At 38.9% G+C, this 118,433-nt stretch overlaps 2 protein-coding genes across 9 annotated transcripts; one reads left to right on the forward strand and one right to left on the reverse strand.

Annotated features, from left to right (window-relative positions):
• Positions 1–202: 202 nt before the first annotated feature.
• Positions 203–88,773, reverse strand: HYCC2 (hyccin PI4KA lipid kinase complex subunit 2). 7 transcript variants are annotated; one of them, XM_058549567.1, is made up of 14 exons: positions 88,460–88,772; positions 88,212–88,248; positions 60,948–61,045; positions 48,763–48,843; positions 47,431–47,532; positions 41,259–41,438; positions 38,584–38,664; positions 37,065–37,180; positions 19,324–19,419; positions 15,076–15,192; positions 10,322–10,409; positions 6,855–7,014; positions 5,931–6,098; positions 203–1,513 (listed from the first exon to the last, which is right to left on the reverse strand). In XM_058549567.1, the coding sequence occupies exons 4-14, from the start codon at positions 48,811–48,813 to the stop codon at positions 912–914; spliced, it is 1,761 nt and encodes a 586-aa protein (XP_058405550.1). In that variant the 5' UTR covers positions 48,814–48,843; positions 60,948–61,045; positions 88,212–88,248; positions 88,460–88,772; the 3' UTR covers positions 203–911. The 7 variants fall into 7 exon arrangements, with proteins under 7 accessions (XP_058405550.1, XP_058405554.1, XP_058405551.1 ...); XM_058549571.1 differs by lacking the exon at positions 60,948–61,045 and having other exon boundaries at positions 88,460–88,773; XM_058549568.1 differs by lacking the exon at positions 88,212–88,248.
• A 725-nt stretch (positions 88,774–89,498) lies between these two features.
• On the forward strand, positions 89,499–96,605 carry NDUFB3 (NADH:ubiquinone oxidoreductase subunit B3). 2 transcript variants are annotated; one of them, XM_058549575.1, is made up of 3 exons: positions 89,499–89,720; positions 92,591–92,732; positions 96,315–96,605. In XM_058549575.1, exons 2-3 carry the CDS (start codon positions 92,593–92,595, stop codon positions 96,469–96,471), a joined length of 297 nt encoding a protein of 98 aa, XP_058405558.1. In that variant the 5' UTR covers positions 89,499–89,720; positions 92,591–92,592; the 3' UTR covers positions 96,472–96,605. The 2 variants fall into 2 exon arrangements, with proteins under 2 accessions (XP_058405558.1, XP_058405559.1); XM_058549576.1 differs by lacking the exon at positions 89,499–89,720 and adding an exon at positions 90,752–90,866.
• The last annotated feature ends 21,828 nt before the right edge of the window (positions 96,606–118,433 follow it).

Here is a 118,433-nt window from a genome sequence, read left to right on the forward strand (position 1 = left end):
ATCCCACACAAGATAAACAAAAACCACCCCTTCCCGCCCACAAAACCCCAGCACCAAAGTGTCAATCATTCCTAGGAAATAGAACATGCCCCTTGGATTCTCTGATTTGTTAGTTGTTCAAACTTAAAGGACAAAATGACGTTATGTCCTTGTGGGGAGGAGGGAAGACATGTTAATAATGACTACAGAGCCATTGAGAAAGTGCATTATCAATTACACAATCAATTTAGAGCCCTGCCCTCCGATGGAGGTGGCCACCACTTGATTTAAACACCTCAGTAATTGAACAACTGTGTCCTCAAGATAAAGGAGATGGGAGAAAAAGAGCCACCCTCATTTTAATGAAAAAGTGCAGCAGTCTACCACCTTTCCCCATGCTTCTCAAGAAAACAATTGCACAGACTCAGAGAAGTCCAAAGTCATAGCAGAATCTCTGAGGCACTCCTGGTTAAGAGAGAAAAAAATATGATCCAGTAATCTTCATAGTTCTATAGATTATGAGAACAAACCCGTTTTGTTTTGTTTTTTTAAAAGAAAGCCAAAGAATCATTTCATAGGGATCATATACACCATTTCCTCTAACATATCCTCAGTCTCACAGTGTTGAAATGGGACCGATCAGCCTACGATGGATTGCACATCACCCAAGGAGAAGAGAAGGCATGGAAAATGCAAACATTTTATACTGCTTCACAAACACATTTACAAGGAGTAGGCGAAGGGAAGATATAGGAAGGAGGGAAAAGAAAACCTTATTGCTGTTTCCATACAAAATACAGGATGAAGATACCTAAACTAAATCAAATCTGATTATGATGACCAATATTTTCACAACGTGGGATGAAGTGTCTTTTTGCACAATGAAATGTTCAGTTTAAAAGGTAAGCAGAAAGATGAGAAAGGATGTTAAACTACACCTGGGATATTAGCTGCATATTGAAACTTGGGGATCGAGACTGCTTGTTTAAGGGAGCTCCTGGGCTGAGGAGCTCTTTACCTTCTCCAGCTTGACCTAGCCGGTCTTCCTGTAGACTGATAGTTGAGTATCGATTAGTATTGTTAGCTGCTAAATTAGTAACTCCCTCAGTGCCAACCCCAATGCTGGTACTTGCTTGACTGCCATTTACATAGTCAAATGATTTACTTGAGGAAGCACTGGCTGTCCGGATTAGACTTAAACTATTGTTTTTTGGCACCACCGAGCCAGCAGGCAGGCTCAGGTGTTTCTTCATCGGTGTCAGCTCAATTGAATCTACACTAAGGTCAGCTGGTTGCTGTACATACTGCCTGCGAACTACTGAATCTCGAGGGCTCTCACTGGATTTGATGACAGAGGCTGTTTCTTTATCCTTGGCTGAACGCCCAGTTGCTACTTTCCTTAAGCTTCCCCTCTGAGAAGAGAAGGACGGTTTGGTCCCAACTGGCTGACTGCTGAGGGAAGCCCCTGATGAAAATCCTTCATCTGCATCATTCAGGTTTACCGACTCCTCTCCTCCATTTACACCCTCAGCACCTAAAAAACAAATCAGACAGACTAAGCAATAGCTAAATTAAATAAGCAGCAGCTGTGAATAGCAACTCAACTAACTTCATCTCGGGCATTTTTGCTATAGGTTGGCAAAGGCCCTGCTAACAACATTTCCCGTAAATAATTTAGGAGAAGAAACCGTAATCTACACAGAATTCTAATGTGCTATTCATTCTGTTCATTTAGCTTTAATTAGTTCAGCTTTTGTAAAACTATCCACAAACGAACTTAGTATACTATCAATATTTAGGCACATAAAACAATTTTAGGTAAAATACAACATTTTGTTATCATAAATCTTTATAATACATCGTTGTCAATTTGAGGTAACCATATCTATTTAAAAAAACAAAATTTTTTCCTCATCTTCCTTAACCCACCATAAAATAGAGCATGCAAAAGAGACTCCCTTTTAATTTCAGCTACCGAGAGTAATGCCCAAAACACATTTATCCCTACAAGCCAAACCCTTTTTAACTACAATAAAATTTTATATTCATTCAACAGCTAACTGCTTCTAAATGGCTTTAAAACCTTTAACATGGAACTAGTAAATTTTCTAACTCTAAACTAAAAAACTCTACATTGCTTCCAATAACTTCATAATTGTATCCTATCTAATGGACATATCTACTCACTGGTTTCCATATTTTCTTCATCAATCAATGTGAAGAAAATATTTGATTATCAGAGAGCAAGGGTAAGGGAACCAGCAGGAATATTTAAGAAGGATTTTTACTTTCTATATTATGTATTTCTGTAATACATTAGATTTTTAGTGTCGAGATTTATAATTGTTGTCACAAAATACTATAGCGTTCCATTACGTTTCATACAGAAACAAGTTAACAAAGGAATCCTTATCTTAGGATTTTGTAAGAAGGGGAGAAGCATACACAATATATTTAGTTTGGGGTTTCCAGGAAACAGAAATGTTTCAACATAATCCCACACCTTCAATTCTCTTACTGCAAGTATGATCAACATTCTCTTAGAAACTAATACATTTGCTTCTTTCAAAACCTGATAGTGGTTTGCTACCTCATTAAATATGTTTACCAAACTGCAAACAGTTTAATCTGGATCTACATAAAGATATCAATATTACAGTTAAGGTAAAATATTAGGAAAGAATTCTAAACAAATATTTTGAGATAACAGGTTACCTAAGTAAAATACATATGAAATATTTAAATACAATCTTTATTTAACATAGTTCCTGGAAAAATAAAAAGATTTTCTTAGCTATATTTTCTCATATGGATTAGTTATTTCTTTCCTTCAAAAGAAGAATGAAATAGGCTATCCTTAAAGCAAAAGGCACCTTGTTATTATATCTAGCAGTTTAATAATCTTTAATCATCATGCAAAGCCATATGAAAATGCAGCTGACACCATTTCTCTCAACGCCTTCTTCAAAAGAAAAGTATATGATGTATCTCAAAATAAAAACTTTAAATTATATTCATATGATATCATCTTAGCAATTTACTTACGATTAGTATAAAGAACTCCAAGATGCCCAAGAAAAGACAGTTACTGGTTCAGAATTTATATCAGTAACATAAAACTGGGAGTGAACAGAATGTATCATTGGGTACATATATAATTAGGAAAGGAGACTGAGAGACTTAGTGCTAGCTTCTGCATCTTGCCACATGCAGATCTGATGCCCAAGCAATATGGCCATAAAAGAAAAGATGATAACATAAAAGTCACCATGCAAGAGAATCTACTGATATGTTACACACTAAGAAATGCTTTTCAATATAGTAGAACACTGACTATACTTTCATTATAGGTGTTGTCCTCAGTTTAGTAATAATTTTAAATCCAGCTTTAAAAGTCACAAATAAAATGTTACTTGACAATCAGGATAAGGGCAGGCAGGTGATGGGCTCATATTCTTCCTTCAATTTCAACATATAATAAATACAATTTTAAATATAAAACTATTTAAAACCATCATACTAGAAAACATGTTTTCTTTTTTTAAAGGTCAATTATTGATGTTAATCCAAAAGCTCCAGCAGACTTCAGAACTATCAAACTTTTCAGAGGTTTTGGTAATTTCCTTCATTCTGTTTTAAAAAACCTCAAGGAATAATAAGGCGATTGTGTGTCCCTACTTTTTTCCTATCTAATTTTCTCCGTGGGTGATAACAATATTCATGATCCAAAGAAGAGACAATCAAAAAGGATTTTTAATGCACTTTTCTGTTCATGTCTGCCTCTCCTTATAAATTTAGCTTCTATTAATATTGATTTAAAGCTACAATTAATCTAAATTAAAAGGCAAAATAATTTCTGAGAAATTTCAAACACACTGAAGGAACTCATTCCTCTTTCCTTATGGCTACAACCCACCCTCACAAACTGAAATTTTTACCAATGACAGGAGATATTAAAATAGGATATTTTAATATTTAATAGGATATTTAAAAGGAACTACTATTTTGGTTCCTCTTTCCATGTGTATGACTTTTGATGAACAGAAGAAATGTTTCAACCTAATCCCACACTTGCTAGAATTTCATCAAGTGTTAATTAACATAGTATTACATTTATTTATTTATTTATTTTTTTGTGAGGAAGATCAGCCCTGAGCTAACATCCATGCTAATCTTCCTCTTTTTGCTGAGGAAGACCAGCTCTGAGCTAACATCTATTGCCAATCCTCCTCCTTTTTTTTTTTTTTTTACCCCCCAAAGCCCCAGTAGATAGTTGTACGTCATAGTTGCACATCCTTCTAGTTGCTGTATGTGGGACGTGGCCTCAGCATGGCCGGAGAAGCGGTGCCTCGGTGCGCGCCCGGGATCCAAACCCGGGCCGCCACTAGCGGAGCGCGTGCACTTAACCGATAAGCCACGGGGGCCGGCCCCATAGTACTACATTTAGCACAAATACTGCAAGATTCTAACAATGGTAGTAGGTGCACATCAAGTGGCTCATTTAGTCACCAAGAATGTTGGGAAATAGGCTGTTGCTCAGGTTAGGCCCACTCTGGGTTTAACATCTACTCATATACTTAGTTCTATGCCTTTATAGAAGATAAAACTGACTCCTAGGGATAACATAAAGAGATACAGGAAAAATGATAAGGGAGGGCTGCATCTTTCACAGCCATTTACACAAGGATGTCTGTCAAACAGCACCAACTTCTCTGGGTTCCTAGATCATGCACATGCAACACTGTTAAACAAAGTCAGGTCAATCTGGGCAAATGGGCACAGGAACAGAGGGCAGATTTAGAGTCTTACTGAGCATGCTCAAATTTCTAATGCACCAAAGAGCAAGAGACTTCCCTAAGTGGAAGGTAACTGCTTCCTTTGTTTGGTCTTTAAAATACATAAAAATATGTAACCTATTTTAAAAATACTTGCTAAATTTCATGAATTAGTATAAAGGTTCCACAATAGCAATACATTAAATAATGAAAAAACTATTAGGCTACAGTTCCCTCCTTCACAAAGCCAACTCCTATGGCATCACATGTAAAACAGGAAATCAATACTTTCCTATAAGAAAGAATTGTTCTTTTATGGATAGTGGTGGCGGGAGGGGGGGGACGGGGTGGGGGCTGGCGGCGGAGTGTAAAAAAAAATTTGCATTTTGAGATACCAGCGTTGTAGAAACAAAGATCTACTAGGATACTTGACCTCTAAATAATACATTTCAATTCTGTTTGGGAGCTATATAAGACAATCATCATTATTTACAATAGATGATAAAATGTAGTGTGCCCCAGGATAGACCATTTATAGAGGAACAATGTCAGCAGTTCACTAGTTAGATCCAGGCAACTTGACCCAAAGGTTATAAAAACACAATCAATACTGTTTTATTCTGTCAAAGAGATAAGAAATTCTCGTTAATTGACCACCCTAGGATTAGAGATATATCAACCAGCTCCACTTTAGTCCAATTTCTCAAAAATAATGTATTAATGTTTTAAAACTCCCCTCATATATTTGTAAAGAATAAATTAATATATAAATGAAATCAATTCACATTGGCTAATAAGGCTCATGTCCATTGGGTGCATTCTTCTTTCCTTTCCTAATGTTAGAATAAACATGCTCAGTAATGAAAAATCCCAAGCATTTGCAGACCTGTTGGAGACAGGCCTCCGCCTTGTTAGTAGCCATGCCAAGCTGTTCTTTGATTACACAGGGATGCAGACTCCAGGCCAGCACAAATGGTAACTAAAGATTGTACCTGACCTGGTGCTAGGCATATTGGCAGTGGGTGGGAGGGGTACGCTTTGCGAGGAGGAGCTAATACACCCTGGGGTAGTGGTAACACACACTAGAATGGAAAGATGTTCTGCTTGGGAATAGAGAGCCAGGATCCTTCTCCAGCAACTGCCTCACTGACTTCTGCCTCCTCATCTCTGTCCTACCCTCTGTTGTGGCTGCTGCTGAGTTGGGCTCCGGTGAGCCATGCTCAGGGGTCCTGCGCACCAGCACCTCCCCCTCTTGCACACGTTTGATCCCTAGGTCAGTGGAGCCGTGTTGGATCGGGGAGCCAGGAATACTCGAGTCAGCCTCGTTTGAGAAGTCAAAGCCATCTGGGATTCAACATATAAAATTTTAGTGCTTTTGCGCTGCTCTATTCTTTTCTGAGCATTTGACCCAGGCAGATAAGAGAATGTATATATGTGGATATGATATAAACACAATGCTATTTATATAGTTACATGTGTGTGCACAGCATGCACACACATAAGGCAGCAGATGAACAATGTGAGGTTTGCAAATGAATAGGACAGAAAAATAGGGATAATTAAAATGGCAATTAATTTCTTAGGCAAGACAGCTTGACTATTCAAGTACTATATGCCTGTGAAATGCTGCTGGATCCAGCACTTATAAAAAAAAAAGAAAAGCAAAGATAAAAATTTTAAAAACAATAATCAATTCTTTTAGATAGCTTGTATTACACCATTAGTTTGGCCATTTATATAATTTTCTCCCACAATGCTCATACATGCACCTTTTTTTTCCAGCATGGTAAGAGGCCTAAAGAAACTTCTTTCCTATTGTTATTACTAGTTCAAAAAAAGACAAAAACTAACTTGGTCTTATTTTCTATTTGAACATTCATAAAGCAGTCTAAATAAAATCTACTTTATAAAAAAAATACATATATTTATATTAAAATAAATTCAGGCACTTAAACCACATTTTTAGTGCTATTTTTAAAAACTAAACAATTTTACTTTAATTATATAGCATACTATAATATCACGTGTTAAATATAGTCTGTAAAAACAGTGATAAATTTACTTGAATCCATGAGTGAACAATAGGCATTCTGTACTCACCTTCTCTCCTCCATCTATGGCGACGGATTGAAGCTGTTGTAATCGCAGTCCGAGAAATCCTCGGCACTGTTGGAGTGACTTCCACTTTAAGTACTTTCTGGCCTTCTTGTGAAGAATCGGGAGCATCAAATGGTAATGAGTTTTTCATGGCATTGGCAACCTAAAATGATAATATAAGTCTATACATATTTATACCTAATATACAATTTATGCTTATTCTACACTTCATGTTTCCATCATTTTTTGAATATGTATTTAAAACTTGTACTATAACATATAAAAGTACAATGTGTCACAAATGTTTGTATCTCCATAGTTCTGTATTCTTTTAGGCAGGCATTTTTTTTTTTTTTGGTGAGGAAGATCGGCCCTGTGCTAACATCTGTCAATCCTCCTGTTTTTTTTGCTGAGGAAGACCAGCCCTGGGCTAACATCCATGCCCATCTTCCTCCACTTTATATGGGACGCCGCCACAGCATGGCTTGACAAGTGGTCTGTCGGTGCGTGCCCAGGATCTGAACCGGCAAACCCCGGGCCGCCGCAGAGGATCACGAGCACTTAACTGCTTGCGCCACTGGGCCAGCCCCCAGGCAGGCTTTTTTTTTAAATTAATTAATTAATTAAATTAATTAATTAATTTTTTGTGAGGAAGAGCAGCCCTGAGCTAACATCCATGCCAATCCTCCTCTTTTTGCTGAGGGAGACCAGTCCTGAGCTAACATCTATTGCCAATCCTCCTCCTTTTTCTCCCCAAAGCCCCAGTAGATAGTTGTATGTCATAGTTGCACATCCTGCTAGTTGCTGTATGTGGGACGCTGCCTCAGCATGGCCGGACAAGCGGTGCGTCGGTGCACACCCGGTATTCGAACCCAGGCCGCCAGTAGCAGAGCTCGCGCACTTAACCCCTAAGCCAGGGGGCCGGCCCCTAGGCGGGCTTTTTAAATGAGAATTTATTTTTAAAAATGTGAGTCACACATCCTATGGATTCTTTGAAGTTTCTGACTTGCAAAGAGAACAAATATTCCAAAGAAAGAAAAACTGTGTAACATTTGAACTGATATAAGAAAATTTAGACTAAGTTTCTGATTCTTCAGATGATAAATAACACGCAAAATTTAACCTCTGACTGAACAAAAAGAAATCTTTAGTCCTTTTTCTCTACTTCTTTGTTTCCACGAGGAGAAATTTTCCCTAAACACATCTGGCATTTTGTCCCACCACTTTCTGCCCTCCACGGAAGAGAGTGAAATATCTGGTTGGAGAGTAACTGCCACTGATTGGTCCATGTTTCTTAACCGGGTAGTGCTAATCTAGCAAAGATTTAAGCTCAAAGATTCTCTCTCCCTTTCCCTCCACTTGGACAAGGACAAGTGGAATGCAGCAACCTGGGTAAGTGTGCCTGCTCTGCCAACTCAAACCTTCTCTCCAGTGGGCTGTCCCAGAGTCTAGACTGAGGGGTGGGGAGTTAAGTCTCTCAATTTAGCCTTTATCAGTAATAAAGATGGTGCTAGTTTCTCTACCTGCCAAGCATTTTATCTATTTATCAACTGGCTCTAGATTTGAATAGAGAAGTGTTATTTATTGGGTTCCTCAGAGACCCCCAACAACAAAGGATTATTCTAACACTAGAGAATATTAATCTCTTTATCTACATTGCCTTGGAAATGCCACCTCTACTTAATTTATAAGACAAGGAAAAAAGGATGAATTTAAAGAGTCAAATGCAAGCTATTATTATTCTGTTGTAATTAAAAAAATCTTGTTATCCATTTGTTTTAATGTAACCCTTAGAGTAAAATTAGGGATGCTGACATGTGAAAAAAGTGAATATCAAAGAATTATTGTAAATGCTACCTCAATAAATTTATAGTTAGCTTAAAATATTAAAAAATGCTATCAAGAAAATGGCTTTAAAAAAAATTGTACTCTCAGGGCCTGGCCTGGTGGCATAGCGGTTAATTTTGTGTGTTCTGCTTCGGCAGCCCGGGGTTCGCCAGTTTGGATCCTGGGCGCAGACCTACTCACCGCTCATCAAGCCATGCTGAGGTGGCGTCCCACATAGAGAAGCCACAACTCTACAACTATGATACACAACTATGTACAGGGGCTTTGAGAAGAAAAAAGAAAAAGAGGAAGATTGGCAACAGATGTTAGTGCAGGGCCAATCTTCCTCAAAAAAAAAAATTGTAATAAGTATGGCAAGTGAAAAATACATAAGTAATATATTAAAAATACCATTACAAAAGTACTACAAAAAGCCTAGAAAACACAGAAAATTGCAAAGAAATAAAATCCACCCAGTCAAATCACCTAGACAATGATTAGCATTTTGTATGTTTCCTCTGTTCTATCTAGATTAAAAAAATAGTTCTATACTGCTTTACCACTTATCACAAGCTAGCAATTTTCTTTAATATAAAATCTCAACTATATAAGTCCATCAAGTAAATATCATATAACTTAATTATTCTCTGCTGTGGAACATTTGGACTGTTTTGATTCCTTTGCAATTAAAAATAACACTAACGTTGCGCTTACAACCCATTTAAAAAGAAATTTTAAGTAGTTTCCTAGGATATGTTGCTAGACATGGGATAGTGGGTCAAAGAAAACACACACATGTTACCAAAGCATTTCTGCAAGAGATGTTCAAAGTTGTGTTATACTGCTACTGGTAACATAAAGAATGTCTTCCTTACTCCACTACTTGATTTCTTTTTTGATTAATCATTTACCTTTTAGAGATAGTCCTTCATTGCTTAACAATGGGGATATGTTCTGACAGGTGTCGTTAGGCAATTTCACTGTTGTGTGAACATCACAGAGTGAACTTACACAAACCTAGATGGTATAGCCTACTACACACCTGGGCTATATGTACTAACCTCATGGGACCACCGTTGTATACGCCGTCTGTTGTTGACTGAAACATCGTTATGTGGTGCATAACTGTGTATTTATTTTGTGGAAGAGTATGAAATCTTTTTATATAGAACAAAATATTAATGGACTTTCTTGTCATGACTGTTGAGGATATTTTTCTCAGTTTGTGCACTGCATATTAATTTTGTTTTTAAAAAACTAATGGTTTAGGATTTAGATGTTTATGTGGAAAAAAAAAAAACCAATCTTTTTTTAGTGACTTGTCCTATCACTTAAGCTTAGAAAGTCCTCCCTTCTCCAGAAATTTGAGTAAACATTTATAACTTTTCCCCCTTTCTTTTCTTAAAGGATTTCAAAACATTTAGTTCTTTAATTTATCCGAACTTCATTTTGACACGTGGTAGGAGGAGAGGATCTAAACCAATTTTGTTTTCTCTCCAACAGTTAACCAATTGTTACTGTGGAATAAATCTTTTTCCCTCAATGATTTGGATTGCCTCATATATTACATATTGAATTTTTTTACCCACTAGTGCCCTGTTCAGGCACAGTGTGTTTAATAAAGAATAAATATAATAACTTACCAGTAGTGGTTGAGAAAAGAGTTCTAGCTGAGCTCTATAAATGATGTCATCAAGGACTTCTTGGCCAAGGTCCCACTGTCCATTATACCTACAGAAAAGCAGATCATTTACTGTCTTTTACCAAATATTTCTAATCTTCAACAACCTTTTTATTGTTCCAGGTCCTACTGTTTTGGTTCTGAAACAAGATTTTCACATCAAATTTTGCATCATTTCATTTCTAAACTATCCCACTTTTGGTTACAAGAACAAAATGAAGATTTCAAACACTAACATTTATAATAGTTTATAGATGTCTTTTCACATAAATTGGTTTTTATCATGTGTTTATATTTAGGGTAATCTATTCATGAAAACCTGGGTTATTAACTACGCAAAGAGACACAGTTTTCCATAAAGAAAACCTGGCAATTTCTAGACTCCAATTTAATGACTAGTTATGTTATATTTTGGCTATTTTAAAAGTACTAAAAGTACTGTGAACAATTATGTACTGACAAATTGGACAACCTAGAAAAAATGGATAAATTCCTAGAAACATACAACCTACCAAGACAGAATCATGAAGAAATAGAAAATCTGAACTGACCAATAGTACGGAGATTGAATGAGTAATCAAAACTCTCCCAACAGGGCCGGCCCCATGGCTTAGCGGTTAAGTGCGTGCGTTGTGCTATTGGAGGCCCGGGTTCGGATCCCGGGTGCACGGCGATGCACTGCTTGTCCGGCCATGCTGAGGCCGCGTCCCACATACAGCAACTAGAAGGATGTGCAGCTATGACATACAACTATCTACTGGGGCTTTGGTGGAAAAATAAATAAATAAATAAAATTAAAAACAAAACAAAACAAAACTCTCCCAACAAACAAAAGTCCAGGACCAGATGGCTTCACAGGTGAATTCTGCCAAAAATTTAAAGCAGAATTAATACCAACCCTTCTCAAACACTTCTGAAAAACAGAAGAGGAGGGAACACTTCCATACTCATTTTACAAAGCCAGCATTACCCTGATACCAAAACCAGAAAAGGACATTACAAGAAAAGAAAATTACAGGTCAATATCTCTGTGAGACATTATACCAAAGTCCTCAACAAAATATTAGCAAATCAAATTCAGTAATACATTAAAAGGATCACACACCATGATCAAGCAGGATTTATCACTGGGATGCAAAGATGGTTCAATATCTGCAATTCAGTCAACATGATATACCATATTAACAAAATGAAGGATAAAAATCATATGATCATCTCAATAGATGCAAAAAAAGCATTTGACAAAATTCAACATCCATTCATGATAAAAACTCTCAACAAAGTGGATACAGAGGGGCCATACCTCAAGATAATAAGGGCCATATACGACAAATCCATAGCTATCATCATACTCAACAGTGAAAAACTGAAAGCTTTTCCTCTAAGATCAGGAACAAGACAAGGATGCCTGCTCTCATCACTTTTATTCAACATAGTAATGGAGGTTCTAGCCAGAGCAATCAGGCAAGAAAAAGAAATAAAAGGCATCTAAATCAGAAAGGAAGAGGTAAAACTGTCTCTATTTGCAGATGACATGATATTATATATAAAAAACCCTAGGGGCCGGCCTGGTGGTGCTGCGGTTAAGTGCAGATCCTGGGCACGCACCGACGCACCGCTTGTCAAGCCATGCTGTGGTGGCGTCCCACATAAAGTAGAGGAAGATGGGCACGGATGTTAGCCTAGAGCCAATCTTCCTCAGCAAAAAAAGAGGAGGAGTGGCATTGGATGTTAGCTCAGGGCTAGTCTTCCTCACAAACATACATACATACATAAAAAACCCTAAAGACTCCGCCAAGAAACTGTTAGAACTAATAAATTCAGTAAAGTTGCAGGATACAAAATTGACACAGTCATGCACCACATAACAATGTTTCAGTCAACAACAAACCGCCTATACAATGTGGTCCCATAAGACTATAATGGAGCTGAAAAATTACTATCACCTAGTGACACGGTAGCTGTCACGACACCGTAGTGCAACATATTACTCATGTGTTTGTGGTGATGCTGATGTAAACAAACCTACTGCACTGCCAGTTGTATAAAAGTATAGCTTTGGGGCTGGCCCCATGGCGCAAGTGGTTAAGTGCGTGTGCTCCATTGCGGTATCCTGGGGTTCGCCAGTTCGCATCCCAGGTGCGCACGGACGCACCGCTTGGCAAGCCTTGCTGTGGCGGCATCCCATATAAAGTGGAGGAAGGTGGGCACAGATGTTAGCCCAGGGCCAGTCTTCCTCAGCAAAAAAAGAAGAGGATTGGCAGATGTTAGCACAGGGCTGATCTTCCTCACACACACACAAAAAAAGTATAGCTTTTAGTCTATACCATCTAGGTTTGTGTACGTATACTCTATGACATTCACACAAAAACAAAATTGCCTAATGATGCATTTCTCAGAACATATCCCCAATGTTAAATGATGCATGACTGTATGCAAAAATCTGTTGCATTTCTATATGCCTAATAATGAACTATCACAGAGAGAATTAAGAAAACAATCCCATTTATAATTGCAAAAAAAAAAATACCTAGGAATCAATTTGACCAAGGAGGTGAAAGACCTGTACACTGCACACTAATAGTTTTCATATAAGACACTGACAAAAGAAATTGAAGAACATACAAATAAATGGAAAAATATTCTGTGCTCATGGATTAGAAGAATTAATATTACTAAAAATGTCCACGCTACCCAAAGCTACCTACACATTCAATGCAATTCCTATAAAAATTCTGGTAATATTTTTCACAGAAATAGAACAAACAATCCTAAAATTTGTATGGAACTACAAAAGACCATGAATAGCCAAAACAATCTTGAGAAAGAAGGATAAAGCTGGAGGCATCACACTTCTTGATTTCAAACTATATTACAAAGCCATAGTAATTAAAACAGTATGGTATTGGCATAAAATACACAGATCAATGCAACAGAATAGAGAGCTGAGAAATAAACCCATGCATATATGGTCAATTAATTTACAATAAAAGAGTCAAAAATATACAATAGAGAAAGGACAGTCTCTTCAATAAATGGTGTTGGGAAAACTGGACAGCCACATGCAAAAGAATGAAATTGGACCACTTATCTTACACCATATACAAAATTAAACTCAAAATGGATTAAAGATTTTAATCTAAGACCTGAAACCATGAAACTCCTAAAAGGAAACATAGGAGGTAAGCTCCTTGACATCAGTCTTGGTGATGATTTTTTGGATTTGACACCAAAAGCAAAATAAACAAGTGAGACTACATCAAACTAAAAAGTTTCTGGGCCAGCCTCGTGGTGTAGAGGTTAAGTGTGCACGTTCTGCTGCTGGCGGTCCAGGTTTGGATCCCAGGCGCACAGCGGAAACAAACAAACAAAAAAGTTTCTGCACAGCAAAGGAAACCATCAACAAAATGAAAAGGCAACCTATTGAATGGGAGAAAATATTTGCAAATTATATATTTGATAAGGGGTTAACATCCAAAATATATAAAGAACTCACACAAGTCAATATAAAAAAAAAATAAACTATTTAAAATGAGCAGAGGATCTGAACAGACTTTTTCCCAGAGAAGACATACAAACGGCCGACAGGTACATGAAAAGATGCTCAACAGCACTAATCATCAGGGAAATGCAAATCAAAACCACAATGAGATACCATCTCTTAGAATGACTATTATGAAAAAGACAAGAAATAACAATATTATGGCAAGGATGTGAAGAAAAGAGAATGCTGTACACTATTGGTGGGAATGTAATTTGGTGCAGCCACTGTGGAAAACAGTACAGAGATTCCTCAAAAAATTAAAACTAGACTACCATATGATCCAGCAATTCCACTCCTGGTATATATTTGAAGGAAATGAAATCACTATCTCAAAAGGTATCTGCACCTTCATGTTTATTAAAGCATTATTTACAATAGCCAAGACATAGAAACAATTTAAGTGTACACTGACAAATGAATGGATAAAGAAAATATGGCATATATATACAATGGAATATTATTCAATTATAAAAAAAGAAGGAAATCTTGCCCATTTGCAACAACACAGATGGACCTTGAGGGCATTATGCTAAGTGAATAAATCAGAGAAAGGAAGACAAATATGGTAAAATCTCACTTACATGTGAAATCTAAAAAAAAAAAAACCAAACTCATACATATGGAAAACAGATTGGTGGTTGCCATAGGCAATGGGTGGAGAAAAAGGTTGAATGCAGTCAAAAGGTATAAACTTCCTGTTGCAAGATAAATATGTCCTGTGTATGTAATGTACAGCATGGTGACTATAGTTAATAATACTGAATTGTATATTTGGAAGTTGCTAAGAGACCAGATCTTAAAAGTTCTCATGATAAGAAAAAAATATGTAGCTATGTGAGGTGATGCATGTTAACTAAACTTACTGTGTTAATCATTTCACAATATAAAACATATCTAATCATGTTGTACATCTAAAACTAATACAATCTTATACATCAATTATATCTCAATTAAAAAGTTATCTTTGTTATATTGCTTTCAAATAAAAAGTGTATTATTCATTAAAAGAAGTATTAAAAGAAATTACTATTAGAAAAACAAGATAATGGGTCCATCACAGAACAAAAGATTCAGTGTTGTGCAACTAATAAGAGAAAAAAAGAGAGTAAGAGAAATATTAAATTTCCAAACATTAAGAAGAATTCACCCAATTTCACAGTCCACCTACTTACATGGCATAATAAACCCCGGTGAGAAGTTGCACCATAAATTCGGGATCCAATACTATTCGACCACAGAGTTCTTTCCAGTGTTTTTCGTGTTGCCGTGGAAACCCACTTACACAAACCCTAGGAAAATACAGTATTTATCATATGTGACTTCCTCATTCATTAAATATTTTTGATTTCATATATTTGTTTATTCAATTATTCATTCCTCAAGTATTTATTTATTCATTCCTCAAATAGTGACTATGTGCCAGTCACTGTCTTGGGCCTAGGCATACAGCTACGAACAGGCAAACAGATAATAAAATTTGTGCCCCCAAAAAGCATACATTCTGAAGGACTATACCAACAAAGCGACAACTCTTCTCAAATAGCTGTCTCTCTCATAATCATCCTTCTCCCTCTTCACAAAAGAAATGTGTAACTTCACACATCCCAAATTGTATCAGGATGAATTAGTGGGAGATACAGAAATCACAAAACAAATAAAGGAACATTTCAAAATGCTGATGTCTGTGAGGCTGTTTTTTTTTTATTTTTTATTTTTGTGAGGAAGATCAGCTCTAAGCTAACATTCATGTCAATCCTTCTATTTTTGCTGAGGAAGACTGGCCCTGGGCTAACATCCATGCCCATCTTCCTCCACTTTATATGGGACGCCGCCACAGCATGGCCTGACAAGCGGAGCCTGTGAGGCTATTTTTAATCAAAGGACCATAAACAATCCTCTATCTTCCATCTCATTAAGAGATGCTTCCAGAAAAGTTATGCTTAATAATTAACAAAAGTTGTAATGTACCTATATTATTTTAATCAATTAATTTGTTAGAATAATTGTAATGGTAAGTGAGTCCAGAAGAAATTTTTCAGTGTTTAATGTATTACGATCTCAGGAAATTTTTTAAAAATTTCAATTTATATATATATATATTTTGTAGCAGATATGTATAATCAGGTGATGAATAAAAGACCTGTAAGTACAAAATGGCATGATATTAGGATAAAATTATGTGGGTAAAGTAGACTGGAAATTCAAATTCAAGAAGAAGGGCCGGCCCCATGGCTTAGCGGTTAAGTGCGCGCGCTCCGCTACTGGCAGTCTGGGTTCGGATCCTGGGCGCCCACCGACGCACCGCTTCTCCGGCCATGCTGAGGCTGCGTCCCACATACAGCAACTAGAAGGATGAGCAGCTATGACATACAACTATCTCCTGGGGCTTTGGGGGGAAAAAAAAAGGAGGAGGATTGGCAATAGATGCTAGCTCAGAGCTGGTCTTCCTCAGCAAAAAGAGGAGGATTAGCACAGATGTTAGCTCAGGGCTGATCTTCCTCACAAAAAAAAGACAAAAAACAAAAAACAAATTCAAGAAGAAAAAGGAATAAAATAATGTTAGACTATTAAAGAAAAGCTTGTTCATTTATTCCTCAAATGGCAGATGGTGGGTATCAGATCACTATGGTATTTACGTTATATACATTTAAAATATTGACCCAACAATTATTTGTTTTATTATGTCAATATTTATGTACTGGAAAAAATATCATTTGCAATTATTTAAGATAGGATAAAAAATTTAAATATTAACTTAAATGTGTAACAGCCACATAGCTTCTCAAAAGTCTTTAGGGGACATGTGAACAAGAGTTGGAGGACTATCAAAGTTTGTCATCACTTATGTTATTAAGAAGCTATTGAATGTCACAATAATGTTGCCAATTAGAGATTCAGCAGATGTGCTTTAATGCATCAATAATAGTCACTTATAAATAAATTTATCTGGGCCAGCCCTGTGGTGTAGCGGTTAAGTGCGCGCGCTCCAATGCTGGCGACCCGGGTTCAGATCCTGGGCGCGCACCAATGCACCACTTGTCAGGCCATACTGTGGGGGCGTCCCACATAAAGTGGAGGAAGATGGGCACGGATGTTAGCTCAGGGCCAGTCTTCCTCAGCAAAAAGAGGAGGATTGGCATGGATGTTAGCTCAGGGCTGATCTTCCTCACACACACACAAAAATAATAAAATAAATAAATAAATTTATCTGTAGATAGGCAATAAGTGCTAAAACAATGTACTCTCTTGATAATAGTAACTGGGTTGGAGACAAGAATTTTGTTAGTCATTAATTGTGTTATTACAGGCAAGTGAAAATAATATACTTATTTTAAGATAATCTATAAAATCAAACTTGCAGCTAATTTAGATTGGCCTTCCCCCAATTAGGAAAATTGAGTTATAAACAGGACCACTTTCTATTCCCAGTAACACAACAGCATGAACTTGAGCAGAGCATTGTGGTGGACAGACCCTTGGGGGACCATGATCCCTATGGCCCCTCCTTCCTGGTACTCACGCCCTGTCTCATCCCCTCCTTGTGAGTGTGGGTGGGGTAAAGTGATGAGATTTCCACGATTCCATGTACATGAATATGTGATTATGTTACATAAGATTGTAGTGGAGGTCTTGCTGGAGTCTCTCTGTCACCCCTTCTCTGCTTTGAAGAAGCAAGCTGCCATGTTGTAGGCTGCCTATGTTGGGAGGCCCACGTGGCAAGGAACTGAGACTGGCCTTCAGCAGACAGCCAATAAGAAATTGAAGCCTTCAGTCCTACAACTACAGGAACTGAATTCTGCCAACAAACATGTATAATTCCTCAATGGAGCCTCAGATAAGACTGCAACTCCAGCCAACATCTTAACTCTAGCTTTGTAAAACCCTAAGCAGAGGACCCAGCTAAGTCATGCCTAGACTCCTGACCCACAAAAACTGTGAAATAATAAATGTGTGCTATTTTAAGCTGCTAAGTTCACGGTAACTTAGCAGAAAAGGTGACAGAAAACTAACATAGCATTTAATCTCTTTTTGGGGCTCAGTTTCCTCAAGTAAAAATCAGTTGGACAGGAGGAACTCAGCATTCCTTCCATAATTGAAATTCTGTGATGCTAAACGTCCTCTGTCTCCAAACATTTATATTACTTAAATTTTTCTTTCTGTAGTGGAAATTTAAATTTCAGCTCAGATCTGTCCAAATTATTAGAAATTCTGATTTAGTAAAGATTTGAGGGCCTGGGCCGGCCCCGTGGCTTAGCGGTTAAGTGCGTGCGCTCCGCTGCTGGCAGCCTGGGTTCGGATCCCGGGCGCGCACCGACACGCCGCTTCTCCGGCCATGCTGAGGCCGTGTCCCACATACAGCAACTAGAAGGATGTGCAGCTATGACATACAACTATCTACTGGGGCTTTGGGGGAAAATAAATAAATAAATAAAATCTTTAAAAAAAAAAGATTTCAGGGCCGGCCCCGTGGCTTAGCGGTTAAGTGCGCGCACCTGGCTACTGGCGGCCCGGGTTCGGATCCCAGGCACACACCGATGTACTGCTTCTCCCGCCACGCTGAGGCCGCGTCCCACATACAGCAACTAGAAGGATGTGCGACTGTGACATACAACTATCTACTGGGGCTTTGGGGAGGAAAAAAAGGAGGAAGATTGGCAATAGATGTTAGCTCAGAGCCGGTCTTCCTCAGCAAAAAGAGGAGGATTAGCACGGATGTTAGCTCAGGGCTGATCTTCCTCACAAAAAAAAAAAAAAAAGCTTTGAACACAGATACAAACGACACATACAGATAACTGGTGCTATTGCTAATCTTATCCAAAGCAGAGATAGTTATTTGTGAAATATATTCAGAAAAAGGTTCACATTTCTTAAGACTTTCTCTACATATGTCTATTTATTCAAAGCTCTTCAAGTGATTTATAAAAATTGGCATCTAGGCAGTGATTAGGTATATCACTAAACCACCCTAAACTTAAGAATGTTGGCTTAACTTGATGTTCAGCTAGAAAATACTTCTTCTTCTTTTTTTTTTTCTGGTGAGGAAGATTGGCCCTGAACTAACATCTGTGCCAATCTTCCTCTATTTTGTATGTGGGATGCCACCACAGCATGGCTTAATGAGCGGTGTGTAGGTCTGCGCCCGGGATCTGAACCTGTGAACCCCGGGCTGCGAAGCAGAGCACATGAACTTAACCACTAGGTCACCAGGCCAGCCCCAGAAAATACTGTAATGCTGAAATATTTTCAAGAAGTCATGATGCATGAGGGATGATAAGGATTCCTACAGGAATGAAAGCTCCCTAAGTTCTGTTTACTGCTATACCACCAGAAGTTAGAACAGATCCTACCATAGAGAATGTGCTCAAAAAACAATTGTCAAATAAATAAATATGAAAGTTAATGATAATTATTCTTCTCACCGGGAGCCCATCCGACAAAGAGACTGGTAAGAGGAAGCAGGCATATACACAATAGCAGAATTATAACACAACATGAGAAAACTCAGGACTTCAAACCTAGAAAAAACAAAAATGAGAGAAAAGGATTACAATTATTTCTACTAGAGACTGTAGTAAATTATTTCTTCGTTGGCTGGTTGTAACAACAATACCTTACTATTAACCTTCATGATTTCTCAATCAGATTACTGTAATATCCTCCTTAATTATTTCCCTGTTTCCAGGCTCCTTATTAATGAGTTTGGAGACAGAGGACGTTTAGCATCACAGAATTTTAATTATGGAAGGAACCTTGAATTCCTTATTAAAGGTCATATCCCTTACTGCCATCTGTATTTTCTTCCTCAAAAAATAAACCATCATGCTTGAACAGATGACTCCCCTATCTACATTAATCCACACTGTTCCTACTGACTGCATGATAAAATCCAAACTAATCATGGCATACAAGGTCCTTTAAAATCCACCCTCAACCTACCTCTCCAACCTCACTTCCCTCACTGCCTACCACAAACCCCATACTAGACAGTCTTCTTACCACCCCTTGAATATGCCATAATCTTTCATAACTCTTTGCTTTTATGGATGCTTCCCTTTCTTCCTAGAACATACTTTTTCACTTGGGAAACTCCTGCTAAGGTTTCAAGTCCTGGCTCAAATTTTTACCTTGGACATAAAGCTGTTCCTAATTCTCCCAGCAAAAGGAAACTATTCCCTTAATCTGTGTCGCTCTAATACAGCATTTATCCTATTAAATCATAATTCTCTGTCTTTACCTCTGTTGTACCTATTTAATAATAAGCAACTTTAGGACAGAGACCCTGATTTATTCATCTCTGTCTCTAGTGTCCAGCACAATGTCTACTACAGATAACTGCTCAATAATTTTTTATTGAATGAATAAATGAATGCTTTCCTAATCTTTATAAACTCTAAGAAAGTGGCTCCTAAACCTGGATGCACACTACAGTTATTTAAGGACATTTTGCAATAATATACTCCTGTGTCTCAACCCAGATTGACCTAGTTAGAATCTCTGAGGGCAGGACCCAGGGAAGTTGTATTTCTTTACTTTTCTTTTTTTTTTTTTGGTGAAAAAGATTGTTCCTGAGCTAACATCTGTGCCAATCTTCCTCTATTTTGTATGTGGGATGCTGCCACAGCATGGCTTGATGAGTGGTGTGTAAGTCCACGCCCAGGATCCAAACCCGCAAGCCCTAGGCTGCCGAAGCGGAGCATACAAACTTAACCACTACACCACCAGGCTGGCCCCAGGAAGCTGTATTTCTAAAAAGATGCCCATAGGTGATGAAGAGTATACGGAAACTCTTTCTACTATTTTTGAAACATTTTTTGTAAGTTTGAAATTATTTCAAAATGAAGTTAAAAACTGAGTTGCAAGTCTGACTCAGGAGCAGTCACATCTTCAGATCCTTTCTCTTTCTCTATGCTGCCAGGTTTATTAAGATTTATTTTCTGAAAGGATAAAAGAGAAAACATCCCCTGGGAACCACCAGGCACATCTGTGGTTTGGGGCAGTGGGTAGGAGGGAGAAGATACCATACTGAAAATAGGAAAATTAAGTGAAACACATCTTATTGGATATTGAGACCTCAAGCTCTCCTTCCACACTTGGCCACCAGAATGCTAGCAGCCAGCCCTCTAATTAACAGACCAGAAGAGCTTTCTCTAGGGAATTTGACCACCTTAAGAGGAAAGACTTAGAGAGATGGACTTGGGATGTTCCCCAGCTGAGTGGCTCAGTGAGAAGTTGTGAAGTTCAAAGTCAACTAGCCCTACTAATATGGTCAGAGATTCTCATTTTTTATTCCCCTACTCTTAAATATAAGGGAGAGAAAAAGGATTACCAGACATCTGAGGAACTCCACTAACATGAAAACAAGATCAAAATATAGGGGGAAAACAAGCACAATCTGAAGGAAACAGAGAATATACAAAGATAAAAAAATAACATTGAATAAATCAAATTATCATTAATATTCTTAAAAATATAAGAGAAGTCATTTTTGAAAACAAAAACAAAAACAGGATCTATTTAAAAATACCATTCAGAAAACAAAAACAGCTTTTTGATACATCATTGCAGAAATTAAAAACTCAAGAAAAGGACTGGTGGAAAAAGTAGAGGAAATACCACAGAAAGTAAAGCAAAAGGAAAAAGATATGGCAAATGAGAGAGGAAAGAGGACCACTCCAGGAGTTCCAATATTCAAATAATAAAGCTCCAGAAGACAGATGATAAGAGGCCAGATAAAATGGAGAAGCCTAACTAATTAGCAGTAATAATTCAAGAAAACTGAAAATTTCCTGGTTTGAAGGACATGAGTTTCCGAATCAAAAAGGTTGACTTAGTGCTCAGCACAATGGAGGAAATAAATCCACACCAAGAAATATCACAGTGGAATTTCAGAATACTAGGAACAAAGAATGAGGATAGAGGAGAAGGAAACAGATCCACACAGAAAAAAGACAAAGGGAATTCCCAGGATAAGAGTGAAGGGAAATCCCAAGATAATAAATGTACACCAGGCACAGAAGGCAACACAGTCTGGACTGGAGTAAGTCAAAGGCTCCAGGAGCTCCTTTTTCAGAAAGATGAAGTTAAGAGAATAATGGATGTGAATGAAGACTGGAAAGGAGATTTAGACAAGTGACAGAGAATTTGCAGGCGCTGAATTACAAAGCACATGATAAACAAAGAAAAAAAAAAAGGAAAATTATGAACTCCAAGGAAAACAAAAAGGTATGAAGGACAAGTAATCAGTTAATCACAAAGCTCAGTACTGAATAGCTTTGAACGAACCACAGTCAATCATAAAAATGAGAAATCTGAACAATAAGTTTCCACAACTGCAACACACCTACGTTGAGAGGATGGGAGAATGAGAAAGGCAACGAGCTAAATCTTTATCTTTCATAGAGATAAGTTATTAGATAATACCCAAAACTGAAAAATTAAGAAGCAAGTTACTTAAAGATGTGGAGGTAAATATTAAGAGAGTCAGGTAAAAGCAAGATTTCTCAACCTCAGCACTACTGGCATTTTTTTGTGGGGGGCTAGCCCAGGCATTGTAGGACGTTGAGCAGCATCCCCGGCCTCCATACATGAGATGTCTGTAGCAGCCTTCCCTCCCATCCAGTTGTGACAATCAAACGAGTCTCCAGACATTGCCAGATGTTCCCTGGGAGGCAAAACGGCCCTGGTTGAGGGCCACTGGTTAAAAGATGTTACATCTGAAAGGAGAAGGGAAGGGAGGGGGAGCTGGAAATTGCAGTTTTCCTTAAAAAATTGTATACACCTAATGCATACGTATTTAACTTGGGGAAAAAAACCATATATATATATATATATATATATATGTACATGTGTGTGTATATTCCTGACATAGTTGACTGTACAAAAAACTAAAACACACTGACATCAGCATCGTGGCGGAGTGAGCTTTCCCCATTGAACTCTCCCCTCTAAGACACAACATAAAGGACATTCAGAGGCTGGCCCTGTGGCATAGCGGTTAAGTGCACGCACTGCGCTGCTGGCAGCCCAGGTTCGGATCCCGGGCATGCACCGAGGCACTGCTTGTCAGGCCATGCTGTGGCGGCATCCCATACAAGGTGGAGGAAGATGGGCACCAACATTAGCCCAGGGTCAGTCTTCCTCAGCAAAAAGAGGAGGATTGGCATGGATGTTAGCTCAGGGACAATCTTCCTCAAAAAAAAAAGGACATTCATATTTCAACAGAAGTTATTCACACAACACAGGGGACGTCTGAGGCACCCAGGCAGCCGTACACCCAAGGACTGAGGTGCTGGAATCCCGAGTAAGTGGAAGGAGGTAAGAGGAGCTCCCTTCCTTCCCCAAGGACTGAGACCACGCGGCTCTCAGACAGGGAAGACGGTTGGCTCACTGCGTGAAAACCGGCACTCTCCAAGACCCCTCACAACCCGTGGGGATTCCCCTATGGAGGGAGTGGAACTGTTGCGAGGCTACTTTCAAGAAGCTAGCCCCTCAGGAGAGCAGAGAGTGACGGCGAGGTGAGAAACCTCTGAGATCCGGGAGGCAAATGTAAGCGCCCCTCCCCTACCCGGCCCGCCCAACTAGCACTTCAGCACAGCGGCACATCAGCTCAGCTCCGTCCCCAGAGGTAGCGGCCCCCAGGCGCCTGGGCCCCAACAGCAGGGGCAGCGTGATCGCCCCCTGACCCCACACGCAGCAGCCCCCAGGCGCCTGAGCCCGACCAGCAGCTCAGGCCCCACTGCGCCACAGGCCCCAGCTGCTCTGGCTAGACCAAGCCACGGCCTCAGCTTCCCCGGCTCCACCGTGCCACAGCCCCAGCTCCTTCAGCTGGACCATGACCCAGCCCCAGCTCCTTCAGCTTGACCTCCCCCCACACCACAGCTCCAGCTGCTTCAGCTTGGCCTGTGCTCAGGCTCCAGCTGACTTGGTGCCAGCAACTTCAGCCCAGCCGCACTCCACTTCAAGCTTCTTTGGCCCAGCAGCACTCCAGCAGCAGCTGTTTCAACCCACCCACACACGAGCCCCAGCTGCTTTGGCCCAGCGGCGCTCCAGTCCCAGCTGTTTCCACACTCCAGCTCCAGCTGTTCCCAGACTTACCCCCAGCAGCCTCCACTCAGCCACACCTCAGATCAGCCAGGGGCCGACGAGAGTGCCCTCGGACTGAGGTGGGCCAGAATACACAGCCCTTGACTCCCACCCAGCGGCAGCAAGAGGAAACTACGACCATATATTTTCAATATGAGGAAAAGTAAGCCAACACCAACAAGTGCTATGCAAAACTATATTAAATCTCCAGACCAAAAGAAAAATGACAAGCAACCAGAAGTCAACCCAGAAAGCACAGAAATGTATAACCTTAATGACAGAGAATTCAAAATAGCCATCATAAAAAAGCTTAATGAAATACAAGAAAATACAGACAGACAATTCAATGAAATCAGGAGTTTCTTCACAAAAGAGACTGAAACTATTAAAAAAAAAATCAGAAATCTTAGAGATGAAAAACACAATAGAGGAGATAAAGACAAATCTGGAAGCCTTAAGCATCAGAGCTGACAATATGGAGGAAAGAATTAGCAATGTTGAGGAGAGCAATGCAGAAATGTTCCAGATGGAGGAGGAAAGAGAACTAAGACTAAAAAGAAATGAAGAAACTCTCCGAGAAATATCCAACTCAATTAGGAAATCCAACATAAGGATTAAAGGCATTCCAGAGGGACAAGAGAGGGAAAAAGGAGCAGAGAACTTGTTCAAAGAAATAATAGCTGAGAACTTCCCAAACCTGGCGAAGGAGGTGGAAATACCAGTGAATGAAATAAATAGATCTCCTAAATACATCAACACGAAAAGACCCTCTCCAAGGCATTGTCTTGACATGAGTACAGCCATGTTTGGCCGCTCCACTGACCTACAGCCACCAGCACAAAAAGAAATACAAAGCTGCTTTCTGCGTGGTGGGAACTGGCCTTTTCCCGGGAACTGGCCTTTCTCCCACGGAGAGAGTTGCAAGTTGTAACATTTCAAGGCTCTTGGAGCGTCGTAGCCCGGAATGGACTGGCCATCTGTGCCGGGCTGAGACGGTAACCAAAGAGAACAATGCACATACACAACTACTGGGCTGGGACGTTAGCCAGGGGGCTCAGTGCACGTACGCCGCTGATAACCATTTTGTGCATGGGAACACTAAATGCTTGCTCTGCAAACTCTGTAAATGCTTACTCTGAAAATTACTGATGGTATAAAAACTGCTGGAAACTGAGCCCTGGTGAGAGTTCCACCTGTGGAAGGGACACCTTGCCCAGGACGTGTGATCCTTGCCCAGCCGCGTTGATTGACAGGGCTCTCCCGGCAGTGGGGCGTGGATGTTGTGAGTAACTGATTTGATGTGAAGTAATTGATTTGATATGAAGTAATTGATTTGATGTGTTCTCTTTTCGGTCAACCTGGTGTTTCTCTTTCTGGTTGATTTGTGTCATTTCTCTTCAGCCGATGTGGGTGTTTTCCCTTTCCAGTCGGGCTGATGTTTTTTTTTCCCTCTTAATATTTGACCTATTTGGATCTGTTTGCAGACTGTCGCCTTTACTATCCTCTATATAATAAAATATACCTTCAGTCCATTTGTTTGGAGTGGAAAGTGTCTTTTACGTCTCCGATCGAATCCCCGAACCTCTCATAACAGGCATATAGTAGTAAAGCTGGCAAAAGTCAACGACAAAGAAAAAAATACTAAGGGCAGCTAGACAAAAAAAAAAATAACATACAAAGGATTTCCTATCAGGCTCTCAGCCGATTTCTTGACAGAAACTTTACAGGCTAGGAGAGAATGGAATGATATATTCAAAACTCTGAAGGACAAAAACTTTCAGCCAAGAATACTCTATCCAGCAAAAATATCCTTCAGATATGATGGAGAAATAATAACTATCCCAGATAAACAAAAGCTAAGGGAGTTCATTGCCACAAGACCCCGACTACAAGAAGTGCTCAAGAAGGCCCCCATCCTTGAGAAAAAAAAGAGAAAGGGATTCAGTTTTGAACAAGGAGGAAAATAGGTCAACAAAACCAGAAAAACTGTAGTCCTCTATCAAAATAGATTAGCAAACCCTTAATTATAAAACCAAAGATCAAGGAAAGGTAAGCACCAAGAATAAATATAACCTCATCATGTTCAACACGAACTCACAACACAAGAAGGAGTAAGATGTGAAAACAATAACTTAGAAGGGGAAGAGGAAAGGGATTGACTTAGTCTAAGGGAATAAGAGGCCATCAAAAAACGGACTATCACATCCACAAGATTTTTTATACAAACCTCATGGTAACCACTAACCAAATAATCAGAACAGAATCACGCACGATAGAGAAAGAGAAAACTAAGAGAACCCCCATACAGAACTACCAAACTGAACTGGTAGTCCAAAACATACAGGACAAAAAACAAAAGAAATGCAAAAGAACCGGAAAAAGAGTGATAAAATAACAACAACAAGCCCCCATATATCAATAATTACCCTAAATGTAAATGGACTGAACTTTACAATCAAAAGACAGAGTGGTGGGGCCAGCCCGGTGGCGCAAGCGGTTAAGTGCGCGCGCTCCGCTGCGGCGGCCCGGGGTTCGCTGGTTCGGATCCCGGGCGCGCACCGACGCACTGCTTGGTAAGCCATGCTGTGGCGGCGTCCCATATAAAGTGGAGGAAGATAGGCACCGATGTTAGCCCAGGGCCGTCTTCCTCAGCAAAAAAAAAAAGGAGGATTGGCGGATGTTAGCTCAGGGCTGATCTCCTCACAAAAAAAAAAAAAAAAAAAAGACAGAGTGGTGAGAGGGATTAAAAAACAAGACCCAACAATATGCTACCTCCAGGAAACACATCTCAGCTCTAAAGACAAACACAGGCTCACAGTGAAAGGATGGAAGACAATACTCCAAGCTAATGGCAAACAAAAGAAAGCAGGTGTTGCCACACACATATCAGACAAGGTTGACTTCAAGATAAAACAGGTAATGAGAGACAAAGAGGGGCAATATATAATGATAAAAGGGACACTCCATCAAGAAGAATATCACTTTTAAATATATATGCACCCAATACAGGAGCACCAAGGTATATAAAGCAACTACTAACAAACGTAAAAGGGGATATTAACAACAACACGATAATATTAAGGGATCTTAACACCCCACTTTCATCAATGGACAGATTATCCAGACAGAAAATCAATGAGGAAATAATGGACTTAAATGAAAAATTTGATGAGATGGACTTAACAGATATATATAGAGCACTCCATCCAAACACAGCAGATTACACTCTCTTCTCAAGTGTGCATGGAACATTCTCAACAACAGACCATATGCTGGGAAACAAGACATGCTTATATAAATTTAAGAAGATTGAAATCATAACAAGCATCTTTTCCGACCATAATGCCACGAAGCTAGAAAGCAACTACAAGAAAAAAACCGGGAAAGTGACAAAGCTGTGGAGATTCAACAACATGCTACTAAACAACCAATGGATCATTGATGAAATTAAGCGAGAAATCAAATCATATCTGGAGACAAATGAAAATGAAAATACACCATACCAACTCATATGGGATGCAGCAATGCAGAGAGGGAAACTCACAGCAATACAGGCCGAACTTAACAAACAAGAAAAAGCCCAAATAAGCAACCTCAAACAATGCCTAACAGAATTAGAAAAAGAAGAACAAACAAAGCCTGAAGTCAGCAGAAGGAGGGAAATAATAAAAAACAGAGCAGAAATAAATGAAATTGAAATAAAAAAAACAGTAGAGGGCCGGCCCCGTGGCTTAGTGGTTAGGTGCGCGTGCTCCGCTGTTGGCGGCCTGGGTTCAGATCCTGGGCGCGCACCGATGCACTGCTTCTCCGGCCATGCTGAGGCCGCGTCCCACATACAGCAACTAGAAGGATGTGCAGCTATGACATACAACTATCCACTGGGCTTTGGGGGGAAAATAAATAAATAAATAAAATCTTAAAAAAAAAAAAAAAAACAGTAGAAAGGATCAATGAAACAAAGAGCTGGTTCTTTGAGAAGATAAACAAAATTGACAAACCCTTAGCCAGACTCACCAAGAAAACAAGAGAGAAGGCTCAAATAAATAAAATTGGAAATGAAAAAGGAGAAAATACAACAGGTACCACAGAAATACAAAAGATTATAAGAGAATATGAAAAATTGTATGCCAACAAATTGGACAATATAGAAGAAATCGATAAATTCTTAGACTCATACAACCCCCCAAAACTGAATCAAGAAGAAATAGAGGACCTGAGTAGATCAATCACAACAGATTAAAACAGTAACCAAAAACCTCCCAAAAAATACAAGTCCAGGACCAGATGGCTTCTCTGGAGAATTTTACCAATCATTCAAAGAAGACTTAATACCTATCCTTCTCAAACTATTCTAAAAAATAGAGGAGCGGGGGCTGGCCTGGTGGTACAAGCAGTTAAGTGTCCGCGCTCCGCTGCGGTGGCCTGGGGTTCGCTGGTTCGGATCCCAGGCATGCACCGACGCACCGACACACTGTTCGTCGAACCATGCTGTGGCAGCATCCCATACAAAGTTGGGGAAGATGGGCACAGATGTTAGCTTAGGGCCAATCTTTCTCAGCAAAAAGAAGAGGATTGGCATCAGATGTTAGCTCAGGGCTGATATTCCTCACAAAAAATAAAAATAAAATAAAAAATAAAAAATAGAGGAAGATGGAACACTTCCCAACACATTCTACGAGGCCAGCATCATCCTGATACCAAAGCCAGACCAAGACAATACTAAGAAGGAAAACTACTGACCACTATCCCTGATGAACATAGATGCAAAAATCCTCAACAAAATATTGGCAAACCAAATACAGCAATACATTAAAAAGATCATACACCATGATCAAGTGGGATTTATACCAGGGACACAGGGATGGTTCAACATCTGCAAATCAATCAACGTGACAGACCACATTAACAAAACAAGGAATGAAAACCATATGATCATCTCAATAGATGCAGAGAAGGCTTTTGACAAGATCCAACATCCATTTATGATAAAAACTTTCAACAAAATGGGTATAGAAGGAAAGTACCTTAACATAATAAAGGCCATATATGACAAACCCACAGCCAACATCATACTCAATGGGGAAAAACTAAAAGCCATCCCTCTAAACACAGGAACAAGACAAGGGTGCCCACTCTCGCCACTCTTAATCAACACAGTACTGGAGGTTCTGCCCAGAGCAATTAGGCAAGAAAAAGGAATAAAAGCAATACAAATAGGCAATGAAGAAGTGAAACTCTCGCTGTTTGCAGATGACATGATCTTATGTATAGAAAACCCTAAAGAATCCATTGGAAAACTATTAGAAATAACAACTACAGCCAAGTTGCAGGGTACAAAATCAACTTACAGAAATCAGTTGCATTTCTATATATCAACCACGAACAGAAAGAGAACTCAAGAAGACAATCCCATTTGCAATTGCAACAAAAAGAATAAAATATCTAGGAATAAATTTAACCAAGGAAGTGAAAGACCTACACAATGAAAACTATAAGACATTATTGAGTGAAATCAATGATGATATAAAGAAATAGAAAAATGTTCCATGCACACAGATTGGAAGAATAAACATAGTTAAAATGTCCACACTACCTAAAGCAATCTACAGATTCAACGTAATCCCAATCAGAATCCCAAGGACATTCTTCACAGAAATAGAACAAAGAATACTAACATTCACTTGGGGCAACAAAAGACCCCAAATAGCCAAAGCAATCCTGAGAAAGAACAAAGCTGGAGGCATCACAATCCCTGACTTCAAAACACACTACAAAGTGACAGTAATTAAAACAGCATGGTACTGGTACAAAAACAGACACACACATCAATGGAACAGAATTGAAAGTCTAGAAATAAAACCTCACATCTACAGGCAGCTAATCTTTGACAAAGGAGCTAAGGACATACAGTGGAGAAAGGAAAGTCTCTTCAATAAATGGTGCTGGGAAAACTGGACAGCCACTTGCAAAAGAATGAAAGTAGACCATCTTCTTTTGCCATACACAAAAATTAACTCAAAATGGATCAAAGACCTGAAGGTGAGACCTGAAACTACAAAACTCCTGGAGGAAAATATAGGTAGCACACTACTCGTCATCAGCCATTAAGGGATCTTTTCAAATTCCATGTCTACTCAGACAAGGGGAACAAAAGAAAAAATAAACAAGTGGGACTTCATCAGATGAAAGAGCTTCTTCTACAAGGCAAACGACACCGGGATCAAAACGAATAGGGAACCCACAAGCTGGGAGAAAATATTTGCAAACCATATATCAGACAAGGGATTAATCTCCATAATATACAAAGAACTCACACAAGTGAACAACATAAAAACAAACAACCCAATCAGAAAATGGGCAGAGGAAATGAACAGACACTTCTCCAAAGAAGATATACAGATGGCCAATAGGCACATGAAAAGATGCTCAACATCACTAATCATCAGGGAAATGCAAACCAAAACCACACTAAGACATCATCTTACACCTGTTAGAATGGCTATAATCACCAAGACAAAAAACAACAAATGCTAGAGAGGCTGTGGAGAAATGGGAACCCTAATCCACTGCTGGTGGAAATGCAAACTGGTGCAGCCTCTACGGAACACCGTATGGAGATTCCTCAAAAAATTAAAAATAGAAATACCTTATGACCAGCTATCCCACTACTGGGTATCTACCCAACGAACCTGAATTCAACAATCCAAAGAGGCTTATGCACCCCTATGTTCATCGCAGCATTATTCACTACAGCCAAGACATGGATGCAACCCAAGTGTCCCTCGACTGATGACTGGATAAAGAAGACGTGGGATACATATACCATGGAATACCACTCAGCTATAAAAAAAAAACAAAATCATTCCAGTTGCAACAACACGGATGGACTGGGAGCATATTACGTTAAGCGAAATAAGCCAGAAAGAGAAAGACAAACAGTGCATGATTTCACTCATATGTGGAAGATAAACCAACACACGGACAGATAGAACTGTTTGGTGGTTACCAGGGGCTAGAGGGGTGGGGGGTGGGCACAAGGGGTAGAGGGATGCACTTATATGGTGACTGACAATAATGTACAACAAAAATTTCACAATAGAAAAAAAAGAATAAAAAAAAATTCTCAAAAAAAAAGAAAAAGAAAAATGGACATAGGACATGCATATGTAGTTCACAGGTCAAGAAAAATAATTAGTGAATTAACATATTAAAAGAATTCAAGCCCAGTCATAATTAAAGGAATGCCAAATGAAACAATGTGACATCAACGTTTAATGATCAGATTGGCGAAGATTAAAAAAATTGAAAATTTCCAGTATTGGGGCTTAGTATGAGGAAACAGGCACTTTCAGACTACTAGTAGGACATTCAATTGGTGCACTTGTTTTGGGGAGGGTAATTTGGCAGTATCTACTCAAATTGAAAGAGGAGACATTCTTTAGTGTAGCAATTTCACTGCTAAGATACTTTGGTGCTCCTATGCAAATATATATACAAAAAAACATTGTGTTCCGGGGCCGGCCCGGTGGCGCAAGCGGTTAAGTGCGCGCGCTCCGCTGCGGCGGCCCGGGGTTCGCTGGTTCGGATGCCGGCGCGCACCGACGCACTGCTTGGTAAGCCATGCTGTGGCGGCGTCCCATATAAAGTGGAGGAAGATAGGCACAGATGTTAGCCCAGGGCCGTCTTCCTCAGCAAAAAAAGAGGAGGATTGGCTGATGTTAGCTCAGGGCTGATCTCCTCACAAAAAAAAAAAAACAAAAAAAACAAAAAACATTGTGTTCCTTGTAATATTTATAGTAGCAAAAAATTGAAAACAATCTAAATTTTAGTCAATATGAGACTGGTTAAAAACTTACAGTACATATACAGAACAGAATACTAAGTAGTCATTAAAAAAGAATGAGATCTCTATATGCTACTAGGGAAATATGTCTAAGATTTATTCTTAAATGAAAAAAGCAAGTTGCAGAACAATATGTACAACTGAATTCAGTGTGTATAGGCCTGCATGTGTTTAAGGTTAAATACATGCTTTTGTATGCATTAAAATTTTCTGAAACGACACATAAAACACTGCTAACATTTTAACTATTGAGAGTAGAAATGAATGGTTAGAGAGAAGAGGACGCATATACTCTTCTCTTTGTACTCTTGTCTATTTTCACTTTATACTCTGTTCTATTTTAAATTTACCACATGTATATAATGTTATACCTTAAAAAATTAAAACGAGAAAACAAAAAAGAAACCTGGTAACCAGATGATTTTAATGCAAACCAGTCTGCAAACTGTACTTATGAACCACTATTCTAATATAAATTTTATACTGTGAAATGATTTGAGTAAACCAACATAACTGTATAGAAAATAATTAAGTTGTTACTTTAAGTCAGGATAAGGCTTTCTCCAAGTATTATACAGCACCCTGCTGGCTAATAAAAGACGACCACTAATGATGAATTTCAAAACAGTTAGGACACAAGGGAAGCCACTGCATTTTCTACCATATATGTAATATTGGAAAGACCCATAAAAAGAACTGGAATTCCAGACTGAAGCACTTAATCAAAAGGTCAATGACTATGGCAATTCACTTGATCCTATGTTCCCTCCATAACTCTAATATTATAATCAATAAGATAAGAGTACTATTTTTTTTTTTAAAGATTTTATTTATTTACTTTTTCCCCCCTAAAGCCCCAGTAGATAGTTGTATGTCATAGGTGCACATCCTTCTAGTTGCTGTTACGTGGGACACGGCCTCAGCATGGCCGGAGAAGCGGTGCATCGGTGCGCGCCCGGGATCTGAACCCAGGCCGCCAGCAGCGGAGCACGCGCACTTAACCGCTAAGCCACGGGGCCGGCCCCAGGAGTACTATTTTACTATGAACATAAAATATTACATAACAAATAATGGTATCACTAACATTTGTTACATGCCAGGCACCGTGCTAAGCATGTTTTGGGCATCACCTCAATTTATTCGAATTATAAATTGGATGAACTTTATTTGAAATAATCATGTGTCATTCACCTGAATGCATTACGGGAACGGACATTGTGTCTGTCTGGGGAACACTTTCCCTATCTAGTATTGTAAAATGGAAGGCATGTAAATCCGCCCTTCCTCCAACATTAACTGGACATGCTAAATGGGGACCATTAAGATTGCCTAAACCCATGGGCCGGCCTGGTGTTGCAAGCGGTTAAGTGCATGCGCTCCACTGTGGTGGCCCGGGGTTCGCCGGTTCAGATCCCGGGCGCGCACTGACACACCGCTTGTCAAGCCATGCTGTGGTGGCGTCCCATATAAAGTGGAGGAAGATGGGCATGGATGTTAGCCCAAGGCCAGTCTTCCTCAGCAAAAAGAGGAGGATTGGCAGATGTTAGCTCAGGGTCGATCTTCCTCACAGAAAAGAAAAAAAGGTTGCATAAGCCCATGAGGTCATTAATTTGCTGCACAATAGGCCTGTATGGAGTACAGACTGAGACTTGTGGCAAAAGCCAGTAAGTGCCACCTAGTGATGACTTCTGGGATTTGCGAACAGAAAATTTCCATTTGTGAGACAACCAGCTTGCCACTAGGCACCAACTGAGACTGCCCCTATGACTGAAACAAAATAACCCTGAAATCTGCAATACCCATATCTTGGGTGATGTCAGAAAACCATGGCAGTGCCAGAAGAGTTCCATAATAAAATGGAAATGGTCTGTGCAGGAACATGCTACCAGGGCAATGCAAAGAGGTACTCAGAGTACTGATAAGAAGGGAGCCTCTTTTTCCCTAGGGCCAACTTTGGCACCATCTGCCAGATTCTACTGTCACCCAGACAGCACCCTATGAATGGCTCTCTACTGACCAACAAAGAGCTGTTTGGTTTACGGATGGTAGTTCTAAGATGAACAGACTGCATCCTGTTTGGAAGGCTGCCACTCCGATTGAAGAAGGTAAAAACAAATCAGCTTGGTGGGCAGACTTAACTGCAGGCTGTTTGCCACTATGTTTGGTTTTTACCAAAGCATGGGCGGTGGCCAATGGCCTGGCCATATGATCAGAAAGGAGGGCCGTGGAAATCTAGCCTATTAAAGGAGTGCCTGTATAGGGAATAGCCCTATAGAAATCACTAGGAATTTGAGAAGTGCATTAAAGCAGGACACGTCTATGCCCATCAGGACAAACTCCTTCCAGAATCGGAAGGTGACTGGTTTCAATGAGTAGACAGCCCAGCGTGCTTGCTTGAGGTGGCCATCCGGGTCCATGAAATGGGCAGACATGGCAGTACTGTGGCAACGCAGATGGGCTGAATTTAGACATATTCCTTTTGCAACCTGAGGCACAAAATGCCAATGAGAAATGTTCTGCCAACAAGAGAGAGACAGACCAGATGGCTATGGGGGGGCAGACTCCCCTGGGGTAAGGCCCTGCACACAGCTGACAGTGGACTGATGCCAGCAACCCCAGGAGGCTACAAATGGGTCCTGACAGGAGCAGACACTTATCTGCATTGAGCTTTGTTTACCTGACGATAGATCAAATGTTCACAGTACTACAAAAAGACCAGAACACGAGATATTGCACTCGATTAGGAGTAATGGGTAAGGAGATATCCTCAGGGTAATGGTTTGACAAAGAAGAGGAACAAGCAACTGAAACATCTGTTGTCTAAAACAGGGCCGTAGAGGGGGGATAAAGCACAAAGGGCTGGCTTACATGCCTTCATGAGCATGTACTCACACTCAACATAAGGGGGACCAAGGGAGGGTCACTACTAGAGAGATTCCTCTGCTTTTCTGGGGGATTTGGAAAGAGACGAGTTGGGGGGGACAACGCTGGTATGACTCTGCAATTCTTCCCACGGGGGTAGGATGGTGGCATAACTTTCTTCCCCACATCACCTCAATTTTTTTTCCTACCTAAAGCAGTGGTCTCAGGACGAGGGCTGCAACTGCAGATGTCAGAAGCAGAGATGATGACAGAAACTCTAACTATATCTTTAAACCTTTATGTCAGAATTCCTAAGGGCCTGATGGAGTGGGTTGTGCCTTTACCCCATCCAATAAAATTGGGGTTGAAAGAGAATACAGATGTATTGCCTGATGGTGAGATAGCCCACTAGTTCTGTCCTGCATAAATCTACCCTATATGGATGGGAGTGGACCAAGGGGAGGCACATGCTGGACTACAGTATTGCTGCCAGCTATCTAGACCAGCACAGTGGCTGAACCTAACGTCCCTTCCAAAGGTAGAAAAGTTTGGGTACAAATGGAGAGAGGGAGGAATGGTAGCTGAGATAATGGAATTAATAAATGGATTATGCAATGAGGGAAATTCAATACTACACTGCTACCTTGAGAAAGGTGCAGAGCAAGAGACAATATTGTCTCTTGGCTCAATTATATCAGATTCCTGACAGGGTGAAGCCATATGTTGGCGAGACCACTCCTGCTCTTAGAACCTTAGAAAATCAAACAAAAGCCTGCAAACTTGAGAGGCATTGTTCTGGGAGACACTGTGGTGCTATGATATGAGGATGAACTGGAATAACAGTTAATGACCGAGTGAGACTCTAGTAACAGGCCAGTATCTTTGACTCTTATTTTTCAGGTTACATCTACTGCCATCCTATGATATAGTGTAACGCTGGCATTGTTGGTAAGGTTATAATACTAATATTGATAGTTAAATGTATTACCAAATTGAATTAAAACCTCCTTATGACGAATACTAATGGGAAATGATTGGTCTGAGGGAAGAACTGGATTTAGCTAATCATCAGCTAATTTCTATCATAAATAGTTCATTAAGTTTATCATAAGGGACAAATAGCAGCAGATTGGGGTAGGGTGGGAAAGCATAATCAAATTGGTATAAAAATATGAAAATGTATGTAGCAGCTTTACGGAACAAATTAGTTATTTCTTCAAATATATCCCTAACTTACACTGGCTCTTCAAATGTTAGGCATATTCATAATGATTGTATTGCTATCTGTGTCTGTCATATAAATGCTATACTAAATGCAGATGCCCAGATAAACATGATTGTTTTTGTTTAAAAGAGCCTTGGCCAAAGGTCAGGGGATGGCCTGTGTAGTCAAGAATTTGGCCTTGCCCAAAAGGGTCTGGCCTTTGCCCCCTGCTAAGAAGTAACCTATGTCATACCTGATAGGATTGTCTTTGTTTAGGATGGGGGCTGGTGACAACAGATCTTAGGGAGGAGTTGGCCACATCTGACATTCTTCGGTGGGGGCTGGCCACACCAGAAAGAACCACCATGTGATTCAGGGTGGGGCTTTGGGTCACACAGTATCAACTGACCTGGAGGCTGAGATCAACCATGTGAACAATCAATCTAATCAATCACGCCTACATAATGGACCCAATAAAAACTCTGGACACCGAGACTCCCTGCGCCTGACTCTATGCATACTGTCACACACTGTCGCTGGGAGGGTAATGCATCCTGACTCTGAAGCTTTGCATTTGTAACCCTCCCAGACTCTACCCTATGCCTTTCTCCTTTTAGCTGATTTTAATCCGTGTCCTTTCCTTGTAATAAACCATAACTGTGAATATAACGGCTTTCATTCAGTGAGTTCTATGAGTCCTTCCAGTGAGTTATCAAACCTAAGAGTGATTATGGATGGGAACCCACCAAACCTGCAGTTGGTGTCAAAAGTGAGGGCAGTCTTGGAGACTGTGCATTCAAACTTTGCAGTCTGTCTAACTGCAGGTAGGTAGGCACTCTCATTAACCCATTCTACAATGAAGAAAGCAAGGTGTACAGAGCAGATAAACTGCAGGAGAGCACAAGCTTCTAAGGTGTAGTGCTAGAACACAAACCCTCATTTGGCTGACTTCATGCCCACATTTTTAGTTTTTACAGTGCTTTATTACACAAGATGACCATAACATAGTACCAACCATTAGATAGATGGGTATTTCACTGTATGATGTATTTCACTAGTATGACATATTTAACTTTTTGCCTCTTCTCATACCAAACTTGAACCGAAGTAATTAGTTAACTGTTAAGCATAAATTAATAATTATTACTGTCTACAGTTTTGACCATTACCGGTTTTGCGCAGTGAATGTTTCCCTCTGAGGATGAAGATCACTATAAACAACCCTGATGAGATCATGTTGACACAATGCCCCTTCAGTCAAAGCCATGGATCCAATTGTCGACGGCTACAAAAATAAGGTGAAGCATGAGACTGTGCCTCTAGAATGAAGTAAAAATCTATATCATGAAAAGATATTTAAATTTGTTTCAACAAAAGGCAGTTTCAGACCATTTCTTCTTCTCTTTCAAAACCTTTTCCATTTTTCAATTAGATACATTTTACAACTCTCTTTGGAAATTACATATATAATATATAAAACTAAAAATATACTGCTTTATTTTTTGAAATATTATGGAATAAATCTGTATTTAGGACACAGAAAAAGAAAAGTCACTGAAAAGACTAAAGGTTACAAATACATCAATTTTAATTTGTTTGTATTTCAGAACACAGAGCAGTCTTGGCAACTGTGTTCAAACTCTGCAGTTTGTCTAACTTCAAGCAGGTAGGCACTCTCAGTAATCCCATTCTACAACGAAGGAAGCAAGGCACAGAGAGTTGTAATTATATAACAAACGATATTGAAGACTATGATCAAATGTCTTTTAGTGACATAAATGATTTCTTGTTTCTAAAGTTGGAAGAACTATCCATTCATAAATGTCTCACTATCCTCTACTTTATTTCATAACATCACACAAAGAACTTAATTAAAATCTATTACTCAGAAATATTCTATGCTAAAACAAGTCCTGGCTAAAGAGGAGGCATTCTATTTCCAACACAAAACAAAGTCCCAGGGGAATTAATTAAGAAAATAAATAGCTGCATGGAGCTATGAGACAACAGGATATTGTTTGTTGGTAAGAAAATGGAATATAATTTTTAGGCTACTGGTAAACTTTCTTTAATTGCTTTCCTCACAACTTTATGCACTAAAAGCCACTACAGACCAGAAGCTTGATTCATAACATACACCCTTAAACAGAGCAGGCAGCAGGAGTTCAGCTCCACAGGAGTCGTCTGCCCACATGATTATCAGTGTTCTCACATTCTTCAACAAATAAATAGAAGCAAAAATCAGAGGTGTAATGTTACTGAACAGCTAGAATGCATCAGATTCCTTTCAACAGAAATAAAATAATTAGTGTTAATATTCTTCTAAGTAGTCAATTTCCTAAAAAATAATAAAAACAAATTAACCTAACATAGATGATTTCTAATTAATACGGAAGACTAAAAAAATTAAAGAATATTTTTGACAATTGATAAAAGACCAATAAAAAAGACTGAAAATGATACTAGGAGAAGAATTAAAAAGAAACAAGAACTAGAGGAAAACTTTCCATTAATTACTTTCTGCCTCTCTTGACAACAGCTCAGTTCTGTATTGCTAATAACAAACATTTACTTTTAAGATGTAAATCAGTAAAGATATGTTGGGAATATTTACCTCTGGTAAGAAATTGACTTTTGTCTCTTACTCAATATAATTTTAAATAATTCCACCTTTCCAGTCTTACTTACCTCATGGTATATTGAAGGCTTGGATAAGGAAGGGATAGTAAAAGATAGAACTTTATTGTTTCCATCTTTATCAGCAATTTCCTATAGTTAAGAAAACATACAAAGATAATGAAATATTCACAGGACTATAAGAAATAATAATTACCTTTTTTTTTGGGGGGGGGGAAGATCAGCCCTGAGCTAACATCTGCCAATCCTCCTCTTTTTGCTGAGAAAGACTAGCCGTGGACTAACACCTGTGCCCATCTTCCTCCACTTTATATGGGACGCCGCCACAGCACGGCTTGACAAGCAGTGCATCAGTGTGCGCCCGGGATCCGAACCCGGGCCGCCAACAGCAGAGCGTGCGCACTTAACTGCCACGCCACAGGGCCGCCCCCCAGAATGCATCTCAACTAAAAGAAACTCTTACAATTATTCAGCAATAAACTAATGACCTGAAATAAGCTACATATTAACATAATTAATATTAGTCCAAGTGATTAAAAGTAAGTTCATATTTAGGTAATTTTTACTGAACTGCAAGAAAATTCTCGTGATTTTTCACTTTTTGAAAATCCTTTCACTGTGTCCTTTGTTTGTATCTATAGTCTCTGACACCTTCTATCTTCCACAGGTATCAATAAAACTCTGCCTACAGATGCCAGCTATTAGAGGGGTGAAATGCCAGCTATTAGAGGGGTGAAATGTTCCTTCTGTGTCACTCCTTTTCTCTACTGCCTTATTTTAGTCTGTATTTCCTTTACAACTCATATTAGTATACATGACTGGCATAAGATCCATAGAGAGAAGATTGCTTTTAATAGACCTAGAAGGAAGGTGGTCAGAGAGACTGAGTAGTCACACAGCATAAAAAGAAGAAACAACATTAAAAACAACTATCATTACCAAAACACAAAGCCAAAAGAACTTGCCTACAGGGCTCATTTCTGAGTTCACTATGTCATAGGAGAATATCAATTATACGTGAACAATGGCCATACCTTTAGTTTTGGCAGGAAAATGGGTTTAAAAATTCCCTAGAGAGTTTTTTAACTACTTTGTAGTCAAACTAGTTATCACCACATCTGGGCCATTGTGCCTCAGAGAATGTCTATGCTAAGATGAATGGACCTGACTTAAGTTAGGAAATAAAATTTTAATTTTTATTCCTAAATTTTAAATTAAGCCAAATACTTTTGATTTATACTTGTGTGTGTTTGTGGAGAAGAGTGTTCTGAAATTTGTTTAAGTTGAGGGCAATATACAACTCTCCCTGGAGCTATCTGAAGCAAGGGAAAAGTGCTCGGGAGGAAAATAAGAAAAAAGAGAAATGAATATATAAAAGAAACCCAGTGTGGTAAGAAAAATAGAGAACCACAGAGAAGAAAGAGCACAGGTATCAAGGGAATTAAAAGAAGGCAGAAGCCTGAGGTTATATTTCTGACATATAATTGAACATTTTTTTATAGTGCACAATTTTTGAGATGCCAAAAGATAATTAAACCATAGCACCAACAAGTACTGCCAAGAACTTATCAAGCATTCTGCTATGCAAAATATTTTTGCTTCATTTGTCCCACTACTGAATTTCATTACACTAAAAAAATTAATAAAAATCATAGCTTAAACATAATCTAAAACACTCAACTCAATTGTTAAATCAGCAAACATTTACTAAGTGCCTGTGCTAACCACTAGAGGAGACATGGTGATATACTGAACAAATTTTCTGCTTTAAAAAAAAAAACAGCCAGGCAAGCTTGCAAAACAGAGAACCTTATACCTAGACCAGCTTTTCATTTAAAAAAACTCAACTTTCATTATGATAATACTACTACTATTAATAATAATAATAATGATTAAATACCTCAGGCAACATGCTGGATTCTTCTAGTTGTTTTTAATCCTACTAACAATGTTTTATTTCTGTTTTACAGATGAGGCAACTAAGTCAAGATATTAAGTAACTTGCCCAAATTTACAATAGTCAGTAAGTGGCAGGGCCTGGTTTTAAACAAAATACAAGTGACTCCAAACGCCATGCTCCTTCCTTCAGATATATGTTCCAGTGATGGAAATGTTTTCTAATGATTTTTTTAAGAGATAACAGAGGAGTGAGCACTGATGCAGACAATAATTATTGTGAGACAATGTTTTGTGAGGTACTTTATCACCTCTCAACTATAAAACTTAACTTTATCATGTGGAGTATTTATTTACGACGAGAACTAAATACACAGAATATAAGACTTCAGAGGGCAGGAATTTCAATACCAATGTCCTAAACTAGGCACCATGAGAAAAAAAACAGAATGTTTAAGGTACTCAAGAATTCCTTAGAAGAAAAGAGTTTCATACACAATATAGTATCAAATATATAATGTTATCAAGTGATTATTAAAAATAAATTAAAAATTTTTTAAACGCAAGGCATTCATAAATATTGGTCATATAAAATAATTTGAAGAAATAAGTCATAAAATAGTAACAATGCTATGTTATAATAGTTTCAACTACTTTATAAAATGTATTATCAGCAATTACTTATTAAGCACCTCTGTACTCAATTTAACTAATTCAACTAAATTTTTCAGCAGACATTTCAATTTATTTTTCTCTAAATATTCTTTAGTATCATTTCAGAGGACTTTAAAAAATACTTAAAATTTCCCACACTATCATCTTCAACTTACCAAATTATAAATTCCTAACAGGAGTGCTTCAATGCAACCATTACTCTGTCTGTCTCGGCTAACTGTAAGCCGTAAATAAACCCACATCAATTCCGGCAAGAACTGCAGCGTGAACCTCTTAAGTCGAACTTCAGAGCTACGATAGAGCTCAAATAGCTGGTGGCAGACAGGCTCCAGGAGCTAAAAGGAAAATAAAGTGCATTAGGAAAATAAAGTGCATTAGTCATCTCCATTCTTTTGGCAGTAACTGTATTTTTTTAAAGGCACACATACTTGTATAATATTTTTAAATAAATTCTTAATATTAATTTTTGCATATTTTGAACCAATGCAACCACAACCTTAATCTCTATTTATGTACAGAGACTACATATTAAACTGACTAATCCACTAACTATAAGAGTACTTTGTGTCTATATAACATCAACATATCTTTCAATACACTGTACTATTAAATTTATTAGATAATTAGTTCCTTAACCAATGTATTACATATATATTTAGTGAGTTTCCTTTTCTGTTCTTACCAACCCTTACTATCCTCCATTTAAAAAAGTTTTGAGTCCAGCACAGAGGCGTCGTGGTTAAGTGCGTGCGTTCCGCTTTGGCGGCCCAGGGTTCACGAGTTCGAATCCCGGACACACTCCGATGCACCACTTGTCAAGCCATGCTGTGGCGGTGTCCCATATAATGTAGAGGAAGATGGGCACAGATGTTAGCCCAGGGCCAATCTTCCTCAACAAAAAGAGGAGGATTGGCATCGGATGTTAGCTCAGGGCTAATCTTCCTCACAAAAAAATAAAAAAATTTTTTTTTAAATTAAAATGTTTCTAGGGCCAGTCCCAGTTGCCTAATGGTTAAGTTTGGTGCACTCCACTTTGGTGGCCTGGGTTCAGTTCCCGGGTGCGGACCTATACCACTCGTCAGTGGCCATGCTGTGGCAGTGGCCCACATACAAAATAGAGGAACATTGGCGACAGATGCTAGCTCAGGGCGAATCTTCCTCAGCAAAAAAAAAAAAAAAAAAAAAAATTCTATTGGAAAAAAATAATTTCAAATGATCTTGTTGGAAACAAACTTTGAATCTATGATTTAGACTATGATTTAAACAGAAGAGAAAGGGATTTTGCAATACATATTTAGACATCCAAAATGCTAGCTAATATTTTAAATACATACAGTAAAACAAACAGATTATTTTTAGGTTTTGGGACTAACTTAAATTCTACTAATCATACCTATCTGAAAGATTTTGAAAAGGAGGAAAGTATATAGAAATAGCTTTTTCAATGTTTAATTGGATAATTTTTCATATATCACACCATATGACTTATGAGGAGCTTGAGGACCCTGAAAATGGAAGAAAACGAACAGTTCAAATAAACCTCCCCCTTTTCCCTAAACATGTACTGCCAATTTAGAATGGTTTTGTTGGAATAACTGCAGACTACACAAAATTGGCTGTGATTTTAAAATGCAGATAAAACACTGACAGGAAACTATAAAATAATGTTAATTAAAGTTTAATGTTAGCTTTTTAATAAAATGAATACTTCAGGAATTTATACACCTACTTCTATTCCGAATGATTAAAATAACGCACATACATTTGGAAATCTGCTTGAAAGTAGTTATACACATATGTAATAATCTAATACTCTAGAATAAAGTCACTACTTTCACAATTGTCAGTTAAAAGTCAACAAATCCTATGCTGATTGTATAGGTAATATATTCAGACAAGTTAAGCTTAGCTCTCTTAAGGAGCAACTCTGAAGCTAAAAAAATTTACACACACACACCCTCTAGTCTAGTAACTACTAAGCCCTTTTTGTGAAATCATTATCATAGTATTTAAAACTAAAAAACATTCCAACTCTCCCCTTACACTGAAGTTTAGACCAGTCAGACAATTTGCGCAAAGTCACAGAAGTTAGTGGAGGAGGAAGAAACTAGAAGTCAGTCTTCAGACACCAAGGTGACGCTCTCACTGTACCACATTTCTTATACTAGAATGGAGGCGGAGTAGCAGGTGGGCTGTTTAATTACAAATAGTACATTCCATGTAATGTCAATAATGAAGTAATAAACTTTTGAAAATAGTCAACTGCTGGCATCTTTTTAAAGTACTGACAACAATATTCAGCTCTTTTGGGGAATTAAAGATTGCTGCTTTCATAAATTTATTTATTAAAAATCTATATCCATGTTTCAAATCTACTTTCTTCTTTAGTAAAAGACTCCAAAATGGTCTTCTCTAAGTTTTATTGGCCATGGTACAATTAGAATTTGTTTAGGTTATAATGACTTTAACTTTCCCTCCTCAGTAGCAAGAAGTACACTGGCATCTAGGAGAGTATATTTTAATTAAGCATAGCAAAGAAACACAGGGCTGCCAAAATTATTACTCTGTTTTTTTTTTTTAAAAGTGGGGAGGAGGAGTGACTGGCAATCCAGTAACTTTTAATAGGATACCACTACAACAAAAGACTGTTAAAAACTGCCAATGCTGTTAAAATCTGTTAATTATAAGCACATGTATCATGCCATCATATTTTCAATTTCTCAGTATCATAAATGACTCTGATATCCCCTAAATGGCACTAGCATCACATCAAAAGGTGTTAAAAATCACTATCCTCTGGTTAAAAAAAAAAGCTTAAGAATAACTGACACCTTTTCTAAATTTAGCAAATAGTTTTCACATAATTACTGAAAGACAGGCTATCTGATGAACACACTGAGAGCAGTCTGGGTGGACTAATGGAGACTGAAGCCCAATTTGAGTGGGTTAAAGAGAGAATGTGAGGTGAGGAAATGGGGACAAACAGGTTATAAATAAGCAATACTTGACGAATTTCATCTGTGAAGAAGCACAGAAAAATGGGGTAGATAATAAAATAGGAGGCAAACCAAAGAGGGTTTTTAAAAAGTAGAATATGGGGGGCCAGCCTGGTGGTGTAGTGGTTAAGTCTGTGTGCTCCACTTTGGCGGCCCAGGGTTCACAGGTTCGGATCCCGGGCGCGGACCTACACACCACTCATCAAGCCATGCTGTGGCGGCATCCCACATAAAAAGTAGAGAAAGATGGGCACAGATGCTAGCTCAGGGCTAATCTTCCTCAGCAAAAAGAGGAAGCCCCGTGGCTTGGCGGTTAAGTGCGCACGCTCTGCTACTGGCGGCCCAGGTTTGGATCCCGGGCGCGCACCAACGCACCACTTCTCTGGCCATGCTGAGGCCACGTCCCACATACAGCAACTAGAAGGATGTGCAACTATGACATACAACTATCTACTGGGGCTTTGGGGAAAAACAAGGAGGAGGATTGGCAATAGATGTTAGCTCAGAGCTGGTCTTCCTCAGCAAAAAGAGTATTAGCACAGATGTTAGCTCAGGGCTGATCTTCCTCACAAAAAAAAAAAAAAAAGAGGAAGATTAGCAATGGATGTTAGCTCAGGGCCAATCTTCCTCACCAACAAAAGAAAGCAGAATATGGTTGTTTACCATATTCCATTCATCAGGGAAGGAAAAAAAATGAATGATGGAGGAAAGAGAGGGGATAATTGTAGAAGCAGTATTTGAGGTGGCTAGGGAAGATGGGCCTACATGAAAGATATGGTCTTTGACACAACCTGGGACACTCCATCCACTGAAGGGCAGCAAAGGCAGGAGAGTGTGGGTAGAGACAAGATGCTGGTATTGTGGTAGATTTGAATGGGAAAATAAGAAAGTTCCCAACTGTTTTTCCTCTTTTTTAATGACACAGAAAGCAAGTTGACAATGAGGACGAAGGAGGGTAAGAGTATAAGGAAAGAGAAGGTGTAAAATGAACAGTGGGACAGTGTACCAAGGAAATAAAGCAAGACTGCAAGGCAGTATTACGTGTCCATCTGAGATTTTCAGTCCTGCATTTCAAGTGGAGAAAGCCAACAAAACTATGTTTTCTCCAGGTATGGCCAGCCACTCAGGTACAAGCATGAAATAGATGAAATGGCTGGGTTTTATCCAGCATTGAGATTTTGCCCAAAGAATATGAACTAAGGGAATGAGAGGCAGAGGAGCTAAGAATGTTTGCAAGGGAATGACTGTAATGACGGACCATAAAAATTTGGCTGGGAAAAGAGAAAAGTGACACACTTGAGAGGAGGCGGCAAGGCAACCAAATCATGAAAAAGTGACAGGGTTAATGGGTTTGATAGAGGTCTCCCTGAAGTAGAAGAACTGCCAGAGTGACTACGGGGTCTGGAAGGAGGGAAAGGAGAAAAATAAAGCAATATGTTGATCTAGAGATTAAAACTTAAGTTGTAATACAGGTTGGCCATGATATGTAATACTAAACTTCCAGAAAATATACTTTCTTAAGAACTTTTATGGTCTTTAAAGCAAAATTGTTTGTAAGATTGTTGTAAGTTTCAATTAATACTATATATGGCATGTGACAATTTTCTGAAATCTTTGTTAACTAAATAATACATTTGATTATGTTTCAGAATATAACAAAATCAGGACTGAAAGGGCTCTCCTTCTACAACTAAAGTCCAGAAATGCTTCGAGATTCTACAGAACTTAACGTTCTGTTTTTCTGAAGTATGAACACACGGTTAGAACCTTATGATATGACAGGAGAAAGGAAGGAAAGACAGACCTGTTCTGGCACCTGGCTGATTATAATGAATGCTGGGTCTTGAGTTTGAATCTTGTAATATTTCCATTCCTAGCCATGACAAAGTCTCACACTGTAATATTATGAAGCATGACAATATAAAGTAATGTGAATAATTTTTTTAAATGTCATAGCTTGCAAAGTATAAAAGAAAAAAATGAAACTGATACTTTTATACACTTGTGAGTCCTAATGAAAATGATAGCATTTTAGAATCTCATTTTGTATTTCACTCCTCTTCTAATCAATATTTATTAAGTGTTCATCATGTATATGATAAAAATACTAGATTCTGGGGAAATCAGAAATACAGAATATATGACCACTGCCCATGAAGAGCTTACAATCTAAAGAGAAAGCATACAACAAATAAATCTTAATAAGCAAAGCTTACATGTTAAGACAGTGCCAAACAAGGGGTAGGGAATACACACATTCTTTATTTAAACAGAATTTTGAAAACCCTGACCAAGAAGGATATGCACGTATGTACAATACCACACCTAAAGTTATAAAACATCCATAAATACACAGCAAGAGAAAAAGAAGCAAATGAATCCTGCAATTGCTGCTACAAATAGCAACAGGTGCAAGCCTGACTGAGAGCCAATCCAAGTTCAGGAGATAGGAAGAAAGAGGTCAGCAAGCAAGCTTTTAGTGATAGGACAAAAATGGAGATGCATTTCAAGTTAAGCTGCTGGTTAGGAGATGATTACCTGAACTTCTTCAAACTCACTCCAGTACACAGCAGAGGCACTCGTGGAGGCTGTATCTGGGAAGATAAGAAGCTACTTTCCTGTGTGTTCCTTTCATTTTCATTTAAAGCACACATGAATCCAGTGGTGATAAAACTGTATGTCATCCTATTGTGTTAATGGAAAGATGTGTGCATCTTGCATAAATTAACATATAGATTCAATAGCTGTATTTTTATCCTTCTATGACAAAGCTGAATAATAGGAAACTCTTATTCTAAGTTTATTGATCTTCACTATTTAGACAAAAAATTGCTTTCTATGATCATTTTCAAGCTAAATTTACAAGCAGCATCATTTCATGTTTGTTACCAGTTTGAGTTCACTCATTAGAGTGATTATATGTAGTTCTATATTGTCAGTAAAATAACTCAAACAATACTTAAAATAAATTTTAATCAGTGTATAATTAAAATTTGGCTTCCAGAAAAGGAAACATTCCAGAACAGGAAACAGAAAAATTTCAAATTAAATAAAGATAGTCACTCAAAATCAAGAATCAAAACATACTGTCCTTGACAGCAACAAATTTGATCGAAACATTTAAAAAATATGAAGAGAGAGGGCATGGGGAAAGCCAAAGCAACTATCAGAATGAAAAGCAGCAGAAAGAAAGTTTTCCAGTCCCAAAAGGATTTAAAAAAAACAAAAAACAAAAAAAAAGAGGGAAAACTAAAAAACTTACATATATGTGTTTCAGTACACATAGTTCATTTTATTATGTTGAAATTCTTTTTCATATAAACTCTCCTACCTCATTATTCAAATCTTGAATAACTTTATAGAGGGCTGGTACCAGTGTTTTCTTCCGGTGTAGAGTTGCTGCATAATTGGCGATCTGAGTGTCAGGTAATGCCTGAAAGAAACATCAAAGAAAAACAAAAGTGAACTTAATACTTGAGAAGTCAGAAACTTTATTTTATGTTTTTGCTGAGGAAGATTCACCGTGAGATAACATCTGCTGCCAATCTTCCTCTTTTTTTGTATGTGAGGCGCTGCCACAGCATGGCCACTGACAGAAGAGTGGTGTAGGTCCAAGCCCAGGAACTGAACCTGAGCCGCTGAAGCAGAGCGCACTGAACTTAACCATTAGGTCACCGGGGCTGCCCCAAGAACTTTATTTTACATGAGTCCTTCTTGAAAAGATTTATAATTGAGTCAACTAAAAAAAGTACAAATAATTAATACAAGAAATAACCATGCAAGTTAATAAAACGAGCTGGGATGTTATATTATACAATTCTTCTAACTATTCGACCATGAAAAATTATTAGAAATCACACATTATACTGAGATTTGTTGAAATGGGTCACCTTAAACTAGTCTTAAAAAAATAGTATAGGGGGCCGGCCCCGTGGCTTAGCGGTTAAGTGCGCACACTCCACTACTGGCGGCCCGGGTTCGGATCCCGGGCACGCACCAATGCACCGCTTCTCTGGCCGTGCTGAGGCCGCATCCCACATATAGCAACTAGAAGGATGTGCAACTATGACATACAACTATCTACTGGGGCTTTGGGGAAAAAAAAAAAAAAAAAAAAGGAGGAGGATTGGCAATAGATGTTAGCTCAGAGCCAGTCTTCCTCAGCAAAAAAAGGAGGATTAGCATGGATGTTAGCCCAGGGATGATCTTCCTCACACACACACACACACACACAAAAATAGCATAGGATATATTTTAATTCTTGCATTTTATGTTTACAAAACATTAATTTCCATAATGTTCATAAATTATACAGTTTTCAATCAAATTGATGTGATTTTTAATTAGAGCAAATAAAAACATAAGGCACAATTCTATGTCTGCCTTATTAAAGCTTGGAGGCTTCCCCTCTTATTCAATATATTTTAAAATTTATATATCCCCTCATCAATCTTAACTATTTTCATGTTTACATATCTTCTAGCCCTTATTCACATTGGTAACTTTTTAAAGAGTCATAATTATAGAAACATGTCATTTCAGATTTTGCCATTTCTACTTCATATCATAACATTTGCTTCAGTTTCTCCATAGAACACGTTTACTGTTTGAATTACTGACATACAAAATCAAAGGACACATTCTTATCCCCAGTCCAATTTACCTTGAATTCTGATAACCATTCTTCTACAACACCACGTTCAGATCCCAGCATCTTCTTTTACCTTCTATTCCTCTTTTATCTCTGAAAGGAATAAAGCACTGAACTTGAAGATAGCATTACTTACAGAAACTACCAAAGGTAAATGATGTGTGCCTTTCACTAAAGGAGAAACTCATCTAGTATATATTTTAGATAGGGAGGTTTACTTTTAGACTAGAGCTCAATTAAAACAAAATTGTTTTTAAGAAATAAGTTATATTTTTAATGATACATTTGAAACCTATTTTCCTAATGCCTTTATATTTTCCCCAGCAACTATACTTCAAAGTGGCAAAAACAAGTTTACAGAGAGTAATCAAACTGCACGTTACCCAAGACAAATGCACATTCTATGCCTGAACTTTACCAAATATACAACTGGAATAAGTAACGCATCATAGAGCAAACCATGTGACAGATTATAAATCACAAAGATAGAAAAGCTAGAAATCAAGGGTCATATATTCAGCAAACTGATTATAAACATATATATACTGCACAAAATAAGGCCTTTGAAGAAGGTAGACTTATATGTTTTCTAAAATGGAAAAATGTCTAAGTAAAAAAAACAAGTTGTACAATAGTATGTAAACTGTAATTCCACTAAAAAATTATATAAAATGTGAAAAAAGCCTAGAAGCATACATACACTAAACAATTAAGTGTTTGCCTCTGAGACAAGGATTACTAAGGATTACTTACATTATCATTTATAAGGATTATTTATATTATTATAATTAGGTAACTTTGAATTATAAAAAAATAAAAATAAGCATATATTATTTTTAAAGTGAAAAAGACAATAAAAGGTTTTTAATTTAAAGCTCACAATCTAAGAACAAGAGGAAATAAAGAACTTCTTGGGGGAAAGGTAAATGTCTTCAAAGTAACTGAAATGAAAATAATTTTAAGAAAAAGACAGTATCTCCTAAGAGTGTGTCAAAATTCACACTAAATTTCTGACTAAAAAAGGAAATCAGATTTTCTAATTTTTCCCCTCAATTCCAAAAGGATTTTTAAATATCCCTATATAAAGCACTATACCAAGTACTATGTAAGCAAAGAGTACAAAAAGGAGTAAGCTATGCCCCTTGTTTTCAAACAGCAGAAGTTCTTAAGATACACTGATGGATTTATTCAAATAAATTGCAAGAGAAAAAAGAGATAGTAAGAAAACCTACAGATTAAAAGAGATGTTAAAAAAAAATTAATAGCCAAAGTATGAATCTTATTTGGACTCTGATTCAAACAATTAAAAAGAACATGACACAACTGGAGAAAGTTGAACACGACTGATTATTTGATGGGTATTAAATTAAGGAATTATTATAGTTTATTTTTATATTTGATAATGGTATTATAGTTAGGTTTTGAAAAATAATGCTTATCTCTTTAGAGATACATACTGAAATATTTATTAGTGAAATGATGTCCGGCATTTGCTTTAAAATAATTGGAGGGGCAGGGAGCCAAAGGAGGAAAGTGCGCTGGGTACAGGTGCAATACGACTTTCCATAAGTTGATAACCCCTCCAGCTGAGTAAGCAGTACACCAGTTTCATTCCACTATTCTCTCTACTTTGTTAAAGGTTTGAAAGGCACTGTAAGGGGAAAAAAAAGGATTGATGAACTAACACTACACACAAATCATAATATACAAGACATAAAGCAACAGTTCTTAACCTTTTTTGAGGGAGGCAAAAGCAGAAAGTCACAACCTCCTTTGATATCTGAACAAAACTATGAATCCCTACTTCAGAAAAAGATAAATATGAAGCGCATACAAACATAATTTTGCAAACACTTTCAGCGAGTTCACAGATCACTAAAGCCCATGAACAGACAGGGACGCCCAAGTGAAAAACTTGTGCTGAAGAAATGAGACTTTCAAAAGTAACTGCAAAAAGTAGAGTACAACTACACATCCAAACGATAATGTCCCTCAAAGAAGCAGTTTTGTACGGTTGCTATATTTATTACAATCACCCTTTTTTTCTTTCAAGTACCAGTTAAGCGGTACTAAATACTCTTTAAAACCTAGTTCTTCACCTAAAAATGGATTACATGATATAACTATGATTACTGTGCACCCTACGAAAATTACACCTCAATAAAAAAATTTTAATTACAAAAAATAACAAGCCTGGATCCATCAAACACTATAATTTCGTTAAGAACAACTGTCTAAATATCCTAAGGTAGTTGTCCCTGGAAGCTTCTCAGAACTCAAGAAAGCAACTGATCAAAAAGCAAAGGAGCAATTCAGTCAGAAGCTCATTGATCCATTCTATAAATATTTCTTAAGCACCAACTACATGCCAGCCATTATGCTAGGAAATGGAAATATAATGGAAAACAAAATCAGATGAAGACTCACTCTCATGGAGCACTCATCTACAGGAGACTGAACACATTTTTGCTGAGATGAGGAATAAGAAGGAAAGGCACACAAAAGCATAAAACAAGGGAACCTAACATTGATGAGGGAATCAAAAGAGGCTTCTCTGAGGTAGCACCTAAGTTGAGATATCAAAGATCAGTAGAAGTTAAGGGGAGTCGGGAAAGAACATTCTAGAAAGAGGGAACAGCCTATATAAAAGTCCAGTGACAAGAAAAAAAACCACAGGAAGTTGTTGAATCTGAAAGAAGATCCAAGTAGCCAGGAGCACCGAAAGCAAGGGGCAAGCACTGAGCGTTGAGAGGCAGGCCGGGACTGATGGTATCAACAGGACCTTCTGGTCCACATTAAGTGTGGAAAGTGACTGAGGATTTTAAGCAGATGGATAACAAGATTCAGGGTTTGAAAAGTTCACCTGACTAAGATGCAGAGAAAGGACTGGTACCCCTTTCAGAGTGAGCTACAACTTTCCCAAAAGTATGAAGACTAAAAAAATTCCAGGCTTGCTGCAGTATTTGTTCTTTTTTTTTTATATAATTTTATTTATTTATTTTTTCCCCCAAAGCCCCAGCAGATAGTTGTATGTCATAGCTGCACATCCTTCCAGTTGCTGTATGTGGGACGCATACAGCATGGCTGGAGAAGTGGTGCGTCGGTGCGCGCCCGGGATCTGAACCCGGGACGCCAGCAGCGGAGCACGAGCACTTAACCACTAAGCCATGGCGCCGGCCCACTACAGTATTTGTTCTGTGAGTTCTTACCAACTCTCTGGAAATTAAAAAACCTGAACAGCTACTTATCATAAAAATCGTTTTTATTTACAAAGTACCTGAAAAATAAGCAAGCTAGTTCCATTTTTACTAAGCTTCAAATAAAGTATAAAAAGTTAAAGTAAAGCCCACAGTAGTTTCTCATGAAATAATTTTTTTAGGGATAAATTCACATCTTGATCTCCCTTTACTATTTCTCTTTCCTCCCAAGTCTCTTTTGAAGATAAACAATAGGGGCTGGGGCCAGCCCTGTGGCCTAATGGCTAAGTTCAGCACACTCCACTTCAGCGGCACAGGTTTGGTTCCTGGGTGTGGACCTACACCAATTGTCAGCAACCATGCTATGGTGGCGACCCACACACAAAATAGAGGAAGACTGGCACAGATGTTAGCTCAGGGCTAATCCTCCTCAAACAAACAAAAAAAAAAGATGAAGACTGGCAACAGGGCCGGCGCCGTGGCTTAGCGGTTAAGTGCGCGCGCTCCACTACTGGCGGCCCCAGTTCGGATCGTGGGCACGCACCGACACACCGCTTCTCCGGCCATGCTGAAGCCGCATCCCACATATAGAAGGATGTGCAACTATGACATACAACTATCTTCTGGGGCTTTGGGGAAGAAAAAGGAGGAGGATTGGCAATAGATGTTAGCTTAGAGCCGGTCTTCCTCAGCAAAAAGAGGAGGATTAGCACGGATGTTAGCTCAGGGCTGATCTTCCTCAATAAATGGAAGGAACGGAGGGAAGGCGGGAGGGAGGAAGAGAGGGAGGGAGGGAGGGAGGAAGGAAGGAAGGAAGGAAGGAAGGAAGGAGGGAAGGAAGGAAGGAAGGAAGGAAGGAAGACTGGCAACAGATGTTAGCTCAGGGCCAATCTTCCTCAGCAAAAAAACCCCAAAAGTGGCTGTTTTGTTAATATCATTTATAACACCTCCTCCTTCTATCACCTCATCATCTCTGATGAGTTTGTGGACCACAAGATTAAAAGGAAAAACAGACTGAATTTTACGTCCTCTTTGAGAAGTTCTCCAGCAAAGGAGGTAAATACTTTTGATAAATTTATTACCATGTAAGGAAGAAAAGCACAATTTCATTGTAGTTGTGTCAGAAAGAACTTATTTTCCAAAATAAACAAAATAGGAACTTAAAAACTCCTATATCTCTATTGTTGTATATTATTTATTTTTATTTTTTATTTAGTGGAAAATTAAGAAGCTATTCCTGCTTTGTACCTCAACTATTATCTCTATAATTTTATAAATATCTTTAGCTACAAATATGAATAGTTGATATTAAATTACTAATAATTTTAAAATATTTATTATAAATCATACATGTCTGTAAAAAAAGGAACTTAGAAAGCCCAACCACTGACCCCACCCACGAAGATGAACACAGTCAACCATTCTGTATGTATTTTTCTTCCATATATATATTTATGTATATGCATGTATATATGCATATGTGTATGCATATATATAGTTTAAATATAGTTGTGTGTTCACCATTCAGAGTATTGTACAACATGCTTTTTCAATTGTTAAAAATATATGAAAGACCTATACAGCTATCTCATTCTTTTTAACAGCCATAGAATAATTGTAAGTATAATCCCATAACTTATTTAATTACTGATACACACATAGATTGTTTTCAACTTTCTCATATTACAAAAAAAAAAATGCTGCAATGAACATCATTCTATACATTTAGGCATTTGTGCTGTTCTCTTCTGTAGAATAAATTCTAAAAATTTGTAATTTTGTATTTGAAATTTTAAGGTCACAGGATACAAATGTTGATAGCATATACAAATATAAATAAATTCTCAAACTATAATCTGTTATATATTTTTAAAAGAACATATGATTGTCACATGTACAGAAAATTTCTTCCTGCTCTATTTATAAAGCATAGCAATCTAAATAAATCTAAATATAAAAACCTCAGTTTTCCTATATTTATTACTATGATATATATAACTTTTAAAACTAGGACAATAAAAATCAGTATCAGAACATTTGAGTGAGTACCTATTGCCAAAACACTAAACATTTAATACACAGAATGCTATAACGTATTGGAAAGGGACATGACAAAAAGATATCACAATATATTTTACTTTATTTTAAAAATCACTTTGCTTGCTTGGTTAAGGCTGGAATCTTCTGAAGTTAAAAACCACATTTAAAGTTTACTCTTTAAACAATTTGGAAGCTATTTTAGAGTGTGATATGACATTAGTTTTCATTTGTTCTAATACATTGTTTGCATGTCCATTTTTTTCCTAACTTGAAATGCTATTTTTATCATCTACTAAAAGTCTTACTATATTTGTAACTATTTTTGAGCTATTTTTCCCATTGATTTTGCACCAGGACTACAATGTTTTAATTACTATGGCTTTATAATGCACTCCAACATATAATAGTTAAGTCCTATCTTAATTCTTTTTCCTAAAAATATTTCATTATTACTGTCTGCTTCATTCTTTCAGATGAATATAAGACTCATATTGGTAAGTTTCTTTCCCACACTCCATCCTCATGGGAATTAAATTTACAAATTAATTCCAAATAACATCTTCACAATATTGAGTTATCTCACACAGAAGCATGACATTGCTCTTTATTAAAAACCCTCTTTTATTTATTCTATTTATTTTTTTTATTTATTTTTCCCCCAAAGCCCCAGTAGATAGTTGTATGTCATAGTTGCACGTCCTTCTAGTTGCTGTATGTGGGACGCGGCCTCAGCATGGCCGGAGAAGCAGTGCGTCGGTGCGCGCCCGGGATCCAAACCTGGGCTGCCAGCAGCGGAGCGCACGCTCTTAACCACTAAGCCATGAGGCCGGCCCTAAAAACTCTCTTTTACATGTCAGTATAAATTTTGCATTTTCTTCATATAGGTCAACACATTTCCAATTAAGTTAATTCTTAAGTAATTTATATTTTCTTGCTGCAATTGTGATTGTTTTTCAGTATGTTTTCTAATTAGCTATTGTTACACAAAGAAAAATAAACATTTAAACATGTTCATTTTAAAAATCAAAATGAACAAGCTTTTAGACAAATATTTAAAATACTGAAAATGGTTTAAATCAAGACTTCCATGTTTTGGGAAAAACTTATAAACTAATAAGTGATCTTTTTGCTAACTACAAGGGGTTGGAAGATTTTTTTTTGCTGAGGAAGATTCACCCTGAGCTAACATCTGTGCCGATCTTCCTCCACTTTGTATGAGTGTCGCCACCACAGCATGGCTGACGAGTGGTGTAGGTCCACACCTGGGATCTGAACCCACAAACCCAGGCCGCCGAAGTGGAGCACGCTGAACTCAACCACCACACCACGGGGCCACCTCCAGAAGATTTTTCAAAGAGAAATGGACAAGAGGGGCTGGCCTGGTGCCGTAGTGGTTAAGTTCGCGTGTTCCGCTTCAGCCACCCAGGGTTCGAGGGTTTGGATTGTGGGCACAGACCCACGCTCTGCTCATCAAGCCATGCTGTGGCAGCATCCCACATACAAAATAGAGGAGGACTGGCAACAGATGTTAGCTCAGGGCCAATCTTCCTCACCAAAAAAAAAAAAAAAACCAACATCAGCTGCTTTTAAAATCAAAAAGAAACTCAAACATTATTTTTAAAAAGACACACACATCTTTTAAATCTGATACATATCGCCTCAGAATCCCCATCTGCTATAGGGCCCAGAATACATATTTTGAAAAAGCTCTCCAAGTCATCCTGATGACCACCCTTCAGTTAAAAAAAAAAAAGTATCACAAACAAGTTAAATTTATTTTAAATTCCTATCTGATCTCTCCTATAACCACAAATTTGGCACATCAAATCACTTTAGTTTCTACTAATACCATTTTTTAAATAACTGCAAGTTAAATACCTTTAAACAGAGAAATATAATGGTATTAATAATAATTATAATCAAACACTATCATGTTTCCTTAACTCTATGATGCTACTAATTTTAAGACAGTAATTTATTAACAAATTTAAGTAGAAAATAAGAAACAATCCTTTACTAAAATGAAAAAGATGTTTAACTAAAGCACGAGAGCATAAGCTTATCCACATAATCCCCTTACATTATCCTTTCCATTTCTGGCCTCCTTTGGTCTTTATACTAGCCACTTGGCACTCTGATTATGACTGGACTAGACTCAATTCAAATGTCACCTCATCAGAGAAGCCTTCCCTATCTATTCTACTAAATTGACTCCCCCTAGTTCCTTCTCTCTCTAACCCCTATCGCTCTGTCCATTTCCTTCATAGCATTTAGCAAAATCTGTAATTATCCTATTTACTTGTTTACTTACTATTGTCTGTCTTTTCCACTACAATCTGTACTTCACAGGGACAGGCACCGTATCCCAAGCGCTGGGCACACAGCAGGCACTGAAACATGTTGATTTAATTACTCGTGCTCATGAACTCAATTTATTTAGCACCTTTAGCAAGGTCAGTTTTTTTTTTTTGTTTTTTGGGGTTTTTTTTCCCTGAGGAAAATTAGCCCTGAGCTAATATCTGATGCCAATCTTCCCTGTTTTTTTTGCTTGAGGAAGATTAGCCCTGAGCTAACATCTACCTTATATGTGGGTCGCTGCCACAGCATGGCCGACGAGTGGTGTAGGTCCACGCCTGGGATCCAAACCTGTGAACCCAGACCCCCAAAGTGGAACGTGCCAAACTTAACCACTACGCCATGGGGCAGGCCCCAGCGATGGCAGTTTTACTTTTGGCCATAACAAAACTTTCTGCTGGCATTTTCTACTTAGGTTTAATAATTTTATTTTTCCAAATTAAATATAGATAGAAGTTAACAGCTTCTTTAAAATTCACCCAGAAACTTTTGACAGGTAGATATTCTCCCAGATGTATGAATCAGTCACACCAACTTCACCCAGGTCTGAAATTAGAGACTGAGAGATCTGGCAATTTTGCTGTCTTTGAATTAACTGGCATGTCTTGGGCAAACTTCTGCTGAGACAATTGTTTAGTGCAAAGCTGTTTTATACCGTACCATTTTGTAGACATTTTAAACAACAATTAGGAATGGAAATTCAATTAAAAATTCAACCCCATGTGGTGCTACTAATATTAACTGAAATGACAACTAAATAAATGAATACACAAAGCTCAATTCTCAAAATACCAAATATTGAAGACTACTGATATTTCATGGTTGCTGAAACGTTTATTTGGATAAGACACAACCTGATTTCAAAAATGTTAAAATGTGAAAAAAAAAGTGTCTTAAAAAGTGAGGGAAAATTAAGTTATTAGTGAGTCTATTGAGTATAGATACCATATTGGCTGTTTTCTACATTTTATCTGATTTAAATGAGAGGCAGTAGAATCTAATGGTTTATAACAGCAGCTCTCAACTTTCTGTCTCAGACTCCCCTTTCACTCTTACATTTAAAAAGTTTATTAATTCATTTACAAAAATAGTAAGTCCATTACATGTCAACACAACTAACATCTTTAAATTAAAACTTTATTTTTCCAAAACAAAAACAAATTAGTGAGAAGAGTAGCACTGTTTTACATTTTTTGCAAATGTAATAATTGTTTCTGCATTCAATCCGTTGCTGAAAAACTTCCCTGTATATTCATCAGAGATTGACAGTGAAGAAGGCAAATACTGTCTTAGTATTAATATGAAAAATAGTTTTCACCCCACAGACCCACTTCAAGGACTCCCATGACACACTCTGAGCGTGGACTCTGGAGCCAAATTGTCTAAGTTTAAGGTCACTTACTCTAGCTATGTTTAAAACCTTCTTACTCCCTTTTTAGCTATACTTAAACCCTCTGTGCCTCACTTCTCTCATTTCAAAAAGAGGGACAACAGCAGAACTTACTTCACGTAGTTATTGTGTACTAGAAGAGTTCTTCTCGCAAGGTAAACACTATATAAGTGTTTGCTACAAGTATTATATAATTAATCTTCACAACAGTATGTACTAAGAAGTAGCTTCTGTTATTCGCATTTATTAGATAAGAAAATTAAAGTGTAAAGAGGTTGAGTGATCCACACAAGGTAACACAGTTTAAGTGACAGAACTCGGATTTGAATTTAACGCCCACTCTAAAAGCTATGGTTGAAAAAGGCACTATGTAACCCAGCCCCTTTCTTATAGCTCATTCTACTCCTCCCACAGCTTTCTATGTTCTGGCCATACTCTCCTTTCAGTTTCTCTATGGCCTCATGCACACCTTCACCTCAGGGCATCTGTGTAGGCTGTTCCAGCCTGGAATGCTGTCCTACTCCTGCTGTTTAAATAGCTGGCTCCTTCCAATTGTGGTGGTCTCAGCAGGCCTTTCTTGATCACTTTATCCAAATAGCAGCCCTTTCTCCCCTCTCCAGTATTTTCCATTCCAACAACTATGATTCATTTCCTTCCTAGAGCTTTGGATTTTGTACCTTGTTTATCAGATCTTATTACTTATTGATTGTCTATCTTCTCCACCAGATTTTAAGTTCCATGAGAACAGGGTCCATTTCCGTTTTGCTCACATTTGAGTGCTCACTATGCACTCAAAGCTAACAAGCATACTATGATATCTGGACATATGGCATGTACTTAATGTACACAGCACCACATAATGACATTTTGATCAACAACAAACTGCATATACAACAACGGTCCCATGAGATTAGTACCATACAGCCTAGGTGTGTAGCAAGCTATACCACCTAGGTTTGTTTAAGTATACCGATTGATGTTTATACAACAACGAAATCGCTTAATGATGCAATTCTCAGAACATATCCCTGTCGTTAAGTGACGCATGACTCTATTTACTGAATCATGAACCATAATGCTCATATGATCTTAGACAAATCACTTAAACCCTTTGGGTTTCAGTTTTCTTTTACAATGATAAGTTACTTTCCAAATCTAAAATCCTATAAATATATTTTAGTACATTCCTTTGAAAAATAGAATAGTACTGGTTACAGAGCAATTTTGTAAATATTTATTTCCTAACTAGGCTCAGTATCTTTTAGTATCTAGAGGTAGCTATGAACACAGTTGTAAATACACTGCAAGTCTTCTTTTTACTTAAGCAGACAATATAGAATTCTGAAGAAAGCTGTATATTACACCCATCCCATCACCTGGTATATAATTATTATTATTTTTTTTTTGGTGAGGAAGATTGGCCCTGAACTAACATCCATTGCCAATCCTCCTCTTTTTTCTGAGGAAGATTGGCCCTGGGCTAAGATCCCTGCCCATCTTCCTCTACTTTATATGTGGGATGCCGCCACAGGATGGCTTGATAAGCGGTGCATATGTCCATGCCCGGGATCTGAACCTGCAAACCCCAGGCTGCTGAAGCAGAGCGCGTGAACTTAACCACCATGCCACCAGGCCGGCCCCTAAAAACCCAATTTAAAAGCAAAAATCAAGCTGATATTCCAGGATGCAGCTTGATTCAGGCCCACACTGCCTCACTCCTAGGGTATGTTTAACAAAGTAAAGAGGATATCACAGAAAATGATTATCTTTTTGGTGACCATGGTAATGGCAACCTTTATTAGCAAGACTTGACTATAATGTAATGAACAAAATAATAAACTGTTGGAACATGATCTGAAGGAGGTCAATACCTATCTACCAGGAAGCAAACTCATAGTACTTGTGCAAGTACAATAACCTCTCCATTCTACATGGGTAGAAACTGTGTCTTAGCCAACAGTCAGCATATATCTTTTTCAGGAATTGTCAATTTACAGAGAATCAGAATATAAGAGGCAGTACAGCCTAATGGTTAAAAAGTATGGGCTCTGGGGCTGGCCCGGTGGCGCAAGCGGTTAAGTGCGCGCGCTCCGCTGCGGCGGCCCGGGGTTCGCTGGTTCGGATCCCGGGCGCGCACCGACGCACTGCTTGGTAAGCCATGCTGTGGCGGCGTCCCATATAAAGTGGAGGAAGATAGGCACCGATGTTAGCCCAGGGCCGTCTTCCTCAGCAAAAAAGGAGGAGGATTGGCGGATGTTAGCTCAGGGCCGATCTCCTCACACACACACAAAAAAAAAAAAAAAAAGTATGGGCTCTGGCTCTAGACTGCCTGAGTTCAAATTCCAGCTCCCTGACCTACAAGCTATTGTGTCCTTGGGAAAAGTACCTAACTAATCTGTGGCCTCAAATTCCTCATTTATAAAATGGTGATGATGTAAGTACCTATGTCAAATATTTTTTTTTAAAGATTAAGTAAGTTAACATATCAATGAGAAAACTATGATAACTGCTTTCAAGGGTTTCTAGTGGACCAAAATTATTGGACAAACAAAGCTATACAATTACCAGAACAACATATAAGAGAGGAAAAAAATGGTTTTGCTACTGCAACTTTTCAAACTACGTCAAAAACTATGAAGATATTTCAAGGTAGAAGTCTAAAACTTAAGCACTTAAAACATGCTGTTATTATAAATACCAAATTCCCTAAGGAAAAACCTAGAGCTATACTGTACAATACAGTAGCCACTAGCCGCATGTGACTATTTAAATTAAAATTAATTAAAATAAAATAAAATTTAAAGATTCAGTCTCTCACTTGCACTAGCCACATTCCAAGTGCTCAGTAGCTAGATGTGGCTAGTGTCTCCCATACTGGACGGCACAGATATAGAAGATAAGACACCATCGAAGAAATTCTATTGGACAACAATGATCTAGATGTAGCCAGATAATACAATTATGCTGAGTAAATTCGATAATTCAATAACTGTAAAGTTTAGGCAACAAAAAGGTTAAAAGACACAACTATTAAAAAGGAAACACTTCCAAGAGTAAAATTCAAAGGCAAAATTAAGATGTGATCATTTGAAGTCTCCTAGGTAAAACTGCTTAATAAATAGAAGCTACCCACCAAAGATTACCAAAAATTCTAACATGTCTAACTGTATGGGAAATTCATTCTTTATCCTTTAAGTTAAATTCTATAATTTTACCTCTGTTCTAAGATCAGTTTTCTAAAGGAGGAGGTGGCACAGGAATGCGGCAGAGTTCAAGTGTGGAATTCATTTGTTGAGACTCAAATATTTTCCAACTGTATAAAAAACGAAAATGAAAAACTGTGAAATATTGAGATAACATTCTCAAGAATATAATACAAAGGAGAACAAACAATTTTGATGACATTTATAATATAGTTTATCTAATTTAAAAAATAATTAGAGATTCAAAAAATTTCTATAATAACTAGTATATACTTGTGTACTATTAGCGAACCTAATTTAAAAAACAATAGATTTGGAGACAGGAAGTCTGAGTTTTAGTTTCAAATTTGTCATTAATTATTTCTTTCTTTCTTTTTTTTTTTTAAAGATTTTATTTATTTATTCCCCCCCCCCAAAGCCCCAGTAGATAGTTGTATGTCATAGCTGCACATCCTTCTAGTTGCTGTATATGGGACGCGGCCTCAGCATGGCCGGAGAAGCGGTGCGTCGGTGCGCGCCCGGGATCCGAACCCGGGTCGCCAGCAGTGGAGCGCGCTCACTTAACCGCTAAGCCACGGGGCCGGCCCTGTCATTAATTATTTCTAAGACTTTGAGCAGGTTATTCAAAATTTGCTGGAACCTCACTTGAATAATCTATAAAATTAAGTCCTCTACAGCCAAAAATTCTATGACTCCAACTTTTGAAACACGTTACAGTGAACACACACACACGTGCAAACAATTGTTAAAATTTTAATATGTAGTATACAACCAAGCTTAAATAATAAGTATCAACGGCTATAAAATCATTTTGGGTGAGTTTCACAGAACTGAAAATTTTATCGTTTTTAAAAAGAACACAGAAAATGCTATTACTTGAATTTTGGGCACAGAAATATATTAAAAGTTTTCTGATCCGAGAGAATCATTGCCAAATTGCTAAAAGTATACTTTTCTCATATAGTATACTATATACTGATATATGGTATACTATATATTATTATTACAATAGTAATAACTATTGTCATGCAGTTGCTGACCACATTACATTCTACCTCTTTGATTCAAAATTGTATCATGACTTTGAATCTAAAACATCAAAAGAAAATTAACATTTTAAAATATGTTCATTACAAAATGTGGGGTTTTTCTACTGCAATAAAATTCTCTTGGAGTTAAACTACATTATCATTATAAAATCTCCAATGTTTTTCACACTGAAGATGTGTCAGGACCTCCTATTCCAACCACAGCAGCTGACTTTTTCTCTCTTACATTGGTCAATCACAGGAGATTTTTTGTGTGTGTGTGTGTGTGAGAGGAAGATCAGACCTGAGCTAACATCCATGCCAATCCTCCTCTTTTTGCTGAGGAAGACTGGCCCTGAGCTAACATCCGTGCCCATCTTCCTCCACTTTACGTGGGACGCTGCCACAGCATGGCCTGACAAGCGGTGCGTTGGTGCAAGCCCGGGATCCGAACCCGGGCCCAGCAGCGGAGCGCGCTCACTTAATCACTACACCATAGGGCCAGCCCCGACATAAGATTTTTATTTCATGAGAAGTTCTGCAGTAGGGGAAATAACTTGAAAAGGACTAAGAGAATATTTCTGGAAAGATACACAGGAAACCAGCAACACTTTGCAAAGGGGCACTTGATGTCAAGGAGATTGTGACTCTTTTTGTACCTTGGGAATTGTGAATGATGAAGACACTAATGATTTTGAAGCAGTGCAGGCAGGCAGACTTCAAAGCTACACTGGGAACTCCTGTAGAGCTAGGTCTCCGAAAGTCTCTTAGGGCTAAAAATACAGATACTCACGAGGCTCTCCATTTAAGAAGAAAAAAAAAAAAACCAACAAGGCAAATGATAGGAAACTGAGTTTTATTAAATTTGAACACAGCTTTACAACAGCTCAATCCCTGATTAATTGGAGGCAATGAGCCCCTCACTCATTTAAGCAGGAGAAAAGCAGGAGAAAAAAATGGGAACCCTGTTGGGAAGGTAACACTGTTGGAAGCCTCTACGGTTCTTTCATATACAAAGGGTGGCACACAATAAAAAATTACTAAACATGCAAAGTTATAAAAATATGACCAATAATTAAGAGAAAACTAGACAAGAGAATCAGCTCCACAGATGATCCAGGAATGGAGTTAACACACAAGGACAATTATTTAAAATAATTCTTACATATTAAAGAAAACAGAAAAATGGACAAAATTGATAAAAGATGGATAATTGCACCAATGAATTAGGACCTATAAAAATAATTAAATAGACATTCTAGAACTGAAAATACAATACATGAAATTAAGAACTCAATATATTGGTTTTATAGTAAAGTGGACATAGCAGACATAGGATTAAAAGATAACTCAATAAAAAATACCAAAACTATAGCTTGATGGAAAAAGGTAGAGAAAGAAGACACAGGGCCGGCCCTGTGGTTTAGCGGTTAAGTGCGCGCGCTCCGCTGCTGGTGGCCCGGGTTCGGATCCCGGGCGCGCACCGACGCACCGCTTCTCTGGCCATGCTGAGGCCACGTCCCACGTACAGCAACTGGAAGGATGTGCAGCTATGACATACAACTATCTACTGGGGGTTTGGGGGGAAATAAATAAATAAATAAAATTATAAAAAAAAAAAAAAAGAAGAAGACAGAAAGAAGAGTAGAAGAGAGAGGAAAGGGAAGCCAGGGAGAGGGGGAAAGATGAGGAGGAGAGGTTTAAGAGAAATGTGGGACATGCTCAGAATGTCTAATAGCCACGTAACTGAAGTCCCAGATGAGAGAAGAAAGAGATAAAAGCAATATTCAAAGAGAGAATGACAGATTTTTACAAAACTGATGAAAGAAATCAATTCAGAGATTCAAGACATTCTGCCAATTCCAAGTGGAACATATTCAAAGAAAACTATATCTAGGACATCATAATTGAACTAAAAAAGGAAGAGAAAATTCATAAAAGCAGCACAGAAAAAAATACAGTTGATCTTCAAAGAAACAATAAGACTGATAGCAAATTTCTTAACAGAAAAAGCAGAAGCCAGAATATAACAGAATGACATAGTTTAAGGTACAAAAGAAAATAACTGCCAATCTAGAATACAATAACTAGCAAAAATATCCTTCAAAAATTAAGGGGGAGGAGAGGATTCTGGGAAGATGTCAGAGTTGAGGGCACCAGGAATCTGTCAACATCTCGATAACAACCACACTCACAGAATCTGCCTGATGTAACTATTTTGCAATCCTGGAGTCTACTGAACGCTTGCAACCTCTATGGAAGACTTGTGGTTTTTAATTTTAATTGCAATTAATTTTGGTCACTTTCAACTCTTAGCACAGTAACAGCTACCCATCCCCCATCCCCAGCCATGTGGCAGGCAGCTGTGCACATGTTCCTGGAGCAGCTTGCAGGCACAGGGTGGACAAAAAGAAGCCTGTCAAAAAAATATTGGAGGGCTGGCCCATGGCTTAGCAGTTAGGTGTGCGCGCTCCGCTGCTGGCGGCCTGGGTTCGATCCCGGGCGCGCACCGACACACTACTTCTCCGGCCATGCTGAGGCCACGTCCCACATACAGCAACTGGAAGGATGTGCAGCTATGACATACAACTATCTACTAGGGCTTTGGGGGAAAAAAATAAATAAATAAAATTATAAAAAAAAATATATATTGGAGATGTGTGCTCTGATTGCTGACTGCTGATTCTGATCACAGAGATACAGACAAAAACACAGGAAGCCACTCCCCTCACTGCTGCAAGCCCCACTGTTGCATCTCCCCTCACTGTTGCAAGCCCCACCTCTCCTGCTTAAGTGACTTCAGGGGATTTAAGGAGTCTGTGCCCATTTCACCCCTCTTCATTTTTCTCTTTCCCCTTTAGGGAGCTAGACACTAAAGATTAGGACATTAAAAAAAAGCTGTATATAGAGGGAAAAATAGAAAGTAACCACACATGCCCAGAATGCACATAGAAAAGACCTGAGAAGACCTCAAGTTTAAACCTCAGGCTTCCCTTTGGCTCAGAGAGAGCCTACAGTAACAACAACAAAAAACAAAAACAGTAACAAAAAACAGCAAACCCTGGGGAAGCGCAAAAATCTGACTTCCAGAGTTACTACCTTATTAGATTCAAAAGTCCAGCACTCAATAAAAAAATCACAAGGCATATGGGAAAACAGGAAAAAAAAAAACAAAACAAGAAAGCATTGAGGAAACTACCTCAATATAATAAAAGCTATATATGAAAAACCCAGAGGACATCACACACAATGGTGAAAGACTGAAAGATTTTCCTCTAAGATCAGGAACAAGACAAGGATGCCTGCTCTCATCACTTCTATTCAATGGGTATGCTTGACCTAACCAATACTGGTACACACATAAAAGAAAACTGATACATTCTGCTAATATCAGAGAAAGTAGAATTTAAGGCAAGAATCATTACTCCAGGGGCCGGCCCCGTGGCTTAGTGGTTAAGTGCGTGCGCTCCGCTGCTGGCGGCCTGGGTTCGGATCCCGGGCGCGCACCAACCACCGCTTCTCCGGCCATGCTGAGGCCGCGTCCCACATACAGCAACTAGAAGGATGTGCAACTATGACATACAACTACCTACTGGGGCTTTGGGGGAAAAATAAATAAATAAAGAATCATTACTCCAGATAAAAGGAATATAACGTAGTGATAAAGGGATCAATCAAACATAAAGATATCACAATCATAAACTTGTATATACCCAATAATAACCTCAAAATAAATAAAGTGAAAATTTACAGAATTAAAAGGAGGAACAGTGGGGCCGGCCCTGTGGCGCAGCGGTTAAGTGCGCGCGATCCACTGCTGGCGGCCCGGGTTCGGATCCTGGGCATGCACCGACACACCGCTTGTCAGGCCATGCTGTGGCGGCATCCAATATAAAGTGGAGGAAGACAGACACAGATGTTAGCCCAGGGTCAGTCTTCCTCAGCAAAAAAAGAGGAGGACTGGCATGCATGTTAGCTCAGGGCTGATCTTCCTCACACTAAAAAAAGGAAGAACAGACAGATCCATAATCATACTCAGAGAGACCTTAATGCCTCCCAGTAGATGATAGAAAAAGCAACAAAAATCTGTAAGATCTGAACAATGCAATTAACAAACTTGACGCAAGGACCTATACAAAACAGTGTACCCAGCAACAAAAAAATTCACATTCTTTTCAAGGGTGCAGGGAACATTAATCAAAACTGACCACATACTGGGCCATAAAGAAAGCCTCAACACACTTCAAATATGATGATGCCAATCAGAGTATGTTCTCTAACCACAACAAAAGTAAGCTCGAGATCATTAACAATAATAACTAATAAATAAAAATCTAGAAAAACACCAACTACCTGGAAATTGAATATTATACTTCTAAATAACTTATGGGTCAAAGAAGAAACCAAAACTGAAATTAGTAAATATGTTGAACTCAATGTTAAGGAAGATATAACATATTAAAACTTGTGGGATGTAGCTACAGCCTTAATTGCACGTGCAGGAAACATGTCTAAAGCAAAGACATAGTTCCTATATGCATATAGGAGTTTTAGTTAACCTGGTACCTTGCAAAGCTAAGACTGCCTGTATTAGCAGAGAGGCTGAAAAAAATCAATGGTCCAAGCTTCTATCTCAAGAAGCTAGAGAGAATAGCAAACCAGGAAATAGAAAACAAGCATACAATAGAAGAAAAAAATCAGCAAAGCCAAAAGTTGGTTCTTTGAAAAGATTAAGAAAATTGAGGGCCAGCCCCGCGGCTTAGCGGTTAAGTGCATGTGCTCTGCTACTGGCAGCCCGGGTTCGGATCCCTGGTGCGCACCGATGCACAGCTTCTCCAGCTATGCTGAGGCCGCGTCCCACATACAGCAACTAGAAGGATGTGCAACTATGACGTACAACTATCTACTGGGGCTTTTGGGGGGGAAAAAAGAATTAAAAAAAAAAAAGAAAATTGAAAAACTTCTAGTAATACTGATTAAGGAAAAAGAAAAATCATAAATTACTACAGAATTTTTAGATATCAAAAACAGAATAATACAATAAATTCTACACCAATAAATGTGACACTTAGGAGGCCAGCCGGGTGGCATAGTGGTTAAATTCACGCACTCCGCTTTGGTGGCCTGGGGTTCGCAGGTTCAGATCCTGGGCACAGACCTATGCACTGCTCATCAAGCCATGCTGTGGCAAATGTTCCACATATAAAAAAAAAATAGAGGAAGATGGGCACAGATGTTAGCTCAGGGCCAATCTTCCTCAGCAAAAAGAGGAAGATTGGCAACCGATGTTAGCTCAGGGCTAACCTTTCTCACATGAAAAAAGTGACACTTAGCATGAAATGAACACATTTCTTGAAAAATACAAATTACCAACACTGAAAGAAATAGATTATCCAAATAGCCTCATAGCTATTAAGAAAAGGAATCTGTTATTAAAAATCTTTCCATAAAGAAAATCTCAAGTACAGCTGGTTTCACCAGTGAATTCTTCCAAACAACTAAGGAGGAAATAACACCAAGCTTGTAGAAAGTATTCCAGAGAACAGAAAATAATCGAAGACTTCCTAACTCTTTTCAAGAACCAGTGTATCCTTGATGTCAAAAAATGACACAGACATTACAAGGAAGGAAAATCATACACTAATCTTTCTCAAAAATATTAATGCAAAAATATTAATGTATTAGCAAATAAAATCTAGCACTATGTATAAGAACATATATAAGAAAATAATTTATTTCAGGTATATAACAGAACTTTAACTAGGAGAAAAATATATGATCATCCAAAAAGGTACAGAAAAAGTACACAAAATTCAATAACCATTCATGATAAAACTCTTTGGAAAACTCATAAAGAATAGCCAAAAAAATCCTACAGCAAGTGTCACAGTCAAAGGTAAAATACTGAAAACATACCCTCTGAGGTTGAAAACAAGAGAGAGATGACCATTATCACCACTTCTATTCAACACTGTACTGGAGGGCCTAGCTAGTACTTTTCTTAGTCAAGAAAAAGAAATAAGAATAAGGATTGAAAGGAATAAATGTCATTATTTACAGATGATATGATTATTAACAGACAATATGAATACATACCATGAAAATTCAACATAAACTAATTTTTAGAATTAATAAGTGAATTTATCTAGGTTTCTGGATATAAGGCTAATATACAAAAATCAATTAGATTTCTGTAAACAAGCCATAAATTTTTAAAAATACAACTCCCAACAGCATTTAAAAAAAAAATTTAATAGGGCTGGCCCTGTGGCATAGTGGTTAAGTGCGTGCACTCCACTGCTGGCGGCCTGGGTTCAGATCCCAGGCGCGCACCGACGCACTGCTTATCAAGCCATGCTGTGGTGGCATCCCATATAAAGTGCAGGAAGATGGGCACGGATGCTAGCCCAGGGCCAGTCTTCCTCAGCAAAAAGAAGAGGATTGGCATGGATATTAGCTCAGGGCTGATCTTTCTCATAAAAAAAAAAAAATTAAAAACTAGGAATAAATCTAACAGAAAAAGTGCAAGATCCCTATACAGAAAACTAGAAAACTTTTTTTTTTTGCTTAGGAGGATTCACCCTGAGCTAACATCTGTTGCCAATCTTCCTCTATTTTGTACGTGAGTCACTGCCACAGCATGGCTGACAAGTGGTGTAGGTCCGCGCCCAGGATCCGAACCCGCAAACCCAGGCTGCCAAAGCGCAGCGCACCAAACTCAACCACTACACCAAGGGGTTGGTCCCCTAGAAAACATTTTTGAGAGAAATTAAAGGAAGTTTAAATAAATGGAAGGATATACCATGTTCACAGGTTGGGAGACTCATAGTAAAGATGTCAATTCTATCCCAATTAATTTCTAGTTTCAAAGCAATCTTAATCAAAATTCCACTCTTCTCCTTTTAAAAAGAAATCGACAAGCTGATTCTGAAATCCCTATGAAAATTCAAGGAGCCAAGAATAGCCAATGCAATCTCAAAAAACGACAAATATTGGCGGACTCATACTCCAAGACATTAAGACCCGTTATAAAGCTACAGTAATTAAAATTGTACAAGCATAGCAATTAAAACTTACCAGTGGAAAAAGAGAACCTAGAAACAGTCACATACAAATAGGATTACCTGATTTATGACAAAGGCAAATTGCTGTGCAGTGGGGAAAAGACAGTCTTTTAAATAAAAGATGCTGGGTCAAAGACATCTCTATGAAAAATAATGTATCATGATCTCTAACCCTTCACAATTCACAAAAGTAAATTCCAAACAGAATGCAGATCTAAATGTGAAAGTAAGAAAAAAACAAAAACATAACAAAATATCTTTGTGTCCTTGAAGCAGGTAAACATTTTTTAAGAAACACAAGAAACACTAACCATAACAACAACAAAAAATAGATAAATTGGACTGTATTAAATCTGTCATCAAAAGACAGATTAAGAGAGTGAAAAGGCAAGCCAAAGACTAAAAGAGGATATCAGTAATACATAGGCCAAATACCTAGGGAGAGATCTGTGACTGCTTGAGGTGGGAGTTGGAGCAGGAAAGCTATGAGGTCCTGGCGCAAAAGGCCAGCCTAAGACTGAGATTGAACCCAGACAATATCCTTATCCTCAATCACGAGCCTCATACAGGGCAAAGAGGAAAAGTGTGAAGAGAGAACGGACTTCTACTTCTGGACAAGACAGAGTGATAGAAACTGAACTTAGTCTCTTGCTTGACATAATCAAAAAATGGGAAAAAAAATATGATACACAGGTTTTCAAGATACCGGACACAGATAACGAAGAACAATGAAGTTGCCCCACTCCCTTCCTTGAGAGAGTTTCCAGGCTGCAGTGCAGAAGGGAAACGCAGGTAGAACCTGGCCAACTCCCCGAGTTAAGGAGGTAGAGCTGCGAGCCCAGGTAGATCAGCGTATTGGTCTACCACAGGACAGAGTAATGGAAAAGAGAGAGCAATACAAAGAAAGAACTCTGAAGATCTATAGAGGGTCCCCCTCTAATAGTCAGATGATAACTGATGAGCACATATGTGTGTGAGAAAACTACCAGAAGACAGGGAAAGAAACGCCAAAAGAATTAGAAGTTGCAGTGACCGGAACTCACACAGGGCCACAAACAGCACCTATTCTCACCAACCAGACTGAGAATCGGGTCAAGTAGATAAAAGAATCCTTTCTAAGTAATGGGGAATAATTAGCCCTATAATGAACACAGCTTCAGTACTGCCTAATAAATCTTATAATCAAAACCTGAAAGGATCACACTGTTTTCCAAGAAGTTAACTGCATCCCAGCACAGAGCTCAAAAATATTTATAGCAATTCAAAAATATCCACAACATCTCAAGGTAAAACTCACAGTGTCAAGTAACCAATAAAAAAATTACCAGGAATGCAAAGAATCAGGAAAACGAGATCCATAATGAAAAGAAAAATCGATTACTCAAAACTGACCCAAAATTAACACAGATGTTACAATCAGCAGATAAGGACTTTAAAACAGTCATTGTTAACTATAATATTCAAAACAGATGTTAAAAACAAAAGGCCTAAATTGAACTTTTAGAAATAAAAACTATAATGTATGAGGTAAAAAATACACTAGATGGGAATAATGGCACATTAGACACTGCAGAAAAAAGATTAGCGAACTTGAAAACAGCAACAGAAACTAGTAAAAATGAAACACAGAGAAAAAAATTAAAACAAACACAGCATCAGTGAGTTGTGGGACAACTTCAAGCAGCCTAATATGTGTGCAACTGGATTCCCCAAACTAGAGGGGAGAGAGAAGGGGACAAAAAAAATTTGAAGAAACAATCGCGAAAGAAATTTCCAAACTGGATGAAAACTATTAACCTATAGTTCTAAGAAGTTCAATGAACCCCAAGCACAAAAAACATGAAGAAAACTACACCAAGTATTTTTAACTAAATTTCTCAAAACTAGTGATAAAGAGAGCATCTTAAATACAGGTGTGGGGTGGGGGGGAGACACATTATGTACAGAGGCACAAAGATAAGGATGACAACATGATGCAAGAGAGAAGACAATGAAGCAACATCTTTCAAGTATTAAAAGAAAAAAATCTGTCAACCTAGAATTCTATAAAGCAAAAATATCTCTCAAAAATAAAGTCAAGGAGGGGCCAGCCCAGTGGCATAGTGGTTAAGTTCGCATGCTCTGCTTCAGCAGCCTGGGGGTCGCAGGTTCAGATCCCAGGCATGGACCTACGCACCACTCATCAAGCCATGCTGTGGCAGGTGTCCCAAGTAAAACAGAGAAAGATGGGCACAGATGTTAGCTCAGGGCTAATCTTCCTCACAAAAAAATTAAATTAAATTAAAAAATAAAGTCAAAACAAAGACTTTTGCAGATATACAAAAGCTGCCTCGCACTACCAGAAGTGTTAAAAGAAGCCCTTTGGGGAAAAGGAAAAGGATATCAGTTAGAAATATGGATTTATGCTAAGGATTGAAGAGAATCAGAAATGGTTACTAGGTAACAAGGATAAATATGTTATTTTTTCCTAATTACTTTTTTCTTATTGTTATTTTCTACAGATATTAAGAGGAAACAAGAGAACCTTATGAACACTTTATGCTAAAACATTCAACAACTTAGTTGACATGGACAAATTTCTTGAAAGAAACATATCACCAAACCTCACTCAAGAAGAAAGAGATAATGCCAATAGTCTTCTGTCTGTTTTAAAAATGGAATTTGTCATTAAAAAACCTTTCCACAAAAAAAAAGTGTGAAGAGAGACCACTTCTGTGTCACAAGTGGACAAGAATGGCTGAAAGTTGAGGGTAAAGCATGAACACTGAGGAAATCCCTCTGAGAACTAAATCCTCACCCTAACACAATGCAACAGCAACCTACCATTCGAAAACTATGAAGTCTGAAGCGCACTGAAGGTAATGATAGCAGCAACAAACCCAAACCCAGCTCAAGTCCTGATCAGGCTGATGCAAATCCCACACGCACTAATGGCCAGACAGAAGTGTACTCATTTTCAGGCATAAATACAATTTACCTCAGTCTCTACTGTTCTACACACAATATTTGGCACTCAATAAAAAGTTTCAAGACACAAAAACAACCACCTATAGTCAAGAGATAAAGCAATCAAGACTAGACTAAGAAAAGACCCAGTTCCAATGTTGGAACTACCAGACAGGGACTTTAGAATAACTACGATAACAAATTAAAGAGTCTAATGAAAAAGCTGAACAACACATATGAATATATGGGTAATTACAACAGAGAGATGGAAACTATAAGAAAGAATCAAATGGAAATGCTGGAAATAAAAAAAAACAACACTGAGTCAGAGATAAAGAATTCCTTCTCCAGGCTCATCAACAGACTCCAACACAGTTTATGAAAGAATTGATTTTAAACTTAAAGATAAGTCAAAAGAAATTATCAAACCTGAAACACAAAGAGAAATAAAATAGTGAAAAAAAATTTGCAGATCATCCAAGACCTATGGGACAATATCAAATTGTCTAACATTGTTTTATTTGAATTCCCAGAAAGAAAAGAGAGAAAATAGGATAAAAGAAAGACGAAGGGAAAATGGGTGGGAATTTTCTAACAACGAAAGACATCAAACCACAGATCCACGAAGCTCAGAGAACTCTAAGCAGGATAGATACTCTCCTATCAAAACAAAACACCAGCTAGATATGTTATAATGAAACATCTAAAAACTAAAGATAATGAGATGTGAGAGACTCAATGCAGTATTTGCAAAGGAGATGATTTCAATCCATTTCCACAAATCTTAACCCTTCAGCCAAAGTACAGAAATGTCAGAAGTTACTGGAGAACAGGAGAGGATGTTTTGGAAAGGGTTATTGAAACGCCATGAGTCCCATCTTGCACCAAGGAGTAAGTATAGGTGGTATTACCTCCTGACTCCACGTGTAATAAGAAGGAACTTCAGGGATACTACTCAGAGATCTTGACATATGTCACCAGCAGCTTGAAGGATACATTAGACTGGTGTGCCTCACATTTAGGAAATCTAAAGGGCAAGAGACACTAGCTACCTACTTCATGTCAGAGTAAAAAGAGCTTACGGATATGTTGAAAGAGCATTCCCAGAGTGCGTCAGTGAAGACTGCACAAATGTTTACCATGGACTAGACAGGGTCCAAGTGGAAGAGAGAGAGAACACTGCCAAGAGAGGCTGATCACAGAAAGAAGCAGATTTAAGCTAGCAAAAGAAAAATCAGTGAACTTGAAGATAGGTCAATTGAGATTATCTAGTCTGAGGAACAAAAGAAAAAAGAATGGAGAAAAATGAACAGAGTCTCAAACACTTGTGGGATACCATCAACCATACCAACACAAACATAATGGGCCTCCCAGAAGGAGAAGAAAAAGAGAACAGGATAGAAATAATATTTGAATAAATAATGGCCAAAAGCTTCCCAAATTTGATGAAAAACACTAACCTACAGATCCAAGAAGCTCAACAAACTCCACTATGGATAAACTCAAAGAGCTCCACACCTAGACACATAATGACCAAACTGCTGAAAGCCATTTAAGTGTGTACTGTGTAGTTTGAATGTCTGGCTAGTTTAAGATTTTTTTAAATTAAATCTTTCTGGATGGTTCCAAGAAACAATTTCAGATTTCATGGAAGGAAGTATGCTTTTTCTGAGGTTAATGATATGAGATCGAATCTCAAGAATGAGAAGCATACATGCAAAGAACACAGCGGAGAAAGAATATGAAAACTGAAGTTGATGCCTTTATATCGACTAAGTTATTTGGGTAGAGCATAAGAATCAAGGCAAAATACAAGTTACTAATCTTTCTGTTTACCTCACATCTCTTTCCCAGTCCCCTTACTTTTCTACTCCCAGAAAACAGCAAGTAATTATTTCCCAAAGAGGATGAATAAAACATTAAATCCTTCTGAAAAATAGTCCAGTATAATTTCATCATACAGGAATTTTCTCTATGAACATATTCTTCTACTGATTTCACTATTATAGAAGCTTGTGAAAATGTCTCTTTTTAATTGATAGATAAAATTTTAAGCATATGCATAAGTAAGCAGTATAATGAACCCCCATATACCCTGAGCTTCAATAATTATGAACTCATAGCCAATCTTTTTTCACCATATTCCCCCAGTTCCTCCTGCCCCCAATTATTTGAAGCAAATCCAGGATATCATTTTAACTGTAAATATTTTAGTATATATAGCTAAAAGATAAGAATTGTTTTTTCAACATAACCACAATATCATCACATCTAAAGAAATTTAACAATTCCTTAATATGATCAAATATCCAGCCAATGTTCAAATTTACAATTGTGTCATTTTTAAAAAACACTGTTTGAATCAGGATCCAAATGAGGTTTACGTATCAGGATTGGATGATATGTCTCTTAAATCTCTTTTAATCTATAGGGGTGTGCATGTGTTTGTCTTGTTGTAATTTATTTGTTGATGAAACAAGAGTTACTTACATCAGCCTGAAACAAATTATGCTTGTTAAAGAAATAGTTATTTACCACTTCCACATGTCTGGATTTTGCTGATTGCACCTGAATGGTGATTTAATATATTCCTCTGTCCTCGGTAGCTTTGGTCAAATTGTGGTTGGACATAGCAGTTTGACCAGATTAGGTTCATTTTAGGGGAGGAAGACCACTGGTGGTGTGTTCTTCAGTCAGAAGGCTCATGTCTTGTCACTTTTTGTGATATTAGAAGCTCCTGGTGATCAATGCTTAGGGATCTTTAGGGATTACAAAATGGTTATAATCTAATTATCATTCCTTCTTCATATAATTAGTTGGAATACTTCTATAAAGAGAAACTTCTCTTTATCTAGTATTTGGTTACTTAGCAGTAGCATTTTTATAGGAAAGATGGGATAAATGCTTAGTTTCTTCCCCTTTATTTGCCAGTTTTCAAATTGAGTTGGTTAACTAGCATTCTCTACAGATAACCAATTAGTTTTGCTTTAAGTATCATTATAAACTCATGGGCTAAACATACTCGATATGTTTCAACTCACCACAGTTATTATTCTTGGTAATACTCATATTGTCCCATCTTTGCCCAGTGGTAGCTTTTTCATGCTTGGCTTCTGTGCAGGAAAGAGTTAACTCAGCAAGCCTGGGTGTTCAAACCTTGCACATTACGAAGAAGGGCCTGTTTTTGTGGCCATTGGCTAGTGTATTAGTTTCCCAGGACTGCCATAACAAAGTACCACAAACTGCATGACTTAAAACAACAGAAATTTACTGTCTCACAGTTCAGATGGAGGTTAGAAGTCTGAAATCAAGATGTCAGCAGAGCCATACTTTCTCTGAAACCTGGGGAGAATCCTTCCTTGCCTTCTCTAGCTTCTGGAGTTGCCAGCAATCCTTTGTATTCCTTGACTTGTAGATGCTCTCTTCTCCTCTTCTTATAAGGACAGCAGTCATATTGGATTAAAGGCCTGCCCTACTCCAGTATGACTTCATCTTAACTAATTACATTTGCAATGACTCCATTTCCAAATAAGGTCACATTCTGAGATACCAGGGGTTAGGACTGCAACATAACTTTTTGGAGGACACAATTCAACCCACAACAGGTGGCTCCTGGGAACTGAACTCTTGAAATATTCTGGTAAAAGTGTTTTGCGTGCTTGGGGCCTTGAATCACATGTACCAGTTTGTCTAGATAGTTTGTGCACTGTGATTATGGTAAACATCTGCTTTCTTTTTGGAGGTCTAAAACTTCAGCAACTGTGGCCCGTGTGACTGACCACCAATAAAAACCCTGGACATCTAGGCTCAAGTGGTCTTCCCTAGTAGACAACATTTTACATGTGTTGTCGTAACTCATTACTGGAGGGATCACATGCATCTTGTTCAACTCCCTGGGAGAGGACTCTCGCAAGCTTACACCTGGTTTCCTCCAGACTTTACCCCATATGCCTTTTGCTTTGCTGATTTTTATCACTTCACTGTAATAAACTGTAACTGTGACTATAATGACTTATGAGTCATTCTAACAAATCACGAAACCTGGGGGTGATCTTGGGGACCCCCAACACAGCTCCTAAGCCCTTTGAACATAAACCTTGTAAATGATGATAGTCTCCCAGCTGCCCGCTAGAATAAGAAGTCCAGGCTCATCTTGTACATTTCCTGCCCTTGACCCAGGATCAAATATCTCTCCAAGGAACCCTGGTTCTTTTCAGTGGGAAATAATATTTGGACACTGCATTCTGGATGCTAAAGAATGGCCATGCCTTAAATACAACATATTCCAGGAAAATACGCTGAACTTTAGAATAAATCTTTCAAATACTGAATAAACGTTTAACGTACCTAGTATTCACAGAGTCGAGGAAGGCAGTAGCGGCAGTTTGGTGGCATTTTTACCTCTAAAAAAGTTCTCTTCTTTACCTAGTTAACTGACAAAGTTCAGAAAAAGCTCTTCGTGAAGGCAAAAAATATTTGAGTTAATCATTTTTAACTATAATCCAGAACCGCAACGAGTAAAAAGTGAAAGCAGGAAACTAGATACAGGGGGATGGAGCAGGGGCAGGCATCTAAGTGCCTAAACATTTCTTCGTTTCTTCTTATTGTCACCACTATTACTTTTTGAATAGTACTAGAAAAGTCCTGATGTATTGTTTCTAATTTTAAATACAATTAAATGTACATAAAAGAGCTTATCTTTAGAATTTAGATTTACAAATTTAAAAAATTGCTAGTCAGGTGCCAGTCTGGTGGGTAGTGGTTAAGTTTGCACGCTCTGCTTTGCCAGCCTGGGGGTTTGCAGGTTTGGATTCCAGGCACGGACCAGCACACCACATATCAAGCCATGCTGTGGCAGCATCCCATATACAAAATGGAGGAAGATGGGCACAGATGTTAGCTCAGAGCTAATCTTCCTCAGCAAAAAGAGGCAGACTGGCAATGGATGTTAGCTCAGAGCCAGTCTTCCTCACACACACCAAAAAATAGCTACTCAAATCTGTCGATCTTTTTTTCTTTATAGTATTGTACTTTTTGTTTTTTTAATAAACATCTTCCCTAGGCTGAGGTTATAAACATACTCATCTGTATTTTCTTTCTCCTTAAAGATTTTGTATTACTACAGGTATTATTTTATTAGCTAATACTTGTATAGCATTTATTATATGCCAGGCACTATTCTAAGCATTTTACATAATTCATCTGCTATTTACAACAACTCTATAAGGTAGGTACTATTATTATGCCCATTTTATAGATGAAGAAACAAACAGGCACTGATAGGTTAAATCACTTGCCCAAGGGTACACAGCTAATAAGTGGTGAAGCCACATCTCTGTTGACCTAGACCACAAGAACTCTGAACACCTTCCCAACCCACAGGATATTACATGTGTTCATTATGCTGAGAACATCATATTTGTTTTACCTGGTCAGTAGAATACCTTAGAAAGATACATGCATGCCAGAGGGTGGAAGAATCACACAAAAATTTAGAAGCCTGCTACCCTGATGAAGCCTCTAGGGGGCCTAGTGGTCTGGAGTATGCCAAGACATTCTCTTCAACGTGAAGGACAAGCTGCCATAGCTCAGCCTGCCACCACCACTTAGAAAGAAACATGGTGCTTGGTAGGAAAAAACTAGTGGGAAATTCTGGAAATAACATAAACCATATTTTAGAGTGCTGCTCTGCCCCATCTCCTGAATAACCCATAAAGCCGCCAGTTTTAAATGGGGCCCAGGACATGAAAAGACAGTGTAGCAGGTCAATGCGGTAGTGGAAGATACTCTGCCATTTGGGCCTTAAGATCCGCCAAACTCAGTGGTGTTTCCAAGTGTCTGTGGTGGATGATAAAGCAGCTGTATCAAGATACCAGCAGGCCCTGCTAGAAGAATCACAACACACAGAGCCCTACAGAGAGCAGGATTTCGCAGCCTTGGCACTACTGGCATTTTGGTCACTCCTGACATTGTGAGGGGTCTGTCCTATGCATCACAGGATGTTTAGCAGCATCCCTGGCCTCTACCCACTAGATGCCAGCAGCACTTCCTCAAGTTGTGACAAACACAATGTCTTCAAACATTGCCAAATATCCCTGGGGAGCAAAGCTGCCCCTTGAAAAGCACTGCTCTAGAATAAAGCTATGCCCTCTTCTGCATATGAATCTACTTTTGAGCAAGAGCTCCTTGCTTGGTTTCTGGGCCCTGGGAGAGACTGACCACAGGGCATCAAGGTGACCATGTGACCTGATCTACTCTTAAGAACTGGGTGTTCTGATCCCCCAAGCCATAAAGTTGAATGTGCTAGCAGCATTCCTTCATTAAGTGGAAGTGATAGTGTGTGTCAGACATTAGCTTTTCCTCTCCTTCAGGGCACATGAGAAGACTATACTTCCCTACCTTCTTTAAGTCAGACGTGACCTCATGACTTGCTCTCACCAATAAGTAGAAATGATTCCTGTGAAGCATTTAATTGCCAATATGCACTCTCCAGCCTGTTCTTCTCTTGCCACTAAGATAATAGACGCAGAGACAAATATAGAGATGCAATGCTGACCCACCATATGGAGAACAGCTACCCCGGAGCCACCCAGCCTTCCAGCAGATCTTACATGAGAATAAACAAATCTTTTTTTTTTTTTAATTTTAAGTCATTATTTGAAGATTGGTTATTACCACTACATAAGTAGCTAATCTTGACTACAATGGTTACATATATGATGAGGTTAGAGGAGGCCCTAAACGCACAAATAAAATGGCTCAGACACTTATGGCACATACTTCTACTGAATGTCAACTCTCTTTTACTCTATGGCCTTGTAGAGTTCCCTATGATCAAAGAAAGAACAAAGAAAAATTAAGGCCCGGTTTACACACGGGTCCATATGATATGCTGGCATTACCCCTACACAGAGATGGCCCTGCAGGACAGGAGAAAAGGGAAATCCTCCCAATAAGCAGATTTTCAAGCAGTTGTATCTAGTTGTTGACCATGCCTGAAAAGAGAGATGACCAGTGGTACAGATCCATGTTTTGGCTAGACAGGCTCTGTCACCAGTACTCGCTCAATATGCTCATGAACAAAATGGCCCTGTCAGCAGGAAGGGTATTTATACCCTGGCTCTACACAGACTTCCCCTCACCAATGTGAATCTACAATCCCATGATATGCCAGGCTGTCTCACACCGCCATGCGTTTTCTTAAGCTACTCTCCTCTCTGGAATGCCTTTCATCTACCCTCTGGCCTAGCGACCCTACTCTTCTTTCAAGACTCAGACCAACCAGTCACCTCCTCTAGAAAGTCTTTTCTTAGCATACCACCCTGTATCCATTCAAGTGATCCCCCTCACTCCCAAGTTCTCAACCTAGAGTCCATACCCCCAGGGATCTGTGAATAAAATTCATAAACTTTGATGGGAAGAAAATTATATTATTCTATTTTATAAATGAAATTTATAATTTCATTTGATTATGAATGTAGGCAAAACAAAACAAAAAACCACAGTACTTTCTGTGACTTGGTACACTGATAGATATCATAGGTATTTTCATAACAAATTACAATTATTGCAGACATCAAAATATCATTTATGCTCATCACTACTTCACGGCACATTTCTCTGGTTAAAAAGCTTCTGCCCCAGAGCCCAGCCCAGCGGTGTAGTGGTTAAGTTTGAGCTCTCTGCTTTGGTGGCCCAGGGTTCGCAGGTTCGGATCCTGGGTGCAAACCTACACACGGCTTGTCAAGCCATGCTGTGACAGGCATCCCACATATAAAGTAGAGGAAGATGGGCACAGATGTTAGCCCAGGGCCAACCTTCCTCAGCAAAAAGAGGAGGATTGGCAACAGATGTTAGCACAGGGCTAATCTTCCTCACCAGAAAAAAAAAAAGCTTCTGCCCCATCCTGGATAAAAATGTTGTTTCCAACAACAGTCTCTCTTCTTAAAGGCATACAAAATATTGAGAGTGATTCTTTCAGGACCTCTTTCTCTTAGCTTTAGAGAAGGGAAACAGCCCTCATCCCTTCCCTTCAGGAAGCAGAGAACAGCTGATGTCTTTCCCATGATATTGCTCTTCCAAAGGGGTCACCTCCTTCTCACCATCTTAAGCCTCTTATAAATGGATGGAGCTGGCAGAATCAAGTGGTAACTAGTCCCAACAGCCCACAGCACTTAATACCTTCTGTTCTCAGAAACCTGTGTACAGGTTTATTTGTTCTATTATTAAACCATAACTTCTCTAGGGCAGGGAGTATGTCTCAGTTGTGTTTGTATTTCCAGTTCCTAACAGGGCCTAGCACATAGTTAGCACTTAATTTGTGTCCACTGAGTGAAGTGCCTAACAGCAACAACTGGGCAGTCAGCAGCAGACTCAGGAGAGAAGACAGGGAGCAAGCATGGCAAAGACTACCCATTCCTATCCAATACAGATCCTTATCTCCACCCCCACTAATCTAGTCTATATGCTCAGCTAAAAGCCATTTTTGAATCTTATTTATAGCTAAGTATGGCAGAATGAGTAAGTTATGGACAATGAGATGAGAGGAAATACCATATGGGGAATTCTAGAAAGGATTCTTAAATGATGAGAGGTGTGCCCCTTTTGTCCTCTGCCTTTCTTCTTCCTTCCTTCTGCCTAGAACATGGATGTGATGGTTGGATTTCCAGCAACTATTCTGTGATCTTGAGAATGGAATCCACATACTAAGCATGGCAAAGGAACAAGTCAAGGAGCCTGGGTCCTTGACAACTCTATGGAGTTGCCATATGAGTCCTACACTGCCTACTTCTGAATTCTTTTTCATAAGACAAAGAAATGAACTACTATCTTGTTTAAGTGATGGTTATCTCTTATCTCTGTTTCTAGCAGCCAAACACAATTCCTAACTGATAAGGTAGGAAAGAGAAGCCAGCAACAAATCCATGCTCTAGCAAGACCAAATTATATGAAAATAAGAGGTTAGGAAAAATAAACATTTTAATGGAAGATGTTAAATCCGCTGTTTAAACCTGTTTAAATGGAAAAAAAAAAAAACAAAACAGTCACCTTTCAACCTTTCTACTTCCTTCAGGTTTTCAGGAAACACTGCTGTAACACAACAATCAGATAAGGCTGATTCTCCCACATATTGTGCACACTATTCTACTTCATAAAGATTTTGAACCTGTCCTTCCTGGCTTGCCATTTAATTTTTTTTGTACTTATGGGTTTTTTTGCTTGCTTGCTTGCTTGCTTGTTTGAGGAAGACTGGCCCTGAGCTAACATCTGTTGCCAATCTTCTTTTTTTTTTTGTCCCCAAAGTCCCAGTACATAGTTGTGTATCACAGTTGTAGAGTTGTAGCTCTTCTATGTGGGATGGCACCTCAGCATGGCTTGATGTGGGGTGAGGAGGTCCGTGCCCAGGATCTGAACAGGTGAACCCCGGGCCGCGGAAGGAGAACGTGTGAACTTAACCGCTACGCCACTGGGCCAGCCCCATACTTGTGTTTTTATTATTTAATTTAATTTAATTTATTTATTTATTTTATTTATTTTTTTGTGAGCAAGATTAACCATAAGCTAGCATCTGTTGCCAATCCTCCTCTTTCTGCTGAGGAAGATTGGTCCTGGGCTAACATCCATGCCCATCTTCCTCTACTTGATATGTGGGCGCCGCCACAGCATGGCTTGACAGCTGTGCGTTGGTCCACACCGGGATCTGAACCCGCGAACCCTGGGCTACGGCAGCAGAGCACGCACACTTAACCACTATGACACCAGGCCGGCCCCTTATGTTTTTATTTTTATTTGTTAAGTCTCAGCAAAACTTTTCACAAATTCTTACAGTGACTGTGTCATTTTTTTGGAGTGTTTTTCACCCTTACATTAAGAAAATGAAAATCTGCTCCCTCTATGGACTACTGTTATGGACTGAATTTTTGTGTCTCCCCAAAGTTCATATATTGAAATACTTACCCCTAATGTGATGGGCCTTTGGGAGGTAATTAGGTCATGATGGTGGAGCTCACATGAATGGGATTAGTGCCCTTATAAAAGAGACCCCAGAGAGCATTCTCACCCCTTTTGCCATATGATGATACAGTGAGAAGACAGCCATCTCTGAACCAAGAAGTGGGCCCTCAGGAGACACAGAGTTTGCTGGCACCTTGGTCTTGGACTTCACAGCCTCCAGAACGGTGAGAAATAAATGTTGTTTAAGCCACCCAGACTCTGGTACGTTGTTATAGCAAGCCAACCTGACTGAGACAGAGGTCTTTTTCTATTTTTCCACTCCCTTGAATTTGGACTAGCTTGGTGAGTTGCTCTGACCAAGAGGATATAGTGGAAGGACCATTATATAAGTTCCAAAGCCTAAGCCTCAAAGAGGTCTTGCAGCTTCCACCTTCCCCTTTTTCAGAACACTATCCTGAGAATGCCATGTACAAATGCCAGACTAGTCTACTAGGGGATGAGAAGCCATTGAGAAGAACTGAAGCATTTTAACGGATGGCCAGGACCAACTGCAAACATGTGAGTGAGGACATCTTGGACCTTCCAACTCAGTCAACTCTCCAGGTAGATTCAGCTGCATGAGAGAGCCAAATGAAGCCAACAGAACTGCTCAGCCAACCTACAGAACCATGAAAAATATTAAACCTTTTTGTCCTAAGTCATTAAGTTTTGGGGTAGTGTTTTAGGCAGCAATACCAAACAAATAAACTTTAAAATAACAATACTTAAAATAGTAGTTTCTTGAAGGTGAGAAAACCACCTTAGATTTTTCTGCTTTTATCTTTGATTCATCTATTACCGTATCCTGGAAGTCATGCTGACTCCAATGCTTCATTCCACTATGATTAAAAAAAATAAATTAGTATATGAAAATCTAATGGAGAGCCATTAAAGGATTTTGTGTGAAGTGACTAATAAGTGATAGGCACTTTAGAAAGAGCTCTCTGGTTGCGCTGTAGAATGGACTAGAGGAAGTAAAGACTGACAGCAGGATGACCAATAAGAAGACTGTTGGAATGGTCCTAGTGAGAGGTCTAGTAAGAGGTTAGAGGCCCAAAGCATCACTGCTGCTGCTGCTGCTGCTGCTGCTGCTACTACTATTATATTATTTATATACGTATGATGCGTCAAGTACTGTAATAAGAACCTTATTTAATCCTTATAACAACCCTTTTAAAAAACTTTTTATTTTGAAATAATTATAAACTCACAGGAAATTCCCAAACTGTGTGCCAGGAGGTCCTAAGTACCCTTTGCTCAGTTTTCCCCAATGGTAACATCTCGCATAACTACAGTAAAATACCAAGACCAGGAAACTGACATTGGTACAGTCCACAGAGGTTATTCAGATATTATCAGTTTTACAAGCACTCGTGTGTGTGTGTAGTTTTATTACAATTTTATAACATATGTAGATTTGTGTAACTACCACCACGAGCAAGATATAGAACTGTCCCCTTGTAGTCACCCACTGCCCTCTCCCTGATCCCTAACCCCCAGTAACCATTAATATGCTCTTCATCTCTATAATTTTGTTATTTCAAGAATGTTATATATTGGCCGGCCCCATGGCTTTGCGCTTAAGTACGCGTGCTCCACTACTGGCGGCCCAGGTTCGGATCCCGGGCGCACACAGATGCACTGCTTCTCCGGCCATGCTGAGGCCACGTCCCACACACAGCAACTAGAAGGATGTGCAACTATGACATACAACTATCCACTGGGGCTTTGGGGAAAAAAAAAAAAGGAGGAGGATTGGCAATAGATGTTAGCTCAGAGCCGGTCTTCCTCAGCAAAAAGAGGATTGGCATGGATGTTAGCTCAGGGCTGATCTTCCTCACCAAAAAAAAAAAAAAAGAAGAATGTTATATAAATAGAATCATACAGTATGTAACCTTTTGAGAGTGGCTTTTTTTCACCTGAGACCCATCCAAGTTGTTCCATGTATAGATAGCTGATTCTTTTTTATTGCTGTATAGCAGTCCATAGTAGAAATGTGCCACAGTTTGTTTAACCATTCACTTGTTGAAGAACATTTTGGTTGCTTCCAGTTTGGGGCTATTAGGAATAAAGCTGCTATAAATACTCATGTACAGGTTTTTGTGGGAATATCAAGTTTCAATTTCTCTGGAATAAATGCCCATGAGTGCAACTGCTGGGTTGTACAATTCTGTTTTTAAAGATAAAGAAACTGAGGCTATAAATGGTGGAGCTGGGATTCTAATCTAGATAGTCTGCCTCTAGGTCCTAATTCTTCATCCTATTTCTAGTGGTTGTAGAAATTGAGAGAAGTAAATGAAATTAAAGAGAGTAGAGTCAAGAGAACCTGGCATTGCTCAGATGAGGGGTATATGAATAAAGTGTCAAAGATAACACTGTGTTCCAGCTTCAGCACATTAGATGATAAAAGATAAAATACGAATTCAGTTTTAGACATACTGTAACTGAGAGATCTATAGGTCATTCTCATCTAGCAGGCAATTAGATTTATAGAATAGGAACCAGAGATCAAGAAAAAGCTCTGGATTAGAGACATAGATTTGAGAATCATCACGTTTAGATGTAATTGAGTAAATAAGATCAGAAGGACAGAGTACAGAATGAGAAGAGACTTGACAACAGAACCTTGAAGAACAGAAACATTCATTTCCTCTAGTTTTTTCCCATAAACAATAAAACAGTAGGTACTGTGATAGACTGCAAATTCACATTAACTTTAGATTTTACAAACACTTCATGTCTACTATATGAGTTTAACAATCATCTTATAAAGTAGAAAGGACAGTAGCATACTTTCCCCTCCCAACTCCCTTTTTCATTTAAAAAGAAAGAACTACAAAAGGAATACATACTTATTAAAAAGCCTCAATACTACTCTGTATGTACTTCACTGGTGGATACATGTCACTATACATTTGTCCAAACCCATATGATGTACAACACCAAGACTGAACCCTAATATAAACTATGGACTGTGGGCGATAATGATGTGTCAATGCAGGTTCATCAATTATAACAAATGTACCACTCTGTGGAGAATAGGGATAATGGGGAAAGCTATGTATGGGGGAGGGATACATGAGAAATCTCTGTACCTTCCACTCAATTTTCCTGTGAACCTAAAACTTCTCTAAAAAATAAAGTCTAGTAAAAAAAAAATGTAAGCCTCAATATAAAAGAATATGCAAAAAGCATAAATTTCACTCCTCACTCAGCATCCAACTCCTTCCACCCATTTTTCAAAAAATATATGGGAAAAGGAATTTAAGGAGATACATTGACAAATCTTAGTAGCTAACAATAGTCTATACTGATTAAGAATCAAGCTCTATCAAGAGTCAAGGATTATGTCAATTACAACTCAATTAAAAAAAAGTCAAGGATCCATAATGCCAAAGGTGATAAATTTGATTCTAACATTTTTTGGAGTTCAGTGTTTTACAAAAGAACAAAATTAACTACTTTGTAACCCATGCTTTGCCATTCAACAAATTAGTGCCACTTACTATATGACTACATTTTTGCAGTTATATTTCAAACCTAGAAAGAACTATATTTCTATAAAAAATCAAAGTGACAGCTCTTAATATATTACATAATTGAGATTTTACTACTTTCTCCAAAATTAAAGTCTACCCATTTACTTTTTCTCGTACTTGTCTCCATGGCAGACAGACAACCAAACAGAAAGTCTAGATTTCATAAAGATGAACCATGAATTTCCAAACAGGACCCGTGTCAAAGTCACCACGTTCACAATTCCAAGTTTTAATTTGTATTATTGAGTGAATGTTTACAAAAAAGATAAATGTACATCTTCATCATATCATAGCAATGTTGCAAAAAGACCTCTTATCAAGAAAACCTCCAATTCTTATTTTCCAATTCTAGAATTAGATAGCTTTCAGAGACATTAAGAGAACAAGATATGAGTAAATATCTGTGTAAAGCAGGTCTGAATCACGAAAGAAATTAGCCTGGTTTATGGAAAGCAGCTAAGTGCCAAGAAAAAAAACTAATCCAAACCAAAACATTCAGCACAATTTTTATTTCTGGCAACTTTAGCTCCTGGCTAGAAAATCTATCCCAGCTATGACATTCAATGATGAAAATTTATTGAGCTATAAAAATATTGGTAGATTTGGCAGCCCTTTTTCTCAAGCTAAAACTACTGTTACTGGTTCACACAAGTGTGAGAGCCTTTAATTAGATCAATGATTCTAAAGCGGAAGCCAGTGGTGAACCACTTCACATAGGGGACTTTTTTTTTTCTTCAAAATATATCTACCTCCCTTCATATTCCCCCTACCACAAATATTCTGAAGGGAAGGGGAGATGATATAACGGATATGTGTGTGTGTCTTTTTTTTTTTAACTCCTAGATTATTCTGATATATATGTAACTCTCCACTTTCATGGAGAATTCCTGAATTACGGTCCAACTCTATTTTTTAACACTGTATTACAGCAGGCAAAAGGAAAAGAGCTGCAGAGTGACAAGAGCTCAGGAGAAGGCTCTGCAGGTCAGCGGCTGTGAGCCACCTGCAGAGCTTTCTGTGCCAGCTCCCATCAGAATCCATTAAATTACAGTTTGGACAATGACAAATGTTCAGCTCATCATCTGGAGAAAAGCACAGTCTACTACCCAGATAAAAAAGCAAAAAGAAGCTATTTTGGACATCAAAAAAACTAAGAAGTCACAGAAAAAGGAAGACAAAAATTCCCCTGTTCTTGAATTGAAAGAACAATAACAAAGTATTATTTTGTGTGGCTGATAACTTGTTTGGAGACCTTCTGCCCATATTTTATCATTTTAGTTTTTCATTATGTAGCACTGGTTTTTCTATTATAAAGCTCAGTCAAGCTGAAAATCTTAATCATTCTAGAACTCAATAAACTACTATACGATGCCAAAACTGTGTATTAAAAATAATCAAACAAACCTAAACCCATATGCATGTCAAGACAACTTAAGAGTCGCATTAACAACAAGCTTTCAAAGTCCATTTTAGAGCAAACAATTACACTTCTTTACAGCTGTTGTTTCAAATTCCTTATAAACAGCTCCAATACTGAAACGTATCAGAAAAGATGGCTTCTAATGATGTATAAGTAATCAGCCAATTATTATTATATTCTAATTTGGACTAGTGTTTCTTAAATCACTTGGTAATTTCCTGCTCAATGTTCAACTTCACCGAATTCTACAATGACACCTACTGGCCATTCAAAATCAGCCATTAGTTCTCTAAGACAGCTCTAGTAGGCTGGTTATATAAGAAGAAACATACATACACACACACACCACCCTGCACGAAAGCAGAGATTTGTTCACAGGTACTCACACTATAGAATTGCATCTAAAATAGAAGCAGAAGTATTCTTTATGACTGAGATAGTATTATTCTTGCACAAAAATAAAAAGAAAGAATGAAACACCAAGTATCAAAATTTTTATCTGAAGCATTGATAAATATCTCAGTACTCTTAACACATTTCGGAACTAACAAATGCTAACGATCTACCTCTCTTTACCAAAGAATATTTAGAGAAAAAAATGAGTTTGTGATGTAGGTTCTGGGATATACTAATATAAATTATCATTAATAGAAAAAAAATCACATCTTAGGAAGGTTTTCTGACATGCAGTATTAAAATAAGCTCAGGAAAATTATACACTTGCTAATACTACATTAGTCCTTATCTTCTAAGCTAAAGGCAACATTTCAATCAGCTTATGTTTTAGCAATTTATAATGCCTCTTTTAAAACTGTTTTCTAGGGCTGGCCCGTGGCTTAGTGGTTAAGTGCGCGCACTCCGCTACTGGCGGCCTGGGTTCAGATCCCGGGCGCGCACCGACTCACCGCTTCTCCAGCCATGCTGAGGCCGTGTCCCACATACAGCAACTAGAAGGATGTGCAGCTATGACATGCAACTATCTACTGGGGCTTTGTGGGGAGGGGAGAATTGGCGGTAGATGTTAGCTCAGAGCCAGTCTTCCTCAGCAAAAAGAGGAGGATTAGCATGGATGTTAGCTCAGGGCTGATCTTCCTCACAAAAAATAATAATAAATAAAAACAACTGTTTTCTAGCAAGCTACAAAATCAAGTTTTTAATGTAGCTTGTCCTTCCATAACATATACTGAACGGAATTCCTATTTTAATTCTACATTTCATTGTGCAATGAATTATAAAAATTTAGAAAAAAATGATAATTTACACTTATGTCTGTAAATATATTTTACCTCAGTCGGAGAGATCCAAAGAGCATACTTTTTAAACCTAAGAAATAAATAATTCATAAATACTTTCTCAGACTTACAGAGCAAATTACTTAAAAGTTGACTTTTTCCCCCCCAATTCAGACCACCACCTTATTTTCAGTTTCTAATATCCACAATGACTGGGGGCCGGGGGGGGGGGGGGGGGGGGGGGGGGGGCAGGGGCAGGGGACGACAACTAATTTTCTACTCATTTTCCAACTTGCACTTACCTCCTACAATAAATTTTTGAGGCTCTCCACTTTCCTGAAGATCAAAAAAAAGAAAAAGTATTTGTAATCAGCCTTGACCCTCAAAACAAATAAATTCGTGAATTACAAAACGTGAACTGGCCACGCTCATCTCAAACTAACATCTCTCTCAACCCAAGTCCATATTTGGGATGAGCTCTTCGTGACTACTCTGTCCTTCATGCTCCTTCGCCCACAGAGCCTGCCGGGGGAGAAAACACTCAAACCAACGAAGAAACTACTCTGACACACCAATTGGTTCCAAGACCTCCTCTTCCAGGGGGGACAACCTAGTTGTTCGGGTAAATAGCCAAGGATTACATAATGGCTAGCCACAAAGAGTTTCAAGGATCCTACGGCCAGGAAATGTCTTCCCTCTCCGCTCCCCCTGCTCACCCCAAGAAAACGCCCCAAGAAGCAACCCCCGGGGTCTCTCGCAGGTGCCTGCAGTGCCGCGTCCTCCTCTCTCGGGGCTCCGTCCAGGGAATTCCTCCAGCCCTCACGGCGCCGTCGTGCTCCCGCCTCCTCTCTCCGCCGGCGCCACCGCAGCCCCCCACGCCCCAGGCCCCCAGGGCTCAGCCTCCACCCGCCCCAGCTGCCTTCTCCTCCTCACGACCCTCCCAAGCTGCGACCTGGTGGACGAGGGGTTCCGGAACCGCCGACACTCGGCTACCGCCTTCGCGGCCCACCCTCGTCAGAGCCCCTCTAGAGCTCCCGCAGCCCGGGAAGGAGGAAACCCCTCCTGACCTAGCACTCTGCGTCCCCCAAACACAGCGCCGCCGCCTACCTGTCACCCCCGCTGCCTCCGGCTTCTTACCGCCACCGCCTCCCGCAGCAGCCTGCCAACTGCAGCGCAACAACCCGCCCTCCCATTGGGCGAGCCCACGCCCCAACAGCCTCGCCTACTGGCTGCAGCCTCTCCGCGGCCCTCCCCTCTGTGCAGGCTCTAAAGCTTCCGGTGTCCGAGCAAGGCAGACATCGTCGCTTCCCCGGCCTTCTGCCCTCCACAACTTGTCTTCCCTCAGTCAGACTACGGAGGCACAGATGTGCGGAAAAAATGCCGACTCCCAGCCTCCTTCATGTCACCTCCACCTGGTCCAGGAATCTGTGACCCAGTCCCGGAACGTTACATGGCTTCTCTGCTTTCCTGCCGTAAGGTACTCGAGGCGACAGCTTCCGTTTCCGGTTGGCTCCGGCTGCCGGGTTGAACATTGAGTGTCCTGAGAGGTCAGAGTGCTGTCAGGTAAAGTAGAAAACTGGCGGGAGACCTTTGGGAATAAGAATGCGGCTCTATGCTGGGGCCTGTAGAGAGGGAGAGACTAGATGGAGAAGGAAGATGAGGGTGTGTGGCTCAGGAGGGCAGGAGCGCGAAGGACCGGCGGGAGAGAACTCGGAGTCCGGGGCCGCGAGGCCTGGCCGTGGAGGACGCCGTGAGCACCCTGTGCTTGCGTCCAGACGCCCTTCTCCTCCTCGGGCCCCGCGGCGCCCTCCGCCCCGTGCTCTGTGTACCTTTGGGTCGGATGACGGCAGAACAGCCCCCACATCGAAAGTTGTAAAATAGCAGTAACAGTGCTGTCTGTCTCACAAGCAGGTATAGTTTTAAGTAAGGTTTTTCTGGTATGAATGTTAATGACACGATGTTAAAGGGAAGAAAGCAGGGCACAAAGTCACATCCATTTTTAGAGTGGTTACTGTTTTTAAGTTGCACGTACGTGGGTGCAGGGACTGGAGAGGACGCTAACAGGGATCGAGGTCACTGTCTTTTATTTTCTAAGGCTCTCGTGGTATTCCTAACTTGAGAAGTGAGGGGAGGTCGGGGTATACACGTCAAAGTCCTGGGTAAACCGTAAAATTACGTGTCGTGTGAGTGGCGTTACCCTTTCGTTCCCTTCTTGGAGAAAACAGGCCGGCACCTCCCCTGTGCTGCAGCCGGCCGGCTCAGGGGAGGTCGACCCCCGCCAGGCCTGCGGGTTCTCGCCAGACGTAGGGAGGGAGCTTTTAAAATTTCCTGATGACACGTTCGTTCTCTGTCGAACTGATTTCCTTGCCGTTCCTGTTGGAACAGCTCTGACGCTGAAATAAACAGCCGATGCTGAGTCCTTGGCATGATTTGTCACTGTCTAATTTTAGTTTTTATTGTGAAGTGCGCGGAACAGAAGGGTGTACAAAACATAAGTACATTTTAAAGAATTATAATTAAGCAAACACTTGTGTAACCACCCTTCGGGTTGGGAAATAAAGCATTGCCAGTAATAGAATATGTGTTCTCGACAGAGGGATCACCCTTCAGGGCGGTGAAAAGTGGTTCTGGGGCCCGGGAGGGGGGACGGAAGACATCTTGGGTAACACAGTGGTGTGTGCCCTCCAAAGAGCCGCAGTACGTAAACAGGTATACGTGTATCTGCTATTAAAATTTCATGGTGGGGGGGGCGCGGTGAGAACATGATTAGGAAAAAAAAGTCTAGAAAAGCTCCTTTGGGGTACAATAATTAAAAACAGGTTGAAAAACACTGCCTTAGTGGCTTCCCGTGTGTTTCTGTGATTCCATCTCCACGAAGAGGTAACCACTATCATGACTTGCGACAAGCATTCGCTTGTTTCACTTGAACTTTTCCTTCTATGATGCATTCTTAGCCATATTAAAAACATAAAAAAAATTAATTTAATAATATATTTCATCTAACTTAGTATATTCAAAATATTATCATTTCAAGATGTAATCAGTATTAAAAGTTAAGGAAATATTTTACATTTTCTTCATACTGTCTTCAAAATTGATGTATTTTTCATTTACAGAATATGTATCTGAGTTTTAATAAATATAAACACTTAATCTGTGTTTATATTTCATAAAATTTACAGTTAAAAAAGTAAATTTGTGTGCCCAAATTGTTTCAAACACTTTAAAATTTTCCAATAACTGATTTGAGAATCTGTTTTGAAATTCAGATTAATTAAAATTAAATAAACAGGGCCGGCCCCTCGCCTTATCGGTTACGTGCGCGCGCTCCGCTACTGGCGGCCGGGGGTTCAGATCCCAGGTGCGCACCAACGCACCGCTTCTCCGGCCATGCTGAGGCCGCGTCCCACATACAGCAACTAGAAGGATGTGCAGCTATGACATACAACTATCTACTGGGGCTTTGGGGGAAAAATAAATAAAAAAAAGTTAAAAAAAGAAAAAGTTCATGTGATCATATGTATTTAAACAATAATACTGCATTTTAAAAGAATCTTCTGGGGAAAGCAGGTAACAAAACTGTACAACATTTTTGTTGTGCATATTTATGCATTATGAAAGGACTAAAAAGAAGGAAACAGCATTGCTTAGAAGTTAGGAGCAAGGGCTCTGCAACCAAACCGCAGGGTTCAAAACCCAACTGTACGTTCACTGTTTTTGTTACCTTCAGAAGGTTACTTAGCTGCCTGGAGCCTCATTGTTTTTGTCTGTAAAATGGAGATAACAATCATAATTTAAGTTCAAACAGTTGCTTTAAGAGTAACGCAGTTAATACATGTAAAGCACTTTGGTATAGTGCTCCTGGCACATGGGGCGCAATCAACGTTTGCTCTTATTATAATGAAAGGAACTGGGGCCGGCCCGGTGGCGCAAGCCGTTAAGTGCACGAGCTCCGCTGCGGCAGCCCGGGGTTCACCGGTTCCCACACCGACGCACTGCTTGTCAGGCCATGCTGTGGCGGCATCCCATATAAAGTAGAGGAAGATGAGCACGGATGTTAGCCCAGGGCTAGTCTTCCTCAGCAAAAAAGAGGAGGATTGGCATTGGATGTTAGCTCAGGGCTGGTCTTCCTCACAAAAAAAAAAAAAGGAACCATGCAGTAAATGGTTATCTCTTAGTGGTGGGATTACTGATTATTTTTCTTTTTACATTTTGTATATGTGTATTTCCTAACTGTGAACATATACTATTATGTAATAAGACACTTTTATAAAATCTCTTAACTCAGAATTTTCAAGTATTTATATTGGACTCTCTCTTTAAAACATCAAATGTTTTATCTTGAAACATAAATAGTAAATTTGTATTAGTTTACTTAGTATTTGATATCTACTATCTGCATATTTTCCCTTTATGTTAATTTTTTCCTATAGACATGGCCCATGGACACGAACATGAACATGGTCATGGTAAAATGGAACTTCCAGATTATAAACAATGGAAGATAGAAGGGACACCATTAGAAACTGTCCAGGAAAAGCTGGCTGCACGAGGGTTAAGGGATCCATGGGGCCGGTAAGAATAATTAAGTAATTTAGATAGAATTTTTCATAAAGCATAAGTATCTATGTTCCTTTTCAATGTATTCTCTATTAAAAATCATTGAAAATGGCTTTTTACATTAAAGTTTTTAAATCATCTTTACTGAAGTATCATTTACATAGAGTAAAATTCACTCATTTTAAGTAGATAATTCCATGAATTTTGACAAATGTATGCAATTATGTGACCACCATGACAGTCATGATACAGAATATTTCTATCATCCTGAAAAGTTCCCTCATGCCCCTTTGCACTCAGGGTTATCCTACTCCTGGCTCCCAGCAACTATTGATCTGCTTTCTGTCTCTATAGTTTTGCCTTTTCTCCAATTTTATACAGTTGGAATTATACAATATGTAGCCTTTTGTTCTGGCTGTTTTCACTTAGCATAATGCTTTTGAGACTTATGCACATTGTTAACTTATATCCATAGTTTCTTCCTTTTTTATTGCTAAGTAGTACTCCATTGTATGCATATATCTCAATTTGTTTACTGTTCACCAGTTGATGGCCATTTGGCTTGTTTCCAGTTTTTGCCTATTATGAGTACAGTTGTTATAACCATTCAAGTACAACTCTTTGTGAACATATGTTTTCTTTCCTTTTTTTTTTTTTTGTGTGGAAGATCAGCCGTGAGCTAACATCCATGGTAATCCTCCTCTTTTTGCTGAGGAAGACCGGCTGTGAGCTAACATCTACTGCCAGTCCTCCTCCTTTTTTTTTTCCCCAAAGCCCCAGGAGATAGTTGTATGTCATAGTTGCGCGTCCTTCTAGTTGCTGTATGTGGGACGCGGCCTCAGCATGGCCGGAGCCGCGGTGCGTCGGTGCACGCCCGGGATCCGAACCCCAGGCCGCCAGTAGCGGAGCGCGCACACTTAACCGCTAAGCCACGGGGCCAGCCCCAGGACATATGTTTTCATTACTCTTGGGTGAATACCTAAGAGTGGGATTTCTGGATTGTATGATAAGTGTATGGTTATTTTCACAAAAAACTGCCAAACTGTTTTCCAAAGTGGCTGTACCATTTTGCATTCCCACCAGCAATGTATGAGAATTTCAATTGCTCAATGTCTTCATTAACACCTGGTATTATCAGTCTTTTAATTTTAGCCATTCTAGCGAATGTGCTAGTAATATCTCTTTGTGGTTGTAATTTGCATTTCCACGAAAACTATGCTCATTAGAATCTTTTCGTGTGCTTATTTGTCATTTGTATATTTTCTTCGGTACAGCGTCTATTCAGATCTTTTGCTCATTTCGTTTACCAGGGTATTTGTCATCTTTTATTGAATTATAAGTGTTCTCTCTCTATATTTTTTTTATTTATTTTTTATTTATTTATTATTATTTTTTTGTGTGAGGAAGATCAGCCCTGAGCTAACATCCATGCTAATCCTCCTCTTTTTGCTGAGGAAGACCGGCTCTGAGCTAACATCTATTGCCAATCCTCCTCCTTTTTTTCCCCAAAGCCCCAGTAGATAGTTGTATGTCATAGTTGCACATCCTTCTAGTTGCTGTATGTGGGACGCGGCCTCAGCATGGCCAGAGAAGTGGTGCATCGGTGCACACCCGGGATCCGAACCCGGGCCGCCAGTAGCGGAGTGCGGGCACTTAACTGCTAAGCCACGGGGCCGGCCCGTAAATGGTATTTTTAAAATTTAATTTCCAATTGTTCATTGCTAATAAATAAACATACAATTGATTTTTATATATTGACTTTGTATCCTATTTTCTTGCTACATTCACTTTTTAGTTCTTGCAGATTTTTTTTTACAGATTCCTTAGAGTTTACTTCATAGATGATCATTTTGTCTCCAAAGACAGTTATTTCTTCCTTTTAAATCTATAAACTTTTATATCTTTTCCTTGCATTATCACACTGGCTAACACTGCTAGTATAATGTTGAATAAAAGTGGTGTAAGTGGACATCTTTGCTTTGTTCCTAACTGGAGGAAAGCATTCAGTCTTTCACCGCTAAGTATAATGTTAGTTGTAGGGTGGTCATAGATGCCCTTCATCAAGTTGAATTTCTCTTCTATTCCTAGGTTACTGTGAGTTACTATTCTTGTTATTTTTATTAATGGGTATTGAATTTTGTTTAATGCTTTTTCTGCATTTGTTGAGATGCTCACATAGTTTGTGTCAAATTACTTTTATTGATCTTCAGATATTAAACCAATCTTGCATTCCTGAGGTAAACCCTACTTCATGATATATTATCCTTTTCGTATATTGCTGGGTTCAATTTTCTAAAGTTTTGTTAAGAATATTTGCATAGGGCCAGCCCCGTGGCTTAGCGGTTAAGTGCACGCGGTCTGCTGCTGGCATCCCGGGTTTGGATCTCGGGCGCGCACCGACGCACCCCTTCTCTGGCCATGCTGAGGCCACGTCCCACATACAGCAATTAGAAGGATGTGCAGCTATGACATACAACTATCTACTGGGGCTTTGGGGGAAAAAATAAATAAATTAAAAATTAAAAAAAAAAAGAATATTTACATCTATTTTCATGAGGGGTATTACTCTGTAGTTTTCTTCTTAAGTCTTTGGTTTTGATTTCTAAATTAGATTTGATTAGCTCTCATATTTTCTAGTTAGTCGGATTTTTAGAGGTAAGTGTTTTTTGTTCTTCATAACATGATTTTTTCTGCTCACTTATCCTTACCTGTGACAGAAGACTTTTTTCACTAGAGCTCTCTGACTTCTGTTCAGGAAATTCAGAAGAAAGATTGCCAGAGCAGGAAATCAGCCTTCTTTTTTTTTTTTTTTTTTGTGAGGAAGATCAGCCCTGAGCTAACATTGGTGCCGATCTTCCTCTACTTTATATGGGACGCCACCACAGCATGGCCCCACAAGCCGTGCATCGGTGCACACCTGGGATCCGAACCAGGGCCGCCAGCCTCAGAGTGCGTGCACTTCATGGCTATGCCACAGGGCCGGCCCCAGGAAATCAGTCTTCTAAAGTTTAGGTGGCTATGACAGGGAAAAGCCATGATCCTCTTGAATAGTAATAATAATATCAAGTGTTACATACTTTCTGTGCCAAAATAGATTATACATTACCCTGTTTAATCTTTATAGTAACACTCTAAGGTAGATAGTAATCATCACTGAGTAGAAGAGGAAGCAGCCCTGACAGGTTAAGTAACTTGCCCAAAAGGTTGTGAATCTAATATAAGTGTCAGAGCAAAGGTTAATACCCAAGTGTCTAATTTCCTCTTTCCATGATGCTGTAAGGATTAATATGAGCAAAGCCACACCACTGACCTGTGATGGATAGGCCAAAGTGAGTCTTGCATTTGAGAATTCTGTAAAATCCTGAGTATTATGACTGAAATGTGAAACCATCAAGTATTTTTTCTTGTATTTTATATGTGAAATGTGGGCATATAGACCTAATTATCTCATGCCACAGAAGGATTTCTATTGTGGTCCACTTAGATTATCTTATATAAGGTTGCATTTAAGTCTATTAGACAGATGAAAATTAAATATATTTTACTCAATGTATGTAAGTCACGTGTGATTATGATTTTTCCCTTTTTTTCCTCTAGCAATGAAGCTTGGAGATACATGGGTGGCTTTGCAAACAATGTTTCCTTTGCTGGTGCATTGTTGAAAGGATTCAAATGGGGATTTGCTGCGTTTGTGATAGCTATAGGGGCTGAATATTACCTGGAGTCCCAGAATAAAGATAAGAAGCATCACTGAAGATAATACCTGGAAGTATATTAGTGGCTTCTTAACTCGCTTATAAAAATAAGATTTCTTCACTGTAGCCTACTTGTCTGTGTGTTTGTCCCTTAAAGAATACTAGTAAAGTTTAATAAAGTAAGAAAACATGTGCCAGTCTCTTTTTGTCATTCTTTAAAAAAAAAAAAGTGTCTCAAACCATATCAGATTTGGTTTGGAATACGTGGGGGGTTGAGTACCAGCAGCAGTGCATTCTGCATATGGCAGACAGCCAGCATATATTTAAACAAATGGATATGTTCTAATAGGGTTTTTTGTTTTCAAAATTGTGATAAAATTTACCATGTTAACTGATTTAAGTGTATAGTTAGTGGTATTAAATACATTCATAATGTTGTACAACCATCACCACCATCCATATCCATAACTCTTCATTTTTTAAAACTGAAAGCCTATGCCCATTAAACAATAACTCCTCTTCTCCCCTCTCCTCAGCCCCTGGCAACCACCATTCTACTTTCTGTCTCTATGATTTTGACTACTCTAAGTACCTCTCATATATAAGTGGAATCATACAGAATTTGTCTTTTTGTGACTGGCTTATTTCACTTAGCATAATGTCCTCAAGGTTAATCCATGTCGTAGCATGTGTCAGAATTTCCTTTCTTTTTAAGGCTGAATAATATTCCACTGTATGTATATACCGTGTTTTGCTTATCCATTCATCCATCAGTAGATGCTTAGGTTGCTTCCACATTTTAGCTGTTGTGAATAATGCTGCTATGAACATGAGCGTACTTTAACAGATTTTTAAATGGGACTTGGCCTTGCTGCTTTTACCATCCTCTGCAGGTGGTTTAGAGGGACCTGGATTATACTATAAAATACTTGCTGCCCAGTTCTGGTTGGCATATCGACGTATCGTGTTCATTTTTCTTAAGTGTGATATTTTCTACTCTTGCCTTAGTCCTCATTGTTCCCATGTTGTAAAAAGTTTGATATTTTCTTCTGTATTTCTAGCAATAAACTAGACTTTCCCCCCACGTCATTGAATTTTTAAATTTTAATTAAATCTAAAGTTGAGCCTTAAAACTCAGCTTGTTTAAGAGGGGTAATATTTTTGCTTGACTACAAAGCATATGTAAAACTGCTGGGTGATTTGTTTCTTTGTAAGTTTCTTTGTACTATAAACTTGAGAAATCACTAAATAGATGAGACAGAGGAATTCCTAAAAAGCTGATAGTGGTAAATGGAATGTGGTGAGACTGAATCATAAAAAGGACTCCATGCAAAAGAAGATAAGGAAAGAGTAAGGAGGAACAGAGAGCAATAGGATAAAGAAATAGCAAGATAGTAGATTTGACCTTAATCATATCAATAACTATATGAAATGTAAATGGTCTAATATTTAGACTAAAACATTACAATTAAGAGACAGATGTCAGCTTGGGCAAAAAAAGCAAGACCCAACTATAAGCTGTTTACATGAAAATCTTTTAAGATGTAGGGTAGGGGACTGCCCCGTGGTGTAGCGGTCTAGTACGTGCGCTCCGCTGCTGGCAGGCTGGGGTTTGGCTCTCTTGTGCGCACTGAGGCTCCGCTTGTCAGGCCATGCTGTGGCGGTGTCCCATATAAAGTGGAGGAAGATGGGTACAGATGTTAGCCCAGGGCCAGTCTTCCTCAGCAAAAAGGAGGATTGTCATGGATGTTAGCTCAGGGCTGATCTTCCTCACAAAAAAATTAAGTAAAATAAAAATTTTAAAAAAGAAAGTAAAAGTAAAAGAACAGAAAAAGCTACACTGTGCAAACACTGATGAAAAGAATATTGAAGTGACTAATATCAGGCAAAATAAATTTTAGAATAAAGAATATCATAAAGAGGGACATTTCATAGTAATAGAAGAGTCAGTTCATTAAGACACAAAAATCTTAAATGCATACGCACAGAGCTTCAAAATATATGAAGCAAAAACAAATAGAACTAAAAGGAGAAATAGGTAAATCCACAATAATAGTTGGAGATTTCACCACTCCTTTCTCAGTAATTAATAGAAAAAGAAAAGAGAAAATTAGTAAGGCTATAGAAGACTTGCATACCACTCTACTAACTTGATAGAATGTAGACCAGTCCCCCCAAAACAGTAGAGCATTCATTCTTTTCAAGTGCACATGGAAAATTTACCACAACAGACTATGTTCTTGGCCATAAAACAATATATTTAAGAGGACTGAAATCACCCAAAGTATATTCTCAGATAACAAAGAAATTAGACTAAAAATAACGTCTGAAAAGTCCACAAATATTTGGAAATTGTTTGCTTGATACATTTATGGTAGAGAATAACAATAGTTTTGCTCTCCCGTCTTAGAGCTGATATTTCTTTTTTTTTTTCGTGAGGAAGATCGGCCCTGAGCTAACATCTGCCAATCATCTTTTTTTGCTGAGGAAGACTGGCCCTGGGCTAACATCCATGCCCATCTTCCTCTACTTTATATGGGACGCCGCCACAGCATGGCTTGACAAGGGGTGTGTCGGTGCGCGCTCGGGATCCCAACGGGTGACCCCCGGGCTGCCGCAGCAGAGCGCGCACACTTAACCGCTTGCCCCACCGGGCCAGCCCCCAGAGCTGATATTTCTTATTCATCGTAATTTTTTGCTAGAAGCAAGGAGTGAAGTTTTCCTTACATTTTGTTAATTTGAAAATTGTTGCCTGAATTCCTTAGGAGCTGCAGTGCATACAAACCACTGTCATCTTAGCTGTTGCCATTACTTGGACTAGAATCAAGAAAATGTGGTATTCGTTGTTAAAATGTATGACCAAAGTTCCATTGGAAATAAAGCTAATTGTGTGTGTGCTAGCCTCATAATAAGCACTGTAGATGATTATATGTTAAAGTATTGTTAGCCCCATTTTGTATGTCAGGCAAGTCCATAGGAAAGTAACAAAGCCTAAGATGGTACAGCTAGTAAGTTCCAGAGTTAGATTTTGAATCCAGGTCTGACTCCACAGCCCGTGCTAACCACTGTGTTGCATTACCTATCATGTTGTATGTGATAAGTGCTGTAAGATGCCATAAAATTATCCTTTTAGATCTTTTCTCAGAGCTACTTTCTAATTATGCTTGAAGTAAACAGTAGGGATTTTTTAAAATCTAAAGTATGACATGTATTATTTCATGAAAAAAAGGAAATAATGAATACAGTAATTTTACTGTATGCCTGCACTTTGAAGGGAACTCAGTTTTGATACACCCGATGGAACAGATTCAGACATTTTTTGAAAGTATCATGAGGACTTCAGGGGACAAGGTGGCATAGAACATGTATACAAAGACAAAAACATGGAAAGAATAGGAATTTATCCGTGTGAAGGGTTAATATGGTGGAAGAAACAAATTAGAAAAAAATGAAAAAGGAAAAGAGGTTGCAGGATATCGGCATGATGGAAGCCTAGAGACTCCCAGAACTTAGTGTACAACAGGGTGTATTTACAGTCATCCACTTGCTGCTTCAATTGAATGTAGACCTTAATGATACTGTGGAGAGAAAGGTACTTCATATTGGGTTTTAAAGGAAATGCACTGTCAGTCTGCATATTAATGTAAATTTGTTTAATTTCAGAGAGAGAGGACATTGGCAAGGCCTGCTTAATTAGAGGCTAGACAGAAATATTCTAGTAGAAATAAATTGAGTCTTATCCTTCATTTTTCTCTTTCTCTTCCCTATTACTGATCATGTTTGCCATTTTTCTTCTTAAAAATTTGGTTATCAGAGAATAGTCTCATTTTCTAACATGATGGTCCCCCAAATGGGATACACACAACTCAGGGAATGTGCAAGACCATTCATTGGAGTGAAAGAGAAAAATATTTAAACATATATATATTTATTTTCATGTTTAATAAAAATAAAATTCAATTTTGCTAATTTTAAAGTACAGAAAGAAAGTGGGGTTTTCCCTCACTTGGTGGATACCAAGTAGTCACAGAATTTATGATAATTAAGTTATCCTGAGGGGAAGGTGGGAGTTCTGCCCTCCAAAGGAGAGAACAAAGGGACTTGTCAGCAAATTGCTACAGACTGTACTTTATATGTACTGGGTTTGTGGAATTTATATCTGCTAGTTTCAACTAACCTTCGTGAAGTAGATAAGTGGCTTAAAAAGATTCTTACAAAGAAACTACTGATTGAAGTTAATACCCGATAATGCAAGAACAAGCAAACAAAGAAAATAACAGAGCTATGAACTCTTGTTACCAAGAGTTCAACGTAACTCTTGAACTTGGTTCAAGAGTTTCAAACTCTTCAAACAAGAGTTTACTTTACAACACCAAGTAAATGCAATGATCTAATCATGAAAAAATTCAACCAAAAAAAAAATCAAGAAGACTGAAATATGGATTGGACCCACTGTCAGTACGATGAACCTTGCCCTAAGAGTGTATTGATCTGATATACTAACTGATAGCATGTGGTCATCATACTTAGCAAAACATTTAAAAATATGTTTCATCTTTGTCTTAATTTCTAAATTTGTGGGGTTTTTTTATGTGTATGTGAGGAAGATCAGCCCTGTGCTAACATCCATGCCAATCCTCCTCTTTTTGCTGAGGAAGACTGGCCCTGGGCTTGCATCTGTGCCCATCTTCCTCCACTTTATATGGGACACCGCCACAGCATGGCCTGACAAGCAGTGCCTTGGTGCTCGCCTTTGATCCGAACCCAGACCGCCAGCAGCAGAGCACCTGCACTTAACCTTGACGCCATGGGGCCGGCCCCTAAATTTGTGCATTCTTAATGTATATAGCTGATAATATTTACATATTACATATAAAGTGTTAAGACAAAGATTGGGATTTAACATCATTTCTCCTCACGATATTCAGCTGTCATTAAAAAATAGTATTCAAAGAACTCATCAGAGTTTTACAATGTTTTTTTAAATGTATAGTTTATTATATAAAACCCAGGTAATTTAGCAACAAAAATTACATGTTATTTCATGATGACCTCTTAGTTGCAACATGAATTTCAAAATTTGATATAATCCTTATGGGTCCTCAGGATCTCGAGAGTTGCAACTTATTCAAAGTAAATAGCTGTGCTAACGAGAGTGGGATCCTCCAGTTGAGTCCCGGTTTACCTCAGTATCAATTTGGGGGGTTGGCTGCATTTGTTTTTATTTTTGTTTTGGGTCAGAAAATCATCTTCAGGGGCTAGCCAGGTGGCGCAAGCGGTTAAGTGCGCACGCTCCGCTGCAGCGGCCCACCCAGAGTTCGCCGGTTTGGATCCCGGGCGCGCACCAACGCACTGCTTGTGAAGCCACGCTGTGGCGGCGTCCCATGTAAAGTAGAGGAAAATGGGCAGGGATGTTAGCCCGGGGCCAGTCTTCCTCAGCAAAAAGAGGAGGATTGGCAGATGTTAGCTCAGGGATGATCTTCCTCACAAAAAAGAAAAGAAAAGAAAAGAAAATCATCTTCAGAAACTCAGAGACTAGTGCATCCAATGGAAATTGCATTTACCTGCCAATGATTCTATTAGAAAGGATCTACTGCAAAAAGGAGTTTTATTTTAATTTTATATATTATATAGAAATATATACTATATATTTTATTTTTATGTAGTATTACATTGTTATATGTTATAAATATTATACATATAATAATTATTCAAAATGCTAACTCATATAAAGATTAAATTATTAAATGCCATATGTTGTATTAGATTGAACTACCTTTGATACATATAAACAATTTAAAACACGGCTCCAGCCATCAAAAAAAAGACAAAATCCCGTGTCTCAAGATCAGTATTTTTTTTGTTTAATCTCACATAAAAAAAATGAAGTAACTCTTTTGAAATGTGGCCGCAAATTACAAAACTAACTAAAAAGAATTTTAGTTCTTGCTAAAGACTTATGTTTCCGGGAATCCATTACGAAATAAGAACATTATGTACACTTAAGATATAAATCACAAGGTTTTGTGCCATTTGGAAACGTCATATATTTAAATTTCGTGTTTTAAAATTGAAAGAATAGTTCTTGGCAATGTTCCAAACAGTGCTCTTCAAAGCAAGTTATAGCTAAAGAGAAATGTTTTGCTTTTAGATTTTTACCAATTTTAATATTTGTAAATTATCAATTAAATCTCATTATAACTAAAGTATTTAGTACCCCTTTAAATATTCTGCCTACTCTAATTTTAATCACTCAATTCCCAAACTGAGTTTGGAAATAACAGCATTTAACTTACATTTTCCTGCTGATTTGGTAACTAATCAAACATCTTTCTAAATTTACTTATTTTAAATACATTGGTCAGACATTTTTACCTCGTTGTCAAAGAGCAAAGAGATTTTTTAAAATCTTTGCATTATACATTTAAATGAATTACACAAGTGAATATTTTGTGATTATAGCTTTTCTTGTGCTATTTGTAGGATATATTTTATTTCATTTATTCTCTTGCTACAAAATATCCAGAGGAAGCGCTAACTGTTCAGGGACATAGTACTGAAGGCCAACACTGTGGTTCACGGTAACCACGGCAATAACTGTCCTAAAAATAAAGAGAGACTGTGTCAGCACAGATGGGGCCATCTTACTGAGGAAGATTCAGGTTCACAGGCAGTGGTATCACCTGGCCAGGGGAATCCCACGTAATAGTAACATAGCACAAGAGCGCGAGAGTTTAATACAGATATAAAGGCTTAAAATTAGATCTTACATTCGGACCAGACTTTCTAGTGAAACAATTAAAAACTAAAATTATATCTGTAAATGCTAAATAAGTTCTAACAAGGAAACATGTCACAATTCATATATTTAACATGATAGAGATTAAACTCAAGGTATTAATTCCTAAATACATGATCTATAAATACTTCCTTATATTTGATCTGGCATTATCAGCAATTATGATTCTAATATATCAATTTCTACATTTATAAGTAAAGGAAAGAAATTTTTTATAGCCTTAAACCCTATACATATTTCTATTATAGCATTCATCATAAAGTGTCATAATTATTCATTTACTTGAAGACAGGGACTGTACTTGCATAATAGGTGTTTAGGAAGTGTCTGTTGAATAAATGAATTCATAATTAGACATCTAAAAATACAAGTGAGGTAATAGAGATGGTTTGTCACAGATTAACACCTCATTTATGAATCTATAAAGGTATAGTGGAAATGAAGGATTGGGGAGACTCACGTATTTTCCACTAAGAGGCTTCGTAGGTTCCAATTGCCTATCAAAAAACAGATCATTTACAAAAGACCTGTGATGGTGACCTGGGCACATATTCCAAGATTGGAAGGCACATCCCCAATCCCACGGCAAGGACATTAGAACTGAGCTAGGCCTAAGCTTTCTGAAACACGCTGTATAACCTTCCCCTACTTGTTGATGAGCTGGTGATAAAAATACTAACCATCAGAGGTCAAGACCAATTTCTGCTAAACGCAATCAATTACTCTGTGGCCACTGTGTGCAATAAACATTAGTCCTTTAGCACATTGGTCATTTTTTGTTTTGTTTTGTTTTGTTTTCTCAAAATTACAAGGAATGGAAAGAAACCCTGCATGCAAATAATGAGGCGTGCTTGCCCAACCCTCCTCCAAGGCCCAAGTCAAGGAGCAGCTCTGTGGAGCTGCAGCTAGGAAAGAGGCTGACATTTCAGCTCCTTTTCCTCAAATAGTATTTTTTCACTTAAATATTTGGTGGGCACCTCCTATCTACCAGGGGTCTTCATTGCACTAAGGATACTTCAATGAACAAAACAGACAGATTTCTCTCCTCTTGGTACTTACACACTGACACAGGATGGCTATTATTTTTTCTTGATGCTGACTAATAGCAGGACTTCTCACTACCTGGCAGGCACCAGAGACATTTTGTTCACATGCAGTATACTTTGCCAACCAAATATTTTTTTTCTAGAACATAAATCTGAAATTGTAGTTTGGATCAGTGAGGTTTAATTCTTTTTTTTTTTTTTTTTTTTTTGCTGAAGAAGATTAGCCCTGGGCTAACATCTGTTGCCAATCCTCCTCTTTTTGCTGAGGAAGACTGGCCCTGGGCTAACTTCCGTGACCATCTTCCTCTACTTTATATGTGGGACGCCTGCCACAGCGTGGCTTGATAAGCGGTGCATCGGTTTGCACCCAGGATGTGAACCTGTGAACCCCGGGCCTCCGAAGTGCAGCGCTCGAACTTAACCACTATGCCACCGATCTGGCCCCCTATACTTGCTTTATTATTCTCCAGCAGGTTATAAATTCTTGAAAATCTTACCTTATTTATCCTTTAATCTCCACACAGTGCCTTACACATGGTAAATGTTCAACAAATGTTTAATTTGGATTTAATTATTTTCTTTTTAATTTTTTTTTTTTTTGTGGGGAAGATCAGCCCTGAGCTAACATCGTGCTAATTCTCCTCTTTTTGCTGAGGAAGACCGGCTCTGAGCTAACATCTATTGCCAATCCTCCTCCTTTTTTTCCCCAAAGTCCCAGTAGATAGTTGTATGTCATAACTGCACATCCTTCTACTTGCTGTATGTGGGACTCGGCCTCAGCATGGCTGGAGAAGTGGTACGTGAGTGCATGCCCGGGATCCGAACCCAGGCTGCCAGTAGCAGAGCGCGTGCACTTACCACTAAGCCACGGGGCTGGCCCTCTTTTTAATTTTTTAATTGATATACAGCATTATATTAGTTTCAGCTGTACAACACAATGATTCAGTATTTGTATATATTGCAAAATGATCACCACAATAAGTCTAGTTATCATCTGTCATTATACATAATTACAGAATTTTTTTCCTTGTGATGAGAACTTTTAAGATTTACTCTCTTAGCAACTTTCAAATATACAATTCAGTATTATCTGTAGTCACCATGCTGTACATTATATCCCCATGATTTATTTATTTTATAACTGGAAGTTTATACCTTTTGACTCCCTTGATCCTTTTCCCCCACCCCCACCCCACCTCTGGCAACCACCAATCTGTTCTCTGGATCTATGGGCTTGGTTTTTGTTTGTTTGCTTTTAGATTCCACATATAAGTGAGATCATACAGTATTTGTCTTTCTCTGTCTGACCTATTTCACTTAGCATAATGCCCTCAAGGTCCATCCTTGTTGTCACAAACGGCAAGATTTCATTCTTTTTTATGGCTGAATAATATTCTATCATGTATATATACTACATTTTCTTTTTCGATTCATCTGTCGACGGACACTTAGGTTGTTTCCATATCTTGGCTATTGTATATAATGCTGTAATGAACATGGGGGTGAAGATATCTTTTTGAGTTAATGTTTTCATTTTCTTCCAATAAATATCCAGAAGTAGAATTGTTGGATCATATGGTAGTTCTATTTTTAATTTTTTGAGGAATCTGCATACTGTTTTCCATAGTGGCTGCATCAATTTACATTCCCACCAGCAGTGCACAGGGTTTCTCTTTTCTCCACATCCTCACCAACACTTATTTCTTGTTTTTATGATAATAGTCATTGTGACAAGTGTGAGGTGATATCCCATTGTGGGTTTTTTTTTTTTTAATAATTTTATTTTATTTATTTTTTTCCCCCAAAGCCCCAGTAGACAGTTGTATGTCACAGCTGCACATCCCTCTAGTTGCTGTATGTGGGACACGGCCCCAGCATGGCCGGAGAAGCGGTGCATCGGTGCGAGCCCGGAATCCGAACCTGGGCCGCCAGCAGCAGAGCGCGCGCAATTAGCCGCTAAGCCATGGGGCCGGCCCTCATTGTGGTTTTGATTTGCATTTCCCTGTTGATTAGTGATGAGCATCTTTTCATGTGCCTGTTGGCCATCTGTATGTCTTCTTTGGAAAAATATCTATTCATTAATTCTAGTCTTTAATGAAGACTTTATCACAATTCTTCCAATTAGTGTAAATTCTCATTTAAACTGCTTATACACAATTACACCATTTTTCTTCCACAGTGCTTTGTGGAAAGGAAACCATCAATAAATATTTGCTGAATTTAATTGAAAATGTTTAAAGTAATTTTACTTACATTTTTTGATTTTTTAATCATTTTTTTATTTATTTGCTGAGGAAGAGTCACCCTGAGCTAACATCTGTTGCCAGTCTTCCTCTTTTTTCCTTCAGGAAGATTAGCTCTGAGCTAACATCTGTTGCCAATCTTCCTCTATTTTGTATGTGGGGCACCGCCACAACATGGCCACTGACAAGTGGTGTAGGTCCATGCCCGGGGAACCAAACCTGGGGAGCACACTAAACTTAACCACTAGGCCATGGGGCCAGCCCTCAATTTTTATGAGGGCTATAAGTTCCCCTTTTGCTTGACCACCTAAAATCAATCCCTTAAAAAAGAAAGAAATAAAAGAGTAACTGAGGAAATGAAAACACAACCATTAGGGGGCCGGCCCCATGGCGTAGCAGTTAAGTGCACACACTCTGCTGCTAGTGGCCCGGGTTCAGATCCCAGGTGCACACCAAGGCACGGCTTGTCAGGCCATACTGTGGCGGTGTCCCACATAAAGTGGAGGAACATAGGCACGGATGTTAGCCCAGGGCCAGTCTTCCTCCGCAAAAAAGTGAGGAAGATTTGCATGGATGTTAGCTCAGGGCTGATCTTCCTCACACACACACACACACACACACACACACACACACACACAAAAAGCACAACCATCAGATTTTGAAAGAGTTTCATAATATGTGACTTTTCTATCCCCTGCATACCACCCTCCTCTTTTAAATCAGAAATCTCCATCTTGATCAAACTAGATAATTTCACCCAATTCATGCATTGATCTCTCCTTTTTATCAACTTGTAAGCATTTACCATACTTGCTTCATCTATTACATCATTTCTTTCCCCTTTCCACTACCCTTTAAGGTCAATTGATTATTCTTGCTAAGGATAATGAAGAGCATAATGAAAAGTGTAATTCCAAAATGTGACAAAATCTAAAATAATGGAGTGGCTTGCACATGCAACTTTTGCTGAGATATGTAGTGGGTTTATGTGGCAGCCTGGGCTATGTGAGAGGTGGCCTGAATATGTTAATGATACAGTGGGGTCGACCTGGTCGTGTAGATTAACAGGAAGCATTCTCTTCTGTGCTCAGGGTCCTACAGTGTCTATAGGCCACAGGAAATACTGAGACATCTGTTCACTAAGTGACGGACCACATAGATTTAGCTGTGGTTCCACAAGAGTTCCACAGCTCACCATCTAGCAACTGGTTGAAGCCCCAGGCTATTTTCTCCAATTTGCCACATTCCTTTTCACTCCCTGTCTTACTTACTAGAACTTAATTCCTAACACAAATGTAACAGGTCCCATCTCGTCAAGCCCTCAGCACAAGCTTATACCTAATTAAGGATTTATCTCTCTCTGCTTTGCTTGACTGTTGTCTTGCCGTGAAATGTGAACTCTTGAGACTAAGACCAGGTATTTTCATCTTTATTTTCTCACTCCTTCCCTGGCACTCCACTCTGGGTCCAGATGTTCACTAAAATAAAAATAAAGTTGTGTTTCAGAACTTCTTTAGTCTTAGCCTCCTTTGGCTTCCTAAAGCTGCACCACCCATTCTGGTTTATTTTAGGGTTGTGCACATAGGCGACACATGACTCTACACAGACATTTAAGCATTGTTTATACAGCAGAAGTGTGTCCAAGTGTTTTTGACAAAGAGCAATATGATCAGAAATCCATGTATGTAGAAGGCTAATTTTTATTTCTTATTTTTTTTATTATTTTGTGAGGAAGATCGGCCCTGAGCTAACATCTGCCAATCCTCCTCTTTTTGCTGAGGAAGACTGGCCCTGGGCTAACATCTGTGCCCATCTTCCTCCACTTTATATGGGACGCCGCCACAGCATGGCTTGACAAGGGGTGGGTAGGTGTGCGCCTGGGATCCAAACTGCGAACCCTGGGCCGCCGCAGCAGAGTGCTCGCACTTAACCACTTGCGCCACCGGGCTGGCCCAAAGGCTAATTTTTTAATGACAACTGTAGAAGCAAGCAATTCCAAAAAGTTAACTTTTGCAGTAATACAAAAGATGTCCAAAAATACTTTATTCCACTTTATTTATACAAAAGTGCCTTGTCATACAGTTAGTATTTGTGCCAACAGTACTAGTAGTTATTGCTCAATATTGAATGAGGCAGCAGAATACAGGTATTTCTCATAAGGCATATTTGATGTGAAGGCATGTTTCAATTCAGGGTCCAGATTCATATAACAGATGCAATTGAAATTCTCAACTTTCAACTTGATGAAACTTGCATAACACTCAGCTAGATCCCAAGATTGCCTAGAGTTTGGCCACATGGTCAGAAAGTTTAAATTATTTCTGGAAATTTTTTTTAATTGGGATATAATTGACATATAACACTGTATTTGTTTTAGGTGTATAACATAATGATTTGATATACATATATATTGCAAAATGATCACCAGGATAAGTTTAGTTAACCTCCATCATCTCATACAGTTACAATTTTTTTTTCGTCCGTTGAGAACTTTTAAGATCTATTCTCTTAAAATTTTCTACAAAATTTTCGCAGGAAAACTGATAGGAATGGTGTTCGGCCCATCTGGTACAGGTCCTGAGTGCTGGGGCAGAGGGTGTTTACTAGATCAGGTCTGGAGAGAGTGCTGAAAGCCAAAGCCAGAAAATCCTGCCCAAATGGATTGTGCAAGTAAAAAGGACATGAGCATGGGTTAAAATTCAAGAGGATTGCCAAGCCAGGTCTGCTAAGAAAATAAATGGAACAATCTGGACAGCAAATGGTAGGCTGTCTGGATGAAAACTGGTGACAGCTGATATTGCCTGAGGCTGGATTTCATGTTCGAGGGCTTATCTGATTCACTGAAAGAGTCTGGAATGGAGCAGACACTAAACTTCATAATCTGGCAAAGTTCCAGGGATGCTGTGTCTTTTGCACAGTCTGTTCCTGTCCAAGGGGGAAGTTATGGGACAGATTGACAGGTCAGTCGTCTCTAGGGGAATATCACTAGTTTTTGGTAATTTATCATGTTATCTGGTGTAGTTTTATTCATGTTTCTTGTACTCGGGCTTCATTGAGTTTCTTTGATCTATGGGTTTATAGTTTTTATCTAATCTGGAGTTTTCAGCCACTATTTCTTCAAGTAATTTTTCTGTCTCCCACATCCTTCTTCAGGGACTCCACGTATATTAGGCTGCTTGAAGTTATATTACAGCTTCCCTGATACTGTTTATTTTTTATTTCAGTGTATTTTCTCTCTATTTTGGATAGTTTCTATTGCTATGTCTTCACATTCACTAATCTTTTCTTCTTCAGTATCTAATCTGCTGCTAACCTCATGCAGTGTATTTTTCACCTCAGACATTGTAGTTTGCATCCGGAATTTCAATGTGGGTCTTTTTGTATCCTCCATATCTTGACTTAACATGCTCAATCTTTCCTCTATCTTCTTGAACATGTAGAATATGGTTATAGTACCTGTAGTAATATCCTTGTCTATTAATTCTATTTTCTGTGGCATTTCTCAGTCTGATTCTATTGATTGATTGTTGTCCTCATTATGGGTTGTATTTTCCTGGTTCTTTGAGTTTTTGTAATTTTTTAATTAAATGCCAGACATTGTGAACTTTACCTTGTTGGGTGCTGGATGTTTTTGTATTCCTATAAATATTTTTGAGCTTTGTTCTGAGATGCAGTTAAATTATTTACAAATAGTTTGATCTTTTAGAGGCATTCTCTTAAGCTTTGTTATATGGAACTAGAGTCGCCTTTAGTCTAGGGCTAATTTTCCCCCCCTAGTCAGTGATAGGTGAATTATAAGATTTTCTACTCTGTCTAGGGTGAACTTGAACTATTCTTATCCCTATGTGAGCTTTGAGAATTGTTTCCTTTGCTCCTTTCAGGTAGTTCTTCCGCAGACTTGGATGGTTTCCTTCATCATATGCACCAATTATTATCCAGCTGGAAACTTGAAAGGACTCTCTGCAGATCCCTATAGTAGTCTCTCTGTGCAGATCTCTCACCTCTGGTACTTTGCCCTGAGAACTCTAGACACTTTGCCCTCCCTGGACTCTGTCTCCTCAATTTAAGGAGATTACCAGGCTCTGCCTGAATTCTCCCTCCCTGTGCCATGCCTGGAAACTCTTTCCAGGCAGCAAGCTAAGGTAATCATAGGGCTCCCCTCTCTCAAGGATCACCGTCTTACACTCTTTGATGTTCAATATCTGAAAACTTGTTTCATACATTTTGCCGATGTGGTTTTTCAGTTGTTTCAAGCAGGAGGGTACTCCAGGCCTTGTTACTACATCTTGCAGAAGAAGAACTTGTAAAGCTAACAGAACCACCAGTGGTTGCGTGGACTGCATCTGAGCTTCTCCACAGAGATTTACACGGCATTATATTTGCAAAGAATAAGGCAGTCCCAGAAACCTTATTCATTCATTCATTCAGCAAATACTTATACACTGTGGCAGAGATGGCTACCTCTCCACTAAAATCTGCCCCCTTTCCATATTATGGAATTGTCCTTGGGAAGTGGCTGCCAGGCCAGGGACTATGATTTTCTAGACCTCTTCAGCGCATACACACACACACACACACACACGCTTTGCTTCTCATTTGTGGCCATATGTCTAGTTTTCACCAAAGGAAGTGACTGGAAATGAGGCGTGTCATTTCTAGGACAAGGGTTTTAAGAAGCAGGTATGCCTTCTCCACACTCTTTCCCCTTCTTCTGACCAAATGCTGAGGATAACCAGTCCCCTGGGAAGCCAAAATATGAACAGAGTCTCAGTCCCTGAAATCACTGCATGGAGGGAAGCTGCCTGCCAGAAACACCTGCATTGATTAGCTAGGTGAGGACAAAATAAATTTCTTTTGTGTTAAGCTACTGCTATTTTGGGGTTAGTTTGTTAAAGCAGTGAGTGTTACCCAAGCAATACAGGGACCTACTGTAGGCCAGGCACTGTGCTAAGTGCTGGATGTGCAATGAGAAACAAGGGCATCACGGTCCCTTGTTCATGGATCTTAAAGGTTAGTCAAGAAGGATAAAAATGAACGAGGAAGGGCCGGTCCCGTGGCTTAGCGGTTAAGTGCGCGCGCTCCGCTACTGGTGGCCCGGGTTCGGATCCCGGGCCTGCGCCGACACACTGCTTGTCCGGCCATGCTGAGGCCATGTCCCACATGCAGCAGCTAGAAGGCTGTGCAACTATGACGTACAACTATCTACTGGGTCTTTGGGGAGAGAAAGGGAAAAAAAGGAAGAGGATGGTCAATGGATGTTGGCTCAGAGCCGGTCTTCCTCAGCAAAAAAAGAGGAGGATTGGCACGGATGTTAGCTCAGGGCTGATCTTCCTCACACACACAAAAAATAATAAACAAGGAAAGAAATAGATATATACAGTCTCACCCTGCACAGCACCTCCCTGGTTCATGTCTTCCTAGTACAATGCATCTTGCTTTCTAATACCTAAACTTCAGAGAATATATTTTTCCCTTGATACAGTGTTTTGTGTTTTTTTCCCCCACTAATATTCGTATAGGAAATGTTTATATTTGTATTCTCTCCAAACTCGATACCACATTTTAAAACAAAATGATGTAGGGGCCGGCCCCGTGGCGTAGCGGTTAAGTGCGCAGGCCCTGCTGTTGGCAGCCTGGGTTTAGATCCCGGGCGCGCACCGATGCACCACTTGTCAAGCCATGCTGTGGCGGCGTCCCATATAAAGTGGAGGAAGTAGGCACAGATGTTAGCCCACGGCCAGTCTTCCTCAGCAAAAAGAGGAGGATTGGCATGGATGTTAGCTCAGGGCTGATCTTCCTCACACACACAAAAAAATGATGTATATGAAAAATCTTGCATTACATTTCAATACAATTGTCAGAATATCAGAATCGCATATTAATATTTTTCCAACTTTTTATTTTCAAACATTTCAAATCTGAAAACCAGAAAAATTTAAAGAATACACATATACCCTTCACCTAGAGTCACCAATTGATAACATTTAGCCAGATTTATCTCTCTTTCTAGACACAAACACACACACACACACACACACACACACACTTTACTAAACCATTTGAAAGTAACTTGCAGGCATGATGATACTTGACCCCTAAATTCTTCAGGACTTATCTCCTATGAACAAGAACATTTTCCTACAGGATCATAATACCACTATCACATCCAAGAAATTTAACATTAATACACAATATTATCTAATGTACAGTCTATGCTAAACTCCTCCCATTTATCTACAGCTGATTTTATTAACTTATTATCCCTTTATCTCCAAAATAACTCTTCTTCCTCCTACCCCCCAATAGTCATATGTCCTTTCCAAAACTAAACCAATCCCAACTTAATCTATAGATTCAATGCAATCCCAACCAAAATCCCAGCAAATTATTTCATGGATATCGACAAACTGATTCTAAAGTTCACACGGAGAGGTAAAAGACCCAGAATAGCCAACATAATATTGAAGAAGAACAAAGTTGGGGGACTTATGCTACCTGACTTCAAGACTTGCTATAAAGCTACAGTAATCAAGACAGTGTGGTATTGGCAAAAGAGTAGACAGATCAATGGAACTAAATAGAGAGGCCAGAAATAGATCCCCATAAATACAGTCAACTGATCTTTGACAAACAAACAAAGATAATACAATGGAGCAAAGACAGTCTCTTCAGCAGATGGTGCTGGAACAACTGGACATATACACGCAAAAAATTGAATCTAGATCCTTACGCTTTTCATGAAAATTAACTCAAAATGAATCACACACTTAAATGTAAAACTATGAAACTCCTGGAAGATAACATAAGAGAAAATCGAAGTGAACTTGGGTTTGGCAATCACTTTTTAGATACAATACCAAAGGCATGATCTATGAAAGAAATAATTGATAAGCTGGACTTCATTAAAATCAGAAATTTCTGCTCTGTGAAGGACAATATAAAAAGAATGAGAAGAGAAGTCACAGGCTGTGAGAAAATATTTGCAAAAGACACATCTTTTTATTTTATTATTATTATTTTTTTTAGTGAGGAAGATTGGCCCTGAGCTAACATCTGCCAATCCTCCTCTTTTTTTTTGCTGAGGAAGACTGGCCCTGGGCTAACATCCATGCCCATCTTCCTCTACTTTATACGGGATGCCAGCACACCATGGCTTGACAAGTGGTGCAACGGTGCGCGCCCGGGATCCGAACCGGCGAACCCTGGGCCGCCAGAGCAGAGCGCTTGCACTTAACCACTTGTGCCACCGGGCCGGCCCCTGCAAAAGACACATCTGATAAAGGACAGTTATTCAAAATATAAAAAGATGGGCCGGCCCCGTGACTTAGCGGTTAAGTGCGCATGCTCTGCTACTGGCAGGCCGGGTTCAGATCCCAGGCGTGCACTGACGCACCACTTCTCTGGCCATGCTGAGGCCGTGTCCCACATACAGCAACTAGAAATATGTGCAACTATGACATACAACTATCTACTGGGGCTTTGGGGAAAAAAAAGGAGGAGGATTGGCAATAGATGTTAGCTCAGAGGTGGTCTTCCTCAGCAAAAAAGAGGAAGATTAGCATGGATGTTAGCTCAGCGCTGATCTTCCTCTCTCTCACACACACACACATACACACACACACACACACACACACACAACACAAAATATAAAAAGAAATCTTAAAACTTAACAACAAGAAAACAAACAACCCGGGGCCGGCCACGTGGTGTAGCAGTTAAGTGCGTGTGCTCTGCTGCTGGTGGCCCAGGTTCGGATCCTGGGCATGCACCTATGCACCGTTTGTCAGGCCATGCTGTGGCGGTGTCCCACATAAAGTGGAGGAAGATCAGCACGGATGTTAGCTCAGGGCCAGTCTTCCTCAGCAACAAGAAGAGGATTGGCATGGATGTTAGCTCAGGGCTGGTCTTCCTCACAAAAAAAAGAAAAGAAAACAAACAACCCAATTAAAAAATGTGCCAAAGACCTTAACAGGCATCTCGCCAAAGAAGACATACAGATGTCAAATAAGCATATGAAAAGATGCTCCACACCACGTGTTATCTGGGAAATGCAAATTAAAACAACAGTGAGATATCACTACACACTTATTAGAATGGCCAAAATCTGGAACACTGACAACATCAAATGCTGGCGAGGATGTGGAGCAACAGGAACTCTCATTCATTGTTGGTGGGAATGCAAAATGGCATGGGTACTTTGGAAGACAGTTTAGCAGTTTCTTAAAAAACTAAATATACTCTTACCATATGATCCAGAAATCGTACTCCTTGATATTTACTCAGAGGAACCAAAAATTTATGTTCATACAAAAACTTCCATGTAGTTGTTTATAACAGCTTTATTCATAATTGCCAAACCTTGGAAGTACCCAAGATGTCCTTCATTAGGTAAATGGATAAATAAACAGTGGTACACCCAGACAATGGACTATTACTCAGTGCTAAAAAAAAATGAGCTATCAAGTCATGAAAAGACATGGAGGAGGGCCTGGCCTGGTGGCATAGCAGTTCGCCTGCTCCGCTTCAGTGGCTTGGGGTTCACGGGTTTGGATCCCGGGCGCAGACCAACACACCGCTTGTCAAGCCATGCTGTGGCGGCATCCCATATAAAGTAGAGGAAGATGGGCATGGATGTTAACACAGGGCCAGTCTTCCTCAGCAAAAAGAGGAGTATTGGCAACAGATGTTAGCTCAGGGTTAATCTTCCTCACACACACACACACACACACACAAAACAGACATGGAGGAAACTTAAATACATATTACTAAGTGAAAGATTCCAATCTGAAAAGGCTACACACTATATAATTCCAACTAGGTGACATTCTAGAAAAGGCAAAACTACGGAGACAGTAAAAAGATCAGTGGTGGCAGTATTACTACATGAGGTGGGAGTAGGGGGCATCTCTACTCCCGACATGGCCACCTCTTTGGTTAACAACAGGCAACAGGCCTCTCCTATAGCCTGGGCTCTAGAGTTAGACTCCCTGGTTTTGAACCCAAGCTCTGTCAATTATAACCTGTATGACTTTAAACTCTGGTTACTTAATTATTCAGCCTCTCTAAGCCTCAGTTTCCCCATTAGTAAAATGGGGATAATGGTCCCTACCAGAGAATTACATGAGTTGATGTGTATAAAGAGCATGTTTGTATGCCCAGGATAAACTAATAGCTAGCACTTACTGCATCCCTACTTTCAAGTGGTGACTCCCCTTGTCAAAGTATGTTTGCAGACCCCAGGAGCGGACAGGTGCATGATAGATTCTCCTTGAGCCGTAGGGGAATAGCTCTATCTCTAACTTCAGTGTTAGGCACTGAAGCAGTATGTACCCTCTTTGGTGTCTGACTTCTTGCACTTAACACAATGTTTTCCTCCCCAACTGTTTATTGTAGAATGTTCAATCATAAAGAAAGGAAAATCAGAGTCCCCGAGCATTTACTTTGTGTTGGGAAAGGGCTCCTCACTGTGGAGCGACAGCATGGAAGGTGGTCATCACAAGTAAGGAACAGCAGCAGTATATGGCAGAAATGCCACATCTGTTCCGAGGCTTGGCCTCCATCTGTGTCAGCATCTCCCTTCAGGCCTGGGACATTGCTGAACCAGCTGGTGACCTTTGGGCTTTGATGATTTTTCTCTCCTCTGACCTTGGCTGTCTCTCTCTGTCACACTCTGTACTTAACACATTCCTTTAGAGCTTCATGAGGCAGACAACAGACAGACAGAACTCCAACAGACCATCGGATAAATCACGTGGACGTGGAAACTGGAGAAACATAGTAGAGGGATGTATAATCATTAAAACAAGAGATAATTAAATCCTGGTTGATTAACAGAAGAGAGTCAAGGACAGAAGCAATATTTAAGGGGCAAACAAAGGAAAGGAGGTCTATAAAGAGACTGAGAAGGAATGAGCAGAGAGATGGGAGGTAAATCTGGAGCAAGTTGGGTCCTAGAAGCAAAGGAAGAAAGGGTCTCAATAAGAGGGGCAGGTCAAGAGTGTCCAGCTAAGACGAGGTATGCCTCCTATTCCTGTTGGATCAGGAAACCCATTAATCTTTTCCCACTCCACCTTGGCAGCTCTGGCAGCCAGGCCTCTCATCTGCAGGCAGGAGATTGGAAGGGTCACCTCTGCTAAATCTGACCAACTTAAAAGGAAAACTTTGAAAATACTGACAATGGAGGTTCCCCAGGGGAATGGCTCAGCCAGGTCACCCACTGAGATACTCAGAACGCATTAGACCCACTCAGGAGCTCAGAGCTTCCAATCCACTTTTATTTGCCTGTTTTTTAAAAATCAACTTTACCAATGTATAATTTACATAAATAATTACACTCATTTTAAGTGTATAATTCAGTGACTTTTGACAAATGTATACTCCCATGTAACTACCATCCAGTCAACCTATAGAATATTTCCAAAAGTTTCCTCACGCCACTTTACAATCAGCACATCTCCTCTCAGGCCACCACTGATGTACTTTCTGTCACTATAGATTTGCTTTGTCTGTTCTAGAATTTTGTGTAAATAAACCATACGGTATGTACTTTTTCTGTGTCTGGATTCTTTCACTTAGCACAATGTTTTCTTCCTAAACCTTTTGTTATAAAAAAGTTCAATCATAAAGCAAAGCTGAAATAATTTTTTATTTTTTTATTTTTTATTTTTTAATTTTTTTGTGAGGAAGATCAGCCCTGAGCTAACATCTGTCGCCAATCCCCCTCTTTTTGCTGAGGAAGACTGGCCGTGAGCTAACATCTGTGCCCATCTTTCTCCACTTTATGTGGGACGCCACCACAGCATGGCTTGACAAGCGGTGCGTTGGTGTGCATCCGGGATCCGAACCCTAGGCCGCCACAGCAGAGCGTGTGCACTTAACCGCTACGCCACGGGGCCGACCCCTAGAATTTTTTAAAAAAATGTTTTCTGTAAAGATTAAATGATTTGATATTTATTTATTTATTTATTTATTTTGCTGAGGAAGATTCACTCTGAGCTAACATCTGTTGCCAATCTTCCTCTATTTTTTATATGTGGGACGCCTCCACAGCATGGCTTCAGTGGTGTGTAGGTCTGTGCCTAGGACTGGAACCCGCGAACACGGGCTGCTGAAGCAGAGCGCACGAACTTAACCACTATGCCACCGGGCCAGCCCCTTTGCTTTTCTGACTGTGTCCTTTGAAGCACAAAAGGTTTTCATTTTGAGGAAGTCAACATTTAACTGTTTTTTTCTTTCGTTTATCTATGTGCTTCGTGTCATATCTAAGAATCTTTTGTCAAATCCAAGATCATTGTTTTACTCCTATGTTTTCTTCTAAGAATTTTATATTTTTACCTCTTACATTTAGGTCTTTGATCCTTTTCCAGTTGATTTTTGTATATGATCTGAGATAGTGGCCCAACTTCATTCTTTGGCATGTGGAAATCCAGTTGTTCCAGCACCATTTGTTGAAAAGACTATTCTTTCCCCATCGGATAATCTTAGCACTCTTGTCAAAAATCAGTTGACCATACGTGTATGGGTTTATTTCTGGACTCTTAATTCTATTTCATTGATCTATATGTCTATTCTCATGCTGGTACTACATTACTTTATACTTCTTTTGTTAAATTTATTCCTAAGTATTTTATTCTTTTTGATGCTATTGTAAATGGAATTGTTTTCTTAATTTCATTTTTGGACTGTTCATTGCAAGTATATAAAAATAAAATTGGTGGGCTGGCCCAGTGGTGCAAGTGCTTAAGTGCACGTGCTCCCCTGAGGCGGCCCGGGGTTCGCCGGTTCGGTTCCCGGGTGCGCACCGACGCACCGCTTGGCAAGCCATGCTGTGGCGGCATCCCATATAAAGTGGAGGAAGATGGGCATGGATGTTAGCCCAGGGCCAGTCTTCCTCAGCAAAAAGAGGAGGATTGGCAGATGTTAGCACAGGGCTG

Source organism: Diceros bicornis, chromosome 10 (assembly GCF_020826845.1).
Source record: "Diceros bicornis minor isolate mBicDic1 chromosome 10, mDicBic1.mat.cur, whole genome shotgun sequence".
Classification (NCBI taxonomy): Eukaryota; Metazoa; Chordata; class Mammalia; order Perissodactyla; family Rhinocerotidae; genus Diceros; species Diceros bicornis.

Bases quoted from the DNA above. Each gene is read 5' to 3' on its own strand.
- HYCC2 (XM_058549571.1), bottom strand. From the start codon at position 48,813: ATGCTGGGATCTGAACGTGGTGTTGTAGAAGAATGGTTATCAGAATTC. The intron at 47,533-48,762 runs GTAAATTGGACT...TGTTTCTTTCAG, and splicing joins AATGGTTATCAGAATTCAAG to GCATTACCTGACACTCAGAT. The intron at 19,420-37,064 runs GTAATGGTCAAA...TGTTTTTTCTAG, and splicing joins ACATTCACTGCGCAAAACCG to GTTTGAAGTCCTGAGTTTTC.
- NDUFB3 (XM_058549575.1), top strand. From the start codon at position 92,593: ATGGCCCATGGACACGAACATGAACATGGTCATGGTAAAATGGAACTT. The intron at 92,733-96,314 runs GTAAGAATAATT...TTTTTCCTCTAG, and splicing joins TTAAGGGATCCATGGGGCCG to CAATGAAGCTTGGAGATACA.